The sequence below is a fragment of the Tympanuchus pallidicinctus genome, unplaced genomic scaffold, assembly GCF_026119805.1.
Source record: "Tympanuchus pallidicinctus isolate F22 unplaced genomic scaffold, pur_lepc_1.0 scaffold75, whole genome shotgun sequence".
Lineage (NCBI taxonomy): Eukaryota > Metazoa > Chordata > Aves > Galliformes > Phasianidae > Tympanuchus > Tympanuchus pallidicinctus.
This window is the reverse complement of record NW_026294797.1, coordinates 1-125000: the sequence shown is the minus strand read 5'-3', so window position 1 is coordinate 125000 and position 125000 is coordinate 1. Positions and strand designations below refer to the sequence as shown.

The 125000-nt window shown below is 49.9% G+C and overlaps 3 protein-coding genes and 5 long non-coding RNA genes across 11 annotated transcripts; 7 read left to right on the top strand and 1 right to left on the bottom strand.

The window, feature by feature from the left end:
* The first annotated feature begins 11752 nt into the window (after positions 1-11752).
* Positions 11753-28946, top strand: LOC128072947 (ras GTPase-activating-like protein IQGAP1). The gene is given in 18 exon segments (XM_052667176.1): positions 11753-11828; positions 13420-13562; positions 13899-14069; positions 14565-14648; positions 14764-14835; positions 14945-15014; positions 16320-16435; positions 18104-18274; positions 19107-19238; positions 21116-21282; positions 22956-23074; positions 23077-23095; positions 23187-23271; positions 25054-25174; positions 25177-25285; positions 26397-26503; positions 28234-28319; positions 28890-28946. Coding segments are annotated over 18 exon segments (1905 nt in total).
* Positions 17936-22638, top strand: LOC128072940 (uncharacterized). 2 transcript variants are annotated; one of them, XR_008202529.1, is made up of 3 exons: positions 17936-18267; positions 21116-21282; positions 22516-22638. It is a non-coding gene; the product is annotated as an uncharacterized LOC128072940 (long non-coding RNA). The 2 variants fall into 2 exon arrangements; XR_008202531.1 differs by lacking the exon at positions 21116-21282 and adding an exon at positions 19107-19273.
* Positions 28947-28994: 48 nt separating the features above from the next.
* On the top strand, positions 28995-36532 carry LOC128072946 (rho GTPase-activating protein 32-like). The gene is made up of 13 exons (XM_052667175.1): positions 28995-29066; positions 29373-29495; positions 30075-30152; positions 30949-31030; positions 31736-31879; positions 32158-32260; positions 32525-32657; positions 33190-33272; positions 33647-33754; positions 34125-34270; positions 34767-34971; positions 35768-36051; positions 36102-36532. Exons 1-13 carry the CDS (start codon positions 29013-29015, stop codon positions 36530-36532), a joined length of 1974 nt encoding a protein of 657 aa, XP_052523135.1. The 5' UTR covers positions 28995-29012.
* Positions 36533-37374: 842 nt separating this feature from the next.
* On the top strand, positions 37375-38637 carry LOC128072942 (uncharacterized). The gene is made up of 3 exons (XR_008202532.1): positions 37375-37553; positions 38110-38247; positions 38479-38637. It is a non-coding gene; the product is annotated as an uncharacterized LOC128072942 (long non-coding RNA).
* A 30531-nt stretch (positions 38638-69168) lies between these two features.
* On the top strand, positions 69169-71268 carry LOC128072938 (uncharacterized). Its single transcript, XR_008202527.1, has 2 exons — positions 69169-69611; positions 70790-71268. It is a non-coding gene; the product is annotated as an uncharacterized LOC128072938 (long non-coding RNA).
* Positions 71269-77668: 6400 nt separating this feature from the next.
* On the bottom strand, positions 77669-79032 carry LOC128072945 (zinc finger CCCH domain-containing protein 11A-like). The gene is made up of 3 exons (XM_052667174.1): positions 78708-79032; positions 78304-78380; positions 77669-77849 (listed from the first exon to the last, which is right to left on the bottom strand). Exons 1-3 carry the CDS (start codon positions 79030-79032, stop codon positions 77793-77795), a joined length of 459 nt encoding a protein of 152 aa, XP_052523134.1. The 3' UTR covers positions 77669-77792.
* A 6872-nt stretch (positions 79033-85904) lies between these two features.
* LOC128072944 (uncharacterized) lies at positions 85905-104894 on the top strand. Of its 2 annotated transcripts, XR_008202535.1 has the most exons (5): positions 85905-86344; positions 86965-87074; positions 100634-100788; positions 101254-101310; positions 104745-104894. It is a non-coding gene; the product is annotated as an uncharacterized LOC128072944 (long non-coding RNA). The 2 variants fall into 2 exon arrangements; XR_008202536.1 differs by lacking the exons at positions 85905-86344; positions 86965-87074 and adding an exon at positions 97640-98150.
* Positions 104895-105888: 994 nt separating this feature from the next.
* LOC128072943 (uncharacterized) lies at positions 105889-112576 on the top strand. Of its 2 annotated transcripts, XR_008202534.1 has the most exons (6): positions 105889-106123; positions 107772-107873; positions 109763-109894; positions 109983-110093; positions 110422-112354; positions 112469-112576. It is a non-coding gene; the product is annotated as an uncharacterized LOC128072943 (long non-coding RNA). The 2 variants fall into 2 exon arrangements; XR_008202533.1 differs by having other exon boundaries at positions 109763-110093.
* The last annotated feature ends 12424 nt before the right edge of the window (positions 112577-125000 follow it).

The following is a 125000-nucleotide window of genomic DNA, read 5'->3' as shown; positions in this document are numbered from 1 at the left end:
CCTCTCACGCCCTCCTGTCTTTTCCTTTACTAATAAAAGCACACTTCTACTCACTCAACACCTTGAGTGCCTGTGGAGTCTTCATTCAAGGAGACTGGGATGAATGCAACACACAGTAAGGCACCTCAGCTTGCAACGTGATGGCTGTGGAGTGCGTGCAGCAGAGCTTCTTGTTTGTTCCTGCTTTGTCTGCAGCGAGAGCTCTGCCTACGATTTGGTGTGGCAGCTGACAATCTCTAGCATTCTGGATATGGCTAATGATAATCCCAAGAATCAAGAATCACACAAGGTTGGAAACGACCTCTAAGATCATCCAGTCCAACCGTCTCCTCATCACCATTGCCACCACTAGCACTAAACCATATCACGCAAGCTTCCTGGCTGTGGCTTTGTGATGCTTTCCAGGGCTTTTGGATGCGTTTTGACACCTTGGCTGCTCCCTAGCACCTTGCTCCTGCAGCTGCGTTGGCTCCTGGCTCCCACTTACAAGCTGGCCATGCAGATCATCTCCACATCTGCCAGCACCGCGCTGAGGCACGAGGAGCTCACCCTGACCAGCAGCCGCCCCGCCCCCCGGTCTGTCATTGGTCCGCGGCAGCGCCGCTCCACCCCCGGGCTCTCGTCGGTCCGCGGCAGCGCCGCCGGCTGCCATTGGCTGAGGCGCCGTGCGCGGGAGCGAACGTTGGGGGCCGGCTGTTGGAGGCGCGGCTCTCGTCGCAGAGCGCCGCTGCAGCCGCCTGTGCCGCCCCGTAGGAGACCGCGGCGGCAGCCGGAGCTGTCCGGGCGGCACCGAGAGAGAAGCCGCGGCAGCTCGGGAGCGAGTGCTGAGGACAGCTGTGCCGGAGGTGAGCGGGAGAGCGGTGCCGGGGCGGGGAGAGGGGCTGTGGGGGCTCTAGGAAGCTGCGGGGAGGCGACGGGTGGCGGGCGGGGGGGGGGGGGTGGGGGGGGGAGGGGGGGGGAGGGATATAGCGAGATGTGAGGCTGTAGGCGCCTGTGAGGGGATGTAGGGGTTATGGGGAGCTGTTGGGGGTGAGAGTCAGATACGGGGCTCTAAGGGTGGTGTATAGGGAGATAGGGGGCTGTGGTGGGCCATAGGGTCATAGGGGACTATTGGGGGCTGTTGGGAGCTGTAGGGAGGAAGGAATATGAAGCTGTAGTGCATTGTGGGGGGACTGTAGGTGTGGGTATGTGGATTTGTATAAAAAATGAAGCCTCTGTTCTGGGCTGCATTGCAAAAGGGGTGACCAGCAGGGAGAGGGAGGTGATTGTCCCCATCGACTCAGCTCCTTTGAGGCCTCATGTGCAGCGCTGCATCCAGGCCTGGGGCCCGCAGCTATTTGCACTGAATGAGCTGATGTTGCTGTTGCTGTGGGGTGTGATCAGCAGGATGGGAAAGCGCAGTGTTGGTGTTCACATGAGGTTATAGCAGGGCGATGTCAGACTGTCGTGGATGTTCTTCAAGTAGTTTTAGGCTACGGGAACATGGAAAAGAATCCTGACAGCTGGCTCTGTCTTCTGTCGAGCTCTTCAAAATACTGCTTGAGATAACAGCAGATGAGATGAAATGCGGAGCAGCATGGGACTTGTGTCTGCCTTCAATAATTCTTTTCCTAGGCAGTTTGTGTTAAATTTTGTTCCATGGACTGTGACAGAAATCTGGGTTGCTCCGTGAGGTGTTAAAACTAGCTGACCTGTTGACTACTGACATAAGGCTTACTTGATTTGAGCTATGGAACTTTCAGCTTGTTTTGTCATGGCTGTTTCTAGGTATCAGATAGCAAATAAAACGTAGATCACAGTGGCTGGATTTTTTTTTACTCAGGTGCTTCTGACACCATGCAAAACTCTCTTGTGGAGAAAGTTCCAGAAGCTTTCAGTGTTTAATTCTGGCTGTACAATAGCAATTAGTTCGATTTAGAACACATGAAAAGAAAGCTGATAGGGATCTGGTTACAGGTGGTTGAAATGACAAGAGGGAGATGGTGCAGGTGTAGGAACTAGGAGGTTGCCTTCCAAGTGCCTTCCTGGTTCTCCGTGCTGCTTGATGTTTATTTTCCCATTGGTGCTGTGTTCAAGTGCAAGCACTGTAGGGTGTAGAGAACACTGTAGAATGCCTGGTACTGCCCCGACCAGTCATAGATACTGGAAGGAAAAGTTGTGGTGAACTACCGATGGAAAACATGGACAGTTTTGAGGCTTCTTCTTGGCAGAAGTTGGTGAGACAGTCCTCTGATAATCAGACAACAGGTAAACTGGTTTACAAATGAGTCTTACTTTAAAGAGGGCCTTGTGTAGTCTGGTTGTTTACAGTAATGCAGGACTAGTTGGGTAAATAACTGATTGGAAAACCTATAAGGGAATGAGGTTGTTTTTTTTAGGTTAGGTTCTTACTATTGAATGCAGTACAAGTGCTTGCATGACTGGGAGCCCAACTGTCTGCTGCCGTTGTTGTCATGCTGCCTCTTTGATGTGCTGCCTCTTCAAACTGCTGGGGCTGGCAGCAGCGAGCAGAACTAATGCAGCAATTAGAATGGGTGATGCAGAGAAGACTGTGGCAGAAATGATGAAGCCAGAGGCCCAGCTAGCAGAGGTTTATGCATTTGCTGCCGATCTTTATCCCAAGGAGCTGGCCGCCTTGCAGCAACAAAGCCATGATGTCAGTAATGCCTTCTGATGTCTGTGAATTGATATGGATCACCAAATCTGCCTTGTCTGTTTCACTAAACGTGCCTGTCTTGAGTGTTGGTAGAACTGCCTTGATGCTTAGTCTGTTCTGACGGGATGCTTCATCTTGAAGTCTTGAGCTACTCGGCACTGTGAGATTCTGTTTGAATCTCTTGGTGCTCTAGCAGTAGTTTTGCAGAGCAAGTGTAATTGATCTGTATTCCCCTTTGTATGCAGGGTAACCTCAGCCATGCAGAATTATCTGTTGCTGTAGAGATGCTCTCTTCTGTGGCTGTGATGATCAGGGCTTTGGGTTCAGGGGATGTGAGTGCAGTATGGAGACAACTGAGCAATGCTGTCCCAGGGCTGACAAACACTGAGGATGAGAACTGTCAGAGGTGAGTGTTTTGAAGGTTCCTGTCCGTCTTTGATATTGCTTACATTCCCAAGAGGTTCGGTTTTCTTTTCTTCCCCTTACACTTCAGGTTCTTTCCCTGCTTACTCCAATATTAATTTATTCTCTCTCGGTTCTTGCACCTTGTCTTTGCCTTCCCCGTTTCTTACTAATCTGCTCTGAGTGCCGTCTCTCAGACCTTTATCAAGGTTTCACAACAAAGCTATGTTGTGGCCCTTCGAGGTTCTCAATTGCACCAGGCCAGCTCCTGCCCTGTGTTTTTTGTCTGAAAGTGTCATGTGGTGTTTCAGTGCTTTTCTTGATTGCTTTGCACTGGAGCTGACCACCTTGCTCACGGTCTTTTGTCTTTTTCCTATTCCTTCTTTCTTTCGTATATGTCAGTTTTAACCCTTGTGTTACTTCTTCCATTTTGTGTTTAGTTCTCATTGCTGTCTTGTGTGTTCCCTGGCCAGTTTTTCATGACGTGATACTTGCTGGTTTTGATTTTTGTTCTTAGACAGATGTGTGGATGATGTGATGAAGCTGAAGGCTCAGATGCGTGCAGAAGAAAATGAGTTTATCATGTGGAATGATATCCAGTCCCGTGTGGATGGTGTGCACTTAGCTGTGCATGAAGAACATGAAAGTAAGTTTTGCTTGATTAGTGCTAGACTGATCCTAGATCATAAGGTGTGCTAAAAGTAGGTGCATGCCAATGAACAATCTTGTTGCTGGATTCATATAGCCTGAGATAGTTGCCTTTTGCCACTGCTTCTTGTGGAGCTGAGTTGCCCTGAAAAGGCTATCTCCTAGAGAGGCTTAAACGTGATGTCAGAGCCTGGAATCTTGACTGCCTTGCTTCCTGGCTCTCCACATAGACACGGGCTTCCTGTGTGGCTTCAGTTCCTCTGATCACGTGAGCCAAACAAGTGCACGCCATGTGCATGCGTGCACCAAAGCACTAGTTTTGCAGCCTTGTATTTGTGAGGCATCACAGCAGAAGCCTGGAAGTTCATGTAGTCCAGCTCCTCGTTTCTTGTAACACTCCTGTAACCCCTGAAACCATAGAGACAACAGAGAACCCAAACCATCAACCGTAAAAGGCAGAGAATTTTATAATGACATCAGTTGACGTCTTATGGCATAGTTTGGGTAGGAACCTTTTGAATTCTTTCACCTGTTAGTGTTTCATAGAATCATAGAATGGCCTGGGTTGAACAGGACCGTGGTGATCGTCTAGTTTCAGCCCCCCTGCTGTGTGCAGGTTGCCAGCCACCGGACCAAGCTGCCCAGAGCCACATCCAGCGTGGCCTCGAGTGCCTCCAGGGATGGGGCATCCACAGCCTCGTTGGGCAACCTGTTCCAGTGCAACTATGTTCAGTTTCTTGTGTGCCCCTGTGCATGGATACTTCTTATCTAGTGTCTGAGGAAGTCCTGAAGCCATAGCCACATGTACCCTTCTACTGTCCTGAAACTTGGTTTCAAAGTCAAGAATGCTTTCTAATGAGGAGCTGTAACATATTGTTGTTTCACGGAGTAGTCTTTTTCTGCCCCTGTTGGCTAATTAATCAAGGATAATGACTGCTTGTCCTCTGTGCCCTTTCCTGAGTCAAAAGTTGCTATGTGTGTTTTCCTTTGTTCTTCATGAGATGGAGTAGTGTCAACCATAGTGTGTGTGTTTTTGTAAGCAAGGTCTTTCTTTTCCTACTTTCCCCCAGCACTCATGGGGAGAGCAGCATGCCTAAAGGTGTGCATACTGTGTATGTGCACACTGTAGGAGGAAGCAAGCAGTCTGTACCGTAGTCTGCCCAGGTGACGGGGAGTTGTCAGATGAAGGACAGAAAAAAGGAAGGCATTCTCTGGGCTAAGATAATACTGAGAGGGAAATGCAAGTGGTGCTGAGACAAAACATGCTGTTACGGCCTAGACATCACTGTGCAAAGATACTCCGAACACACCTGGGTGCTTTCCTGTGCAACCTACGTTAGTGAGCCTGCTTATAGTGCGGGGTTTGGTCTACATGATCTCCAGAGGTGCCTTCCAACCCCTGTGATTTTGGTGGATCTGTGATTCTCTACACGAACTGCCCAACAGTTCAACTGAAACACATTTCATCTAGTTATTGGTGATGTGGAAACTTCAGATGAAAGATCTGGCGCGCTAGCAGTCATGGAAGCAAGCAATAGTTAATGTTAGATGTTTTAATAGAAGGCCTACCATTAGGTATTTGTGTGTGTTAGGCTGTGAAATCACTAATACAGTAGAGTAGAGAACAGTAAGAACAGAAAAAATCTAGCACTACCGAATGAGGGAAGAGGAAGAATGGCCTGACATTTGGAGTGGATTTTGTTAAGTGTTCTCTGCAGCTCATTGCTATTACTTGGACACGTTTCCAATTTTGAATTTCAAGTTTTCTGTCAAGAAAGAAATAGAGAAAAAGCATAAATTGGACAATACTGAGTTGTTGTTTGCTTTCTTACTGTATGCTTCTGTGTAAAAACAGTGGAGTCCTGCCTGCAATCTCTCTTAGTGTGAGAGATAAATAGAAGTGTATATGGGAAGCCAGTTTGATGGCATACGACTGAGAACAGAAGTAGGTATGTGAATATGTAAAATGTACACAGAGCTGATTTTTGCTAGACATCATTTAGAGGTGATGACAATTGATGTGGAAGAATAAGGACAATTCAGAATGACATGAATACGTTTCACCGCGTTCTTGAAATCCACGGTTAGAAAACAATTCAATGGCCCCGCTTCACAGAAAAAGTGGAATGGTGTGCGTTTAAAAAACAGAGTGCAGGACAGAAAGAATTCTCATGGTAGTCTTGGTCCACTACCAGCTGTAACTTTGAATAACGTGTGAAGGGAAGGCTTTCTGTAGATCTTCATACTGTTCTTGAAGTAGGCCTCTGTGCACTGGTGTAGGTAACAAGTTTTGTGGAATCACGGGGCATCCCAAGTTGGGAGGGACTCACGAGGATCATGGAGTCCAAGTCCTGGCTCGGCTCTGGACCGCCTAAAAATCAGACCGTCTGTCTGAGAGCATTGTCCCAATGCTTCTTGAGCTCTGGCAAGCTCATTGCTGTGACCGCTGCCCTGGGGGAGGCAGTTCCAGTGCGGGACCACTGGAAACAGAAATCCAACTCAGATCTCCCCTGTCACATCTCCAGGCTGTTCCCTTGGCTTCTGTTGTTGTTGGCCAGGGAGCGATCAGTGCCTGCCCCTCTGCTGCCCCTGGTCGGGAAGCTGTAGAGCACCACGAAGTCTCTGCTCAGTCTCTTCTCTGGACTGAGGACTTCAGCTGCTCTTCGTATGTGTTCCCCTCTGGACCCTACGCCATCTTTGTAGCCATCCTTTGGACACTTTCTAATAGTTTTATGTCCTTTTCCTACTGGGGTGACCCAAACTGTACACCGTACTCAGGATGAGGCCACAACAATGCAGAGTAGGGTGGGACAGTCCCCTTCTCTTGACCTGCTAGTAGTGCTGTGCTTGATGCACTCCAGAATACCGTTGGCCCTCCTGGCTACGTGGGAGCGCTGTTGACTCATATTCAACTTACTGTCAACCAGGACCCTCCAATCTCTTTCATCGTGGCTGCTCTCCAGCATCTCCCCCCTTAGTCTGTGTGTATAGCCAGGGTTGCCCTTTCCCAGGTGCAGAATCTGTCACTTGCTCGTACTCAATTTCTTGCAGTTGGTGATTGCTCAGCTCTCTAATTTCTCAGGATCTCTATGCAAGGCCTCTTCACCCTCCACAGACTCAGCAGTTCCTCGCAGTTTAGTGTTGTCAGTCAGCTTGCTCGTAACACCTTCTAGTCCTACATCCAAGTCTTTATGAAAGCATTCAAGAAAGCTGGCCCTAAAATAGAGCCCTGGGGAACCCCCGGAGTGACTGACTGCCAGAGCGATGTGACCTCGTTTACTGTGGCTTTTTGGGCCTGACCCTTCAGCCACTCATTCACCCACTGCATTGTATTGTTGTCTAGTCGTATGTTGGATGTTTTGTCCAGGATTCTGTGAGAAACGGTGCTGAAAAGTTGACTGAAATCCAAAAAGCCCTCAACGGGCTTTTCTAGGTGAAATACAGAGGTGACCTTGTCATTAAAGAAAGCGTAGTTAGTTAAATGGTCCTTGACATGGTGCTTTTTTACAGCAGTCGTACGGTCTTCTTAGCAATCCTGGTTCCTGTGGTGTCCCTAGCGTGTATTGTTCCTTAATCTTTGCTCTGTCCAAATGCAGTGCCTGCCATAAAACGTTCCACACTGTGATTCTCCTACTGCGTGCAGAAGAAAAAGCTGCAGTCTTTGGGTGTTTTAACCCAAGTTGTATCCACTCTGAGCTCCTCGCTTTCTTCTGAAAGATCTTTGTTGTAAACTCTCCAACTGTGATTTGAACTGCTGCTTCTTTCAGCAAGCAATAATTGAATATTCAATATACGTTGCATCACACGATCTCTGGGTGTCCATTCCAAGCCAGATGACTTTGTGATTTGCTGTAGGTTTGGCATGTGTGACTCAGGCTTTGTTCACATTTAGCTAACTGCAAGCTATCTATTTATGTCTGTTTTCAGTTAGTTGAGCTGTAGTCCTCGCTGTCCCTGGCAGCACCCACTGTTATCTGTTGTAATACAGCTCCTAGTACATGCATCCAATAAATGCTGGTATTTCAGAAGTGAAGGCAGTGTATTTCTGAATGGCGTTCTGTGCAAAGCTATAGCTTGGTGTGAAGAGCTTGATTCTGAAGGATTCTTGCAAGCTTGTAACTTACTAGCCCTGGCCATTGAGGTTTTGATAATTCCCTTCTAGTGGATTTGAGCTACGTGTTGAAGAACTCATTCATGTGTCCATTCATGTGGTCTCCCCGAGGGATCTTTTTTCTCCTTTTTCCTTTATTTATTACTGTGTCCAAAAGTGTGTGGCTTCTTGAAGGTGGAGAAGTGGTCTTGCTTTCTTTGCTAGTAGAAAATGATTGCTATTAAGATGTTGCTATTCTCAGCGGGTATTTGGTTTAGCACTAACAGCACTTTTCTTCCAAAGCACAGTTTTGTGATGATGGTAAAGGATTGGATAAGGATTGGATCTTGTATTTGTTCTTCTATCCCTTTCTCTGTAGGAGTTTTGGCTGTTGGGCTTATCAGCGAGGCGCTGGATGAAGGAGACACCAGAAAAGCTCTGCAAGCCTTATACAGATTCCTGCAGCAAAACTGGAGGGTGTAACCCCACAGGTAGGTCAGCATTATCAGGGCACACTGCTTCGGGCTAAGAGAGAGAAAGCACAGGTGGGTGTAGTTAAAAGTACCTCTCAAGAAGCCTTTGCATCTGTGTACTGAGGGCATTCCTGACGTTGGGAGAAAAGCTGGGAAACAGATCTGGAAATGAAAGGGTGAACGCTGCATGCTATCAGCTGATGTTACCTGGCCAGTTTGGATCTGTCTGTATGAAGGAAAGAGAGATGCAGGCATAACACGTGAATCTTGGTGAACTACAGAGATGGGCTTCAAGATATGAACTGCTGGAGATGGATTGCTCTAGCTAATCGTACGTCCAGAGTGGCAGACGTACCTTCTTTTTGGAGATATGAGGAGATGTGTTCAGTGTCATTTGTTTTTATAAGAAGGCAGTGTTTATCCTAATAGCTGTGAATTTCCAAATGCAAGTCTCGTTCAGTCTCCATTTTTTAGTGCTATTTGTTAAATGTATCCATAGGTGTAGTTACATCAAGCAAAAATGAGGTTTGAGAAATAGGAAAAAAAACTTGTTAGGTGATGAATTTGTTCAGAAGGAGGGGAAAACAGAAAACAAAATATATGCTTCTAGCAAGATGTGTATGAATGCCTATCACTCGCTAGGTGACGCTGCAGATGCTATGCATTTTGTGCATGGTGGTTGTCTGTTGTGGTAGCCCAGGACTTCTCCTGACTTAGATGGAGTTGCCTCTTTGTGTAACTGGTCTGTATGTACAGGTGAAAATGGAGAGAGGAAGAATGATCTCACCTTACTGGCTTAGGAAGGAAGATGAAACGCTGTATGGGTGGTGTTTGGTTGCCCTGCCTCGGGCAGGGGGTTGGAGATTCGTGATCCTTGAGGTCCCTTCCAACCCTGTGATTCTGTGGTGTACATGCTACTGATTTTTTTTTTTAACAGATGAGTGGGATGCTATTTTATTTCCTTATGCTTACACAGAAGTAGCAGATGTGCTTCCTTTCAGTTGCCTACGCGTGTTTAATTTCTTTTTGTACTATCTTTTCAGTTGTGGAGCTCATTGTTCTAATTCCAGCAGGGATTTTAGCATAGAGACTGAGATGATACTGTGTTCAACATGGGTGTTTTTTAGTATGTTTGTTTGCTTTGTTTTTTTTGACTAAGTGTAAACCTTCACGATGGCAGTGTCCGAAAACTGCGCTGGTGATGAAGATCACTGAGCAGCTTCCTCAGAGGCCCTGAAAGGGTTCTTGTTCCTCAGGAACCCATTTTGTGCTGAAGCATTTCCTCCTACTGAGTGAGAATGAAATAAGGAGTTGTTCTTGGTGTGGAAGCTTCTGCCAGGCTGGATTGGTGACTTCAGTTGACGTGAAATTACTTCACTGAGGCATATGTTCAATGTGGGGCTCCTCCCTGCAACGTGGCAGCAATTTCAGCGATGGTGAGATCGTGGTACAGACCAGCACTGTGGGTAGAACAGTTGTGTCCTGAGTCAACGTGCTTACTAGCTGGTGACTTGTGTAGCTTGGAACTGAGAGGGATTGCAGTTCAGCACAAGGCAGGGGATCTGGCGTATGATGCGATTTCTCACGTGATGAGCAGTGAGAGAAGTGTTAACCCTGCAGTGTGTGACAGCGCGTGTCCCAGCTGGGGGACTGTGACAGTAAATGCACGGGAAAGATCAGACGGCTTTGACAGTCCTGGGATTGATGACTGTGCTGGTAGAGATGGCAGTGCAAGAGTTTGTTCTTCTAAGTCTGCCACCCTTCCCAACAGGAATTTCTACATTGCTGAAGCAGTCATGGGACTCCTTGGACATTCCGATAAGACTTGTTAAAGGGATGTAGGTTTCAATCCAAAGCAGTGGTAATGTGGAGGGTATGTAAGGAAATGTCAATTGTCAGTCCTGCCACAGAACTCTTCATGCTGGAATATAGTGGCTCTTTGTGCAGGGGGATTATTAATCCGTGTCAGAAGTCAATGTTTCCTGTGTCCTGTTTGCACATCAGGGGTTGTTGGAGGGATGGCCATTGCTTCTTCAGATCTCCTTCCATAGTAACCCCCAGGAAGCAACAGTGGGGGTGGAGGAGCTGTGCTTGGCAGCTGCTGGACTATTGTTCATTATGTGTATTTTGGGGTGCTAAACACTTGTCTCTTGGACAATTTCTGCGTGTAACATTATTTAATGAGTTTCTTCAGCCAAAACATAAGATACGGTGTGGTCAGTACTCCACAGCAAATGGTCTGTTAAAAGAGAGACTTGAGAGATGCTTTTACTGTTGTACATTTGTATTTACCCCCAGTACATGCAGTGCTTTTTGATTTGCTGGTACAGAAATCTGCAAAGCTTTGTGGACGGGACAAGAGCAGCCTGCTGTTGTGTTAGTTCCCCCTCGGTTTTTGGTTGCTGCTCCTGTATGTGCATTTCCACTTAATGAAGTTTCCCTGAACAACTCCTTGCAGCCTGGTACTGGGAAAGGACTCCTGTTAGTCTCTGTTTGTGTCCACCTCAGCGGAACAAAGCTTTTCAGGAAAAGTGCTAGGAGTGCTGGTAGGCAGACAGCCAGGTGGCTGTGAGTGGGCAGTGTGCTCGTGCTGCCTGGAAGGCTTCAGCAGAGAGGTGATCCTTGCACTTGGCACTGGTGAGGCTGCTCGTGTACTGTGTCCAGTTCTGCCCTGCCCCCCCAGACAGCAGACGTGAGTGTACTGGAGATAGGCCAGCGTAGGGCCACTGAGGTGCCTGAGGGACTGGAACAGCTCTCCAGAGAGGAAAGCTGAGGGGGAGGAGACTCTTTAGTCTAGAGATGAGAGGGCTTGGAGGGAATCTCTTCAGTGTATGTGAAAGCTGGAAGTGAGGATGCAGTTGAGGACAAGAGGCATTGAGTACAAACTGGGGTTCGAGAGGTTCCATCTAAACGTCAGGCAGCACTTTGCAGTGGAGGTAACTGAGCAGTAGCGGAGGTCGACCAGAGAGGGACTGGAGTCTTTTCTTTGCGGTTGTTCAGAAGCCATCTGGATTTGGTCTGTCCTGGATAATGTGCTCTCGGTGTCCCTGCTGGAGCAAGGGGTTTGTACCAGCTGAGCTCAGAGGTCCCTTTGCATCTTAAATTGTTCCGTGATTTTCTTTTTTGGGCTCCTTGGAAAGGCACGTCCTATTGGCAGATGCAGCTTTAGGACTGAGCAGTGCAGATTGCTTGGCGTTGGGATGCCTTGATGTTTGTTGGAGTGATACCACTGCTGGAACTCTTGGTGGGAGTTCCTTGTCCTGAGAGGAGTTTTGGCCTGGTAATGCTGTAGTTGCTTCTGCTAGTAACAAATGTCCATTATGGCCTTGTGTTGAAATTGATTAGAAAGATACTGAAGTGCTTCCTGTATCCCTTGAAACTGCAATTGCTCAGAGGTGGTGGTTTTGTTTTGCACAACCAGTGACGCTCTTTTCCTCATGCTGCGAATGCTTTCCTCATCATATTCTCTTCAGGACACTCAGGATGAAACAGCTGTGCCTTGGCTCAAGCAAGAAATGTACACATGCAAAGGAAATTAAAATACAAGTGTTTGCTTCAGGTAGGTGTAGAAGTTTTTTCTTTCCAGAATGAATGTCACAGCCTTTAAACTTCAATTCTTTAAATCTTTTTGGAAGGATATGTCATTTCAGTTGTGCTTGTGACTGTGTTACATCCTAGGCAGAGATACCTATTGAATCTCTGTCCAAGTGTTTGACATTAGCAAGATCACTGTGTCTGTCTGTGGTTGGGTAGTCAACCCAATAGAGGATGTTCATGTGCACAGTTGTGGTGCATCTTAGCTTTCATTTGTGTTGTACTGTTGCCTGAATTCTATGAAGTAATTCTCAAAGTACTTTCTTTTTTTTTTTTTTTTGCACTAAGTGCAGGTAACAACACAAATCAGTGCAGTTGGCAGGTGGACTGTGCCCAAGAACATTTGGTCAAAAGCAGGATTAAAGTCTGTTTCTTTGAGCCTGAATAAGATCTTCAGATACCCTTCTACCTCTGTGTGTGCGAACAGACCTTTGCTCAGTGCTGAAAATGACTGTATCTCGTGTTTACTGCTTCGGTGAGATACCTGTGGTTGATTTTGTACTGTGTTTGCAACAGAGTTCTGGAGTAGCCCTGGGTTTGCTCTTTCCTCATCTTGTTCTTGTTGATAACCTGTTCTGTGTTCAGGTTGCTATTCTTGCTAGGAACGGTGCAGTCACTGGAAAGGTGCTTTTTGAGTCAGTTGTCTGCTGTAGCAGGGCTCTGCAAGAAGAAGCTGCCTGGACTACAGCTGTTGTCAGAGTACAGCTGAGTGAATGGAGAAAAGGTTGTAGAGAAATACTGTTGATAAATCAGCACCATGGTAGGACTAAGAGCACAAAAAAAAGCGCTGTCAGACACTGTGCCATACACAGATGCACACTGTACTGAAAAGATTGTTGTACACCAAGTTGTCTTTTTTTAATCAGTATTTTTATGCATAAATACAGGAAGGTATTTGTGTACACTGGCACAGTGCCTTGCTCTCTGAAGTTTGTTGTGAGCCACTGAGCTCCTGACTGCGCAGGTAACCTGCCCTCTCCTGTTGTTGAAGTTTCCTTAGGCATTCTGGCCGTGAATGCAGCAGTCGGTCACGGAGATACCAGCCCTACCCTGAGTGCCTTGTGCTCACCAGATGTGGGGCTGTACGGAGTCGCTGCAGAGTGTGCAGAGACATACCAGGGAGAGTTGGCAGAAGTCGAAAGGAGAAAAGTGGCCACAGGTGAACCCCAATAGCTACCTGCTAGTGCAGCAAATTCAAGATGATTGCCAGTAGAATGGAAAGCAGAGGGGGAGCAATGTGAGGAGCAGTCTTGCGTTCTGGGTATCTTGTTAGAATCTCATGTTATAGGAAATTGAGGCTGCCTTGTAAACTGAAGTCTTTGTTAACGGAAAGAAAAAAAAGGTAGGAAGGAAATGAAAAAGGTAGCAGTGAAATATTCCCCACTTGTAGAATATATTGTGCTTAGGTAGTTCTTGCGGTGGTTCATTGGAATCTGCGGCGTTCCTTCTATTGCTTGGAGGAAGGGCCCTCTCCATGCATTTCCTTCCTGTAGTATTTGTATGTGAGGAAGATAGATAGGTGTTTGCTTTCAACATAGCAGCATTTCTGCTTTCAGGAGGCAGTGGCAGTGAACGGGTGAAACACTGGGTGAGAGGAGGCTGTCATCATTATCATAACGTGAGGACCAGAGAGGGAGGATGGGATGAGCCGACAGAATTTGTGCAGAATGACACACAGCTGTCACGGGAGGAGATGCAGGTAAAGTACGTGCTCTTTTCCTCTGAAATTGAAGTTGCCCCTATTTCAGGCCTTATTGCAACTTTGAGATGTAATGTTTCACCTCAGTAGTGATGTTAGCAAGCTTTGTATCTTATTTCCCTGTTCGTTGTCTACTTTGCACGTCAGCACCTCTTTGTCCTATTGTGGAGAATGTGCACACCTTGATCACCAGAACAAGACGGTGGTGTTGCTGCTCACCGAAAAGCAACTTGTAAGTTTCTCTTGAGCAGAATACAGAAGCCGCTGTGTAACATGTCATTTTTGCATCTCCCTTTTCTCTTCCTGGCTCTTCTTCCTACCATAACACTAATCTAGAGCACTGTATCTGGAGTCACGGCAGCATACGAGCGAGAGCAGTTGTGGCTGGCCAAAGAGAACCTGCTGGTGAAGCTTCAGGCACGTTGTCGAGGCTGTCTTGTCTGTCAGGAATTCAACTCCAGAATGAGGTTTTTGAAGAAGCAAGTTCCAGCCATCACTTGCATGCAGGTATGAAATCCCCTAATTCTGTTTGAAGCTTGTACTTGTCAGTTGCTCTCCACACGCACGCTTACTGACTCGTTTTGTTCAAGTCAAGCAGTTGCCATGCACAATTATCTTCATTATCTTCTCCCTGGGAATCACTATGTATAAATTACTTCTCTCCCTCTTCCCATTAGTCCGTGGGTTTGGAGACTTGAAGATGGCCTTGAGAATTGTGCAATGGATGGTGCTTTTGGTTGTTTAGTTTTAGTCATTTGTTCTCTAGCTGTGTTTTGTCCTTGTTGGGGGTGCTGCTAAGTCCCTCACGACAGCTGGTGGTGGAAGAAATAGTTAAGGCTGCACTGCATATCTCTTACGGCATGTCTTGTAAGATGAGCATGTCTCTGTTACATTTTATTCAGCCAAAGGGAAGTGGAAACTGAGCAGCAGAAAGAAGCATCAAATAGTAAATTACTGCTCTTCACTTTGAAAAGTCGCCTTTTTTCTTGTGTGTGTTTTCAGTCCCAGTGGCGTGGCTATAAACAGAGGAAGGCATATCAAATCCGTTCGGATTACTGACGAGCACACAAGGACCAAGAAGTGAAGGTAGCAAATGCTATGGTTTTTTTTTTTTGTTTTTTTTTTTTTTCTTCAACATTTTTGGTAGCAATATTTGTGGAGAAGACTTTTATCTGACCTGCTTTGGGATTCTTTCCTGTAGATTCAGTCACTGGCCAGGATGTATCAAGGCAGAAGGCGTTACAGAGATCACCTGCAATATTTCAGAGACAACGTAAGAGATTGTGAAATGAATTCAGTATCTGACACTTTTTTTTTTTTTACTCTGCCCTTAACAAGTTTAAGTGGCTTTTCCACTTAAGTGGGTTTTTTTTTCATTCTAGATAAATGACGTTATAAAAACTCAAGCTTTTATCCGAGGAAACAAAGCAGGAGAAGACTACAAAACCCTCAGTAAGTGTGGCCAAAAGAATAAAGCTAATATGCTTTGAATCTCTATTTGCAGAAAAATACTGTTAGTGAGATCTGCAACAGGAAGAGAGCTATGAAAATCAGTTGGGGTGAAGTGGTGCAAAGAGTAGATAGGTAGGTAGGTAGGTGTCTGAAGGAAGAATTCCCTCTGACTGAGGGAGTGGAATGCGCTGTCAGCAAGTTTGCTGATGACACAAAACTGGGCAGAGTGGCTGACACAGCAAAAGGCTGTGCTGCCTTCCAGCGAGACCTGGAGAGTTGGGTGGGGAGAAACGGAATGAGAAAGAACAAGGGCAGGTGTGGAGTCTTGCATCTGGGCAAGAGCAACCTGAGTACCAGTATAGGTTGGGGGCTGAGCTGTTGGAGAGCAGCGTAGGAGAAAGGGATCAGGGGATCCTGGTGGGCGGTAGGAGGAGCATGAGCCAGCACTGTGCTCTCGTGGCCAAGAGGGCATCGTGGGGTGTATGAGGAAGAGTACGGACAGGAGGTGGAGAGGTGCTCTTTCCCCTCTACTCTGCCCTGCTGAGTGGAGCATCTCCCTGTGAGGAAAGGCTGAGAAAGCTGGGTCTCTTTAGCTTGGAGGAGACTGAGGGGTGACCTCGTTGATGTTTATAAATGTGTGAATAGTGAGCGTGAGGAGGATGAAGGCAAGCTCTTCTCAGTGACATCCAGTGATAGGACAAGGGGCAATGTGTGCAAGCTGGAGCATAGGGGGTCCCACATAAATAAGAGGAACAACTTCTTCACGGCAAGGGTAACAGAACACTGGGATGGGCTGCCCAAAGAGGTTGTGGGATCTCCTGTGGAGACATTCAGCAGCTACGTGGACATGTTCCTGTGTGCCCTAATCTAGGTGATCCTGCCCCAGCAGGGGAATTGGACGAGGTGATCTTTGGAGGTCCCTTCCAATTCCTGACATTCTGTGATTCTGTGCAAAGTTGGTTCACGGTAGTACTTTTGCTGCTGGGAAATAGGAGCGCTGATCTTTGGGGTAAGTTCAGCAAGGTGGACTCCCCTAAGCTGATACTGACTTCATCCTATAGCGTTGACTTCTGTCGTGATTTATTCCATGCCAGAAGTTCCGGATGCTGTCAGGAGTTATTCAAGCCCATTGGTGTTAATTTGATCCTGGACTGGCTGCTGCTTGACATGCTGTCTGCACAGAGGTAACACATGCATTAATTTGTTTCCTGTCCTCTGCTGTTTTGTCTCTTGTTTTTAGTTAATGCTGAAAACCCACCTACGGCTGTGGTTGGGAAATTGGTTCACTTGCTCGATCGGACCCAGATTTTCAGGAGGAGCTGGAGCTAATGAAACTGTGTGAGGAAGCTGTGACCTTGATCCGATCTAATCAACAGCTTGAAAATGACCTCAATCTCATGGACCTGAAGATTGGACTGCTAGTGAAGAACAGAATGACACTGCAGGTAGGAAATGCAGTGCTGGGAGACGAGCAGAGTGAATTGAGGCCAATGGCAGTTAGCATGAGGACCTTCTGAGCCTGGATCTCACTTACTCAGATGCAGTGGGAAGTATTTCCCCCCGAGTTACAGGTTTTCCTCCCAGTAAGTTCCTAACTGTTCCACTTATTACTATGTATCCCTAGAAAGAGAACTGCAGCAGAAACATCAAGGCTTCAAGTGTTTTAAAAACAAAGCACCAGAAAAAAACCCACTCGGGACCAAGGGAAAGCAATAGATGGTATGCTTGAAGGCTCTGAGAACTGTTTGTCTGTTCACTTGTGGTTACGTGAGTCATGGACTTGCACACCTTAATTTCTTCTCACGTTTTGTGTGCTGTATCAGAAGGGGGAGGTGATTTTGGAGCAGGAAATGTGCTCAGACTGCTTGGTGTTGGTTGGCTGATGGAAGCCCCCTCTGTCACTTTGCTGACGATTGATTGCACACAAGAACAACGTTGCTGATACAGCGGTGCCTTTTTTTAACTCAAGCTGAAGTTACAGTCACCTTTTCCTTTGGTCCTGAATAGCGTGGCGCTAGGCTTGACCTTGTGTAAAATCTGAACCATGGCAGCAGTGAAGTTCAGTTCCAAAGGAGGCTCCAGCTCTTGGGCTGATGCTGGCAGCAAAAAGTATCATAGTTATCAGAGCAGTGGAGGCAGGGAGTCAGCAAAATGGAAACAGGGCTTGGGGCTTCAAGCACAGTTGAGAAAGAAAGGCATTTTCAAGCATCTTCAGAACGCTACCAGCTGTGACAGTAGTCCCTGCTCAAAGCAATTAGTCCTTGTAGGTTCTCACCCAATTCTGGAATGTGGGGACAAGACAGAAATCGCTGCTACAACAGATAATGTTTCACTTCACGATCTCCTGATGTACCTTGACTGCCTTATCCACCCAAAAGGAAGTGCTATCGTGCAGCTTTTTCCCATATTGCGTGTTATTTAAATGTGGAATCTGTCCCTCTGTGTTCTTTGCAGGATGTTGTTTCTCATAGCAAAAATCTTAGCAAGGAGAACAAGGAACAGCTCTGTGACGTGATGACACTGAACGAGCAAAAGGGAGGTTTGCAAGCTTTGAGCAAAGAGGAGAGGGAAAAGCTGGAAGCCTATCAGCATCTTTTCTACTTGAGGTATGCAGCTTTTCATTCACTGCTCTTGTCATAGATGCTTACGTGTATTGGAACAGTCTGTGCTTCTGCACTGCAGTGTTGAGGCGCTGTCTGTCTTTGTGGTGTTGGCTTTTGTGGACACGTGCTGTATGGGAACTGCTGAGTCATGGCCTGAACCTCTGATTGATCACCTGAGGCGAGCAGTGAGTCAGGCAGAGGAGCACAGGTGAAGGCAGTGCAGCTGTGCTGCTGGAAGGGGTGCAGCCAGGCTACAGCCCTCCTAGACCTGTTTAAGAGCTGGCTGCCAGTGGGGAAGGATCTCGTCTGCAGATCTGCTCTGCTGGAGTTTTGTAAGTGAGCCCAGGATAGGGGTAAGCCTTCTATTTATTCTCCTTTTGTTAGCTTAGTCTGCTTTGTCAAACTCTCTTGTTTATTTCATAATGACAACATCTTAATAGTCATTGATTATACACGTGCACTAAGTACTTTTTCTTCTTGTTTTAGACTACTCCAACGTACTTGGCCAAGCTGCTTTTGCAGATGCCTCAAAACAACCCCACAGAGTTCATGGATTCAGCCATCTTCACGCTGCATAACTACGCATCCAGTCAGAGAGAGGAATCTCTGCTGTTGCGGCTGTTGCAAACAGCATTGCAGGAAGAGATCAAGTACGTTGTAGCATAGGACACAGCCTTGCTGTTGCCTGAGTTTGGGCCGCTGCTAAAATTGCAGCTGTTGTTGTGTGATGTCCCGTGCTCATTAGCTGATAATGCTGAACTGTCCCTGCCTTCTGCTCATGCTGTTTCACGTCAGTCCTTTCTGTAACCTGGAAGGAGGAGGAATTACCTTTGTTCTTTAGGATTAAAGCCATTTTTCTTTAGCCAGTGCTTTCTTGCTCAGGGAGGCACTGTTTTTGATCTACTGCAGTGCTTTCCTAAGATTCATTCCCATCTAAGTTCTCTGCTGTCTAGTAAGAAGGACTTGGCACAGACTGCGAGCTTGGGCTTTACAGGCCAGAGTGAAGCTGACGCGAAGGTCACTGTTTTCCAAAACTGATGAGGAGGCTGAAAATCAGATGCTGTCTGGTTTGGGTTTTTTCCTGGCTGTCAGGCTTAAGGATTCTGGCTGTCTGTCGGCATAATTGAGTTGATTGGCACTTAGGAGTTTGGTGTTTATGACTTCTGGCTGATACGGAGCTTCACAACTTGCTAGGAATAGCAAATACATGTAATGTTGGAGGCAGTCATGCCTTTTTTGATGTTTTTAAGTGTGAGGATGGTATGTGCCCTCCAACAGGTAACGCCTAAAAGGTTTGTTTAATTATTATTATCTTTTCTTGGAGCAGTAGTTCAGGAAAGTGCATGTCTATGCTTTATTCTCTGCTGCTGGATTTCCCATAGCGGCATGCTGTGAATGGCTCTTGTTGCTGATTGCTTACTTGTTGAAATACTGAGAGGAAATAGTTGTGCCTGTGTAGAACTCCCTTTGTTTCCTCTGTATTTTTGAGATGCGCTCTTTCAACCGTGGTGCCCGTGGTCAGAACGCACTGAGGCAGATCTTGGCCCCAGTTGTGAAGGAAATAATTGAGGGCGAATCGCTCAACGTCAGAACGGATCCAGTGGATATTTACAAGTGCTGGGTGAACCAGATGGGATCTCAGAATGGTGAGGCCGGGTATGGAAGCTGTTGCTACTGTTTTTTTTCTGAAAGTTGCTCAGCTGCTTTGCATTGCTCTGTTAATCGTTCCGAACCATCCCTGTATTCATTGCATGCATATTCCCTATCATGCACCAGCCTCTGGTAAAATTGAACGATACAATGGATTGTTAAAAACGATGCTAAAAGCAGTGGGTGGCGGAACATTTAAGCACTGGGAGAAGCATTTGGCAGAAGCCACCTGGTTAGTCAATACCAGAGGATCTATCAATCGTGATGGTCCTAACCAATCCAGTTCCCTACCTACCATAGAGAATCACAGAATCACAGAATCACAGAATCACCTGGGTTGGAAGGGACCTCAAGGATCATGTAGTTCCAACCCCCCTGCCTAGCAGGGCCACCAAACATCCACATTCAGATCAGGTTGCCCAGGACCCCGTCCAACCTGGCCTTGAACACATCCAAGGATGGGGCATCCACAACCTCCCTGGGCAGCCCGTTCCAGGGCCTAACCACTCTCCTTGTGAAGAACTTCCCCCTAACATCCAACCTAAATCTTTCCTCCTTCAACTTTGATCCATTTCCCCTAGTCCTGCTGTTGTCAGCCCTTCTGAAGAGTTGACTCCCCTCCTGGCTGTAGGTTCCCTTCAGGTATCGATAGGCTGCACTGAGGTCACCCCGCAGCTTCTCTTCTCCAGGCTGAACAAGCCCAACTCCCTCAGCCTGTCCTCATAGGGGAGGTGCTCCAGCCCCCTGATCATCTTAGTCGCCCTCCTCTGGACCCTTTCCAAGATCTCTATGTCTTTCTTGTACTGAGGGCTCCACACCTGGACACAGTACTCCAGGTGGGGCCTCACAAGAGCCGAGTAGAGAGGGACAATCACCTCCCTGTCCCTGCTGACCACCCCTCTCCTGATGGAGCCCAGGATCCCATTTGCCTTTTGAAGAGGGAGATAAACTCCCTGTTGTACATGTAAAGAACATGTTAGGAAAGGCAGTTTGGGTTCTTCCAGCTTCTGGAAAGGGCAAACCTCTCCGTGGTACAGTTTTTGCCCAGGGACCAGGATCCACTTGGTGGGTAATGCAGAAGAATGGGGATGTACAATGTGTACCACAAGGAAACTTGATGCCGGGGGAGTGCAGTTACTAATTCTATGTATATGTATATAGCCATGTACGCATTTTAATCATTTTTTGTTTGTTTGTATATATGTATATATATTTTAAGCATGATGTAACGATGTAGAATAAGGGGTGGAATGTCATGGTTTTATGTTTTTGTTTTTTGCTTTTCTTGTTTTTGGATTTCAGTATTCCACATCAAAACATCATGTAGTGTACGGGGCATTAAAGTGTCACTGCCCCAATCCCAGCTACCTATCCCTGTACATTACAGCAGTCACGGGATCTGGCCCTTCCGGGTGGGGGGGCGCTCTCTTGCTGCGTGGCAGTGGGTGCTGGAGGGTGCTTTCCTAGCCGTTCCAAGCTTTTCAGGTTTGAATCGGTCCCGGGAACTCTCTCTCTCTCATCTTGTCTGATTTATTAATCTCAATTTCAATTAAATCATATATATTGTGTTATTTTGTATTCTGATATTATAGTAAAATAAGTTTTCCTCCATAGATTGTTGCCGCTGCTCTTTTCCTCCCTTCCTTCCTTCCCATTTTTGTGGGACTGGGGTGGGGGGGGGAGGGCAGAGGCCTGTCGCCCCTGTCACGGACATAGATTGATCTGGTCAACTCCGTGACAGCGGCATGCTGTGAATGGCTCTTGTTGCTGATTGCTTACTTGTTGAAATACTGAGAGGAAATAGTTGTGCCTGTGTAGAACTCCCTTTGTTTCCTCTGTATTTTTGAGATGCGCTCTTTCAACCGTGGTGCCCGTGGTCAGAACGCACTGAGGCAGATCTTGGCCCCAGTTGTGAAGGAAATAATTGAGGGCGAATCGCTCAACGTCAGAACGGATCCAGTGGATATTTACAAGTGCTGGGTGAACCAGATGGGATCTCAGAATGGTGAGGCCGGGTATGGAAGCTGTTGCTACTGTTTTTTTTCTGAAAGTTGCTCAGCTGCTTTGCATTGCTCTGTTAATCGTTCCGAACCATCCCTGTATTCATTGCATGCATCTGTCCAATTGCTACCAGCTTTTTTCCATCAGCTCGAGATGGCTTTCTTCTGACAGGTATAAAGATCACAGAATCACAGAATTGTAGGGGTTTTAAGGGACCTCCAGAGATCATCGAGTCCAACCCCCCTGCCAAAGCAGGTTCCCTACAGCAGGTCGCACAGGTAGGCATCCAGGCAGGTCTTGAACATCTGCAGAGAAGGAGACTCCACCACCTCCTTGGGCAGCCTGTTCCAGTGCTCCGTCACCCTCACTGTAAAGAAGTTCTTGCGCATGTTTGTGCGGAACTTCCTATGCTGCAGTTTCCAGCCGTTTCCCCTTGTCCTGTCTCCACTCACCACTGAAAACAGTCTGGCCTCACCATTCTGCCCCCCACACCTTAGATATTTATAGACCTGGATCAGGTCCCCTCTCAGTCTTCTTTTCTCGAGGCTGAACAGACCCAGTTCACTCAGCCTTTCCTCATAGCAGAGATGCTCCAGGCCCTTCACCATCTTCGTGGCCCTCCGCTGGACTCTTTCCAAGAGATCCCTGTCTTATTTGTACTGGGGAGCCCAGAACTGGACGCAGTAGATCATCTTGTGACAGGGGTGTTGAGACTATGAGAAGTGAATCTCATGAAGAGATAGGCCAAAAAAAGCCCCAAAGCATTTCTTCTGTGTTAACTCATAGGTACAGATACCGTAGCTCTTACTCTACCAAGCCAATCTCTGCCCACAACTCGGGCAGGCTGCCCAAGGAGGCTGTGGATGCCCCATCCCTGGAGGCATTCAAGGCCTGGCTGGATGTGGCTCTGGGCAGCCTGGGCTGCTGGTTGGTGAACCTGCACGCAGCGGGGGGTTGGAACGAGATGAGCATTGTGCTCCTTCTCAACACAGGCCGTGTGCATAGAATCACAGCATGCAGCTGTTCCTGTCTGCCCATGAGAAGGTTTCATCCACGTGGTCATCCTGGTTGGTTGGCCTGTAGATCCCCCGCTACGTCATCTGTCCCTGTCCTCCCTTTAATCTGTGTCTATAAAGTCTTGATGGGCTCCCATCCGTCCCCAGTCAGAGTTCTGTGTTTCTTCCAGTGCTTGATGTTGACCAGATTTTGAGGATTCTGTTGTTGGTTGTATTTGTTTTGTTTTGAAGGCACTTCAAGGGAAGTGGTGGAAAAGCAATGCTATGAAGTAAAAGACAACTGTCCCAGCGCAGCACGCTGCGTGAGTTACTATCTTAACACTGCAATGTGCAGCTTGTGTTTTCACTGATTTATTTGCGACCTGAGGTGCTACTGCGTATCGCAGGTGACCTTCTTGACTCTAGAGAGCGTGTCTGCATGTGGTACAGAAAGATACAGTTCAGAGTTAGCTGGGCCTGTTCTCACAGCGACTGCTGCAGGGACAGCAGAGGACGTGAGAAGTCCTTTGCTCTTTCAGTGCTAGCATTCTAATGAAAGTGAAAGCGTGCAGCTCTTTGCAGCCAGGTGAGCGTGGATCTGTTTGTGTGTCAAGCCAACAATTCTGCCTGGCACTGACAAAAGTATATTAGGCTGAGGAGTGCTCACCTTCACATCTGACTTTTCCAAATAGCAAGTTGCCGTACGATGTTAGACCTGAACAAGCTCTTAATCACGGTGAGGTGAGGACGCACCTGGATGCCTCAATCCGAGATGTGAAGGCAGTGACAGACAAGTTCCTGTCTGCCATCGTTGTTCAGCTGACCAAATCCCGTAAGTCTGGTGTGTCACCGCGTTATCCTGCAGCAGTTAATAGTGGGTTCATCCGTGAGGAATTCTCACTTGCCTTTTTTTTCCTTCGAAGTTACGGGATGCGTTTCATCGCCAAGGTACTGAAAGACTCCCGGCATGACAAGTTTCCTGATGCTGGCGAGGATGAGCTTCTGAAGGTAAGGAGCTGAGCAGCTCTGTGAATCATTGTCTGCCACGCTGACTGCAGCAGATGCATCTCAGTGTTGTTTGTTGGCTGTACGTGTGCAGAGAAGTTTCAAAGCTGCAGTTTAAGTAGACAGGCTATTTGTTGTTATGGGTATAAAGTACTTTGCCCTGTGCTTTGGATTGCTGGATACATGTTTGTCAAAGGAGAACATAATACAGCGTTCAGAAGAAGTCACCCTATTGCTTTTCCTTTTGCTTTTAATATCTTGGGCATTGTGCCCCCTAGGTTTCTTGGCTTTGGGATGCTCTTGCTGCTGAATGGTGCACCTTGGTTTTGCTGGTGTTATCTGAGTCAGTTGCTCTTTTTTTAAAGAGACAGTGTGCCAAGTTGAAAAGGCCCGTGTGCAGAATTCTACTCTTCTCACTTCCCTTACAATATTCTAGGGCATTACAGTAGCTGCAACAAAGTATATGGTGTCATTTTTCATGAGGTGTGGGCAGTTTTGTGTTGTACATTTCCGTACTTTGGAGAACGAAAAGGATGTTAGTAGTAAATGCTTCCAAATGAGCACAGCATTGTGGCTTTCATTGGGATTGTCCTGGCGTTTGTTATTTTGAAGGTCTTTCTGTCTGTGAGTGCTCTTCTTCTTAATAAAACAAAGAGTGGCTTTGACATTACTTGCCACAGTCTCTTTAAGCTTTTCTGTCTCTGCTTCATTACGAAGTAATTCCCAATCTGAATGCCGTTTTCTTCTCTCTTCTGGTTCCGTGCTTTCCCGTTCTGAGGCATCGATTCTTTCTGTGCAGGTGAATTCATTTTTTCCATCTGTAGATGTAGGTGGAAAGCTGCAGTTTTTATTAATCCTTGTGGAAACAATGTCACGGCCCATGCCGCACTCAGAACTGCAGCTGCGTGCGGTGACTGCCTGTAGATGCATTAGGGCCTAAAACTACTCCTACAGTGTACTGCTCTTGTCTTCCTACTACATGTTTTACTATTATCAGTATGATTTCTCTCACAAATGTGTTTCTTATGACTGGTAGTGAACAGTTTTGTCTGTTGTGACCATGTGCCGTCACCTGGGATAGTAGAGCAAGAGCTGAAACCGCTGTCAAAACCATGACCTCTCTGAAAGCAGTTAATTTCTGCGGCAGCTTAGCAATGGCGAAGCTTCTTCTTTCTGTTTTTGCCATTTCTTCACACCTCTGATCTCTTCTGTGCATTCAAATCGCACGTGAAGCAGGAGAAGCCCAGATTCTGTGACTTGGCTCTGCGCAGATTGATGTGAAACTCCAGGAAATACTGAAGCATGTGGCGTGGGAACTTTTGCTGCATGTCAGCGTGCTGGGCCAATGCCTTTTTGTTGTGGGAATTACTGCAGGCAAATGTCCAGTACGGGTTAGAAGTAGATGGATGAGCACGTGGATAACGGGCTGTCTTTATCTTTGGGGCCTCGGCGTTCATTGCTGCTCACTTAGCTGGTGAATTGGACTTCTTTTGAAATGTCAAATACCGCTCATCTTCGGCACTTCTGAATTTCTTACTTCTGGATTAAATGCACAGTTGTGCATTTATTTAGTGTATGTATCTATGTTGCAGTGTGAAACTAAGATTCTTTGGGACAGCATGTGCTTATTAATGGCAGCGCAGTAGACCCTGCATCTGGAACGGGGCCCACAGCTCACAGGAAAGTAATTGGTCAGAACTCGCTCGGAGTAGTGTCAGTAAAAGTCAGTGGAGGTCTGTGCCATTGGTTTTCCACGTGTTTTTTTCTCTCCTCAACTTGTCCTAGATTGTTGGCAACTTACTCTATCACCGCTACGTGAATCCGGCCATGGTGGCACCGGATGCATTTGACCTAATGGATCTTTCAGCTGGAGGGCAGCTGACTGCAGATCAACGAAGAAACCTTGGTTTGTTGCAAAGATGCTGCAGCATGCTGCGTCCAGCAAGATGCTCATGGGAGACGGTGCACATCTGAGCATCGTGAAGGAATACTTGTCACAGTCATCCCAGAAATTCAGGTAGAAGACTTGAGCTGATTGTGTTGAGGAGTTTGTCAGTGGACAGTGTTGCAAACAAAGAGGAGTGATGAATTTTAAATGTAATAAATTCCATCTCAGTCAAAAAGGAGGTCTGTTGAAAATGAGAGATTGCCCTTTGGGCTTCCACAATCATTGATCATAATGACATATAAAATACGTAGCTGGAATTGACAAACTAGATATAGTATATTAATGAGCTGGTCCAAACAATTGGCTTTGCCATACAAGCCTCCAGAGTAAAGGCTGTTTTTCTATGTGTTTATTATGATATTCTGGCCATTGAAAACTAGAGTGTGCGTGCGTTCTTTCCTATATGCACCCTAGTTCTCTGTATGCAAACTAGATGGCACTTTGGATTAAAGCAGGCTGGAATTTAGTTGTTTGTATAATCAAGTAACTTTTGAATGAAGAGCTTCTTTATATCTTTCATCTTTTGTAAGAAAGAAAACTGGAAATGGCTGGGAGTGAGGATTGTTCTTGCAGCTGAGACAGAAGGATGGGTGCACAAGGTCATTCGGTCCATGGACTTGTCCTGCAGATGCTTACAGTGAGCGAATGCCAACATGGCCAGTACCAATAACTGAATCTTCTAGATGGCTTTTGATGTGATAAGCTATAGCTTGTCCAATTGCAGTATGCTTGGGAACCATGGTTTGAAGAAGAACAGCTACTGGTATGCTGATTACCTTTTTCTCCTTTTTCTTTTCTTTTTTTTTTTTTTTTTTTTTTTTAGACGCTTTTCTCAGGTTGCTTGTGAGGTTCCTGAATTGCAGGATCAATTCAGTATTGATGAATATTCTGGCTTCCTTCCTTGTCTATCCCTTCTGCAGAGCTTATAGCCATCAATCTCAAGGCTCCAGTCATGGGAGCAGTCCCACCATGTTTCAGTAACAGCAGCTAGATCGTAGTTAGCCTGGTGCACAATGGCTTCCAGTTCCTCCTGCTTGTTGCTCATGCTGCGTGCATTGGTATAGGTGCACTTGAGCCGAGTCATTTGCCTGACTCCCAGCTCTAAAATCGTTTCGCCAGGCTCTTCTCTTGTGAGGCCTGTACTGTCCCCTTCCCCCGTCATAATTAGTTGATTGCACAGGAAGAAAAGCTTGATGTCTGTGCCAAGGGAGACGTACACCGCACTTGCGCTGCCTGGACGATGTGGAAACTGGAAATTGTGGGGTGTGCTGAAGCATGCCCTCTCAGGTCAGTCTAAGCATACACAGAGTAGACCTGTCTAGCAAAACAGGGAATAGACAGTTAAACCCATTCTGTTGGGAAATACTCTCTCCTTCTAAGTACCTTTAGAACGTGAGTTTCTTCAATTAATTACTCAACTCATTTGCTTTTCCTGAATGATCCGAAGTTCTTTTCTCAGGCGACATCTGCACTCTGCTAAGTCCAAGGAGAATCCCTGCCCGCAGATGCAATGACACAGCATGGCTCACCACCTCATTTTTCATTGCTTACTGTTATGGTAGCTGCCATCCATGTCCAGGCTGCATGTTCTTAGAGCTCTTCTGGAGTCCATGGGGCAGACTTATGGTTGAACTAAAGGGAATTTTTTTATAATGCTCTAGCTCCAGATGATTATCCCTAGTATCATTGTATTAAAAAAAAAAAAGGCGTTTTGAAGTAGTGCGATATATCTTCTGTGCCTCAGAATGTGGCACGTGTGGCATGAGAGAGTTGTGAGGCCACGAGGACTGCCCAGACAGCATGAGAACTGTAAGAGCAGAGAGCTATAGGTGATGCAGCGCTATTGGTGCCACCCGCAGGAAGCGGTAGCTGGAACAAAATATGGCCAGAAGAGTGATCAGATTGCGTTTGGTAAGGAACTATTTCATTAGTTGTAGAACTTTGACAAAATGTATATTCAGGATGATGATCAGCATGCCAGGTGCTGGGACCATGCCGAAAGAGAAATGGTCTGAAAACGTCGGTGCAATTTGCAATATATCCCCTTCCACAAAGCCCTCAGATCCATGCTGCAACTGCATCCAAAGCAACGCAGAGCCCTGTGCTTGTTGTACCCGGAGCTGTCGGTGCCAGGAGTTGCTGCTGTGTTAGCAAGGACGTTGTGTCAGCAGTGTGCCGTCAGTGGGGTTGTTTGATGGCAATGAAACCGCTGAATGGTGTACCTCAAGACTGAGAAAGAAGATGGTAGTGGTGACTGTGTGTCTGGGTATAGATAGCTTGATACAGATCGATAGGACTGCAGTGTGGATTGTACATAGGCCCTGCGCTGCGAGGTACGCTGTTGGGAAGCAATGTCCATCTGCCCGAGGGCAGGAAGGCCCTGCAGAGGGACGGCCTGAGGCCAGCCGTACGAGGCTGCACAGGAGCAAGCGCTGGGTCCTGCGCTGTGGTCATGACAACCGCATGGCAGCTTGTGCAGGATTGGGCTGAGGTAGAATTCCAAGGGCCCACTGATTCTAGAATGTTGGGTGCGGTGTTGGCATCTTCTGGTCCTGTGACATGGTCTTGCCTCCCCACCCTGTCGTCATGGCGGAGCAGCCTGGTGGCCCTTAGTGATGTCACAAGAGGCTGGAATGAGGGGAGGAGCAGTGCGTGCTGCGTCCCTTCATTGGAGCGCTTGAGCTCTGCGTGAGTAGCTCGCTTGTTGCCCTTGTGCAGCGACTGAGTGCCTTCGGTTTCACCCCTTGTGTCTTGTGCAGCATCTTGTAGGTAAGCTGAGACAGCGTGGGATGGACGGGTGGGCAGTGAGCTGTTGAAAACTGCTGGCTGGTGGAGCTCCTAGCAGCTCGTACTGCTTACTCTTGTCCATCAGACGTAACTTTCAGCCAGTACCTGCATTCCCAAGCGATCCACAAAGATGGCATTTGTCCCGTGGCTTTTCCCTTGTCATCTTTGCTGCATTGTGCAAGCTCACAGACCTGTTCCTTCTCTCTCCTCTATCCGCTCCGTTGGTGCAGCTTTCGCTCGTGGAAGCACAGAGCAAAGTGACAAGAAACAGCTGCGAGTTCAAGGAATTGTCTACCTTGTTCTGATCTCCTGCCAGGTACGTGCCACGCTTTGTCCCCCCACGTGGTTGACCAGCAGTGTGTCGCACCATGTTTGGTAACACAGCCTCACCCAGCGTTGATGGGACACTGGTCCCGTGTGGGTTTTTTCCCTTCCCCTGCAGCTCCGCCCTCAGGAGGATGCTGTGTGTGGTGCTGTGACCAGCTGGTCTGAAGGAAAGCAATCCCTTAGGCAAAGAGTCCTAGGCCCAGTTTGTGCTGAGCTGCACAGCGTGACCCAAGGTCACAAGCACGCACGCTTGGCCTGTGAGAGTGTGCGCGGCAGCTGTAGGGAGCACAGCAGAGATGCGAGCAGAGGAAATCCTTGATGTGCGGGGCTGCAGCAGGTGCCGGTGGTGAGGCTGCTGGGAGCCGGGGCCGGGGAGCAGATGCACCTGCAGCAATGATTCCTCTCACTGCCCTGCTGCTGCGCTGTCAGAGCGCCCTGGGCGAATGCATCTGCTGCTTTGTGCCAGTCCCCATCTGCTAGCAGAGGGACAGCCGCTTGGTCAAATGCTGCCTAATGGGCTGTCCCATTTGAACGGAGTGAACAGAGTGGTTGCTTCTAGAGCACCCGCCTGTGCCAGAGGATAGCCAAGGGTAGTTCTGAAGAAGTCTCTCAATAGTGTGGTGTGTGAAGAGAAAAAATATGAGCGTGTTTCTTTTCATTCCAGCTTGTCGTGCCTGCTGTGATGGGCATCGCGTGCAGCGAGATCAGCTGTGAGCCTGGCATGACACGGATGGAGGTAGAGTGTGGAGCTCTGATTGGTCTTTGTTCCCTGACTTGAGCCAGCAGAGTGAGCTGCAGATGTGCTCTCCTGCTTTTCAAGAGAGAGCGAATCCTTGCGGCTCTATCGGTGTCACTGAAAAGCTGCCTTCAAGGCTTTCTTTCCTTGCTGCGGGCATGTTCTTAGCCTTGCCGTTCCTTCTTGTGTGCCCATGATAAGGACGGAGTGCACTTCCTGCAGCTTTCTCTGCTGACATGCTCCTCAGCCTGAAATCCTCCTCGTTTGCCCTCAGCTCCTCACCGTGGCCTGTGCTCTCTGTTTCAGGCTGAGAACAACGGGAAGCCCCTGCTGGTCCGTGAGGAGTCATCTCTTAATATCCCAGCTATTGCTGCTGCCCACGTTATTAAGAGATACGTTGCCCAGGCACCGGGTGAACTCTCCTTGGAGGTAAGCAGTTAAGGGCGTTCCTTGTTGTCCTGTACAGAAGAGTATAACGTGTGAAGCTATCAGGAATATTCTCAGACACCTTCCGAATGTTTGGTGAGGTGAAGCTCAGAAGGTGCGGTTCCAGATTAGACTTGCACTGGGTTGGATGCAGGGAGGAGTTCAGCCATCTCTGAACTATGGCTCTATTTGGCATTGGAATCTTGTGATCCAAGAGCTACTGCCCGGTGTGGTAGCCTGGTCTCTGAGCAATGGCAGAGCAGTGTATGGAGTGTGCAGATCTGTTCAGGATCTGTTTGGCTGACTTATGCCTGCGGTTTAATTGGAGCTCTCCCTTTGGCAAAGAGCCTGCTGCTTCTGAGAACCATTTCATACTGAACAGCTGAATTCTGTATGTTGTGTATTGGAGTGACTCTTCTACTTGCACGTTCAGTTGTACGACTGCAAATGCCTGAAGAGCTGCACTGGTGCAATGGCTCTCAAGCTTGACGATATTGGGCAGTGCAGAAGAATGCAGTCATTTGAGCTGCGCTTTCCTCCCAGCCGTGCCGAAGCTGGGATTGACGTTGCAATCTCTTGCAGGTGGGAGACCTCGTGTGCGTCATCGAGATGCCGCCTCAGGAGCTGAGCCCCCGCTGGAGAGGCAAGCACGGCTTTCAGGTAGGCCCAAGCTTCAGACGTGAGAGCGCAACTTCGGTCGAGGCAGGAATCTCAGCTTAGAGCTGCCCTGCCTGCACAGCATGGCTCCACATGGAAAATGGTTTCCTTGTGCTGGTGTCAGAGGACTTTCCCTTTTGCTGTGGGCTTAGGCCAGAGCTGAAAGTTGGTCTTTGTAGGAAACTGCCTCCTCAGTTAACTTAGAAAGAAGAGCCCTCACAGCGTGCATCAGGTCACGGCCACTGAACCGCACCTTTGGAAATGCAGCAGCTAGGACACGTGTTTCAGTGTCTCTGAGCACTTGTGCTTGCACCCATGCAGAAGGTGAAGTCAGCGTCTTTTAGGAAGTCGCTGCCTGTCAGCTGAGATGAGGCAGGGTAACAGAGCCTCTGCGCGCTTGCTGCTGCTGCTGCTGGCTGCAGAACGCTGGGTAGCTCAGAGCTGGGGATGGCAGCTGCATCTCAGTCAGCAAGCAGAAAGTTCATAGGCTGTGCCAACTCAGATCTAGCTGCATCAATCTATCATAATATGTAGCTTCTGTATGAAGTCTTTCCCTTCGGGCACGCTTGAGATTTAGGGGTGCATAGCATACTTGTCCTTTCCCCGCTCCATACACAGTTTTATGGATATTTGCCTGCCAATTTGGAATAATTATTAATTTTAAGCAGGCCATTTTTTGGTTGGATTGTCTTACGGAGCATCCGGCAGGCACGTGATGAGGAAAAGGTGATGTTTGAACAGTTCAGGCCTGAGAAACGCTGCCTTCAGTATTGCACGTCTCTTCTTCCTCTTGTTACAGGTTGGATTTTTCCCTGGTGAGTGTGTGGAGCTCATTAACGGAAAAATCCCGGAGTCTCTCATCAATTCAGTGCCAAAGCCAGGTACGATGAGACATTTGATGGTGCAGGGAAGCAAAATGGAGTCTTTTTTGGGTGTGTTCCATGTTTAATACCTCCCTTATCCTTCCCCCCTTATCCTCTGTGCTGATAATCCTTCCTGCATAGCACGGGGCGTATGGCTGGTGTTTTGTAGGCAGTGAGAATGAGGGAAGGCCAAGGCAGTTCTCCGGCAAGTCCGTACGAGGCTGAGAACAGCCAGCGTCCCTGGTGGACAGATAGAGGTCTGGTTGTGCTAGTGACACGCTTGATCAGAACGTGGCTTTTCAAGAGGGTCCTTAATGCCCAGGTTGAGCAAGCTAAGCAAGAGGAGTGCATTCAACTCCATCAGAACGTGCAGAGATTTGGCCCAGTCCTCCTGTGTTTTATGACTGGAGTTGGGGAAATCCTAGAATCCTTGTAGAATGGCTTGGCGTGGAAGGGAGCTCGAGGATCATCAAGCTCCAAGCCCCCTTGCGTCAAGCTGGGCTGCCAACCAAGCTCCACGTTTAAAGTGGGACTGGACCAGGCTGCGCAGGGCCCCATCCAGTCTGGCCTTGGACTCATCCAGGGTTGGGGAAAATCCATTTTGGTACGCACTTGCTCATCATGTTCTTCCCGTTTTGAGGTGCTCTGTAGAATGTGTTGTGCTCGGCCTCGTCCAACGGAGCCAAACCTGAGATGAACTGGTTTCTTCCTTTTGTTGTGCAGTGCCAAAGAAGCGCGGCAAGCTCCTCACCTTCCTTCGTTCCGTGGTGAAGGCCCGCCCAAAGCAACGGAAAGAGCGGGAGGTGGAGAAGGAGAGGGTGTTCGGCCGTGACCTGGGAGAGCATCTTCTTCACTCTGGTCGTGATGGTAAGGGACAGCCCATTCCTGAGAGCTTCCCTGTTTGAGAACCTAACGATGAAAGGGAGATGGTATGTAGCAAGGGGCAGGTTGATACCAGTGGAGAAACGGGGAATGGGAGTTGATGGCTGAAAGATGAAGTGAGGCTAATGCTCCCAAGAGACAAGCACGTTTGTATTTGCTTCAGCCAAGCCCGGCTGGGCTTAGTGGATGGGATGTGACGGGAGCGCAGCCTGAGGCAGGACTTGACTAAGGAGCTCCAGTAACCGCCGGCACGTGTTCTTTAGTCCCCCAGGTCCTCCAGAGCTGCGCCGAGTTCATCGAGCAGCATGGCGTGGTGCAGGGGATATACCGCCTGTCCGGCGTGGCGTCCAACGTCCAGAGACTGCGGTAAGAGTGCTGCGACTGACAGACACAGCTGCCAGCAGGGGCACGTGCCCTGTTGCGGGCGTTCAGAGGCCTGCGGGCAATGCCTTAGCACAGAGAAAAGGACTCCTTTGGGAACATCCCATCCAGCACGGCTGACGTGGTGCTGGTGGCCGAGTGTTTGTGTTCTCCTGTACATCAGGAAGCCCTTCCAACTCTTGATTGCATTGGGTGTGGCTTTTGACTTGCTTTCCTCTTTCTCAACCGCTTTCGTGTCCTTCTCTGCAGCCAGGAATTTGAGTGTGAGCAGGTTCCTGAGCTAACCGTCCGCGACGTTCACAGCGCGAGCTCCCTCTGCAAAATGTACTTCAGGGAGCTCCCGACCCCCCTGCTGACCGACCAGCTGTACGACAAGTTCTCGGTAAGCACGAGGCAACGCCTTTCCTTTCCCTCTTCGCTGGGCCTCTTGGGAGATGGCTGCAGCAGTGCCCCGGCTCTGAGGCCCTTCTTCTGTTAACCCCATGGGGTTTACTCGCATGTCTTTGCCACATCCTGCATCGTGCTGATGCCGCTTCTGGTGGCCCCAGGAGGTGGTTATTTCCATATTCACAGTGCTTGCGAGAATTCCTGTGTTGTTTGTTTGTTTGTTTGTTTGTTTTTTGCTATTCCCCAGCTATTTCTGGAACAGGAAGGGGATTAATAGCCAAGCGTACTTGGAGATGAATGCCCCCTGCGAGGAGCTGAGCTGCCCAACCAGGCTGTAAACCGGCCCGGTGCTTGGACTCCTTGGCCTTGGTGGCACCAGCTGCGTGCCGCTATGTTTGCCAGATGCCTCTGGGGAGGCCTAAAATCTTTCTCAGTGCTGACCAGCAGCGCACTGTGCCCATGGTTCCCGACCCTGCGGCAGGTATCTCGCCTGATTTGTGTCTCAATCCCTTTCTGCCCTTTTCCAGGATGCTGTTGGTGCCACTACAGAGGAGGAGCGGCTGGTCAGAATGCGGGACGTCATCCAGCAGCTGCCTGCTCCTCACTACAGGTCAGTGCTGCCCTCAGCCTGCTGAGCTCAGCCCTGCTGCACTTCAGAGGGCAATGGTGCGATTCCAGGCTTTGTCTCACATGAGCAACACGATGCCTGGGTATGTTGAAGCGGTTGAAGGCTGCACCGGTTTAATTTACAGGGTTAATTTATTGGGTCAGTTCCTGGGCACGGGGGTAGGCTTGGTGCAGCTGATGGCTGTGGCTGTGCTGTGCTGGTGCTGGGTGCTGCAGCGTGGCACTTGGTCAAGTTGGATCTACTTCATCTTCAGCATCAGTAGCAGTAAGAACAACTAGTGTGAATTGAGGTTTGCTTTGTGAGTGGCAGCACGGCATGCTGGCTGGTGCTGAACATTTGCCTCTCTTGTTTCCCAGGACCCTGGTGTTCCTGATGAGACACTTGGCCTGTCTTGCTGCAAACAGCTCTGTCACCAACATGCACGCTAAGAACTTAGCCATTGTGTGGGCTCCAAACCTCCTAAGGTAAACTTCTTTTTCCGTTTCAACAGAACGCTTACATCTGTTCTCCAGTAGAATAAAGCAGTCCTCCCTTCTTCTGCACCACATGTGCTCTTCTCCTGTAAAATGTGCAGTGAGTGGCTGACAGCAGAGCAGGAGCCCGGACTGTTCTCCAACCCCGCGTGGGCACAATTTCTAGCTGAGCATTGCTGCTCTCTTGTTTAGATGGGACTGGTGTGTCCTTGATCAGACAGGAGAACTTCTTCAGTGGCATCTCTTATATGCCCACTGCGGAAGTCTCCTGAGAACAAATGTGACAGCTTTGGGCTGCAGTAATTCAGACCTGGGGAGGCGATCTTGGCTGAATGACTTCTAAAACCTGCCTTTTCTACAGATCACAGCAGAGCGAGTCTGCCTGCGCCAGCGGGAGAGCTGCCTGCACGGAACTGCAGACGCAGTCGGCTGTGGTGGAATTCATCATCGACCACACAGACGTCCTCTTCTGCTCCACATCCGGATCGGACATTGCAGATGGAGCAGGTGAGTGTCTTCCTCCATTAGCTTTGTCTTGGTCAGACACCTGGATCAAATGCAGGCCTTTTCCAAGTCCTTTGAAATACACTTTTCCTGTCGAGGGAACAGCAGACTTCTGGGCTTAGATTGGAATCTGGCGTCCAGTTGCTGGATGCTGAGAATGTGCAAGCCCAAACTTGACAAGGAGAAAAAACCGTCACTGTCATTATGATGTTTTGCAAGCAGGTGAAGCTTGATTAACGTGTGGCAGCGGAGCTTTCTCAGTTCCCTGCCCCCATTTTCTAGGGTTTTTGTTTGCCTGTTTTGATACAGGGAGCTGCTCTTAATGATGACTGCGTCCTTTGCCATAGACACACCTCTGAGCACATGGTTGTTTTGAGCTGCTCTTCTTCCAGTGGCTCGGTTAAGCAAGTCTGAGGAAAACACAGCAGCTCCCCCGGACCTGGGATGGCTGTGCTGCCGCTTTCTGATCCTGGCTCTCACCTGTGGTTTTCCCTTCCAGGGCACAATTCACTCTCGGGGCCCCAGTCTGTGCGGACCTCTTACCCTGCCACAGAGCTGCTCAGCCTGGAGGAGGCACAGGCACGGAGGCGAGGCCACAGCAGCTCTCCTGTCGCTGCGACAGAGAGCAGTGACATAGAGGTGGAAGAAGGCCCCACAGCTGTACGGGGGAAATTCCACACAGTCATCGACTTTCCACCTGAAAGGTAAAGAGGACTTTGTTTTCCAGCAGCTATCATCACTGTTTGGGTGGGTTGTGTTTGTTCTGTCTCCATTCTTTCTAGTGCCTAAACTTGTGGAAATTAGATTTAATGAATGGTGCCTGAAGTGTTGCAGTGAATCTCCCCTCCCTTTGGACTGTGAGATTCAACTAACATTGAGTTGCCCGCCGGGCTCAGTTTAGCCTCACAACGGTGCCGTTCCTTCCTTGCTGGGCAGGCAGTGATGAGATGCACAAAGCCACGCTGACGTCTACCCTGGCCTGTGCTGGCTGTACCTGGAAAGGTTGGGGTTTTCCAGATTTCAGAGCCTCGTGCCTGAATCCAGTTGTGGTTCTCCTCTACGCAGAGCTGTTGGTCAGACCTGCTGACACTAGAAACTAGACATGGCAGTGAAATGGGCTGATGAGCTGTCAGTGTCAGAGTCAGAGATGCTTTTGAAGTTCCTTTATGGCTGTGCAATTGCTCAGCCAGCAGTTATGCCTGCCTACTCAATCAAAGCCACCCTTTGATGCTGTCCTGTACAGGTGTGGAGCCTGTGGACCTCACATGCTCTGCATCTTGCTTGACACAGTTGAGGGGAATTTAGCCAGCAAGACTTCAGGGCTGAGCTATAGGAATGGAACCATCCTCAACTGCTTGAAACGGAGCGAGTTTCTAAGCTGCGTTTCAGCAGGAACCAGGCGGTGCTAGGAACAAGCAACTGTTGGCACGAGCTCAGTGCAGCTCTTCCCTCACCCTGCGCCACGCACGACTCCCACCATTCCCTGTTTTCTCTCTCCAGACCAAGTCCACCCAGCAAGATAAAGGAATCACCAGCTGGCTGTTGGTGTTCCTGCTTCAGCCTGGGGAAACCATCGTCTGGGGCCAAACGCCAGCCACAGCACCATCCCAGGGAGCCCTCGGAAATAGAAATCGTAGTGCTGGCAGGTAAGGGTGCAAATCCAGCTTTCAACGCCTTGCTTTTCAGCAACATAGAATTCTTGCTGTCAGTGGGCTTGTATCTACTTCCAGCGTTCCAACCCATACCTAACACCTTTAGTTCTCCCCTGATCAAGAACCCCTTTTGTAATTCAGCTTGTGAAAGTTTGGCACTAACCCCTGTGTATCCTTCCTAGATGAACTGAGCCCTTGTCCACCCAGAAGAGCCGGAGAAAGTAGCGAAGCTGGGCTGTGTGCTTCCACCCATGGAGAGCTCTTGGGAAGCACAAATGGCTGCGGATCACGTGACAGCCTTGCACGTAGCAACAGTGATGGAGAGAGGGAGCTCATCCAAGTTGAAGCCCTCATTTCTCCCGGCTGTGCTGAAGATGCTGACCTGTGCCCACCAGGCACCGCAGTCACCAGCCTGGACTGTGACCCGGCACCTTTGCAGTGCAGCCCAGCCCAAGTACAATCCGAGTGCCCCGACAGCAACACCTCTGTGCAGGAGCAGGTCAGCATCAGCGAGGAGGAGCAGCAGAGCCTCTTGGAGGGGGGCGTACAATCAGGCCTCCAGTCCCAGGCACCGTGCAGCATCTCTGAGAGCTCTGAGCCACTCTCTACGTGATCTTTCCATCCAAGAGAGGACGATTTCCATCTTTACCTGGACCTCTCACGCCCTCCTGTGTTTTCCTTTAATAATAAAAGCGCACTTATACTCACTCAACGCCTTGACTGCCTGTGGAGTCTTCATTCACGAGGACTGGGATGAATGCGGCACACAGCAAGGCACCTCTGCTGGCAACGCTGAGGCTGCAGGGTGCACGAAGCAGAGCTCTGGGTTATTTCCCATTCTGTCTGGCTTTGGGATGTCTGCAGGTCCCAGTTGGTACGGTAGCAAATAATCTCTAGCATCCTGGATTCTGCTCGTGGTGACCCCAAGCTTCCTGGCGGTGGCTTTGTGATGCCTTTCAGGGCTTTTGGATGCACTGTGATGCCTTGGCTGCTCCCTAGCACCTCTCTCCTCCGGCAGCGTCCATTCCTTGAAGGAATCAGCAGCTGGCTGTTGGTGTTCCTGTTTCAGCCTGGGAAAACCGTCTTCTGTGGCCAAACGCCAACTGCAGTGCAATGCCAGGGAGCCTGCAGAAATGCAAGTCGTAGTGCTGGCAGGTAAGAGTGCAAATCCTGCTTCCAAAGCTCTGCTTTCCAGCAACATAGAATGCATGCTGTCACTGGGCTTGATTGCCCTTCTAGCGTTCCAGCCCATACCTGACACCTTCAGTTCTCCCCTGATCAAGAACCACTTTTGTAATTCAGCCTGGGAGAGTTTGACACCAACCCCTGTTCATTCTTTTATAGGTGATTCGTGCTCTTGTCAACCGAGCAGAGCCAGAGCATGTAGTGATGCTGGGCTGTGTGCTTCCACCAATGGAGAGCTGTTGGGAGGCACAAATGGCTGCGGTTCAGCTGACAGCCTGCCGCATAACAACAGTGATGGAAAGAAGGAGCTGATCCAAGTTGAAGCCCTCATTTCTCCCGGCTGACACAAAACTGGGCAGAGTGGCTGACACAGCAAAAGGCTGTGCTGCCTTCCAGCGAGACCTGGAGAGTTGGGTGGGGAGAAACGGAATGAGAAAGAACAAGGGCAGGTGTGGAGTCTTGCATCTGGGCAAGAGCAACCTGAGTACCAGTATAGGTTGGGGGCTGAGCTCTTGGAGAGCAGCGTAGGAGAAAGGGATCAGGGGATCCTGGTGGGCGGTAGGAGGAGCATGAGCCAGCACTGTGCTCTCGTGGCCAAGAGGGCATCGTGGGGTGTATGAGAAAGAGTAGGGATAGGAGGTGGAGAGGTGCTCTTTCCCCTCTACTCTGCCCTGATGAGTGGAGCATCTCCCTGTGAGGAAAGGCTGAGAAAGCTGGGTCTCTTTAGCTTGGAGGAGACTGAGGGGTGACCTCGTTGATGTTTATAAATGTGTGAATAGTGAGCGTGAGGAGGATGAAGGCAAGCTCTTCTCAGTGACATCCAGTGATAGGACAAGGGGCAATGTGTGCAAGCTGGAGCATAGGGGGTCCCACATAAATAAGAGGAACAACTTCTTCACGGCAAGGGTAACAGAACACTGGGATGGGCTGCCCAAAGAGGTTGTGGGATCTCCTGTGGAGACATTCAGCAGCTACCTGGACATGTTCCTGTGTGCCCTAATCTAGGTGATCCTGCCCCAGCAGGGGGATTGGACGAGGTGATCTTTGGAGGTCCCTTCCAATTCCTGACATTCTGTGATTCTGTGCAAAGTTGGTTCACGGTAGTACTTTTGCTGCTGGGAAATAGGAGCGCTGATCTTTGGGGTAAGTTCAGCAAGGTGGACTCCCCTAAGCTGATACTGACTTCATCCTATAGCGTTGACTTCTGTCGTGATTTATTCCATGCCAGAAGTTCCGGATGCTGTCAGGAGTTATTCAAGCCCATTGGTGTTAATTTGATCCTGGACTGGCTGCTGCTTGACATGCTGTCTGCACAGAGGTAACACATGCATTAATTTGTTTCCTGTCCTCTGCTGTTTTGTCTCTTGTTTTCAGTTAATGCTGAAAACCCACCTACGGCTGTGGTTGGGAAATTGGTTCACTTGCTCGATCGGACCCAGATTTTCAGGAGGAGCTGGAGCTAATGAAACTGTGTGAGGAAGCTGTGACCTTGATCCGATCTAATCAACAGCTTGAAAATGACCTCAATCTCATGGACCTTGACGGAGACCAGCTCAAGACGCCTGGGACAGACGGGCTTAGGCTCTGGTGGCGCAAGAAGCAAAGTTTATTGTTGTTACAGGGTTTTTATATCTTTTAGCTACAGGAGTATACAATACTTAAATCAGATAACATTCATGCAGCTGACAGCAATACATCATTACTTAATTAGCTCTTTGTGGATTATGGTCAGTACAGTGATCAAAAGGTGTTCTTTCCACAGAACACGTTCTGCTCTTGGTCACGGAACGAAGAAGCTGTAGCTTATGCTTGCCAGTTTCACATGGCAGACCTTCCCTTTCAGGAGGGGCTGCATGTTTCACGTGGCAGTATGTTTCACATGGCAGTCCTTCCCTTTCAGGAGGGGCTGCATGTTCCACATGGCAGTCCTTCCCTTTCAGGAGGGGCCGCGTGTTCCCTGTTTGACCCTTTCAGGCCAGCCAGGTCTGTTTTGCTTAACAGTCTTCCTCATTCCACCCTTTTTTATTTTATTAGACCAGAGGTGGTGGTGGTTTATTTTTTGTGTTTTCCATCTCCAATTTTTTAAGATTTATACGCAAATTTTGGAATCTATTTGTTATCATTTTCATCAAGCACGGACAAGCAAGAATTCCTATGATTATTATTATTGCAATGACTGTCAGCCCATAAATTCCTTTTCTAAATGATTTGAAGGACGGAAATGCAGATTTTAGAGCGCTTATAAATGTAGTAGTTTGAGTTGCTACTGAAAGATCTATATGGTGTGATTGTATCATATCGTGAATGTGCTGTCTCAATTCCCTAAGATCTAATGACGTGTTCGCATTATTCCATATGCCTTGAAGATGATCTTGTATTTTGTTCCAAGAGAATTTGGTATTATTGTATTCAACAGGAGTCACACAGATAGCTCGGTATTCTGCATGACATAAGAGAGATTCACGAGTAGCTATAATTTGTAACTGTCTTCCCAGGATGTCTACTGTATCTTTTAAGGAATTGAGACGCAGTTCAATCTTTTCATCCCATGTAGCTTGATTTTGTAATGCTTTAGATACATTAATTGATAATTCATTAACATAAGCTGCTGTCTGAATACTAGTTGTTAAAGAAATAGAAGCTACTGTAGTTACTGCTATGGCAGCAATGAGCGCAGCTATTCCGGCTATTATTAATCCGACCATTCGCTTAGATCTCTCTATTAATTGCAAAGAAGTTTCTTGGAGAATTTCCATTCCCTTATCAGCATACCAATAATGTGTCAAATTTACAGGAAGATAGACGTAATCGGGTTGCTTTACTAACAAGAAGGAACTACTGCTACTATTAAGACAATTAGAGATTACACAATCGGTACAACTCACTATGTTATTCACAATATTTAGTGGTCCGGTTAAAAAGGCATAAGGTTCTGGAACACAAGCTCGCATATAAAATTCAGTTGTATAACTCTCTGCAGTCATTGCCCATTTATTATTTATTTGAATCCAAGTCAAGTTTAATCGTTTTGCTTTGATTTTTTCCATAGCTGCGACTGCTTTCCATAAATTAGAATAGAACGTATGATTGTTTTTTGTCCAAATTCCTGAGACCAAATTAATTGGTCGCCCTTGATTTCCTATCATATTCCAATCACAGATAGTGGAATTAATGCACACTGTTTCGTTAGCTCGACATGCTCTCCATAAAGGTGCAAATTCTGTTTTTGGAGTGATTGTGCTTTGACATAAAGGAAAATTTAAGGGAGGCATTCCAGAACCTCTTGTCCCATTAGCTAAATCTATATAGAGAAAATTCAGAGCCCAATGAATTCCTGTTGAAACATTGGTATCCCAATCATTTTGCACTACCACTTTCTCACACAGGGATTGTGTTTGATTCATCTGAAAACATATAGGCATACCATCAACTTTTCCAGAATAATTAAAACGCGCAGAGAACTCTATTATGTGTCCATCTGAATATTGCCCCATAAACATTGTTTGATTGTTGTAAACCGGAATGTCCACGGGTTCATCCCATGTTACTGGATGAATGATAGGAGGATTGGGTACAAATGCCCAATATGTTTCTGCTTTACAGCCATGATGTAGGATCCAAAAGATACTAAGGATTAGGGCCACGAGTCGTATTCTCACTTGCATCTTTCTTTCCCACGTCTGGGTTAGTATCAGTCTCTGCATCTTCCTCCGCAGTTTTCCCATCTTGGTTTTCGGCATGTCGAATGAGTCGTTCAGGGATCCACCGTGGTGATGGCTCATCTGTAGGGAAGATACAAGCATACCCTCGTCCCCACATTAATACTGGGTCTGGTCCACGTATTTGCCTATCCTGTGGGTCCCGCCAGTATACTAATGGCTTGGGCTTATTGGTAGGATTCCAATGCCTGTCAGCGGCAGACAACCCATCATTATCAACTTGTAAAAAATTAAGAATAAATAAGGCATGATTTAACAGGGAGGTGGGTGTGTCCTTGAATCCCCATATCCCCCCTTTTAATTTATTTAATTGCTGCTTGAGGAGATGATTGCATTTTTCGATGATCCCTTGGCCTTGGGGATTATATGGAATACCAGTTTTGTGATGAATAGAAAATTGCTTACAAAAATTTTGGAAGGTGTCACTAGTATATGCAGGGCCATTGTCAGTTTTGATGGTTTTTGGGATGCCAAGGATAGAAAAACAGTGAAATAGATGGGTACAGACCTGAGATGCACGTTCTCCTGATAATGGGGTGGCCATTACAAAATGTGAATAAGTGTCTATAGTGACATGAACATAAGAGAGTTTACCAAAGGAGGGCACGTGGGTGACATCCATTTGCCATAAGTCATTAGGTTGCAGGCCGCGTGGATTTACACCCAAGTGTGGAACAGGTAATAGGGGTGCACAAGCAGAGCAATTTTTGACTATTTGTCGGGCTTGGTCTCTGGTAAGGTGGCAAAGTTTTCTGAGAGCGCGAGCAGAAGCATGATGTAATTTATGTAATTGCTGAGCTTTCTGCAAATTGGCCATGTAAATCCTGGTGTAATTATCAGCTTGCTTGTTACCATCAGCAAGAGGCCCTGGTAGACCAGTATGGCTTCGTATGTGGCCAATATATACGGGGTGATTTCTTTCGATCAAGAGAGATTGAATCAGGCTTAAATATTGTTGAATAAAAGTGACCTTAGAGTTGATTCGTGGAACAGTCTCAAGTAATTGCAGAGCATTGACTATATACACACTATCAGTAATAATATTCAATGGTTGTGAAAACTGTAGAAGGGCTTGGTATACCGCATAAAGCTCTGCCATTTGTGCTGATACATTTGTTAAATTCCAAGTGTAAGTGTTGTCTGTGGTAACTAATACAGCACGACCATTAGAGGAACCATCAGTAAAAACTGTGAGTGCTGCTGGGAGCGGCTGCCGCTTAACAATTGTTGGGAAAGTGATTGAATGATAAGCTGCAAAGCTGAGAATTTTATCTTTTGGATATTCATTAGTAATCTCCCCTGTATATCCTGCAAAAGCTAAAGCAAAATCATCTAGCACATTAAAAAGCCAGGTAAGTTGATCAGGTTTATATGGAAGAACAATTGTGGCAGGTTCCTTCCCTAAATACATAATACTAAGGTGGCGACCTGTTCGAATTCGCTCAGCAATAAGCATGGGATACGAATGTAACGTGCCAGATTGGGTATGCTTACCATGAATCCAATATAATACACCATCCTGATAGAGAACACCCGTAGGAGCAAGAGGTGTAGGGAGTATTATTAATTTCCATGGATCAGTAAGAGAAGCATAGGTAACTCGAGCTGTCTCAATTGCTTGTTCAACTTTCCGCAAGGCTTCCTTTGCTTGTGGAGTTAACTGACGTGGAGAACTAGGATCTGGATTTCCTTCAAGGGTTTGAAAAAGTGGGCTTAAATCATGAGTGGTTAATTTTAAATACGGCCGCATCCAGTTAATGTCTCCCAACAGTTTTTGAAAATCATTTAATGTGCTCAATTTATTTAGCGAAATTGATATTTTTTGTGGTAGAAAGTGCTTTGGATATAGCTGAAATCCTAAATACTGAAAAGGGTAATCTCTTTGAATTTTTTCTACTGCTATTTTTAAACCATTTTTTGTGAGTTGTATCTGCATGTGACCAAAGGCTTCCTCTAACAAGGAAGAATTTTCTGCTGCTAGCAAAATATCATCCATGTAATGTACGCATACAACTGTAGGATATTGCTGTCTTGTGTCCTTAATGCTGTTATGAACAAATTTCTGACAAAGAGTAGGACTGTTGGCCATGCCCTGTGGCAAAACTTTCCACTGATAGCGATCCATTGGTTTATCAAAATTAATAGACGGTACACTAAAGGCAAACCTAGGACAATCTACGGGATGCAGGCGAATAGTGTAAAAGCAATCTTTTAAATCAATTATAATTTTTAAATATTTAGATGGAATTGTCATAGGATTCGGGAGGCCTGGCTGTAGGGCTCCCATGGGATGCATGGTTTTGTTTACTGCTCGCAAATCTTGCAGTAATCGCCATTTTTCTGACTTTTTTCTGATTACAAAAATAGGAGAATTCCATGGAGAGGTGGATGGTTCAATATGACCTAGGGCTAATTGCTCCTGTACCAATTCCCTAGCTGCCATTAATTTTTCTTTTGTCAGTGGCCACTGATCCACCCATACTGGATCATCAGATTTCCAGATAATTTTATCAGCATGGGGGACAGGAGTATCAGTAGTCACTGCAAGGGAAAACCCAACCCTCTTCTCATGGGGTTTTTCTTAGACTGAATTGGCTCAATTATTCCGTGGGAATCTTTTCCCATTCCCTGCCCTGGATAATAATTCTGCTGACACATCATATTTGTTACTGCGGGGCTAGGACTGTAAAGATAAGCCCCCATTTGAGTTAGCACATCTCGACCCCATAAATTCAAAGGCAGATCTGGTAAAACATACGGTTGAATTGTGCCAGTGTGGCCTTCAGCATCTGACCATGTTAATATTCTAACACTTTGCTTTGGAGTACTCTCAGCACCGATACCTTTTAAATGAGTTACAGAATTAACCAAGGGCCAATCTGATGGCCATTGGTTTTGTGACATAACAGAGACGTCGGCACCAGTGTCTAATAACCCAATAAACTGTAAATTTTCTATTGTAAGTGTTAACTCAGGCCGCTCTTGACCAATTTGATGTACAAAGTACACATCTGTTGAACCAAATCCTGTCGTGCTTTTCTTTTTGTTTAATGTCTGATTTACTGAATTGAAAAAGGGGAGTAATAATATTTGAGCTATTTTGGTTCCTTGTGGAAGGGTAAATATCACAGTTTCAGTTTGTATCATCACTCGGATCTCTCCAAGATAGTCAGGATCTATGAGACCTGGCAGTACTTTTAGCCCTTTCATTGTCAACCCACTACGCCCTAATATCAGACCGCATGTGTTGTTTGGTAACGGCCCATATGTCCCGGTAGGGACTGCTTGCACTCCCATTTCTGGAGTTAATACGAAGTGGGAGGTGGTACAGAGGTCCAATCCGGCGCCGTTGATAGTTGCTCGGGTAAGGTCTGAAACGGATTTGTGTTGCGATTTGTTTCGCTGACTGGAAAAATTCCCCGCTTTGTTTTCTGGGCCCGGGGCTGGCCCATTCTCTCGTTTCCCTGTAACCCAGGGGTATTAACTAATAGATTGCCGTCTTTGTTTCTGCGCGAATGGCATTCATTCGCCCAGTGCTTTCCTCTCTTACATTTAGGACAAATACCTGGATCTTTACTGTTAGGTTGTTTAAAGGGGGCCGATTTGTCTTTACATTCTTTTGCTACATGTCCCATCTTGCCACATGTATAGCAATTACCTGGAGGACCGGGCACTCTTTGCTTATTACCTGATTTCAGGATAGCCATCGTCTGTTCAATTGATTGTCCTTTAAGGGCGGCTGCTAAGGTAACACCCTGCACATACCCTGGCCCGATCTCTGAACAAAGGCGAACATAATCATTAAGGGTCGCTTTCCCTTTCCATGGTCGCAGTGTAGCTTGACAAATAGAATTTGCATTTTCAAAAGCCAATTCTTTAACTAATATAAGAGCAGCATCTGAATCTTCAATAAGTCTAGCTGAAACTTGAAGTAAGCGAGCTACAAATTCCTCATACGGTTCATCAGATCCCTGCCGGATTTTTGTTAGCTCCTCCTTTTTAACTCCTGATTTTGGCAATTTTTTCCAAGAGGAAAGACCGATTTGCCTGATATAATCATATACTTCTGGTCGAAAATTCAATTGATTAGACACATGTGCAAAATCGCCAGCCCCCGCTAATTGTTCATAAGTAATTCCTAACCGCAAGCATTGTGGAGTCTGAGCATATTGACCACACTGATCAGAATATTCAGCCATCCACAGGAGGTATTCGCCTCCGGTAAGAACAGCTTTAGCTAAACTACGCCAATCTGCAGGGGGAAGCACATTAGAAGCCACCGTTTCTAATATTGCCATAGTAAAAGGGGCTGTTGGTCCATATTGTGAACTAGCAGCTTTGAGCTCTTTCAGTTGTTTAAAAGGAATAGGCTCATAATCATTTACTATGTTTCCATTTGTTTGTTGGCTCTGTATCACGGGAAAAACGTGCCCAGAAAAATCATTAATTGTCTCCCCAGCTTTCCTAGCTTCTTTTAATGCTAATTGCATAGGAGATTGTTGCATAAGCAAAGCATCTACTCCAGGCGGGGGAGGCATTCGCCCTGCTCGAAAGGCAGGCACAGCAAGGGGATGTGATCGAGCCTGATCGACTGTCTGTTGTGTCTGCACAGTGGCATTAGCAACCTGTAACGCTGGGAATACAGCCGCTAAGTCCTTATGGTGATATTCAGCAGCCTCTTTTTCTAATTCTCCCCAGTCATCAGGGGGTAAAATATCCTTTGTCATGTTAGTGCCAGGAGGTTTACAAGGTGGCAAGTCGTTTGCTAATTTACAAATCAAAGGTTGCTCATATTGGGGAGGGGAGGGTGGGGGTGCCGATGGCATGGACGAAGGGATGTGATCGAGAGATTTTGATCGCGGCAAGGCAGGATATAACTTTTCTGTTGGGCGAGTGGTCCGCTGCCACTTCTCATCCCCAGTGTCTCCTCTGAGACATTCTTTTATTAGAGTCCAAAGTGTAAAGGTATCAATAGGTATCTTCTCAGGACCATGCACAGCATAATAGCCCTGGAGTCTTTCACCTACTTTGTTCCAAGTTTCAATATTAATAGTTCCATCCCTGGGAAACCAGGGGCATACTTCCTCTATAAAATCTAAAAAACGACTAATCTGACCCCGAGTCACTTTTACTCCTCGGGCAACTAATAATGATTTCAGCATTGCAGAAAAAATGCCTCGTTCAGTACTTGCAGCTTGTCCCATTTTATTTAACAATCTGTCCAATTCCCTAGTCCTTACCTCCCTATTTCAACTTACCAACCGCGGCTCGTGGGAGGAAGCGACGCCTTTGTCATTGGAGTCCGAGTATCCCGGGTTTCGGCACCAGATGACGGAGACCAGCTCAAGACGCCTGGGACAGACGGGCTTAAGGCTCTGGTGGCGCAAGAAGCAAAGTTTATTGTTGTTACAGGGTTTTTATGTCTTTTAGCTACAGGAGTATACAATACTTAAATCAGATAACATTCATGCAGCTGACAGCAATACATCATTACTTAATTAGCTCTTTGTGGATTATGGTCAGTACAGTGATCAAAAGGTGTTCTTTCCACAGAACACGTTCTGCTCTTGGTCACGGAACGAAGAAGCTGTAGCTTATGCTTGCCAGTTTCACATGGCAGTCCTTCCCTTTCAGGAGGGGCTGCATGTTTCACGTGGCAGTATGTTTCACATGGCAGTCCTTCCCTTTCAGGAGGGGCTGCATGTTCCACATGGCAGTCCTTCCCTTTCAGGAGGGGCCGCGTGTTCCCTGTTTGACCCTTTCAGGCCAGCCAGGTCTGTTTTGCTTAACAGTCTTCCTCACATCCCAGCATATCCCAGAACCATTCCACACCTTCCAAGCACCAGCCCAGAACATCCCAGCACATCAAAGCAAAGCACATCCCAGCATCATCCCACACCATCCCTGCGCAACCCAGCACCATCCCAGCACATCCCAGCCCACACCCAGCACGTCCCAGCACATTCCAGGACATCCCAGCACAAGACCACCGCATCCCAGCACATCCCAGCACATTCGAGCCCCATCCCAGCACATCCCACCACATCCCAACACGTCCCAGCACCATCCCAGCACAACCTAGACATCCCATACTATTCCACACGATCCCAGCACCTTCCCAGCACCATTCCTGCACCTCCCAGCCGCATCACACATCCTCCACACCATCACAGAACAAACCAGCACCATCCCAGCTGCATCCCACACCATCCCAGTACATTGCAGCACCATCCCACAACAACCCAGCACGTCCCAGCCCCATCCCAGCACAACCTAGACATCTCATACTATTCCACACAATTCCAGCACCTTCCCAGCACCATTCCAGCACATCCCAGTCCCATCACACATCCTCTACACCATCACAGAACAATCCAGCACCATCCCAACTGCATCCCACACCATCCCAGTACATTGCAGCACCATCCCACAACAACCCAGCACGTCCCACACAATTCCGGCACATTCCAGCACCATCCCAGAACATCCCAGCCCTGTACTAGCATCATCCCAGGAAAACCCAGCACCAGCCCACCGCATCCCAGCATATCCTAGAACCATCCCACACCTTCCCAGCACCATCCCAGCAGATTCCAGCACATCCCAGCACAACCCAGCACCATCCCAGCACATGCCAGCCCACAGCCAGCACACCCCAGCACGTCCCAGAACATTCCAGGACATCCCAGCACAAGACCACTGCATCCCACCATATCCCAGAACCATCCCACACCTTCGCAGCACCATCCCAGCACATCCCAGCACATTCGAGCTCCATCCCAGTACATCCCACCACATCCCAACACGTCCCAGCAACATCCCACCACATCCTAGCCACATCCCAGCTCATCCCAGCACAACCAAAACATCCCATGCTATTCCACACAATCCCAGCACCATTCCAGCACCATTCCAGCACCTCCCAGCCGCATCACACATCCTCCACACCATCACAGAACAAACCAAAACCATCCCAGCTGCATCCCACAACATTGCAGCACCGTCCCACAACAACCCAGCACGTCCCAGCCCCATCCCAGCACAACCCAGCACGTCCCACACAATTCCATACCATCCCAGCACGTCCCAGCACGTCCCAGCCACATACCAGCACCATCCCAGGACATACCAGCGCAAGCTCACCACATCCCAGCATATCCTAGAACCATCCCACACCTTCCCAGCACCATCCCAGCACATCCCAGCACCATCCCAGCATCGCCCCAGCACCATTCTAGCAGCATTCCAGCACCATTCCAGCACATTCCAGAACAGCCCACACCATCCAGCACATCCCAGCCACTGCCCAGCCCAAGCCCTCCACTCCCCACCATCATCCCAGCATCATCCCAGCACATCGCAACACATCCCAGCCCATCGCAGAACCATCCCACACTTTCCCTGAACATCCCATCACAATCCCATCACAACCCCACACCATCCCAGCCCCAGCCCAGCACATCCCAGCACATCCCAGCAGCATCCCAGCACATCACAGTGTGTTCCATGCATATCCAAGCACATTCCAGCCCCAACCCAGAACTTCCCAGTACATCCCAGCACATCCCAGTACATCTGAGCAACACCCCAGCAAAATCACATCACAACCCCACATCATCCCAGCACCATTGCAGAACCATCCAAGCACCATCCCAGCACATGCCAGCAACAGCCCAGCATCATCCCAGCATCATCCCACACCATCCCATCAAGTTCCCACACCATCCCAGCACAACCAGCACCATCCCAGCACGTTCCAGCACCATCCCAGCACAACCCAGCAAGTCCCACACCATCCCAGCACCTTCCCAGCACCAGCCCATAATATCTCTGCTCCATACGAGCACCATCCCAGGACATCCCAACACCAGCCAACCACATCCCAGCATATTCCTGAACCATCCCACACCTTCCCAGCACCATCCCAGAACATCCCAGCAGACGCCAGCATGTCCCAGCACATCCCAGCAAATCCCACCATCATCCCAGCACATCCCTGCACAGCCCAGCACCATCCCAGCATGGTCCAGCACATCCCAACCACAGCCCAGCTCATCACAGCACATCTGAGCACCATCCCAGCACAATCCTGACATCCCATACTATTCCACACAATTCCAGCACTATCCCAGCACCATTCCAGCACATCCCAGCCCCATCACACATCCTCCACACCATCACAGCACAAACTAGCACCATCCCAACTGCATCCCACACCATCCCAGCACACACCAGCACCATCCCATAACATCCCAGCATGTCCAAGCACCGTCCCACATCATCCCAGCACCATCCCACAACACCCCAGCATGTTCAAGGATGATCCCAGCACATCCCAGCACATCTCATCCCAGCCGCTGCATCCCAGAACATCCCAGCACATCCCAGTACAACCCAGCACAATCCCAGCTGCATCCCACAACATCCCAGCTGGTCCCAGCTCCATCCTGGCACAACCCAGCACGTCCCACACAGTTCCACACCATCCCACCACCTGCCCATCACCTTCCCAGCACATTCACAGCACCAGCGCACAACATCCCAGCCGCATACCAGCACCATCCCAGGACATCCCAGCACCAGCCCACCACATCCCAGCATATCCCAGAACCATTCCACACCTTCCAAGCACCATCCCAGAACATCCCAGCACATCAAAGCAAAGCACATCCCAGCATCATCCCACACCATCCCTGCACAACCCAGCACCATCCCACAACATCCCAGCACATCCCAGCACTTCATAGCCCCATGCCAGCACATGTCAGCACCTTCCCAGCACATCCCAGCCCCTTACCAGCACCATCCATGGACATCCCAGCACCATTCCAGGACATCATAGCACATCCCAGAACCATTCCACACCTTGCCAGCACCATCCCAGAACATCCAAGCACATCCATGCACCATCCCACCACCATCTCAGTACCATCCCATAACACTCCAGTGTGTCCAAGGATGATCCCACACCATCCCAGCACGTCCCAGTACAACCCAGCACCATCCAAGCATCATCCCACACTATCCCAGCACATCCTAGCTGGTCCCATCCCCAGCCCAGCGCATCCCAGTACATCCCAGCACATCCCAGTATATCTGAGCAACACCCCAGCAAAATCACATCACAATCCCACACCATCCCAGCAACATCCCAACACATTACCACACCATCCCAGCACACACCAGCAACAGCCCAGCACCATCCCAGCATCATCCTACACCATCCCTGCACAACCAGGACCATTCCAGCACGTTCCAGCAGGATTCAAGCACATCCCAGCATAGCCCAGGTCCATCCCAGAACATCCCAGCACATTCCAGCCCAATCCAAGCACATCCCAGCCCCATACCAGGACCATACAAGGACATCACAGTTCATCCCACACCATCCCAGCACATCCCAGCATCATCCCAGCACCATCCCAGCACATCCCAGATCCATCCCAGCACCTGCATCCCATCCATGTATCTATCTAGAAACTCTGCTTCCCCAGTCCTTCAGTGAACAGACAGAAAGACACCCACCCTGTGCTGCCTTCTCCTTCACCATTTTCTTCAGGACATGGCAGAGCCTCTGAGGATGTTCTCCAATTCTCCGTGCCTCTTTCTGTCTCTCAGGACCTGAACACAAAGCACAAAAATACATTTCAGACAAACAAAGGATTGAACCGAATGGTCTTTTTGGTGAAGTCAATAAGGACAACAGCCACCCCTGGGACGCCTGTGGGGCTCCAGCACGGCAGGCAGCCAAGGATTTTGGCCCGGCCTTCCCTGCAGGCACTTCTGCACCCAAAGCCTGAGGAGAACTTTCCATCACACGCTGCCATCTACGCAGCTGCGGAGCAGAGTTATGCAAGTTGCAGAGATGCCAGGTGGGCAGCTGGCTGGCGCTCAGCAGCTTTCCCCATTCTCTCTCCGGGCCGTGTGAAACAATCCTCAGCGGCAGCATGGAAGAACATCTGGGTTTTCTTACTGGAGAGATCTGTGATGTGCAGATACAAAGCCAGCAGGACACTGGGTGCACGCAGCACCCAAGAAACAGGGACTACCCAGGCTACTCGTGGAGTAGAAATCACCGGGCAGTGAAAAGCTGAACCCTGCCTGAACTATCGCAGTCACATAGGAGCAGAGAGCGTGAGATGAAGGCTGGTGACTCACCTCTGGCATCCAGCCCAGGCTCAGAAACAGGACCGAATGATGTGGGCGACCTGGAGCCTGGCACTGGGCAGCTTTCCAAATGCTCTCTCCAGGCCACGTGCAACGCGCCGCTGGGACCGCTCGGAAGGGCACACAGCCATCAGGGCTTTCGTACTGGGAAATCCCTGCTGCATCTCACACTAAAGCTTCTTCAGCCACATTTCCCCTTCAACCTTCCTCACCCTATCCCCTCTCCCCTCCCCTCCCCTCCCCTCCCCTCCCCTCCCCTCCCCTCCCCTCCTCCCCTCTCCTCTCCTCTCCTCTCCTCTCCTCTCCTCTCCTCTCCTCTCCTCTCCTCTCCTCTCCTCTCCTCTCCTCTCCTCTCCTCTCCTCTCCTCTCCTCTCCTCTCCTCTCCTCTCCTCTCCTCTCCTCTCCTCTCCTCTCCTCTCCTCTCCTCTCCCCTCCCCTCCCCTCCCCTTCCCCCTTGCCTTATGCCCAACTTACCTCTCCTGCTCTTCACAGTTTTCATCTGGATTCTCCTGCTTTTTGCTGCTACTCTTGCCTGGCTTTCCTTTGCAATGCTGTGCATTACTCTCTCCATATTTCTTGCCAGCCATTCTTCTCTTAGCTGTTATTCTTCACTTTTTACTTGGCTTTTTTTCGTTACCTTTTTTCCTTTTTTTTCCTTTTGTTTTTACAGACATCTGTACAACCACATTCTCCTATATCCTCCCCCAGCCCCCTATATCCCTCCCCACAGCTCTCCCCAGCGCCTGGAGCCCCTCCACAAACCTCCCCAAGAGCCATCCCAAAGAAGCCGTGTGGTGAGCTGCAGCCGTACATCTCAGTCTGGGGAGCTGGGAACTGGGGCCACAAGGACAGGAATGTTTCTCTATAGAACCGTGTCCCCCCGGAACATCCTCACAGCCCTCTATTGCCCCAAATCCCCCAGACCCACCCCTGCAGCCCCGTGTACCCAATCCCCTGCCACAGCCCACTCCAGCCCCGTGTGCCTCCCTGCACCCCAACAGCCTTCTGCAGCCCCCTGCCCCCCCGCAGCTCTCCCCAGCTCCCCACAGCTTCCTCGCCCCCTCTATTTCCCCGTCAGCCCCCTGTATCTCTCCCAGAGCTCCCAGGAGCCCCATACCGATCCCACATCCACAGCCCGTCCCATATACATCCCACTTCCCCGCACCCCATCCTGTCTCCATCCACATCCCCACATCCCAGCCCCGCTCCCAGCCCCTCACCCCACACGGAAGTGGCTGATGGCCGCGCACGCTTCCTTCCCTGTCCCGGCGCCGCTCTCCGTCCCTCCCGGCTCCGGCGCCGCTGTCCTCAGCACCGCTCCCGCCGTGCCGCGGTTCCGTCTCGGTGCTGCCCGGACAGCTCCGGCGCGCAGCGGCTCTGGGACCGGCACCGTCTGAGGGGAGAGCCGGCTGCCAGCGGCCGTTCCCGCGCGCTGCGCCTCAGCCAATCGGAGCTGGCGGCGCTGCCGCTGACCAATGAGAGGCACGAACGGGCCGGAACCGGCCCTGACCAATGAGAGTCCGGGGGCGGGACGGAGCTGCCGCTGACCAATCAGAGGCACGAACGGGCCGGAACTGCCCCTGACCAATGAGAGTCCGGGGGCGGAGCGGAGCTGCGATGGTGGAGGGGCTCGGGGTGTTTTTCTGGCAGAAAACCCCCGATTTAAGGGGAAAAGCAGGGATTTCTGGCAGAAAATCCCAGATTTCAAGGGAACAGCTGGGATTGCTGGCAGAAAACCCTTTAATCCCTGTTTTTCCAGCAAAATCTCGGGTTTTCTTCCAGAAATCCCTGTTTTTCCCCTTCAATCTGGGATTTTTTCCCAGAATTCCCTGTTTTTCCCCTTAAATCTCGTGGGTTTTTTTTTTTTTTTCCAGAAATCCCTGTTTTTCCACTTAAATCTGGGATTTTCTCTCAGAAATCGCTGCTTTTCTCCTTAAATGTGCCTTTTTCTCCCAGAAATCCCTGTTTTTCCCCTTCAATCTGGGGTTTTCTCCCAGAAATCCATGTTTCTCCCATTAAATGTGGCTTTTTCTCCCAGAAATCCCTGTTTTTCCACTTAAATCTGGGGTTTTCACCAACAAATCCCTGTTTTAAACCTTAAATCAGGGGTTTTCTCCCCGAAATCCCAGTTTTTATCCTAAAATGTGGATTTGTCTCCCAGAAATCCTTGTTCTTCCCCTTAAATCTGGGATTTTCTCCCATAAATCCCCGGTTTACCCCTTAAATGTGGCTTTTTCTCCCAGAGCAATACCTCATTATGGACTCACAATACCCCATTATGACGTAGCAATGCCCTATTATGACCTCACAATACGCCATTGTGATGTCACAATTCCGGGTCGTCACAAATACGGGTTGACCTGATGCTCGTGTACTCCAATAGAGCTCTATGGGTTGACCAGATGTCCGTTCTCTCCCGTAGAGCTCTATGGGTTGACCTGATGGCCGTGCGCTCCCATAGAGCTCTATGGGTTGACCAGATGTCCGTTCTCTCCCATAGAGCTCTATGGGTTGACCTGATGGCCGTGCGCTCCCATAGAGCTCTATGGGTTGACCTGATGGCCGTGCGCTCCCATAGAGCTCTATGGGTTGACCAGATGGCCGTGCGCTCCCATAGAGCTCTATGGGTTGACCTGATGGCCGTGCGCTCCCATAGAGCTCTATGGGTTGACCAGATGTCCGTTCTCTCCCATAGAGCTCTATGGGTTGACCTGATGGCCGTGCGCTCCCATAGTTTCTACTTCTCCTCCAGACAGGCACCTGGAATTTGAGCATCAGCAGTCAAACTCCCAGTGCATTACATGATGTTATGTGTGGAATGCTGATAACCCAAAGCATGAAACCATGACATTCCCCCCCTTATTCTACATCACTACATCATGCTTAATACATACAAACAAAATAGGAGTCGTCCCTGGACTCGTTAAGGAAAAGGGTGACAGAAAACAAAGGGGAAACCACCGGGTACCAATGTGACAGCTTTGTACAGGGGGGAGGGGTGGGGAAGTTTGGTGGGAAAGAAAACACTGGTGAATTCTGTTTCTCTCCACCTCAGTAAGGCTTTCCTCTCTCTCTCTCACGACAGCCTCATAGGCAAGTTGATGACATAGCAGCTAAAAAAGAGGGCTACGAGGTGGGCACAAAACTACCCCAAGGGCCAGACAGAGAGGGCTGCGAGAACTGGCAAAAAGCTCAGCTGGAAGCCAGTTGAGAGAAAGGTGCCTTGGCCTCTACCCAGCACCAGTAACGTTCCACCACTCCACCAGGGACCTGGCAGCACAGTCTGCAGATGATGCAGAGGTACGAGGAGCAGTTTAAACAGCACATCATCGTGCAGTAATTCAAACGCAGAAACTCCAAGGAGCAACAGGAAAACACTTGGCAAAGCAGTCGCCCCTCATGGCTCAGCAAAGCGCCCTCGTAGCATCCTGGCACAACACGCGGCGCTGCCGTAACGCGCTTGAAGCCACTGGAGCTGAAGCAGTGCAGCACGGCTCAGTGTCCTCCAACCTCGAGGCTGAGCTCTGCTCCGAGGCACATTCCCCTGCCGCCCACCCGCTGCCCTCTCCTCCTCCCCGCTCCCAGCGCTGCTCTTCATGCCATCCCACCCACACCTCAACTCCTCGTGCCCCAACACCAGGCTGATGTGCAGGCCACGGCTGCCTGTGTGCAGCTGGGCTTCCCGGGGCAAACAGCAACCCTCAGCACAGCCCAAGGCTGAGAAAGCCACCAGGCAGAGAGGCAAGCTCAAGGGGCTGAGTGCAGGGATGCCTTTCTTCCTCCCGGGCCGCTTCCCCTCCTTCGTGCTTTTGCTAGCGGTCCCTGGAGAGCAAAGGGATGCTCACAGCCTGTGGCCAGCAGTTACAGGTGGGCTGAAAGGCCACCCGTTGGGAAGACCAACAAGGAAACGGGGGAAAACCAGCAGAATTTCAGGGGAGAGCCGACCAGTTCATGGCCCTGCGATTGCCAGCCCAAGCAAGGGACCTTTTGACCAGCTACAGAAAGAGGCAGAACCGTGTTTAAAAAGTTGGTTTCGCTTTTATTCAATGCAAAAGGCTCTGGGTTGTATTTCTATCAACACAGCCCAAAATGAAACCCCAGCATCCAGAGTTTCTGCTTAGCAAATGAATGACTCATTAGTCATTCAGCCTCCAGGCAGACACGAGGAGAAGCCTGACCCTGTGGCTACGTCAGCTCCTCTCCCTCCAGGCCCGGCTAGCCGTACTTCAATCTCATACTAGACCGGCCCTGGCCCTGAAGAGACGCAGCCTGAAGGAACACAGCCTCTCCATCTCTTGCCATAGATGAAGACCTGCCTCTGGCAAGCCCTCTTTGCTTGGAATGCAGCACAAGCCCTTCCCTTCCAGGTGCCTTAGTTCTGCTGCACTGTCTGTGACAAGGGAAAGCACGGCCGTGCCACAAAACCAGACGCTGACTCAGTCCGCTGCCTTTGGTGCCACCTCCGAGGAAGCATTCCAGCTGCTTTGAGTGTCCTGTGGGCCTTCTCGCTCAAGCCCTTCTCGGTTCTTTTTGCTCTCCTTCTGGGCTTCCTTCCTCAGCAGAGCAGCACTTGCCTTGGCTTTCTTCACTGTCTCGCCAGACCGAGTCCCAAGACTGTGCCAGTCCTACAAGAATCAAGGCAGAAACTGTCAGGGAACCTTCACAGGTAACAAGTGGCTGACAGCTCGCTTGGGGAGCTCAAGTCACCGCCCGGGCAGCTTTGGCTGCCAGCACTGGAAACCGCCTTCCTGCCATCAGGGCACGCCAGAAACTCCACCTCTATCTCCTGCCCAAAAGTCCTATACGAACTTGAACCCAAAGCCATCTCCTGCAAGGCAGCGCCTGCACAGGGCTTGGACACTGCCTGGCAGCACACACAGCACAGCAGCAGCAGCAGCAGATGAGCAGCACCCCAAGGCTCCTGGCGTGCATCAGGAACACGCGCACACGGAAGGAAGGGCAGGACAAACGACGGCACGCTCAGCAGTGCCGGGCACAGCACCGTAGGCCACAGCTACAGATTGTTCCCTCCCTGCCCATTGCCCGTGCCTTTCTATCAGCCTCAGAGAGCACGACTTACTGGCTTATGGCACCTGGAAACGGGCACGATTACGGCCAGCGCACAGAGCAGCTGCAAAGCAGCTCCACAGAAGAGATGGTGGCGCAGCACGTTCTCTGCCAGCGTGGGCTCAGGGATCTCAGCTGGGAGAAATGCCCACACAGCAGGCAGCCCGCTGCTCTCCTGCTCTCAAGGAGGCTGCTTTCTACAAGAGGGGAGAAGGAGTCGTTATTCTCTCATGCACACTGCTGTGACAGGCTGACTTAGAGCTGTTCTGAACATCTCCTTGGTCTACTGACCCAATGACAACGAAGGACACAAAACTTGCAGCTGCATCGTCTTTTAAACTTGCGCCTGCCGAGGGAAAGATTCCTCAAACTTGAGCATTGCTCCACTTGCAGGCGAGGGGAGCAGGAGCTGAAAAGGACAGGAGGACACAAAAGAAGGGCAAAGCTTAACAGAAAGCAGACCTGCTGCAGACAGTGCCACCAGCTGTGCTTGAACAGCAGTGCCTCAGCGCACGCTCACAGTAAGGCACACCTACCTTGCAAGGGCCGCTCAGGAAGGTTGTGACACAGGCACCCATTGCTCGATTGCTCCCCTGAGCCCCAACTCCATTTCTCAGCCACTCACATGCCTCGATGTTCTGCAACAGAAAAGTCACAAGATGGAAATTCAATTCATCGCAGACATCCTCAAACCTCCCTTCTCAGGGCAGTCACACTCATTTCTCTGCATGAGAACTCGGGGAGGGCTTACCGAGTGAGCAGCATTTACTGCCAGTTGGCAGCAGCAACCTATGCCTAACTCTAACCTCCTAACAGTAACCTATGCCTAACTCTAACCTCCTAACAGTAACCTATGCCTAACTCTAACCTCCTAACAGTAACCTATGCCTAACTCTAACCTCCTAACAGTAACCTATGCCTATTGCTAAAACTAAACTGAACACTAAAACTAAGCTAACACTAAAATCAACAACAAAGCCCAGCAGTGGGACCTAACTCCTAAGGGGGAAGATGGAACTGGGGGCCCGCAGAAGCGCAGAGGAGCAACAAGGTGGAGGAGGAGCAGATGGTCAGCAATGCCACCCAGCTAATGCCGGGGGCGGGGGCCGCGCAGAGGGTAAGGGGCCGAGCGCCCGGACCAGCGATGGCGGAGCTGTGAGCGCGCCAACACAGGGCCTGGCACGGTGGTGTGGTGCCAGGCCAGCTGTGCCGCAGGCGGATCCACCTCCATGGGTTCCTCTGGAGGCGGATCCACCTCCATGGGCTCCTCTGGAGGCGGATCCACCTCCATGGGCTCCCCATGGTCGCTCACAGCGCTGGCCCGGGCGCGATGGAACCGGGCTCCCTTCCTCCTCTCCCTCCTCTGCTTGATGGTCATGGTGGGCCCCCTCCTCCTCTTCGGTTCTGGGGCCCCCAGCTCCCTCTTCCCATTTAAAACCACTGTCTCCTCCACTCTCGCTCTCTTCGTGCTGGACATGGCTGCCACCTGCCCAGCACTCTCAGAGACGAGTGCGCCGGGTGGGGCGGCAGTGACCAAGGTGACGGCTGTGACATGGGAAGGTTCCACAATGGCACCTGTGCTGCTGGGAGCGGCGTTGCGCACGGGATGAGGAGGGGGCTGCAGGGCACGGGACGGCGGCGAGAAGGCGCTCCCTGTGCCCAGCGGGCAGCCCTTCTCTGCGGCCAGCAACAGGGCACAGAGGAGCCGGAGCCGAGGAAAGGGCCCGCAGCCTCCTTCGCCCTCTGCACATCACATACAGGCGGTGCAGCACCAGGGCACTGACGTTGCATTTCCTGAACATGCAGCGTTTGGGACGCTGCCTTACTCCTGTGTTTGCATCAAATGCAACACGGAGGGAATCGCGCAGTGATTTCCTATTTCTAATGAAATAAAAGGGGTGAAGCAACAACTGATGTTTTCAGAATTGCTGTCACGGTTATCCTGTAGGCACGGGAATCCAAGCCTCCACCACCTGCTGCTTTAACTGCAGCCACATTTAACTCCCCTATTGTGCCACTCACATTAGGCAGCTCTTGCTTTCCCTCACTCAGAGAACACAAACATTTCTATTTCTTAAAGTTAAGATATTATTTATAATAAGATTTAATTTATTATAAGGTATTATTTCATATCTTTGAGGCAACAGACCAATCATTGGACCAGTTCCACATGGGTATGAAATATCTGTGCCCACATTGCACTCAGGAGGTGCAGTGTATGAACATTTAAAGCCACACAGCAGATATGTCCTGCAACAGTGACTTTCCTTCTGCTTATTTATACCACTTCCTTACTGTTGGACTTCTTTCTAATTTGAGGACAGCAAGTCGTCTCACTGACTTAGCAGTTCACAGCAAGCATCATAACTGCTTAAAATTTAATTCCTTTCTTGATTAAACCACACACACACACGCACACACTTGAAGGTCTACTAGGTCAACCAGTTTAGAAAACCCTCACTTTAACAGCTGTTGGCAATTTCTGTTGTGCAGCAAAAGGCAGATGTGACGTGTATTTTGGTGTGCTTAAAATAAGAGAACAGAAAAGGCAGCAGAAAAATTCATTCAGCTCGTAGCCGGGTGGAAGAGGACCTTGGCTGACCGTAGTTATGCCCGAGTTGGAGGACTTGCTGGCTGCTCTTGTCTTGGTGTGGATGTGCTGAGCGCAGCAGCTGCAGGAGCTGTTGTTGTGCTGCTGCCCCCTCAGGACTCGGTCAGGCTCAGGGCCCAGCACATGCCAGCCCTAACCCAGCACACCACAGCACGTCCCAGCACATTCCAGGACATCCCAGCACAAGACCACCGCATCCCAGCATATCCCAGAACCATCCCAGCACCTGTATCCCATCCATGTATCTATCTAGAAACTCTGCTTCCCCAGTCCTTCAGTGAACAGACAGAAAGACACCCACCCTGTGCTGCCTTCTCCTTCACCATTTTCTTCAGGACATGGCAGAGCCTCTGCGGATGTTCTCCAATTCTCCATGCCTCTTTCTGTCTCTCAGGACCTGAACACAAAGCACGAAAATACATTTCAGACAAACAAAGGATTGAACCAAATGGTCTTTTTGGTGAAGTCAATAAAGACAACAGCCACCCCTGGGACGCCTGTGGGGCTCCAGCACGGCAGGCAGCCAAGGATTTTGGCCCGGCCTTCCCTGCAGGCACTTCTGCACCCAAAGCCTGAGGAGAACTTTCCATCACACGCTGCCATCTACGCAGCTGCGGAGCAGAGTTATGCAAGTTGCAGAGATGCCACGTGGGCAGCTGGCTGGCGCTCAGCATCCCAGCACCATCTAAGCAGCATTCAAGCACATCCCACACAGTCCTAGCACATCCCAGCACCATCCCACAACATCCCAGCATGTCCAAGGTTGATCCCAGCACATCTCATCCCAGCCGCTGCGTCCCACAACATCCCAGCACATCCCAGTACAACCCAGCACAATCCCAGCTGCATCCCACAACATCCCAGCTGGTCCCAGCCCCATCCCAGCACAACCCAGCACGTCCCACACAGTTCCACACCATCCCACCACCTGCCCATCACCTTCCCAGCACATTCACAGCACCAGCGCACAACATCCCAGCCGCATACCAGCACCATCCCAGGACATCCCAGCACCACCCCACCACATCCCAGCATATCCCAGAACCATTCCACACCTTCCAAGCAGCATCTCAGAACATCCCAGCATATCAAAGCAAAGCACATCCCAGCATCATCCCACACCATCCCTGCACAACCCAGCACCATCCCACCACATCCCAGCACAACCCAGCACATTCCAGGACATCCCAGCACAAGACCACCGCATCCCAGCATATCCCAGAACCATCCCACACCTTTGCAGCACTATCCCACCACATCCCAGCACATCCCAGCTCATCCTAGCAGAACCTAGACATCCCATACTATTCCACACGATCCCAGCACCTTCCCAACACCATTCCAGCACCTCCCAGCCGCATCACACATCCTCCACACCACCTCAGCATAAACCAGCACCATCCCAGTTGCATCCCATAACATCCCAGTACATTGCAGCACCATCCCACAACAACCCAGCACGTCCCAGCCCCATCCCAGCACAACCCAGCACGTCCCACACAATTCCATACCATCCCAGCACGTCCCAGCCACATACCAGCACCATCCCAGGACATACCAGCGCAAGCTCACCACATCCCAGCATATCCTACAACCATCCCACACCTTCGCAGCACCATCCCAGCACATCCCAGCATCATCCCAGCACAATTCCAGCAGCATTCCAGCACCATTCCAGCACATCCCAGAACAGCCCACACCATCCAGCACATCCCAGCCACTGCCCGGCCCAAGCCCTCCACTCCCCACCATCATCCCAGCATCATCCCAGCACATCACAACACATCCCAGCCCATCGCAGAACCATCCCACACTTTCCCAGAACATCCCATCACAATCCCATCACAACCCCACACCATCCCAGCCCCAGCCCAGCACATCCCAGCACATCCCAGCAGCATCCCAGCATATCACAGTATGTCCCATGCATATCCAAGCACATTCCAGCCCCAACCCAGAACATCCCAGCACCATATCAACACATCCCAGTACATCTGAGCAACACCCCAGCAAAATCACGTCACAATCCCACACACATCCAAGCACCATCGCAGAACCATCCAAGCACCATCCCAGCACAACCCAGCACATCCCAGCATCATCCCACACCATCCCTGCACAACCAGCACCATCCCAGCACGTTCCAGCACCATTCCAGCACATCCCAGCACATCCCAGAACCATCCCAGCACCTGCATCCCATCCATGTATCTATCTAGAAACTCTGCTTCCCCAGTCCTTCAGTGAACAGACAGAAAGACACCCACCCTGTGCTGCCTTCTCCTTCACCATTTTCTTCAGGACATGGCAGAGCCTCTGCGGATATTCTCCAATTCTCCATGCCTCTTTCTGTCTCTCAGGACCTGAACACAAAGCACAAAAATACATTTCAGACAAACAAAGGATTGAACCAAATGGTCTTTTTGGTGAAGTCAATAAAGACAACAGCCACCCCTGGGACGCCTGTGGGGCTCCAGCACGGGAGGCAGCCAAGGATTTTGGCCCGGCCTTCCCTGCAGGCACTTCTGCACCCAAAGCCTGAGGAGAACTTTCCATCACACGCTGCCATCTACGCAGCTGCGTAGCAGAGTTATGCAAGTTGCAGAGATGCCACGTGGGCAGCTGGCTGACAATCAGCATCCCAGCACCATCTAAGCACCATTCAAGCACATGCCACACAATACACAACATCCCAGCACCATCCCAGCACACACCAGCACCATCCCACAATATCCCAGCATGTCCAAGCGCCGTCCCACATCATCCCAGCACCATTCCACAACACCCCAGCATGTTCAAGGATGATCTCAGAACATCCCAGCACATCTCATCCCAGCCACTGCATCCCAGAACATCCCACCACTTCGCAGCACATTCCAGCACCATTCCACACCATCCCACAACACCCCAGCATGTCCAAGGTTGATCCCAGCACATCTCATCCCAGCCACTGCGTCCCACAACATCCCAGCACATCCCAGTACAACCCAGCACAATCCCAGCTGCATCCCACAACATCCCAGCTGGTCCCAGCCCCATCCCAGCACAACCCAGCACGTCCCAGCACTTCATAGCCCCATGCCAGCACATGTTGGCACCTTCCCAGCACATCCCAGCCCCTTATCAGCACCATCCATGGACATCCCAGCACCATTCCAGGACATCCCAGCATATCCCAGAACCATTCCACACCTTGCCAGCACCATCCCAGAACATCCAAGCACATCCATGCACCATCCCACCACCATCTCAGTACCATCCCATAACACTCCAGCGTGTCCAAGGATGATCCCACACCATCCCAGCACGTCCCAGTACAACCCAGCACCATCCCAGCATCATCCCATACTATCCCAGCACATCCTAGCTGGTCCCATCCCCAGCCCGGCGCATCCCAGCACATCTCAGCACCATCCCAGCACCATCCCAGCACATCCCAGCACCATCCCAGCACCATCCCAGAACATCCCAGCACCATATCAACACATCCCAGAACGTCCCAGTATATCCCAGCACATTCCAGCCCCAACCCAGAACTTCCCAGTACATCCCAGTACATCCCTGTATATCTGAGCAACACCCCAGCAAAATCACATCACAATCCCACACCATCCCAGCACCATCCCAACACATTACCACACCATCCCAGCACACACCAGAAACAGCCCAGCATCATCCCAGCATCATCCCACACCATCCCTGCACAACCAGGACCATCCCAGCACGTTCCAGCACCATCCCAGCACATCCCAGAACCATCCCAGATCCATCCCAGCACCTGCATCCCATCCATGTATCTATCTAGAAACTCTGCTTCCCCAGTCCTTCAGTGAACAGACAGAAAGACACCCACCCTGTGCTGCCTTCTCCTTCACCATTTTCTTCAGGACATGGCAGAGCCTCTGCGGATATTCTCCAATTCTCCATGCCTCTTTCTGTCTCTCAGGACCTGAACACAAAGCACGAAAATACATTTCAGACAAACAAAGGATTGAACCGAATGGTCTTTTTGGTGAAGTCAATAAGGACAACAGCCACCCCTGGGACGCCTGTGGGGCTCCAGCACGGCAGGCAGCCAAGGATTTTGGCCCAGCCTTCCCTGCAGGCACTTCTGCACCCAAAGCCTGAGGAGAACTTTCCATCACACGCTGCCATCTACGCAGCTGCGGAGCAGAGTTATGCAAGTGGCAGAGATGCCACGTGGGCAGCTGGCTGGCGCTCAGCAGCTTTCCCCATACTCTCTCCGGGCCGTGTGAAACAATCCTCAGCGGCAACATGGAAGAACATCTGGGTTTTCTTACTGGAGAGATCTGTGATGTGCAGATACAAAGCCAGCGGGACACTGGGTGCACGCAGCACCGAAGAAACAGGGACTACCCAGGCTACTCGTGGAGTAGAAATCACCGGGCAGTGAAAAGCTGAACCCTGCCTGAACGACCGAAGTCACATAGGAGCAGAGAGCGTGAGATGAAGGCTGGTGACTCACCTCTGGCATCCAGCCCAGGCTCAGAAACAGGACCCAAATCCCCCAGACCCACCCCTGCAGCCCCGTGTACCCAATCCCCTGCCACAGCCCACTCCAGCCCCGTGCGCCTCCCTGCACCCCAACAGCCTTCTGCAGCCCCCTGCCCCCCCGCAGCTCTCCCCAGCTCCCCACAGCTTCCTCACCCCCTCTATTTCCCCGTCAGCCCCCTGTATCTCTCCCAGAGCTCCCAGGAGCCCCATACCGATCCCACATCCACAGCCCGTCCCATATACATCCCACTTCCCCGCACCCCATCCTGTCTCCATCCACATCCCCACATCCCAGCCCCGCTCCCAGCCCCTCACCCCACACGGAAGTGGCTGATGGCCGCGCACGCTTCCTTCCCTGTCCCGGCGCCGCTCTCCGTCCCTCCCGGCTCCGGCGCCGCTGTCCTCAGCACCGCTCCCGCCGTGCCGCGGTTCCGTCTCGGTGCTGCCCGGACAGCTCCGGCGCGCAGCGGCTCTGGGACCGGCACCGTCTGAGGGGAGAGCCGGCTGCCAGCGGCCGTTCCCGCGCGCTGCGCCTCAGCCAATCGGAGCTGGCGGCGCTGCCGCTGACCAATGAGAGGCACGAACGGGCCGGAACCGGCCCTGACCAATGAGAGTCCGGGGGCGGGACGGAGCTGCCGCTGACCAATGAGAGGCACGAACGGGCCGGAACTGGCCCTGACCAATGAGAGTCCGGGGGCGGGACGGAGCTGCCGCTGACCAATGAGAGGCACGAACGGGCCGGAACTGCCCCTGACCAATGAGAGTCCCTGCGATGGTGGAGGGGCTCGGGGTGTTTTTCTGGCAGAAAACCCTCGATTTAAGGGGAAAAGCAGGGATTTCTGGGAGAAAATCCCAGATTTCAAGGGAACAGCTGGGATTGCTGGCAGAAAACCCTTTAATCCCTGTTTTTCCAGCAAAATCTCGGGTTTTCTCCCAGAAATCCCTGTTTTTACCCATTAACTCTGGCTTTTTCTCCCAGAAATCCCTGTTTTTCCCCTTAAGTCTGGGATTTTCTCCCACAAATCGCTGCTTTTCTCCTTAAATGTGGCTTTTTCTCCCCAAAATCCCTGTTTTTCCCCTTCAATCTGGAGTTTTCTGCCAGAAATCCCTGTTTCTCCCATTAAATGTGGCTTTTTCTCCCAGAAATCCCTGTTTTTCCACTTAAATCTGGGGTTTTCACCAATACATCCCTGTTTTAATCCTTAAATCAGGGGTTTTCTCCAGAAATCCCGGTTTTTATCCTAAAAAGTGGATTTGTCTCCCAGAAATCCTTGTTCTTCCCCTTAAATCTGGGATTTTCTCCCATAAATCCCTGGTTTAGCCCTTAAATGTGGCTTTTTCTCCCAGAACAATACCTCATTATGGACTCACAATACCCCATTGTGACGTCACAATTCCGGGTCGTCACAAATAGGGGTTGACCTGATGCTCGTGTACTCCAATAGAGCTCTATGGGTTGACCTGATGGCCGTGCGCTCCCTAAGCGTTTTAGGGGTTGACCTGATGGCTGTACGCTCCCTTAGAGCTTTACGGGTTGACCTGATGGCCGTTAGTACCCTTCGAGTTTTAGGGGTTGACCTGATGGCTGTACGCTCCCAACGTGCTCTAAGGGTTGACCTGATGGCCGTGCGCTCCTATAGTGCTCTGCTCTAAGGGTTGACCTGATTGCAGTTCGCTCTAATAGAGTATTACGGGTTGACCTGATGGCCGTGCGCTCCCATAGTTTCCACTTCTCCTCCAGACAGGCACCTGGAATTTGAGCATCAGCAGTCAAACTCCCAGTGCATTACATGATGTTATGTGTGGAATGCTGATAACCCAAAGCATAAAACCATGACATTCCCCCCCTTATTCTACATCACTTCATCATGCTTAATACATACAAACAAAATAGGAGTCGTCCCTGGACTCGTTAAGGAAAAGGGTGACAGAAAACAAAGGGGAAACCACCGGGTACCAATGTGACAGCTTTGTACAGGGGGGAGGGGTGGGGAAGTTTGGTGGGAAAGAAAACACTGGTGAATTCTGTTTCTCTCCACCTCAGTAAGGCTTTCCTCTCTCTCTCTCACGACAGCCTCATAGGCAAGTTGATGACATAGCAGCTAAAAAAGAGGGCTACGAGGTGGGCACAAAACTACCCCAAGGGCCAGACAGAGAGGGCTGCGAGAACTGGCAAAAAGCTCAGCTGGAAGCCAGTTGAGAGAAAGGTGCCTTGGCCTCTACCCAGCACCAATAACGTTCCACCACTCCACCAGGGACCTGGCAGCACAGTCTGCAGATGATGCAGAGGTACGAGGAGCAGTTTAAACAGCAGATCATCGTGCAGTAATTCAAACGCAGAAACTCCAAGGAGCAACAGGAAAACACTTGGCAAAGCAGTCGCCCCTCATGGCTCAGCAAAGCGCCCTTGTAGCACCCTGGCACAACACGCGGCGCTGCCATAACGCGCTTGAAACCACTGGAGCTGAAGCAGTGCAGCACAGCTCAGTGTCCTCCAACCTCGAGGCTCAGCTCTGCTCCGAGGCACATTCCCCTGCCGCCCACCCGCTGCCCTCTCCTCCTCCCCGCTCCCAGCGCTGCTCTTCATGCCATCCGACCCACACCTCAACTCCTCGTGCCTCAACGCCAGGCTGATGTGCAGGCCACGGCTGCCTGTGTGCAGCTGGGCTTCCCGGGGCAAACAGCAACCCTCAGCACAGCCCAAGGCTGAGAAAGCCAACAGGCAGAGAGGCAAGCTCAAGGGGCTGAGTGCAGGGATGCCTTTCTTCCTCCCGGGCCGCTTCCCCTCCTTCGTGCTTTTGCTAGCGGTCCTTGGAGAGCAAAGGGATGCTCACATCCTGTGGCCAGCAGTTACAGGTGGGCTGAAAGGCCACCCGTTGGGAAGACCAACAAGGAAACGGGGGAAAACCAGCAGAATTTCAGGGGAGAGCCGACCAGTTCATGGCCCTGCGATTGCCAGCCCAAGCAAGGGACCTTTTGACCAGCTACGGAAAGAGGCAGAACCGTGTTTAAAAAGTTGGTTTCGCTTTTATTCAATGCAAAAGGCTCTGGGTTGTATTTCTATCAACACAGCCCAAAATGAAACCCCAGCATCCAGAGTTTCTGCTTAGCAAATGAATGACTCATTAGTCATTCAGCCTCCAGGCAGACACGAGGAGAAGCCTGACCCTGTGGCTACGTCAGCTCCTCTCCCTCCAGGCCCGGCTAGCCGTACTTCAATCTCATACTAGACCGGCCCTGGCCCTGAAGAGACGCAGCCTGAAGGAACACAGCCTCTCCATCTCTTGCCATAGATGAAGACCTGCTTCTGGCAAGCCCTCTTTGCTTGGAATGCAGCACAAGCCCTTCCCTTCCAGGTGCCTCAGTTCCACTGCACTGTCTGTGACAAGGGAAAGCACGGCCATGCCACAAAACCAGACGCTGACTCAGTCCGCTGCCTTTGGTGCCACCTCCGAGGAAGCATTCCAGCTGCTTTGAGTGTCCTGGGGGCCTTCTCGCTCAAGCCCTTCTCGGTTCTTTTTGCTCTCCTTCTGGGCTTCCTTCCTCAGCAGAGCAGCACTTGCCTTGGCTTTCTTCACTGTCTCGCCAGACCGAGTCCCAAGACTGTGCCAGTCCTACAAGAATCAAGGCAGAAACTGTCAGGGAACCTTCACAGGTAACAAGTGGCTGACAGCTCGCTTGGGGAGCTCAAGTTACCGCCCGGGCAGCTTTGGCTGCCAGCACTGGAAACCGCCTTCCTGCCATCAGGGCACGCCAGAAACTCCACCTCTATCTCCTGCCCAAAAGTCCTATACGAACTTGAACCCAAAGCCATCTCCTGCAAGGCAGCGCCTGCACAGGGCTTGGACACTGCCTGGCAGCACACACAGCACAGCAGCAGCAGCAGCAGATGAGCAGCACCCCAAGGCTCCTGGCGTGCATCAGGAACACGCGCACACGGAAGGAAGGGCAGGACAAACGACGGCACGCTCAGCAGTGCCGGGCACAGCACCGTAGGCCACAGCTACAGATTGTTCCCTCCCTGCCCATTGCCCGCGCCTTGCTATCAGCCTCAGAGAGCACGACTTACTGGCTTATGGCACCTGGAAACGGGCACGATTACGGCCAGCGCACAGAGCAGCTGCAAAGCAGCTCCACAGAAGAGATGGTGGCGCAGCACGTTCTCTGCCAGCGTGGGCTCAGGGATCTCAGCTGGCAGAAATGCCCACACAGCAGGCAGCCCGCTGCTCTCCTGCTCTCAAAGAGGCTGCTTTCTACAAGAGGAGAGAAGGAGTCGTTATTCTCTCATGCACACTGCTGTGACAGGCTGACTTAGAGCTGTTCTGAACATCTCCTTGGTCTACTGACCCAATGACAACGAATGACACAAAACTTGCAGCTGCGTTGTCTTTTAAACTTGCGCCTGCCGAGGGAAAGATTCCTCAAACTTGAGCATTGCTCCACTTGCAAGCGAGGGGAGCAGGAGCTGAAAAGGACAGGAGGACACAAAAGAAGGGCAAAGCTTAACAGAAAGCAGACCTGCTGCAGACAGTGCCACCAGCTGTGTTTGAACAGCAGTGCCTCAGCGCACGCTCACAGTAAGGCACACCTACCTTGCAAGGGCCGCTCAGGAAGGTTGTGACACAGGCACCCATTGCTCGATTGCTCCCCTGAGCCCCAACTCCATTTCTCAGCCACTCACATGCCTCGATGTTCTGCAACAGAAAAGTCACAAGATGGAAATTCAATTCATCGCAGACATCCTCAAACCTCCCTTCTCAGGGCAGTCACACTCATTTCTCTGCATGAGAACTCGGGGAGGGCTTACCGAGTGAGCAGCATTTACTGCCAGTTGGCAGCAGCAACCTATGCCTAACTCTAACCTCCTAACAGTAACCTATGCCTAACTCTAACCTCCTAACAGTAACCTATGCCTAACTCTAACCTCCTAACAGTAACCTATGCCTAACTCTAAACTCCTAACAGTAACCTATGCCTATTGCTAAAACTAAACTGAGCACTAAAACTAAGCTAACACTAAAATCAACAACAAAGCCCAGCAGTGGGACCTAACTCCTAAGGGGGAAGATGGAACTGGGGGCCCGCAGAAGCGCAGAGGAGCAACAAGGTGGAGGAGGAGCAGATGGTCAGCAATGCCACCCAGCTAATGCCGGGGGCGGGGGCCGCGCAGAGGGTAAGGGGCCGAGCGCCCGGACCAGCGATGGCGGAGCTGTGACCGCGCCAACACAGGGCCTGGCACGGTGGTGTGGTGCCAGGCCAGCTGTGCCGCAGGCGGATCCACCTCCATGGGTTCCTCTGGAGGCGGATCCACCTCCATGGGCTCCCCATGGTCGCTCACAGCGCTGGCCCGGGCGCGATGGAACCGGGCTCCCTTCCTCCTCTCCCTCCTCTGCTTGATGGTCATGGTGGGCCCCCTCCTCCTCTTCGGTTCTGGGGCCCCCAGCTCCCTCTTCCCATTTAAAACCACTGTCTCCTCCACTCTCGCTCTCTTCGTGCTGGACATGGCTGCCACCTGCCCAGCACTCTCAGAGACGAGTGCGCCGGGTGGGGCGGCAGTGACCAAGGTGACGGCTGTGACATGGGAAGGTTCCACAATGGCACCTGTGCTGCTGGGAGCGGCGTTGCGCACGGGATGAGGAGGGGGCTGCAGGGCACGGGACGGCGGCGAGAAGGCGCTCCCTGTGCCCAGCGGGCAGCCCTTCTCTGCGGCCAGCAACAGGGCACAGAGGAGCCGGAGCCGAGGAAAGGGCCCGCAGCCTCCTTCGCCCTCTGCACATCACATACAGGCGGTGCAGCACCAGGGCACTGACCTTGCATTTCCTGAACATGCAGCGTTTGGGACGCTGCCTTACTCCTGTGTTTGCATCAAATGCAACCTAGTGCCAACTCCCCTGCTTACAGCAGCTTCTGCTAGACCAGATTGCTCAAAGCCCTATCCAGTCTGACCTTGAATGCTTCCAGGGAGGAAGCATCCACAACCTTGAGGAAGACTGTTAAGCAAAACAGACCTGGCTGGCCTGAAAGGGTCAAACAGGGAACACGCGGCCCCTCCTGAAAGGGAAGGACTGCCATGTGAAACTGGCAAGCATAAGCTACAGCTTCTTCGTTCCGTGACCAAGAGCAGAACGTGTTCTGTGGAGAGAACACCTTTTGATCACTGTACTGACCAAAATCCACAAAGAGCTAATTAAGTAATGATGTATTGCTGTCAGCTGCATGAATGTTATCTGATTTAAGTATTGTATACTCCTGTAGCTAAAAGATATAAAAACCCTGTAACAACAATAAACTTTGCTTCTTGCGCCACCAGAGCCTTAAGCCCGTCTGTCCCAGGCGTCTTGAGCTGGTCTCCGTCATCTGGTGCCGAAACCCGGGATACTCGGACTCCAATGACAAAGGCGTCGCTTCCTCCCACGAGCCGCGGTTGGTGAGTTGAAATAGGGAGGTAAGGACTGGGGAATTGGACAGATTGTTAAATAAAATGGGACAAGCTGCAAGTACTGAACGAGGCATTTTTTCTGCAATGCTGAAATCATTATTAGTTGCCCGAGGAGTAAAAGTGACTCGGGGTCAGATTAGTCGTTTTTTAGATTTTATAGAGGAAGTATGCCCCTGGTTTCCCAGGGATGGAACTATTAATATTGAAACTTGGAACAAAGTAGGTGAAAGACTCCAGGGCTATTATGCTGTGCATGGTCCTGAGAAGATACCTATTGATACCTTTACACTTTGGACTCTAATAAAAGAATGTCTCAGAGGAGACACAGGAGATGAGAAGTGGCAGCGGACCACTCGCTCAACAGAAAAGTTATATCCTGCCTTGCCACGATCAAAATCTCTCGATCACATCCCTTCGTCTATGCCATCGGCACCCCCACCCTCCCCTCCCCAATATGAGCAACCTTTGATTTGTAAATTAGCAAACGACTTGCCGCCTTGTAAACCTCCTGGCACTAACATGACAAAGGATATTTTACCCCCTGATGATTGGGGAGAGTTAGAAAAAGAGGCTGCTGAATATCACCATAAGGACTCAGTGGCTGCATTCCCAGCGTTACAGGCTGCTGATGCTGCTGTGCAGACACAACAGACAGTCGATCAGGCTCGATCACATCCCCTTGCTGTGCCTGCCTTTCGGGCAGGGCGAATGCCTCCACCACTGGGTGTGGACGCTCTGCTTATGCAACAATCCCCTGTGCAATTAGCATTAAAAGAAGCTAGGAAAGCTGGGGAGACAATTAATGATTTTTCTGGGCACGTTTATCCCATGATACAGAGCCAACAAACAAATGGAAACATAGTAAATGATTATGAGCCTATTCCTTTTAAACAACTGAAAGAGCTTAAAGCTGCTAATATTCTTCCCCCTTCTGACTGGAAAAGCTTGGTGAAGGCTGTGTTAAGTGGAGGTGAATATTTGCTTTGGACTTCGGAATATGCGGAACGGTTCTTCTTGTGCCCCTTTATTACCAGTTCCTCATTTTGGAGTGAACCCCAGAGGATTAATGCCTAATGATTTATGGCAGATGGATATCACACACGTACCTTCTTTTGGAAAATCTTCTTATGTCCATATAACAATTGACACTTTCTCTCACTTTGCAGTAGCCTCAGCCTTGTCTGGTGAAAAACTCTCTCATGTATGCAACCATCTTTTGCATTGTTTTAGCGTTATGGGAACAATGAAATCATTAAAAACCGATCACGGGCCAGCTTATGTAAGTAGCGGTTTTGCAACCTTTTGTCGACATTTTAAAATTCACCATAAAACTGGAATTCCATATAATCCAGAAGGCCAAGGCATAGTAGAAAAATTTAATCATTTTCTGAAAACTCAACTAAAGAAAATAAAAGGGGGGACATGAGGAATTAAAGATACTCCGTCCTCTATATTATCACATGCATTATTTGTTTTAAATTTTTTGACACTGGATGATGATGGAAAATTGGCTGCGAATAGATATTGGAGTAATAAAACAAGAGATAAACCAATGGCATATTGGAGAAATCCAATGGACGGTAAAATTTATGGTACTGATCCTGTACTAATTTGGGGCAGAGGATATGCTTGTGTCTTCCCTACAGATGAGCCTTCGCCACGGTGGATCCCTGAACGACTCATTTGACATGCCGAAAAACAAAGATGGGAAAACTGCGGAGGAAGATGCAGAGACTGACTCTAACCCAAACGTGAGAAAGAAAGATGCAAGTGAGAATACGACTCGTGGCCCTAATCCTTAGTACCTTGTGGATCCTACATCATGGCTGTGATGCAGAAACGTATTGGGCATTTGTACCCAATCCTCCTATCATTCATCCAGTAGCATGGGATGAACCAGTGGACATTCCAGTTTACAACAATCAAACAATGTTTATGGGGCAATATTCAGATGGACACATAATAGAGTTCTCTGCGCGTTTTAATTATTCTGGAAAGGTTGATGGTATGCCTATATGTTTTCAGATGAATCAAACACAATCCCTGTGTGAGAAAGTGGTAGTGCAGCAAGATTGGGATACCAATGTTTCAACAGGAATTCATTGGGCTCTGAATTTTCTCTATATAGATTTAGCTAATGGGACAAGAGGTTCGGGAACGCCTCCCTTAAATTTTCCTTTATGTCAAAGCACGATCACTCCAAAAACAGAATTTGCACCTTTATGGAGAGCATGTCGAGCTAACGAAACGGTGTGCATTGATTCCACTATGTGTGATTGGAATATGATAGGAAATCAAGGGCGACCAATTAATTTGGTCTCAGGAATTTGGACAAAAAAACAATCATACGTTCTATTCTAATTTATGGAAAGCAGTCGCAGCCATGGAAAAAATCAAAGCAAAACGATTAAACTTGACATGGATTCAGATAAACAATAAATAGGCAATGACTGCAGAGAGTTATACAGCTGAGTTTTATATGCGAGCTTGTGTTCCAGAACCTTATGCCTTTTTAAGCGGACCACTAAATATTGTAAATAACATAGTGAGTTGTTCTGATTGTATAATCTCTAATTGTCTTAATAGTAGCAGTAGTTCCTTCTTGTTAGTAAAGCAACCCGATTATGTCTATCTTCCTGTAAATTTGACACATTATTGGTATGCTGATAAGGGAATGGAAATTCTCCAAGAAGCTTCTTTGCAATTAATAGAGAGATCTAAGCGAATGGTCGGATTAATAATAGCCGGAATAGCTGCGCTCATTGCTGCCATAGCAGTAACTACAGTAGCTTCTATTTCTTAACAACTAGTATTCAGACAGCAGCTTATGTAAATGAATTATCAATTAATGTATCGAAAGCGTTACAAAATCAAGCTACATGGGATGAAAAGATTGAACTGCGTCTCAATTCCTTAAAAGATACAGTAGACATCCTGGGAAGACAGTTACAAATTATAGCTACTCGTGAATCTCTCTTGTGTCATGCAGAATACCGAGCTATCTGTGTGACTCCTGCTGAATACAATAATACCAAATTCTCTTGGAACAAAATACAAGATCATCTTCAAGGCATATGGAATAATGCAAACACGTCATTAGATCTTAGGGAATTGAGACAGCACATTCACGATATGATACAGTCGCACCATATGGATCTTTCAGTAGCAACTCAAACTACTACATTTATAAGCGCTCTAAAATCTGCATTTCCGTCCCTTAAATCATTTAGAAAAGGAATTTATGGGCTGATAGTCATTGCCATAATAATAATAATAGGAATTCTTGCTTGTCCATGCTTGATGAAAATGATAACAAATAGATTCCAAAATTTGCGTATAAATCTTAAAAAAATTGGAGATGGAAAACACGAAAAATAAACCACCACCACCTCTGGTCTAATAAAATAGAAAAGGGTGGAATGAGGAAGACTGTGAAGCAAAACAGACCTGGCTGGCCTGAAAGGGTCAAACAGGGAACACGCGGCCCCTCCTGAAAGGGAAGGACTGCCATGTGAAACTGGCAAGCATAAGCTACAGCTTCTTCGTTCCGTGACCAAGAGCAGAACACGTTCTGTGGAGAGAACACCTTTTGATCACTGTACTGACCATAATCCACAAAGAGCTAATTAAGTAATGATGTATTGCTGTCAGCTGCATGAATGTTATCTGATTTAAGTATTGTATACTCCTGTAGCTAAAAGACATAAAACCCTGTAACAACAATAAACTTTGCTTCTTGCGCCACCAGAGCCTTAAGCCCGTCTGTCCCAGGCGTCTTGAGCTGGTCTCTGTCAGATGGGATGTTCTGGGAAAGTGTGGGATGGTTCTGCGATGGGCTGGGATGTTCTGGGACGTGTTGTGATGTGCTGGGATGATGCTGGGATGTGCTGGGATGATGCTGGGGAGTGGAGGGCTTGGGCTGGGCAGTGGCTGGGATGTGTTGGATGGTGTGGGCTGTTCTGGGATGTGCTGGAATAGTGCTGGAATGGTGCTGGGATGATGCTGTGGTGCTGGGATGATGCTGGGATGGTGCTGGGATGATGCTGGGATGTGCTGGGATGGTGCTGGGAAGGTGTGGGATGGTTCTAGGATATGCTGGGATCTGGTGAGCTTGCGCTGGTATGTCCTGGGATGGTGCTGGTATGTGGCTGGGACGTGCTGGGATGGTATGGAATTGTGTGGGACGTGCTGGGTTGTGCTGGGATGGGGCTGGGATGTGCTGGGTTGTTGTGGGATGGTGCTGCAATGTTGTGGGATGCAGCTGGGATGGTGCTGGTTTGTGCTGTGATGGTGTGGAGGATGTGTGATGGGGCTGGGAGGTGCTTGAATGGTGCTGGGAAGGTGCTGGGATCGTGTGGAATAGCATGGGATGTCTAGGTTGTGCTGGGATGAGCTGGGATGTGGCTGGGATGTGGTGGGATGGTGCTGGGACGTGTTGGGATGTGATGGGATGTAGTGGGATGGTGCTGGGATGTGCTGGGATGTGCTGGGATGGTGCTGCAAAGGTGTGGGATGGTTCTGGGATATGCTGGGATGCGGTGGTCTTGTGCTGGGATGTCCTGGAATGTGCTGGGACGTGCTGGGGTGTGCTGGGTTGGGGCTGGCATGTGCTGGGATGGTGCTGGGTTGTGCTTGGATGTTGTGGGATGATGCTGGGATATGCTGAGACGTGCTGGAATCTGCTGGGATGGTGCAGGGAAGGTGTGGGATGGTTCTAGGATATGCTGGGATGCGGTGGGCTGGTGCTGGGTTGTCCTGGGATGATGCTAGTACAGGGCTGGGATGGTTCTGGGATGGTGCTGGGAATGTGCTGGAATTGTGTGGGACGTGCTGGGTTGTGCTGGGATGGGGCTGGGACGTGCTGGGTTGTTGTGGGATGGTGCTGCAACGTACTGGGATGGTGTGGGATGCAGTTGGGATGGTGCTGGTTTGTGCTGAGATGGTGTGGAGGATGTGTGATGGGACTGGGATGTGCTGGAATGGTGCTGGGATAGTGCTGGAATTGTGTGGAATAGTATGGGATGTCAGGATTGTGCTGGGATGGTGCTCAGATGTGCTGTGATGAGCTGGGCTGTGGTTGGGATGTGCTGGGCCATGCTGGGATGGTGCTGGGATGTGCTGGGATGTACTGGGATGGGGCTCGAATGTCCTGGGATGTGCTGGGATGGTGCTGTGAAGTGTTGGTATGTTGTGGGATGCAGCAGCTGGGATGAGATGTGCTGGGATGTGCTGGGATCATCCTTGGACTTGCTGGGGTGTTGTGGGATGGTGCTGGGATGTGCTAGGACTGTGTGGGATGTGCTTGAGTGGTGCTTAGATGGTGCTGGGATGCTGAGCGCCAGCCAGCTGCCCACGTGGCAGCTCTGCAACTTGCATAACTCTGCTCCGCAGCTGCGTAGATGGCAGCGTGTGATGGAAAGTTCTCCTCAGGCTTTGGGTGCAGAAGTGCCTGCAGGGAAGGCCGGGCCAAAATCCTTGGCTGCCTCCCGTGCTGGAGCCCCACAGGCGTCCCAGGAGTGGCTGTTGTCTTTATTGACTTCACCAAAAAGACCATTTGGTTCAATCCTTTGTTTGTCTGAAATGTATTTTCGTGCTTTGTGTTCAGGTCCTGAGAGACAGAAAGAGGCATGGAGAATTGGAGAATATCCGCAGAGGCTCTGCCATGTCCTGAAGAAAATGGTGAAGGAGAAGGCAGCACAGGGTGGGTGTCTTTCTGTCTGTTCACTGAAGGACTGGGGAAGCAGAGTTTCTAGATAGATACATGGATGGGATGCAGGTGCTGGGATGGTTCTGGGATGTGCTGGGATGGGGCTGGGACGGGCTGGGTTGTGCTGGGCGGGTGCTGGGATGGTGTGGAATTGTGTGGGACGTGCTGGGTTGTGCTGGGATGGGGCTGAGATGTTTTTTGGATAGTGCTGGGATGGTGTGGGATGCAGCTGGGATGGTGCTGGGTTGTGCTGGGATGGTGTGGGATGGTGCTGCAAAGTGGTGGAATGTTCTCTGATGCAGCTGCTGGGATGAGATGTGCTGGGATTATGCTGAGATGTTCTGTAATGGTGTGGGATGTGCTTGAATGGTTCTTAGATGGTGCTTAGATGGTGCTGGCATGGGCTGGGACATGCTGGGATGTTACTGGGATGGTGCTGGGATGCGCTGTGATGGTGCTTGGATGTGCTGGGATGGGCTGGGATGTGCTGAGATGGGGCTGGGATTTGCTGTGATGGTGTGGGAATTTGATGGGATGTTGCTGGGATGTGCTGCGATATGGTGGGATGTTCTGGGATGCAGTGGCTGGGATGAGATGTGCTGGGATGTGCTGGGATCATCCTTGGACATGCTGGGGTGTTGTGGGATGGTGCTGGGATGTACTGGGAAAGTGCTGGGATGTTCTGTCATGGTGTGAGATGGTGTGTGATGCGGCTGGGAGGTGCTGGAATTGTGCTGGGATGAATGGGTTGTGCTGGGATGGTGGTCAGATGTGCTGGGATGATGCTGGTTTGATGCTTGGTTATGCTGGGATCGTGCTGGGATGGTGTGGGATGAGCTAGGATGTGCTGGGATATTCTGGGGTGTGCTGGGGTGGTGCTGGGATGGGCTGGGATGAAGCTGGGATGAGCTGGGATCACAGAATCACACCGAATCACAGAACTGTAGGGGTTGGAAGGGACTTTCAGAGCTCATTGAGTCCAACCCCCTGCCCAAGCAGTTCCTACACCAAGTCACACAGGTCGGCATCCAGGCAGGTCTTGAACATCTCCAGAGAAGGAGATTCCCCCACCTCCCTGGGCAGCCTGTTCCAGCTCTCCGTCACCTCACTGTAAAGAAGTTCTTGTGCACATTTGTGCAGAAATTCCTAAGGTGCAGTTTCCGGCCATTTCCCCTTGTCCTGTCTCCACTCACCACTGAACAGAGTCCGGCCTCGCCATTCTGCCCCCCACACCTCAGATACTGATAGACCTGGATCAGGTCCCCTCTCAGCCTTCTTTTCTCAAGGCTGTACAGACCCAGTTCACTCAGCCTTTCCTCATAGCAGAGATGCTCCAGGCCCCTCACCATCTCGGTGGCCCTCCGCTGGACTCTTTCCAAGAGATCCCTGTCTGTTTTGTACTGGGGAGCCCAGAACTGGACGCAGAGCTCCAGATGAGGCCTCAGCAGGGCAGAGCAGAGGGGGGGATCACCTCCCTCGACCTGCTGGCCACGCTCTGTGCAATGCACCCCAGGATGCCATTGGCCCTCTTGGCCACAAGGGCACACTGCTGGCTCACGGCCGACCTGTCGTCCACCAGGACACCCAGGTCCCTCTCCGCAGAGCTCCCCTCCAGCAGCTCATCCTCATCCTGTACTGGTGCATGCAATTATTCCTCCCCAGATGCAAGACTCTACTCTTGCTTTTGTTAAACCTCATGTGTTTTTTTTCTGCCCAGCTCTCCAGCCTGTCCAGCTCTCGCTGAACGGCAGCGCGGCCTTCAGGCATTTCAGCCAATCCTCCCAACTTGGTATCATCAGCAAACTTGCTGAGGGTGGCCACTATCCCCTCCTCAAGGTCATTGGTGAAGATGTTGAACAATCCCTGTTTTTCCCTAAAATCTGGGGTATTTTCGCTTAAATCTGGGGTTTTCTGCTAGAAATCCCTGTTTTTCCCCTTAAATCTAATGTTTTTCCCCTTAAATATGGCTTTTCCTTTTAATAATCCCAGTTTTTCCCCTGAAATCTGGGTTGTTCTGCTAGATATCCGTTTTTCCTCTTAAATATGGGTTTTTCTCTTAGAAATCCCTGTTTTTCTCCTTAAATCCGTGGTTTTCTCCCAGAAATCCCTGTTTTTCCCCTTAAATCTGGGGTTTTTCCCCTTCAATATGGCTTTTCCTTTTAGAAATCCCTGTTTTTCCCCTTAAACCTGGGGTTTTCTCCTACACATCCCCGTTTTTCCCCTTGTGCAAGGATGTGCACACGTGTGTGTGACTGCACAGCTGTTATGTGAGTGCGTCAGAACGTCCTTGGGGCAGCAGCTCATGGATGCCACTGGACAAATCGGGCCGTGCGCTCTGTGTTGATCTCTATGGTGATGTTTTTTATTGACTAAACCAAACTAGGAATGCCGAGTTGGGCGGCACTCGGAACGCTGCCCTGCAACGCCGCGCACTGCAGCGCTGCCTGCTGATGCTCCTCCTCTCAGTCGTTCAGCTGCAGCTTCTGCATCATCTCCACCAGGCTGTTCATGGCGGAGGACTGGAAAGAAACAAGGCAAGTTAGAGATAGGACAGAAACAATGTGGGCAGATCTCCCTAAGCAAGGCTGATCAGTACACTTGCAGAACAGCCCCATGCAGCACAGCCCGTTCCTGCCATTCAGGTCACTGGCGTTACTTCCCACAGCAGCTGCCTATGCTAAGATTCATGCTCTGCTGGGGGAACGAGGTTTGCAAGGTCGCAGTGCCCGACACGGCAAGGCTCTTTATGGCAGCAAAACCCTCCGGCCGTTACCAACGGTGCCCTTCTGAAGGCAGAGGAAGGCACCCAAGCTCCCCTGGGCAGCTCTCACTGACAGCGTGATTTCCTCAGACACACAGCGGGGTGTTTTTCTGTGACATCGCTGCCCTCAGGACATCACAGCATCTTTCACGGCTGTCAGACACAGGCACTGAGAGCAACAAGAGCCGTGTCTGTGCTCACCAGGGACTCACCTCTGCATGTGCAGCTGCAGCCCTGAGGGAAGCCTTCTTCAGTTGCCCTCTCCTCTCTTTTTGTTGTCGTCTTCTTGCTATAAAGCAAGAATAAAAATGAATTCATTCTGTTAGCAGCAGAACGGTGTAAACAGGGTACCGCAAAAGCAGAAGGCAGAAAAAAGACAGGGGAAATTTGAGCAGGAAGCCTCTCAGTGAATGCCATTTCCAGGGGGACAAACAGAAGACCAGCGTGCAGTTAAAGAGACGGGGTTACATGGCACCTCACTGCCTTGGGACTTTGGAGGCTTCAACTCTTTTCCCCTCTGCAGAGAAGGAAAAAGCAAAGCAAACTCCGTGCAGCCTCATTGTGCTTGATAAGGGCAGCACCTGCCCTGCAGGGCGGTAGCACAGCACCTGCTTACCTCTCAGCTTGGAGCTCCGTGCTGCAGCAGGCCCAGGCTGTGCTGCTGGAGCCGGCACGCTGCCTCCGCTCTCAGCCCTCGCTCTTTTGGTAGCAGGCAGCTGCGCTGCTGTTTGCTGCTCTTCTTCCAAGCCCTTGCGTTTACCTCCAGCCAGGGACTTGGAGACAGAGCGGGGGCACACGGCAGGGGCAGGTCTTCCCCCTGAGCTGGGACCTGCTGATGGAGGAAGCCCTCCAGCCTGCAGACGAGCTCTCTCTGAAAGGACCTCCTGCACCGCTTTCGCGTAGATCTTTCCGTTGGGCTCAGCACCTCTGTCTGTTATCATCAAGAGAAGAGAAGAGAGGAGATACAACGAGAGTCCAGTGCTTCTTTCAGTCTGCAAGATGGGCCACAGTACTAGGAAATCTGTTCTTGAGCGTGCACAGTATGGAATCTTAGCACGTTGGGTTGAGATTACAAAACAGGACAGGAAGGTAATAGTAGATCCCAGGGATTAATACCTCCAGCAAGACACAGCAACGTCAGTCCCAGAAAGAACAGACAGAGAGCCCAGCTAGAAAGACAGTGCACCAAACCCAGGTGCCTGCTGTGTGTCCGTACCTCTCTTGGGTGCTGTGCCACACTCGGTGCTTCTGCCTTGCCTTTCTGCAAGGCTGCGCTTGGCTGGAAGGCTGCTTGCATCAGCTTCTGACAGAAAGGAAACAAAGACATGAAGAGCATCTCTTTGGACAAACATTTTAGCACTGCCAGCCACAGACTTCTGCTCCTCAAGCATCGTTTCTTTCCGCTGCTACAGCGTTGTGCCACTTGTGCAGTCAGCACAGATCTGCAGCGCCCTTTCCTCTCCCCTCCATCACACACAGCCCTGCATGCAGCTCTGCTTAGAGGCAGCACCCACACCACAGCTCACAGGAGCTTCTTACCTGGGGAGGCTTTCCGTTTCCCCCCGTGCCCAGCACCATCCCACGGACGCGCAGGCTCCGTCCCTGCAACAACAGATCCAGTGTGATTGCACAGACACCAGGAGCAGCGCTGTCCTGTTAGCCCACACCCACCCCCAAAACCAAAAGACGCTGTTCTACAGCCAGAGCAGAAACTGATGTTCAAACTGCAGTGTGCTTACACAAAGCATTACTGCTCTCATTCCTGTCAGATGGCAGCAGAGGAACCCCGGACTGCCTGACAGCTCTGCAATCTGCAGAGCAAAGCTGCATCAGCAAACAAAACGCTACCGGGTGCAAAAGTTGAGGCAGGTATTTTTTGGCCCTAAAAGGAATGCACTCAGCTCTGAGCACCACCACTTATACACAGACTACTGTTTTGCTGCTGCCATCAGCTGTTGCTGTCGGCCTCTCTAATGCTTCCATCGTGGTTACTGGACATCGCTACAGCACTGCAGCCGCTCAGAAGTGATAGCTAGCATGCATTCCTCCATCCTTCACGACAGAGGACTGCAGAAACTCACTTTTGCGTGGCAGTGAGGACGGCCCGTCCCCATCGCGTCCCTCTGTGCGCTGCGAGGCGCCGTTGGATCTCTGGCAGCCTGCTGGCTGCTGCCTCCAAACGCGGCGAACCGCGCCGCGCTGCTTCTGAGGAGAGAAAGGAAGAAACGTTGGAGGGAACGGGCAGCCAAGGTTTGCACAGAGCTTCCAGGTCGTGCCAGAGATGGGATAGCAGAGTGCTGAGATGTTCTTTATCACTAAGGGAAAATAGGGCCCCAGTCATGCCCACGCCATCAGCCCGGGCTGTCAGCAGCGAGCGCAGAATGCAACTGGTGACTGAGGTCCCAAAGGACCTGCAGGGCTCCCCCTGCTCCAGCCGTTCCCTGAAACGTGAGAAAAAGGAAGAAGAAGCAAGCCAAGGAAACCCAGCCGTACCTTTCCTCTCCCAGAGCAGGAATTGGAACTGCGGTCGTCCCCTGGCTGAGACATGGCCGCTGTCTCAGAGGAAGCTGAAGTTCCAAGGGCTGTGCACAGGAACTTGTGTGCTCTTGGATAGAGCTGGCTTCCCTCTGTCTTTGATGGCCTTGATCTCTAAGAATCTCCTTTTGGACAGGAACCCTGCAGAAAGGATCCACCAGTGAAACATCAGGAGGAAGAAGCATCTTCCCAGCTTTCTTCTGCCGCGCCATGTCGTCTCTTGAGGAGGGCGGCGTCTGGACGTCAGCTGGCTGCGAGAGCCGCCTGCCACCAGGTCCAGTTTGTGTCTGACTGCCACGGCTTGTGTCAGCAAGCGCCCTTCTCCATCTCCTCAACAGCTCTGCACCCAGCCATGCATGGGGCAGGGGGTAGAGCTGTGCTCTGAGAAGCTTGTGCTGTCCTTGCTTTTCAACGTCCGCCATGAAGGCGGGGGCTCAGCAGTGATTTTCCAGGGGAGGAAGGACATCCCATCATCCTCACTGAAACGTGGGATGGAATCTCCACAAGAACCATTTCCCCTGGAAACAGCTGTGCTGAGGGGCACCGCTGGAGCTGGGAACCCCTCCCCAGCCCGGCTTTTCTGCTGAGACACCTCCCAGCACCCAGCCAGCACCAACCCAGCTCACCTGGTCACTGCCCAGCCGGAGCGGTGCCCAGCTGACGCACACGCCGCAGCGCTGCTCCCAGTGGGCTCTAAAGGATGATCACTCCAAAAAAGCACAGAGCTCAGTCTCGGTGTGCAGCACGCTCACCAGACCACCAGCTCTGCTCCAGCTGGGGCACAAACGCTCCCAGCCTGGCAACCACTGTGACCTCAGCAAGTGCCTGCATCACCGCTGTGCTTGCATCATAGTCAAAGGAGTGGTCACCTCCCAGATCCAAATTGTAGGAAACATGAGACTGACCAATGGGGTGAATGGGGTTCATTGAATGGGGGTTAATTGAAGTAAAGCAACAGAGAAGTGAAGACGACCCTTGTGCAGCCCAGTAAAAACGCAGTATGGCCTCGTAGTGGTCAGCGGGGTCCCAGAGGAACAAGTAAGAGCTGGGAGGAGTGCAGAGCAGTACGGAGCAGCAAAGTGCAGCATGGCCAAGTGAAAACCAGTAAGGAGCAGCATGGCCTCAGAGCGGTCAGTGGAGCCCTGTAGGAATCATCAGAAAGCAATAGGAAGGCACAGCTGTGCCCAGGGCCGGTGCCAGCCGCTGCCTCTGGCTTGGGGCCCCAGGTCGGTGCCGACCTCTCGGGCTGTGCCTCAGGCCTAGGCCTGGTGCCGGCCTTTCAGGACTGGCTTTAGGCTCCACGGCCGGTGCCAGCCCGCCTGGCTGTAGGTGTGGCTGTCAGCCCCAGCTCTGGCGCTGCCCCTGTGGCTGTAACCGTGGCATTATGGCCCAGGGCTGGTGCTGGCTCTCTGGCTGCAGCTTCGGACTTCAGGGCTGGCTCTCAGGCTATGGCTTCAGGCCTGAAGCTGGTGCCGGCTTCTCGTGCTGTGGCTCCAGGTTTAGGCCCAGGGCCAGTGCAGCCTCTCTGGCTGTGCCTCAACCCAGGGTCGATGCTGGCCGCTCAGGCTGTGGCAATCAGCAAGCATTTGGATGAGTCAGCCCTCTGGTTTTCATGAGGACAGACGAGTCCACCTTGGAAAGCCATCTGGGCAAAGGCACAACAGCTTTGTTCTTGGGCCGCAGCACTCCGTGGCCAGGTGCTGCTCAAAAGCTGGGCCTGCATTTCCTCCTGGGCATCCCCGCGTGCTCTGAGTCCGCTGCAGCTTTCTGCAGGTTTGTGGCTTCCTGCTGAGGAGCTCCTCGTGTTCTTCTGCAGCTGCCCCCCAGCATCACTGCTGCCTCCTCTGGTGCCGTGCCGGGAGATGCGTCAGCGTCCATCAGCCTGCACTTCCTTCCTCCCAGCAGCAGCTGCTCCTGCACTGACCTCCATTCACACTGGATGCCGTCCACTTCTAGCGCCAGCTGACCTGCGAGACAGAGAAAGGAAATGTGGCATTGGCACAAATGCAGACGCCCGAGGCTGTGCCACCACCACGTACTGCAGCCTTGGGAAGCCAGCTGCCACTGCAACCCTGGTCAGAATTAAAGCAGGCACCGTCAATTAAGTGTGACTTCTGAACGGAAGGAATTGCCACAGTCAGAAATAAATACTGAAATCGCTTACTGAACTGTAGGTGGTTACCTCTGAATTCTTTTGCTTTGGGGAAAATATGGACTTGGAATTGCAGGGTACAAGAAAAACGGGGAGCACTTGGCAACTCAGGCAAACTGAGCAGTGCAGAGAAGATTGCTGCATTTCTTCTTCTCCTGGCCCAGAAATGAGTTTTCCTACCTTAAAAGAGGTACTTAAAAGAGGGACCTTAAAAGAGAAAAGAGAAGAAGAGCCTGACAGAGTAGACACAATACAGTCTCACATCACGGGTAGAAGCCAGAGAGCTCTCATGGCACAAAGCTCAGGGCTGCAGAAATTAAGGGTGCCTCTAAGCTTTAGAACAAGGTGAAAGACAAGGTTGAATGCGAACCATCGGCACTTCCTGCAGAGCACATCACACAGCTGTAGGCAGCGCCTGAGCTAACAGTCAGGTCAGAAAGGAAAACCTGACTATGTGAACACAGGGACAAGCTGCTCTCTTCTTCTGGGCCTTTGTTCAGTGAGGATTTCCCCCAAGAGCGCCGCTCAGGCTGCTGCTGTCTCCAGCTGTCGGTCACTTCCACTGCTGGACGCTGTGCCCACAGCTCATTCTGCTTTGGGCAAAGCCTGCTGGGTGAACTCCAAACCAAGGTCCCAGCCACGCTAATCCAGCTGGTTGGTCTGAAAGGGCTCAGAGGCCACGCATGGGATCCCTTCTGCTGCTGGTTCTCTCCGGGCAAGAAGCTCCACTCTCAGAGCAGCAGCCAAGAGCTGGAAGGCAGAGGAAGCTTCCAATCCCCATGGATGTGGCTGTCTGCAAAGACAACAGCTGCCTGCTCTTCAGCAGGGTGATGCTCACCCAGCAAAGCCCTCACCCAGCAGATGCCTTTCCTTATACTCAGGGCTGCCTCACGTTTGTGCAGCCCTTGGCACTGCATTTCCAATCCAAGCTCACATAGATCTCAACCATTCCTTCTGTGTCAGTCTACTTGGATCCCCAGTTAGGGCTGCAGCTCAAGAGCTCAACACAACAGGAATAGCACAACACGCAACTGGAAAACACAGCTCAAAGCTGAGAAGAGCCACCTCTGACCTTGGGCACAACTCACCAAGAGCCGGGCCTTGCAAACTTGGCTGATCTGAGCATGCGGGAGGGGGCTGGCAACCAGACCAGAGGCGTCCATTTCCATTGCAGCTCCGTGTAGAGAAGAACGCCAAACAGTAACAGGTGTGGATGAGTTCATTCCCAAGCTGCACAAGGAGTTTGTTCTCGATTAAAAAAAGCATGCATTCCAAGTCAAAAAGCAAACAGCAGGAGTTGCTCTCAATGGAAGACGTTCCTATTCCCACACCTCATCCTCCTACCGCAGCTTTCCTTGCCTCACCCCTCGCCCCAGCTCCCCGAAAATGCCCGCAGACTGAAAGTCAGCTCTCCAATGCATAGACTCCTTTCCCATTGCTCCATTACAAGAAGACTTCAGACTTGTTTCACGCACTCCAACTGACCGAGCAGTGGTACCACAATCACTCCTGACACACGCAGGCCACTCTCCAAAGCTTCTAACAGCTCCTGCCCCAAGACCAACATCTCCACAGCCATCCTTCTCACGTGAGTCCAGGAGACAAATCCACAGCACAGGCTTTCTGAACTGCTATATCAGCAGCATTTCTGGTGGTAGAAAGGCACAGCAAATAGTCCATCAGAGACATTCTGGCACATCTCCCATGAAAAACAGCATGATTCAAACACCTGTGTTTCTAAAGATGAAAAACATCCAGTAAGCAGCAACGAGAGGCTCTGTCTTTCAATCTTTCCGAAGGGAGAAGTGTTCATGTCCACTTTACCTGACCACACCAACACGGCCCCAGCTGTCAGAGCCCTTCTGCCATAGCACAAGCAGACTGCACGCACACTAAAGAGCACGCACAGCCCCTCCTGAGCTCCTGGAGCCACGGCTCCCCTTCAGAGCTCCACAGGTTACTGGTGTTTCACACTGATGCAGCCTCACTAAAGCTTGGTAGGTGTCAAAGAAGGCCTGCAGAAGGCAAGAGGCGGCAGCCAGAGGACAGGACATTTTCCATTTATTATCCTTTTGTTGCAATAATCTGACTTAGCCTAACTTTCCTGGGTATTTCTCAGTTGTAACATCTGCGTATTCATTGGTTATGCATTAGGGTACATTCTAATGTACGTGCTGAGAATTGTCTCATGTTAAGCTACATCATCATCTGTTTTCCACTAATTTTTGTTCTTTGCAGTAGGCATCATAGGTGAGACTGACCTGGAAAGTGAAGGTGTGACGACTTGGAAAATCAACCCACTGCTGGGGAGAAAACGCCAGGACACCCTCTGCAGGTTCCTTCCCCATCCGCCTGGGGCAGTGGCAGCAGAGCTGAAGATGAGAGTCCAGAAGGCACTCAGACAGAAGTGAAAATCCAAGCCGTGAAAGTAAGAATGAAGTCTTTGCAGAAGTTTGTGTCACTGAATTCAGAGAACTGTTCTCAAACCTCGAAGACATGACTGTCTTCATTGGCGAGGAATCAAACGTGCAGCAGAGGAAACACTCTCTGGCTCCTTTCCCTGTGCCCCAGGTCTGTTCTGACACTGGCAGCGAGGCGCAGATCTTGTGCTCCTCAGGGGGAGAAAGGAGCGACAGCTGAATCCAAACCTCGAGTCGGCTTGGGCTGGTAAAATCCCTCCTACAGTGTCTGTAGGAATGAATGGATTTCAGGGAGAGATTTCCAAGAAAAGCAGCATGTTTGATGGAATGATTCAACTTCAAAGCTGCATCAGTCACTTCAGTCACCTGTTGTGCAACACCAAAAAGGAAAACAAAACCCCACCTGCAGGGCAAAATCGGGATGAAGTGAAAATTGAACGGGTTTTGGAGCCATTTCAACATTTTTCCATCCCCCAGAATGAGAAGAAGCTGTAAAGGAGCTAGAAGCCTCTCTGGGTAAACTAAAAGAGGTGGGGTAATGTAAGGATGCTGATTGCCTGAAGTGCCATTGGACTTGGTGTTTGTTATCTGGAGCCATCGTGCGTTTGCCAGCTTCAGTGCTTCTCTCTTTAAAGCACTTGCAACACGGAATTGGAAGTTGATCAGATGGCTTTAATAGTGCAGCTGACAGGAGCTGTGAGTGCTGCTGGAGCCCTGTTGTGTGCAGCTGTCTGCAATGGGTGCATGGAGCAGCACTGAACAGCTGCAGCTGTTTCCTGCAGACAGACACGCAGACATAACCCTGCCTTCTGCCTTCTGCCTGTGCTTTTCTGTTATTTCCTAGCATCCTGCAAGCTTTCTTTGTTGTTTGGATTTTGTCTCTAGCTTTGCTTTGCGATTTTTTCCTTTGCTCTGCTGTCGAAGAAGTGTTGAATCCCAGCCTGAAGCACCGAGGGAGCAGCTGAGGAAAGGAGCCGGTGAGCCCTGGGAGCACAGCTGAAGGCAATGGAGCTCCGTGGCTGGAAGGGGCGGAGCCTGGCTGCCCCTCCTGGAGCTCCTTTAGGGGCTGAGTGGCCAGGGGGAAGGGTTTGTTTCTGGAAGGTTCTGTGCTGTGGAGTTTGTTGTGTGGGTGAATCCTTGGAGATGGTGAGCAGTGCTTTTTGTGCCTCTGTAATGTATTGCTGTTGCTCTGGTGCTTCTGCTGCTACGTGTGTGATGGCTTTCTTTCTAATTTGCTTTTTGTGTTGTGCCTTCTGTCACACACGGGCGGGGGGGGGTGGGCCGTCGGCTGTGGGCCCAAGTGGGGGGGGGGTGGGGTGGTGCCGTGGGTGCTGTGGGCTGTGTTTGTGGGGGGGGGGGGGGGGGGGTCGATGAAAAGTGGAGTGGGTGGAGCTGTTGGCTCTGGGCCGAAGGGGGGGGGGGGGGGGGGGGGAGGAGGTCCGGGGGGGGGGGTGAGTGGGAGGTAGGGGAAACTGTCAGCTCTGGGCCATTCTGGGCCAAACGGGTTGGGGGGGGGGGGGGAGGGGAGGGGTGCGAAGGGGGTGGAGCTGTCGGCTCTGGGCCAAGAGAGGGGTGAGGGGGGGTGCTGTCAGCTCTGTTCCAAAGGGGGGGGGCCTGTCGCCTCCAAGCCAGGTTTCTGTTTCTTTACATACTGCAGTGTTGCTGCAGCTGCCCATCTGTATTGTGTTTGCTTTTTTTGTTAGTGAATGTTAAAACATATTTTGTCTGTTTTGGCTGTTGTCCCACTTTTTTTTTGTGTTTTGCAGGTGAGCTGGTGCTGGAAGTTGGTGGTGTCACTGTATGAATGAAGGTCAGTTCAGGAGTAGCTGCTGATAGGAGGAATGAGGTCCACGTTGATGAACTGCAGCCTCTCCTGGTAAGCTGTCAGAGCCGGCAGTAACCATGTGTGTCCTTGTGAAAACCGGAGGGCTGGCTCATCCAAGTGCTTGCTGATTGATGTGTGCGAGCATCTGCCTTCTGCTACTGAACGATCAGAAAACTGCACGTGCTGAATCATGACAGCTTGTGCGGAAATTGTGACTACGCTCTGAAATATTTCCTTTAGTGATAAACTGTGTTTTGGCGCTTTGGTGGTCCTGTCTGTGATCTGGAGCAGTGCATGTCTTGCAATCCTTGTGTGCCTGTTTCCATGAACCTTCCTTTCTTTCCCTCTTCCGAAGAAGTGCTGGGTGCTTTTGGGGGAATCACGCAGGAGGCTGTCAGAAAGCCGGCTGTGATTTTCCTCCCATGAAGGGACGCAGTGGGAATGGAGTGTGAGTGCCACCAAGCAGAAGTGAGCTGCTTATGTGGTTGGTGAAAGATATGATCTTGATGATTGATTATGAGCAGTTGCAGTGCGATAGGGGACATGAAGTAACTGTTTGTTTGGGAGTTCAGGGAAGAGCCATGAGAAGTGAAATGGCAGTTTGTGCTTTGGCTGTCCAAATGGTGGAGCTTTACTGGAGTGAAAGGTGTGTGCTTTGTGTAGGCAGGCCCCGGGTTGATTTCTGTAAGCAGGCCCCCTCTCAGGTTGGTCTTTGCTTGCTGTGCTGTGCCTACCTGCCTGCTCTTTGCTTGCTGCATCTGGTACCAGTGGTTGTGGCCAGGCTCCCCAGGGCTGTGGGCCTGGTCCTGAGCTGCTGCAGCTGAAAGACCATCTGCGTTTGGGTTGTCCTTCCTGGAGCATCAGGTTGGACTTGGTGATCCTTGTGGACGCTTACAACTTGGGTTTCTGTGATCTTGGTGGCTTACGTGGAAAATACCAGATGACTTTTTATCCCCTCATGTTTTCATGGCAGTTAACGTTGCAGTTTCACTTGTAAATGTGAGAGTGAAGTTGGATAAGGGGAGGAGGGTAAGTTGCTTCTTTACTTGCTGTTGTCCCAGGTGGGTCTGTGTATTTAGTGCCCAAGTTGTGGTAGCTCTGTTACTGGGAATGTTCCCAATGGTCGTAAAAAGGCTCTGCTGCCAGCACAGAATTTGTCCACAGGACTGCCTGCTGGATTAAGTTGTGTAGATTGAATATCTGCTCTTTGAGATGGTCTGTTCTGTTCATTTTTTCCAAGACATCAGGTTTGGAGGTCACTGAGATGTACGGATTAATCAATCCCTTGCATCATGTTTGAGCTTGAAGCAGTTGAATCGTCCCCCACAGCACTGTTATAAAACCTTATAATGGCTTTGGGATCGCAGCTCTGTGCTGGGCTGTGCCACTGAACCGTGTTGGTGTTTGATGCTCTGGGTGGATTTTATTTTTTAAGCGAGCACTGGGAACCAGTGGAGTTGAGCAGAGCAGCCTTAGTGGTGTGGTTGTATCAGTTGTGCCTGATTTTGTGATGACAGGTGGCCTTTTAGTGGAGTTCAGGCTCTGAGCCCTCAAAGCAGTAATGGGACGAGTTGTGTGTGATAGCAAGGCTGATCCAGAAAGGTTTGATGAAGCTGTCCCAGAAGAGTTGCCGGTCCTTAGCAGCCTGGCTGGTGTGTGATGTACATTCCTGAGACGTTCCTTCCTCTGTGTTTGATGAAGTGGATGCTGTTACATAAGGGCATTAAGGCATTGGATCGTGGCTTCAGAGCACAGTGCAGGCAGTTGGAAGGCAGGAAGGTGACGAGTTGGAATCATAGTGTGGGCCCAAATTCAGCAAAGCATTACTGCTAAACAGGGGCCTGGGGTATGTTTTAAGTTTTTGTGATTCCTGTGAGACTTGAACGCCTGTTTGTCGGTTTGCAGTGCAGGTGCCTAGGAGCCATGTTTTTCCTAGGGCGAGCGGTGTGCTTGCGTAGCTTGTGTGCTCTTGAGCAAGGGCATGGTAAAAAGCAGTCCTGGATGTTGGGTGAGGAGCAGGGAGAGAGGCGAGCCCAGTGTGGAGACAGCAGGGGAAGCAGCTGGCTTCCACCCAGCGCCCCGGTGGAGTGGCAAGGTGATGAGATGAAGCAGCATTGAAGGTGTTTTTCCAGGAGCTGTGACTTCCAGGGCTTGGGAGCAGAGCTGTCCCTGGGGTTGCTTTCACGGGACACCACCCAGCCCTCCTCAGGACCCACGGAGAGTGTGTGGGTGACAAAGGTGTCACTGAGCGACAGCTTCAGGGTGGGAATGCGGGGAACACAGCGCCCAGGGGGGAGATGGGCAGCCTGGGGAGGTGGGGGGGAAGGTCAGCCGCAAGGAGAAAGTCTGCCCCCATTGGAAAAAAGGGCCTGTTGAATGCCTTGGGTGAGATGTTGGAGAACAGGAAGTCAGTGAGGTGAAAATGTGCCACCTGGGTACCGTTTGAGCCCCCCAACCCCACAAGTGCTGAGCAAAGCTCTCCACGCCCCCTGGTGCTCTTTGCAGTTCCCCAGTCAGCTCCCGTTGCCTCTCGGCGTTGCCTCGACTCTCCTTGTGCAAAGTCGGTGCCCCCGATGGAGATGTTCAGCCTGGAGGAGCTGGAGGAGCGGCAGCTCTTGGCTGCCTGCAGCCACCCCAGCATCCCCAGAGATGGGCACGGGGACCTGGGGGGGCTTTGGTGCTGCATGAACGACTGCAGGCAGAGGTGTAGCAAAGGGAACGCAGAACATTTAATAGTGGAATGTACAAAACAGTGCATAAATGACAATATTCCCGACCATTTCCCACCCCTAACAACAGGGGCCCCTAACAGCCCCCCCTGCTCCCTCCCACCAATATTTTCTTCCCCCTCCAAAAAACTTCCCAGCCTCCCTAAAATCCCACACCAGCAATTCCTTCCTCCCAATTCCAGCAATTTTGGAGCACAATATTATCAGAGTTCAATTTCTGACCCAGAATTGCCACCCCACAAAATTCCTTCCCCCTCTGGTGGCAGGCGAGATCCGTGCCCGGTAGCTACCCTTCCCTCCTCCTTGGCATGACTGCAAGTGCTTTGGCTTCCTCCAGAGAGATGCTTTGCTCTGACTGGCAGCCTCAGGCTCCTTCTGGGCTGGCGACCCTGCAATTGCATCTGTGCTGGAGGAAGCAGCACACCCAGTAGCTACCCTTTCCTCCTCCCAGGCACGGATGCTAAGATTCTGGCCTGCTCCAGACTGGGTGGGCATCTGTGCTTTGCCCTGGCGGTTCATTCTTTTCCTTGGTTTGTTGGTGTTGCTGCTGCTGCTGGCAGGGTTGTTGCTGGTTTGCACTGTGCCCAGAAAGCGTCCCGAGTCCTCGTGCTGGCTGCCGTGCTGACAGCGGCAGCTTGGCCTAGCGCCGGCGTTTGTGGCGTGGCGCACGGTGGCAGCGTGGCAGCTTCCTGTCTGTGGCTGGGATGCTGCCAGCGTGCTGCCTGTGCGCGGTGCTCTGGCCTCTGGTGGTGGAGCAGGCGGGCGTTGGGCTGGTGGGCGGCGCGGTGCTGTCCCCGTGGTGCTGGTCTGCCAGCCGGCAGGAGATGCATCCGGCTGGCAGTGCGAGGTGCCTGAGCAGCACGTGGGGCTGTTTGTGCGGCGCCTCTTCCACGAGCCGCCCAGTGCGCAGCAGAGGAGGCACGGGGCGCTTGGCTGGCTCGGTGCTGTCCCCGTGGTGCTGGTCTGCCAGCCGGCAGGAGATGCAGCCGCGTGGCAGTGCCAGTCGGGGGAGAACCACCCGGGGCTGCCTCTGCTGCACCTCTCCCATCGGGTGTGCAGTGCTGGGCGATGGAGGTGTGGGGGAAGGCAGTGGGCTGGGCAGTGCCAGGCGGGTGAGAATCACCCGGGGCTGCCTTCGCAGCACCTCTTCCATCAGGTGTGCATGGTTTGGCGATGGCGGTGTGGGAGCAGCCAGGGCGCTTGGCACGGGCAGCTGAGGGGATGCTGCCTGGTGCCCAAGTGGGTTGTTGAGGAGCCCAGGTTCAGCATCTGTGTCGCTGCTGAGCTCCCGGCTGGCCCTGGGGGAGTGAGGCAGCTCTGTGATGGAAGAGGAGTTGAGGCTGCTGGAGGCACGTGCGCTCGGTGGTTCTGTGGCAGTGGTGCGCTGCGTCAGCTCTTCCCTTTTGCAGCTGTCCAGAGCACTCACAGCTTCTGGAATAGCAGAACATCCCCCGGAACGATGATGGCAGCCTTCCCACCCCCGCTTGGTGCAGACACCCACCGGTCATCTGTGCAGACCACAAACTCACCATCAAGCCAGGTGAGCAAACGGTCGATTTCCACATGGCCGGCAAGACTGTTGGTGCTGGGTCTGTCTTCTGGGCAATGGAAGAAATGCCCAGTGGGGCAATGCCAGCTTTCCCCCAGCCACTCAGAGCAGACAGCCCCCAGCAGCTGTGCTGCTCCCAAACTCACCGCTGTTGATCCACGTGAGCAGATCGTCCATGTCTGCGGTGTCGTGCAGGATGCCTGGGTTGGCTGTCACTTCTGAAGAAGCAAGAAAATCCCCCGTGGGGCACTGCCGGCTTTCCCGCGCCCACTGGGTGCGAGCACCCCCCCGCCAGCTCTGCTGCCCCCAGACTCACCCTGGTTGATCCACGTCAGGAGCTCAGCGATGTCCTCGGCGATTTCCTCCGGGGTGTCTGCGCTCGTTGTGGCTGCTGGAAAAGCAAGAGCATCCCCAGTGGGGCGGTGCCAGCTTTCCCACAGCCCCGTGGAGTAGCCAGCCTGCCGCCTGCCCTGCAGCCCCTGAACTCACGGCCTGATTGCAGCGAGGCAGTGCTGCAGGTGAGCGGAGCCGTGGCAGGGTGGGGGCACACGTCGGTGGGCGCTGGGTGCCCCTGGTCGTCCGAGAGCAGCACGGCATCTTGGAAGGTCTCCATCGGTGGCTCCCAGGTGGCGGGCAGGGTGCAGGGCCCGGGGAGCACCTGCTCCTGCAGGGAGGGTACCTGCAAAAGAGCTGGGGAGGGGCCGGGGCGCCCGGGGGCCTGTGGCAGGTAGGTGCCTGTGGGCTGCGGGGGCTCCGCGTGGAGGGGCACGGCCCCAGGCCACAGCCCCATCGGCCGCTGGGCTGGCAGCGTCCCTGCAGACAGGGGACGTCCTGAGCAGGGAGCAGGGGCGGGGGGGGGAGCCGTAGCTGGGTGCAGCCCCCCAGGTAGGAGCAGCAGCACCGGTGAGTGCAGCCCTGCAGTTGAGGTCAGGCCCACAGGTGGCAGCTGAGCCAGGACTGGGGTCGGCCCCCCGGGTGGGAGCTGCGCTGCCTGTCCCCAGGCACCTGGTAGCCCGGGCCAGACAGAGGCCTGAGGTGCCAGGTGGGTGGCAGTGGGGACAGGGAAGGGTTGGGGGGGTACCGGCATCGGTCCGCGGACGGTGGGCTGCATCCAGGCGGGGTCCGGTGGCGGCACAGTCGCGTCAAAGAAAGTGGCGTCGGGTGTCAGAGGCACCGTCAGCGCTCGAGGGAATCTCTCTGTGGGGAAATGCCAGACGGGGCGCTGGGCTGAGACCCGGGGCATTGGGATGGGATCCAGGTCACAGGAGTGGGATCTGGGTGCTGGGGTGTGATCTGGGTCACAGGGGTGTTTTCTGCAGCTCTGGGCTGAGATGTGGGCTCACAGGGGTGAGATGTGGGGCGCTGGGGTCAGCTGGAGCGTCAGAGCAGGGGGAGCTGCTGCCTTACCTGCCATGACAGCTGGAGAGTGGCAGTTGGGGGAGCCCCTCCCCCCACGGGGGCTCTGTGACCGTTGGGCTCAGCCCCTTTCCCCCCGGCTTGCCGTGCTTTGCCTTTTCGTACCCAGACATCCTTCCCATCCCCGTTGTTTCCCATCCCCAGGATCAGTGACTGTATGGATGGGCTTTTTGCAGCCCAGTGCCCTTCCTTCCCAAGGGTCTGCCCATCCCAGTAGGGATTTGCCATCCCTGCATTGCCTTCTCACCCCACGGATGGTTTCCCCTCCCACTCAGGATATCCTGTGCAAGCAATTGCCAGTCGTCACCATCCAAAACCGTGCTTTGCCCGTGTCTAAGGACTTAAACTGCCAGCATCAGGCTGGGAATGTGTGGAACACAGCGCCCAGGGGGGAGACGGAGACAGCCTGGGGAGGTGGGGGGGGAAGGTCATCCGCAAGGAGAGAGTCTGCCTCCATTGGAGTAAAGGGCCTATTGAATTCCTTGGGTGAGATGTTGGAGAACCTGGTGCTCATTGCCGTTCCCCAGTCAGCTCCCATTGCCTCTCGGCGTTGCCTCAACTCTCCTTGTGCAAAGTCGGTGCCCCCGATGGAGATGTTCAGCCTGGAGGAGCTGGAGGAGCGGCAGCTCTTGGCAGCCTGCAGCCACCCCAGCATCCCCAGAGATGGGCACGGGGGCCTGGGGGGCTTTGGTGCTGCATGAACGACTGCAGGCAGAGGTGTAGCAAAGGGAACGCAGAACGTTTAATAGTGAAACGTACAAAACAATGCATAAATGACAAAATGAGGTCATTGGTTTAGCTGTGTGCTAAGTGGGGGTGGTGAGCAGGAGATTGGCACGCGATACCTTTTGTTTAAAATGGCAGTGAGATTCAAGTGTGCTGCAGACCTTGGTGGTGGGCTTGCTGCAGACCTGTGCTGTCTCAGCTCCATGATGTATCTGGTGTTAAATGCAATTTCTTTGGCATGCTCTGCTGTCCAAGCTCACAACATCTGGGTTCTCATATCCTGAATGTGCTTTTCTTCCCAGAAGCAATGAGGAGCCCTGGGTGGCCTTGCTCTTATATTTATCTGAAGTGCTCTGCAAATCATTGTTGTGCCTTACGACAGGCAGGTTTGTTTTCAAGCCTTCTTACAGGCAGGAAACCACACAAAGGAACAGAGTTGGGGATCACCCCCCCCCCCAGCCAACGGGCCTATTGAGGTCCTGGCAGGACCCCCCTGGGCCAACTGGTCTTTTATCTCCATTAGACCTTGTTCTGCTGTGGAGAGCAGGTGGGAGCAATTCACTTGTCTGGCAAAGGGGTGGAGCCTGGTTCCAGCCCTCCCTGACCTCATTTTTTTTGTCATTTATAAATGACAAAAAGAAAAGCAGGATGCCTAGATACTTTTAATTTTTGAAGGTACAGTCAGTTCACTTATTTATTGCATGTAAGAAAAGCAAGAATGAGTGCTTTGGTCCAATGTACAGCAAGGAAGTGCTCAGGTGTGCTGTCGGTACTCATACCTCTAATATTACTGCAGCTTTATCTGTCTTCCTCATTTTAGTATGTAGCATCTTTTAAGGGGGGGAATATTGTTGAAAGCGATCATACTTTGGTGGTTTCTGGGTTCCTCTTGCTGCCTCCAGTTAGCCTGAATGAAGGATATGGAGTGGCAGCATTGCTGGGTGAACGCTGCCGTTACTGAGAGCAGAAGAGTGATTCTGTCTGTTGATGTGCCTTTGGTCACTGAGCACCGTGAGAGCATTCTGAGTATTTGTGTGTGTAGTTCAGGTGGCAAGTAGCCTAAAGACTGCTTGTGCACAAGTGACTGAGAGCACATCAGTGCCATCTGCATTGGAACACATTACCTCTGATTGTAAGCCTGAAAGTTCCTTCCAGTATTAAGGCCCAGGAAACTCATTAGCCATCTGACCTGGGACAAATCTGCCTTTTGTTTCTCATTACAGTCTTGTTTTTTCTTTGTGAAACTCCTTGGATCTGGTATTATCACACAGGACAGACTTCTGCACAGTGTGGTGTAATAGAATGAATGTTTCTTTCTTCTTTGCCAAATCCTGAAGGTGTTGCTTAGGCAGATTTCTCTATACCTCATTAAAAATAAGCCTGCTAAAGGAATAGATGAGGAAGGAATTGAAAGGACATGTTTTGTTGTGGTGGTGGTTTTTTCTGTTTGGTTTTGTTTTGTTGTTGTTTTCTGAAAAACGTCAGGGAGCAGATTTTCGTATTTTGAAGAATTTCAGAGATGTCTCTTCATGATAGAAGGCCTTCTGAGCAGCTGCATCTTATCAACAGCAAAGCAGCTGGATAGCTTTTGAGGTTCATATTATGCTGAGCAATGTGTTCATGGCAAATTGATCTACTGGGGTTATTTAATCTGGCTGAGTCAGCCATCTTTATAGCTGGAATATGCTGAGCACAGCTTGCAGCTCCCTCCTTTAGCTGTGTGTGTTTGCAAGGCTTTGTCCCCAGCAGAAACAGCACTTTTGCTGGGAGCTGTTTTGCTGCAGGACCAAACATCTTGCAGGACTGGTGATGTTTACCAGATACGCTTCCTAAAGAATAAGCATAGGCCAGAATTTTAGAGGGTAAGAATTGCAGAAGAAGCATGGCCCATAAACGGAAGCTTTGTAGGTGATTGAGGTCTCAGGATGCAATAAGCATTAAAAGAAACTAGGGATGACTTTTTTTCACTCAGAAGGTGGTGAGGTACTGGAACAGGCTGCCCGGAGAAGCTCTGGGTGCCTCTGGTCCTGATCATCCTGATCTAATGGGTGGCCTGTAGCAGGGGGATTGGAACTGAATGGTCTTTAGGTCCCTTCCGAATTGAGCCATTCTATGATGTTCAGTGTCAGAATTTGTGCAGTTAGTGGTTGCCTATGTGAAAACAAAGTCTGCAACGTTTCTTACTTTGAACAGAGAAGGGATCTTATTGTCTGAGGGCTGGTGGAATTAGGGGGATAGGGGATAATTTCAAAAATGCTGTTTGAAATCATAGTTTGGGACACTCCTCACTTTGCCCTCACTTTCTAGAGCATTTCTGAGCAAACTGAGTACTTCTCCCCCATTTCTGCTGCTGCTTTCAATAGCTCAGGAAGCTAGCACTCTCTTTCCTGGCAAGGGAGGGATGTAGGACTGACTCAGTTTCTGTGCAGGATGCTGAGAATGAAGATGCTCCGTAGATGATCATTAGTAATGTAAGGCTGTCCTCTTCCTGGCAAAGCCATTGGCACTGAGTCTGCTAGGAGTGAAGCAGCACTGCAGTGCCAGGCAGAGCTCCCATTCCCTTCTTCCTTCCCCACCATCATGTGCTCCTCAACAAATTTTCCACTGTTTACTTAGAAATCCGTAAAAGAAAAGACTGAGGCTGAAGAAGCTCCACCTGGGGAAGTCAAGGTGGATGAAACCCCTGCTGCTGCTGCTGTGGGAAAGGAGGCCATCCCTGCTGAGCCAGATGAGCCAACAGAGCAGGCTGCGCTGAGTGATCTGTCCCCCATCTCCCAGCCTCATCTGGGCCATCTCTCATCACAGTGAGTGTGCCTGCTGTATTTCAGCCATCCCCTCCGTTCCTCATCATGGCTGGTTTTGTCAGCGTCCAGCTGTGTCACAGCATGCCTCTCCAGCAACATTTGCTCCTGTTGGTCCCAAAATGTCATTCCTTTTAAGACTGGCATTTTAGCTGGAAGTTCACCTGCATGGTCTTACAGGCAGTCAGAGGTCAGTGCAGAGCATCAACAAAAGGTTTTCAGGTATGCAGATACTCTAGCCTTGCATGGATCTTTCTGTGGAGCTGATTGTGTTTCACATTCCTACTGGGGGCAATGGCTCAGGCACTGCAAGCCTGATTGTGACATTTATTAACATAGGGGAACAGCATTAGGAAAGCGTACAAACAGAAGTGAAGAGTGGCTTGGAAATAGTCTGAAGCTCTACTCAACCAGTGTCAGGTTGGTTGTGTGCTGGTGGTGTTGGACCACTGCAGAAGCCACTCATGATACCACGCAAACTGTGTGCAGCAGAAGGCTCTGGAGTACAGCTGTAGTTTAAAGGACTTCTCAAGGACAGAGAGATGATTTTGCCTGGATAGTTGCAACTGCGTCACTGGATTAAAAACTGGTATCAAATGTGCATGAAATGAAAAGGCAGGCTGAGCTTTAGTTGCAGCATGTGCCTGGTTATCATCTCTCCCTTGCTCCTATCTTCCTAACAGGGTAAAAAGAATTTGTTGTAGATGGAAATGGGGACAGTTTTCTGCGTGCTGTTCTGGAGAACTTTGAGAGAGAGGGAGGATGATCCCTGTCTAATCCTTCCTATTTGCTCTGGATTCCTACCTGTGAGAGCAGCATCGTAACGGTAGAAGACAAAGCTCCAAAACCTTCATTACCTGAGTGCTAATTAGATGGCAGGCTGGGGTGCAGCACCACTCATCCGTTCACTGGCCCTGTCCTGTGACCTGTTTTGCTGCCTCACCATCACTGAGGCATTCTCAGTCCGTGTTCTTTCATGCTCCAAATGGCTGCAGAGCTGTTGGAGAGGAAGACAGTGAGAGAGGGGCAAGTGAGTGGCAATCCAGGAGGATGTCATAGGTATTAAATAGAAGTCAGACAGTCCTGACTGGATTTATTTTCATTTTCTGTTACCTTTAGAATGCAAAGTTGTCTTTACCAATTTGGAAGAGATGTCTAGGAAAATGAGCTCCGTGTTGATGTCTTAAAAATTCAGAAGTAGAATTATTCATTTGGCTCTGAGGGGCAATGATTCCAGGAATTGCTTTCCAGGACTTGCGAAGGAGAGTCTTGAACATCAGGATTAACAGCAACCGTGATCAAAGCTGAGGACATTTCACTGAGATGCAGAATATGAAAGCATGTCATTTCTCAGTAGCAGCTCAGCGTTCATTCACTTTGAGTGATGAGTTATTTAAAAGTGGAGTGATAAAATATTAATAATATCTTTCTGATAGGAATCTTTTATTGATTTTAGTAATTGCAAGTTTGCGGTGACAGCCCCTCATCAGCACAATTTCTCTGTGATGAATTTACTGCCAAGCCACGTTAATTGGTAGAATGTATGGCAGTCATTAGTTGTTGCAAGAGCTTTGAGTAAATTTTCTGGTAGGGCTCTCATTTAAACTAGGAGGGGTAGTGCAGAGAACAGGGTACAATTCCCTGCTCAGGAGTTTTGGGTTCTGTTACTTACAGTTTCATAATCAGCCTGAAGTGCATTGCCAAACACTTCATTCCCAGAGCTCATCTTAATTGCTGCATGGGATCTTACTGCATGTCCTTGTTGTGATCCATCGGTGCCACAGAACAAATAAATTTCTGTTAGGTGCTGGCGACCTTTGAATTCTTATTTTGGTTGCAGGGAACAAAATTTTTCACAGTTACAGGGACAGAATCACCACGTGCTGCAGAAGAGCTGAAGCGAATGGTAAGAAGTCCTTCTTGCGTGGACTTTTGCCCACAGAAACTGTTTTGTTTCTTCTTTCCGTAGTGTGTAAAATCCAAAGGATACAGTCTAAAATATATAGTTTATTAACCACTGATTGATTTCAGTTTCAAATAATAATATCCCTCTCACCACATCAATTTTTCAAAGTCAGGCAAAGATGACAAGTGTACAGGACAAAGAGAAATCGTAGCAAGTCTTGTTATTTTGTTGTCCTATCTGTGAAATGCTGCACACAGAGTTCACAGCACTACTCAGAGATCAGCTATTTTGACTTCCAGATGCTCCTTGGTTTGGAAAGAGCCTTTTTGTGCTTTGGGTCTGATGCTTGCCTGGCCTTTAATATTCTCTCATTCCATCAGTCAGACACTCAGCTAAACACAGTGATTTTCAAAGCTTTGTGTGGGCACATATGAAACTGCCAGCTGGAAGCTCTCTCAGACACTGAGTAGTGACAGAGGCCAAGAAAGAGCCTTCAGCTTAGAGATGTCTAATGATGGCTGAATCCCACTGTAGGTACAACTCGTGGCACCCAAACTGCAGACTGTATGATCTGGGAGAGCAGTGCAAAGAAGAGTGGTCAGCTGTGTCTGAAAGCTGAGCGTGGAGCCAAGTACAGATAGAGCCATGTATGAGGCCATTTAAAGGTAAAACATTTCTTTCAAAAATGGGGGAGAACTGATGTAGAACAGTGTTCTTCTGTTCTAAGTCAGCAGAGGCAGATTGCACTCTGTTTATGGAACTGCAGCATTACTTAGGCACTGTTTCAGTAATCCTATTTACTAGACGTTTACGCCTGGCGTGGCATAAAAATAAACATTGCACTGCCGTGCTTCCCTGCTAAAACTCAGTCATCCTTACCATCCCGACTCCTAACTAATCAAAAGATCAGTGCTGCTAACTTTACCAGTACAAAATAGTCCTTAAGAAGTAAGGGCAACTCTCCTTACCTTTCTCTTTCCCAAAAAATCTGCTTCCAGTTATGCTTGAAACGAGCCCTCATTTAAAAGCATATGTATGAATGCATCAAATTTTGAATGAGGCCCAAGCTGTAAGCTTGGTTGATGGAATTCTTATGGGAAAGAGTTTCCAGGTTACTGATAGGAGAAGGGTAGGGACAAACACATTCCTGACATAGAGCAGTGCTCATTTCTGAAGGCAAATTGGCTTCTAAGTACAGCTTATTAAGAAATTCAGCACTTTTTAATAGTACGAGTCAGAAAAGTGTTTCTGTACCAACTTGCCATTGCCATCAGACGCATGGCTTTTATGAGGCAATGGAAATATTTGTTTACCTCTCCTGTTTAAAAAAATAAATAAATAAATAAAAATTAAGCGACATGCTGTAGCAAGCATGCATGCTTTGCTGGAGTAAGAAATAATTATATTTTGCAGTTGAAGCTTGTGGGATTTTTTTTCTTTTTAAAACCCTATACAGTCTGTTTTAAAATTAATGTAAAAATCAGGTCTTCGCAGCATGGTTTGGCAGCTTGAAAGAAGAATTAATCCTGTATGTATAATAGAAAAGGTGATGTCACACTGCAGTTTTAGCAGGATAAAGCTGTGAGGGGTTTGCATGGTAACGCTGCTGTCAGCAGCTGCCTTGCCCTGGCGTCTGGACAGGTCTGGGTCTTATGAGGTGACTGCAGGAAGATGAGCTTAGAAAACACATGAGTGAAGTGAAGTTTGGATATAACGCAGCATCCTTTTATTAAACAAGATAACATGCAAGCATTTCAGATGAAACGTGCAGGAGTTTTGGTGTGGCAGGTGTGTGGAGGCAGTGAGCTGGAGGCTGAGCACTGAGGTCTGATCACAAGTGCTAAAGATGGTGATCTGCTCTGCCTGCACTCACACAGATCAGCATGACTTGTCTTCACCCTTACAGGGCTTTTGAAAAATCTGACATATGTATGTTTGCTGAGCAGCCTCAACATTTATTAGTGAAAGAGATTTCTATAAGGGGGCTTAGATTTACTTTTCCTCTGAAAAGCATCTTTAGAAATATCCTGTAATCTGCAGGAAGCCAAGACTGAGCAGAAGAGAAAAGCACTTCCAAGTGTTCCAAATGAGACATGAACTACAGCCATCTTGACTGTTTGTTGACCTAATCTGGACCTGAACCTCTTGATCCAGGCTGAGCAATAGCCAGAACTGAATCTAAACTCAAGCAGAAGGGATGTTGCTGACTGAATCCCAAAATGCTACAGTGGAATTGGAAGCCAGCAGGAGCACAACTGTCCCACAGAGTTTAGGAAATTGTACGTTTTTTCCTCTTCCAAACCTGGAACTTGTGCAGTTTTACAGCTTCTGTAGTAAAGGACCTTGTGTTAGATCCCATCTGTGCTGTGAGAAGTATTGTTTGGGGTGGGGAGCATCACTGTTCAGAGCAATTGATTCCTTGGACATCTTCATGGGTGCCACATTTAGAGCCACTGACACACGTCTGCTGTTTGAAATGTCAGGCACCCACTGCATGTACAGCTGAGTGTGGACCTGGAGGAAAGTGATTCTGCAGCACTGATGAGCTTTGTGACCCACCTCTTTGAACAATCCCCTGCCGTGTGTTTCAGCCCAACGCGTGTGGAAGAAGTGTTCCAGGAAGTTTTCCTGCAAACTGGTGAGTTACAGGGGCAGCAGCAGGTTATGATGGGAACATTCTGAGTCTTGGGTGGGAGAAATTGGAGGTAGCTGGAAAACTGTAAGGTCAGCAATGTTCTGGGCTGTTGCTTAATAAAACATTCATCCAGTATGGTGCTACTATGGAAATACTGATAGCAAAAGTACATAAAATTGACATTAGCACTTCCAGTGTGGTGATCATTATGTAATTAACAGGCTTTATTTCTCGTGGTTTTTTGCTGTGTTCTTGTTTTGTTCTGTTTTTATCTTATAGCTACCTTTATTTCAGATATATAGCAGCAAGAATCTTTCCACTCCCTGTATGCTGTCCGTTTAGTTCCCACCATTCATTTCATCGCATCCCATACGTGCCATTCTTCCACTGAGCTTGATTAATGCCAGTTTCTCTGCAGTCATTCCCTCAGCATGAGTAAGATGGTGACCATATTTCCTCTTTATACAGGAGAGTATCGGGGCAGGGGATAAGGAGACAACTGGAATTGCTGAGAAAGAGAGCGAGGTACGTATGAGCAGCCTCAGGAATGTGGTTGTGCTTTAATATCTTCAAGAGGAGTGTGGCAAAAATATATGTATGTCATCTGCATGTAATCAGTGTGCAGAGAATACAATATGACTGTGACCCAGCTGTGGTACCAGAACATTTCTCATTCAATGCAAGACCTACCTTAGAAACTGCCTGTTGCAGCAGTACAGACTGATAAATATTTTGGGGCAGAAAACAATCAGATCCATGAACAGAAAGTGGCATAATGCTGTTTCTATTGACATTTGTGGTGAAGAGAGAATATGCTGCATAGATTCACAGTAGCTTTTACATTTCCTTGAATTTGTTTGTCTAGCCTTCCTCTAAACAGCTTTAAAAAGGAAATGGAATTTTGATTCATCATTTGTTTTTCCTTGCACAGCTGAAAATAATCATGCCAAAAGTTCATTTTCTAAAATACAAATGTGGCACTGAATGAGGTAAATTACAAAGCAACTGAAAAACTCGGGGACATACTTTAATTTCTCTTTAGGTTGGCATGTTGAGGTAGATCAAACCCAGTTTCTATAGCTACAGGTGCTGATGCGCTGCAAATGAGTTGCACTGCTTGTCTAGCATTGTCTTATCACTGCCAAGTCTGGGCCAAGAAATGCCTTGCTCTGCCCTGAGCACAAAGGCTAAGCCTTTGAAATGCATCTTTCCTCTGTTCCAAACTAGGTGCCCTTGTAAAGTAACTTCTATCTGGTCAGCTAAACCTGCTTAGAGGAGCAGTATTACTGAATGCAGAAGAGATGCTGTCAGGGATCAGGCTGTTTGCTAAGCTGATATCCTGGCTCCAGTGGAGGACTGTCCTTCTGAGGCAACTTTCATAACCAGTTCTGCAGTATTACTCCAAAAGCCTTCCAAGACTTTGCAAGCAGTTGGTGTGCTCACTAAAGCATGATAATTAGTTCTTGATCTTATATGAGACAACTGAGCTGTAATTATGACTAACTGTCCTAAAAATTACCCAGTCCTTTTCTAAATCAAGCCGTGGAGCCAGATCTTCAGCTCTGGAAAATGGGGAGAGCACGGACAGTGAGCTCCTCCCAGGCCCCCAGCTGCAGACTCGGCTGCTCTCCTCCTCTTCATGGCCTCATTCTTGCTGCTGCTGAATCTGAGCACTGCACTGAGCTGACAGTTCTATGAGAGGATAATGCAGCCAGCTGCAGCCTGGGTAAAGAAGCATTCACTGTTTCTGCAACTCAAAGCCACGTGGCTCTGTTATCACAGCCTTCATTACATTGGATGGCCCTTGTTTTTTCTCCTGTGTGGCTGTGCAGATTTCAGTAACCCTTCTGCAGATAGCTGGTTTAGGATACTCTTAGTCTGTGTATTGTTATGGAAAACAGGTTTGTAGAGTTGGTTCTCAAAACGAAGTACGTGGCCCATTGCAGCTGGGTGTGGGATTCTTGTTCTGATTTCAGTGGAATTGAGTCTCCCTCTTTTTAGTTTAGTTTTGTTTTTTTCTTTATCAAAGGCATTTGATACTAATAGTGAGGTTCATTCAGCACTAGCACACATGCTTTTGTAAAAGCCATTTTTTAATTATCTATCTTGCTTTGGTTCTGTATTCTAAGGCACGGGAAATACCCAGTTCTGCATATGTGAACGTGCTGTGCATTCAGTGAGTTACAGCTACAGCTGTTGAGAGCATCACCCTTTCAGTGCTGACTGTTTGCGAGCTGACTCATGTCAATTAAAATTCTCCTCCACCGTAGAAGAAAATTGGCTGTACAAATGCAGTAAATAGAAAATAAACGTTGATCCTAATCACAACAGGCAGCAGGATCAGTGTGTGCAGCATGCTGTTAGAAGCACATGTGATGAAATCAATCTGATAGGCATTCTGTTCCCCTCCTTTCATACTGGTCTCTTCCAAGGCTTTTACAACCACCATTTATTTGAATACTAGCCTGGGTCAAGACTGCTAAATTGGTAATACTCTGTGAGACAGGTTTGCGTGCCTTACAAGTCACAGGAGAAGATGTCAACATCTGTCCATATCTTTTGATAATACTTCTGTTTGTGGCAGAGCATCCTTCCCTAGCAGAATTTTCAGTTGAAGCTAAAACTTCTCCAGTGGTTTCTGCAAAGCACTGGAGTATTTCCTGCTTTCAAGGACTGCAGAAGAATTTATTTACCACATCAGTTAATGTCAGCCAGTAGGGGTAGATAGAGCTGAACAACAGTGACTGAAGAATGATTGTGAACAAATGCAGGCAGTTCAGGTTGAGCTCAGAGAGCTGCATTGGTCTCATTCATGGGTGGAAAATCAAACTGAGGAAGCAGAGCATCAGGCTGTGAACTGAATTTCTGCTGAACTTAGCTTGACGCTGGTACCTAGAAAACAGCTTTTCTTTAGTGTTAAAAACTTCCTGAAGCCAATTGAATTGACAGAATGTGTTTTTTTATTTACCTTCACCATCAAGATGAATCTCCAATAAACTTAATTCAAGTGTATTACTGTAAACAAATACCAGTGTGTACCAACACAAATGTTGGGGTGATACATAAATTACCTATGCTGGAGGAAGGATTTAACAATGGCCTTCAGGAAGGTACTTTTCTATCCACCTTTCAATAACTGAAATGAAATGCATGCTGACTTTTCAACACAGACTAATGACGAATGATTCAGTCATATAAAATCTACTTGGGTCTTTATTTATGTTTCTTTCTTTTTTAAAATCAGCCTAGCTATAGGCTAACATTTTCTGATACCTGATGATATCTGAATATTTCTAACCTTCATCTAGCTGTAGAGTATATTTGCTTCAGCTAACATAGCCCAAGTTGCACATCTCTGTTCAAAAGGAGTCTAACTAATGCTCTTGAAGTCAGTCCAGGTCTAGAGATGGCAGACAGCAGCTGGAGCAGGCTTGCAGCCTGTTCCCTAGAGCAGACTTTCAGTAGCACAGGGGACCTCCGGGCAGTTTGCCAAGCTTCAACTCACCTTGAACCTGCAGGGCATTTCTCACACCACACAGCTTGGAGGCAAATCAGCCCTGAGAATGCAGTCCCATGAGTGTTTCAGAGAGCAGTGGAAGGAGGTTGTTGTATAGGTGTGAGAAAGAAGAGGCAGTGAGAACACATGAGCCTTGAGAAATGTTTCCTACACTAGCAATACCCATCTGAAACTCTACTGCATGTTGACAGGAAGGTTTTGTAAATGTCCCTCTCCTGCCTGTAAATCAGCTTTGTCATGTAAGCCTACCCCTGTGCTCCCTACATGGTGCTTCAGGTATAGGATGGCAGCCTCCAGTGCTGCTTTCTCCCTTGGGTCAGGAGAAACCCCAGTGAAACCAAAGCCAGGGGCCGGCAGCACCTAAGGAGATCGCAGAGTGCAGGATATCTCCAGCTGATATGCACAGCTCGTGTCCTGAAAGGTTTCTCCTTTTATCTTGCAGGTGGTGAGTGCTGCAGATGGGGCACTGGAGTGGAAGACAGTGTGGTGGTGGGATCAGGAGCTGGTGAGGGTGCTGCTCCCACGGAACAGGAGGCTGCTGCTGGAGGTGACAAACCTCAGGGAGAAGAAAAGGAGATCGATGTTTCCCAGGTACCTCATGTTGTTGTGTGGGGAGCATTAGAGGAATCCAGCCAGATCCAGCAGCTCCAGCACAGGCGAGGCTGATGCAGCTCCATGCCCCAGGGTCCAACAAGCAGTGAGGATGAGCATGTATTCTCAGTCAGTGCACACACAGAGCACACAGACATATTTGTACACACACAGACAGCCATGGGAATCAAAGGCAGGCACACGGGGTACTCACACAAACACAAGCATTACCGGAGGCCTCATCGCGTTCACCTCTGGCTGAGTAGGTAGAGCTCTACTAGTGAGAATACATGGATTTGTATGTACATGCTGTTGTCACTCAAGTCCACTCACCTGAGTGTCTCCAGTGGCTGGCACCTGGATCTCTCCTGCAGCTGGCAGATGGGCACACAGGCCTTCCAATCCACGGTCTGAGCCTAATGCACACACGAGCAAGAACAACAGACAGCCCTCACCCTGGAGAGGAGTTAGCCAGCAACTTGATGAGAAGATAGGACAGACCACACTCATCAGGTGCAGGACGTGGCCAGATAACATCTGAACTGTCCATGCTTACGTGCAAGCAGTCCATTTCTGCTGTTACCTGTGCCTTTGTTGTCCCACACTTGTTCCTCCCCAGATCGCCTCAACCCACCCACTGCTTTTGGTTTCTCCCTTAAACATCCCATAGTAAGTCTTGTACAGTAATATGTCCCATGGCTCTTGGCAACAACCTCCCTCAGTCCTGAAGGTGCTCTGCTGTGTGATGGATTTCACACAGACACTGGGACAGCCCTGAAAGAGGTCCAGGTCACTTCTGCTTTTCACCTTGTGTTCCTCTAAGCTCTTAGAACTTTTACTTTTCTGCACAATTATTGTTCTCTATCTTGAGGTAAGAATCCCACCTGCAGCAGAAGTAAAGAAACATGTTTTTCAACTTGAAATAAAGCAGGAAATACTCTTGTGGTGCTTTTGTTGTATTTTATTTCTTTTCTAGGAAAGAAATGAAATTACTACCCTTCGGTAGTAATGGAGCCAGCATCGAACAACGCAGGGGAAGGAGAAGAACATGATGTCATGATGAATGAGTCCGAAGATGCTGCAGCAGAGATGGGCACTCAGGCACTGACGGTGAAACTTGCCAAGTTGGAAGTGAGCAGGAACCAACTGAAGAAATGCAGACCTTCTCAAGATCAGCCTGCGTCAGCAGGAGGCACAGCTTCTGACATGCCACTGGGCTTTCTCTTTAAGGTCTGCCGGTTTGTTGTTCTTTTAGACATCTTTTCACATCTAGCTTCTGTGGATGTGTCTGAAAATTGAGTCATTATGATGGTTTACTGAGGCCAAAGGATGCCTGGTTTCACAGCCACATGCTTGCATGCACATGCACTCACCCAGCCTTTGGTTGTTTCATCTCCATACGTGAATTTTGAGAAACATTTTCTGCACTTGGATTTTGTTGTTTATATCCCTCTGTAGCTGTAAGAATCATTAGAGGTCTCCTTTCATCTTGCCAAATCAGTACTGACAGTGAATCTTTTAAGTAAAATTCCACTGCCAGGGATTTAGTCAGCAGTACCATAGGATCGTTTGCTAACAGTACCAAAAAGGCGTTTTTCTGGCCTGAGAATTTGTAGAGGAAGTTCCAGCCCTATTGAAATCTGTGGGACTTGAACAATTCACTGTAATGAAGTTGAAGTGTCCTTTCATGTCCTTAGTATTGCTGTCCCTACGAACTGTTAGGGTATTCAGACAGAAGAGCTTAATGAAGCTGCAGGGAAATCCTCTCCTTGGCTGGTAAGAGCCACAGAGATTCCTGGTTCACAAGGTTCCTTCACTTCAGAATCAGTGAGCAGGAGAAACGCTCCTTGAGGCTAGATGAACTTTATGTGCTTCCTGCTATCGTTTGCATACTTCAGACTAGTTAGTCCCATAGCACTCCATAAATATGCCATTCCTTCTGATCCAAGGTCACTGGTCAAGATTTTCAGCAAACAGTGAGAATGGCATTAAGGTTAGAGTGACCGGTATTGTGCAGTTTTGGTGCAGACCTGCTCATCTGTTGTTCATCTTTTGTTTTTTGTCACGCTTCCTTGAGTCAAACGTAAGTAAGGAGCAGCAGAATACATGACTGCCATCTGGTTCTCGATGCTGTATTGTTTCATTATTGCAGTGACCACGGAACTGTCTGTGCTTTGAGAAAACTAGGATAGTGCCTCTCTTCAGGAGGAAGAGCTATTTAGTTACAATGGTCTGTTCAGGACAGTGTGCTAACCCCACAAATGTTTTAATGATCACCTCTTTGACAGAGAGATGTTTTTGGCATTCCTATCTGCCAGTGAATGGGAGTTCTTTCCAGGACAAACAGGAGCTGTGGTTCCCATTACTCACTTCTTTTGTCTTGTACTGAAACTGGTGCTGTACCTCTCCCTCTAATTTCCAGGGATGTTTCCATCAATCACAGTATCCAGCAGACAGCATAAGGAAGGGTCTGAAGTGACCCTTACTTTGGAGACCCTTACCTTGGAGATTCTTCTCCAAGCTTATTGGCAAAATCCTGCCATCCCTCTCCTCAGGTCTAGGCATGATAGTGGGAAATGAAGGCAAGTTCCTTGCACGGTAGGAATAATGTAACAGGACTTGTCCAAGAGGCAGCACCTGTGGGATTCTGCAACCTTGGGAAAGGAGGTTTGGTTTCTTTCAGTAGTTTCAGGAAGATTTACTGAAGCTGTACCTGTTATATAAACTGTGATTAGAAACTTTGATGTGGACATGAACAGCTTGAATGTACGTGTCTATGGCCATATATTTCCATAAAGAAAGAAGTGAAAGAGTACATTTTTCTTTTTTCACAGTGTCTCTGTTTTGATCATTTCTGTACATTTGGTATTTCCTTTAGGTTGAAGTTCTGCATGATTTTGAGGCAGCTAACGGTGACCAGCTTAATTTGAATGGAGGGGATATTGCACTAGTAATTCCTTCTGAGACCACAGCTGATCAGGTAACAACAACATGATTACTTATTTCTTTTGCTAATGTTTCCTTTTGTCTCAGTTTCCTTCTCACTCTTTAGAGTTAATTTGAAATGTTGGTTCAAAACATCTTTACTGTTAGAAAACACCAGCATTCTTATTTTGCCCTGTACTTGGTTTGATTTGTGACCAAGCAGCACAGCTAACTAAGCTGAAGTCCCAGGTATGTACTGCCAGCAGGATCCAACTTCAGTCCATTTTTCTAGGGCACTTTTATGTTGCTTTGTAGTGAATTTTATACAGGCTTACATACAGGCACAGGCTGAATACAGAAGACGGCTTACAAATTGTGCATCCTGCTATCATGTTGTTGTAACACTGGGTCAGAACTGACTGTATTTCCCCACACGTTCAGAGTTTTACATGGAGATCAGGAGAAATATGCGTTTGCCCAGAGAGAGCACTGAGACTGCACACCAACAGTTCTGTCCTGCAGCCCAATGGCACAGAGGTGTTCCTGCATGTCCTGTGTGCCTCTTGGGACCTGAGCCTCACAGCTGTGCTCCTGAGCTGCACCAGCAATCGCTTTGTCTTTGGTGCAAGAACCCAACAGTTCAGTGTCATTTAAGATGCTTTATTTTGTTTTAACAGTGTGTTTCAGGTTAATTTTTAAACGATTTGATTCCACACGTTATGTTGATTTGCAGTCAAGTGAATGAATTTTTTACCTCCTCTTTAAGAGCAGCCCATCTTGTACAATTCGTACGAGCCACTTTGTGGCTGCAGTGGCAGAAAGCGTTGATGAAAAGCATCCCATTGAACTGGGGGCTGGGAGGTTGGGCTCTGGACCTGCACAGTGAGACAGCCAGGTCTCTGCTCCGAATGAAGAGCAGTTCTTCAAACATGCCCAAATGCTGTCAGCGCGTGTTTGGAGAGCCAGAGACTGTTTGTTATCTAAGCTGAACTCTCTCTTAATACAAGAGACAAGTAATTGCTTTGGTTTTTGATTCTTTTTTATTGTTGTTTCTGAATAAAAGATTATTTTATTTTCCTTTTCACTGGGACACTTTGTTATTTTGTAGGGACAGATCCTCTTATGCTTACTCAAACTGTGCTGCGTCTCACCTCTTGGGCTGTTCAGCTGAGTTCATTGTCAGTATTTGCAGGATCTACTCTAAGGATATAAAAATAGGCTGTCCTCAGTTATTTTTTCTTATCATGTTTTGTATTAAATCTATATAACTTTCCCTTGGTGAATCCATTGATTGTTTTTCTCTTGTGGTGTGCATCCAAATCCCATTAGCGTTCATTGGAGTGAATCGTGTGCAGTGATGGAGAAAATGAAGCCCCATGTATTCGTGTTGCTGAGATCATTCTGCTCATATCTTTATTACTCAGTGCATATTTGCCCTTTGTGTTTCACATCACCTAGAACTCAATTTTTCTCTCTTACCAGATAATTTGTTGATTTCAGAGAGTATTTGATCTTGGTTCTTTCTTCTCCTGCAAAATTGATCTAAGACCATCATTCTGAGATAGCTGGTGCTGTCAGCCTGTGCTCCCTGTGCAAAGCCAACTCATCCCAGCCAGTGACTCCAACTTTTATCTGTAATTATTGAGTTGAAGTCATCATCCATTACAGCTTCAGTCCTGAGCAGAATCTACTCTGTCCATGGTAGAAAACTTCAGTTCCCCCACCTCAGGTTTTCCAAAAGGTGACTTCAAAAACGTGCTGCCAGTTACTCCATCTCTCTTCATACTTTCTGTAGAATAATAATGAATCAGCATTAGAAATTGCCTGCTAATCATCACTTTACTCTGACTCCTGTTCTTAAAAGGAACAAAGCACAGAGTTAGCCATGTGGTGAGGTGAAAATAGGCTGATCACTGCAAAAATACTGCATGGGTTTTATTCCAGGTGAAATGGATAGCACCTAGGAGAACCAGCACTTTCCAGTAAGAAATCTTCCTTTGGATTGATGGATTTGGATTGCAGCATTGCATGCCAAGATCTGGCTTAGGCTGAAGCTTCCAGGAATTTCTGGAAAAGGTTGTTGAGTATCAACTGACTTTTAGTTTCTAGCGATTGTGATGGCAGAGAAAACAAGAACTGTTATTTCTTCTGACTGTCAATACAGGGATGAGAGAAAAGAACTCTCAGAAAAAAATAATCAGATGAAAACATGGATTTTTCCCCCTCATCTGTGGCATTCTATAATGATTCTAGCACACTGCTGTGCTCTTCCTGTGTCAGTATCCCAATATTGCTGTGAGAACTTTGAAAACATCTCCATGTGCATTTGCACAAATGCAGGTTTGCTGTGACGCTGGATGACTCCAGAGGCTGATCATCCAATGTTCAGTTCAGTTGGAGGTTAGGTGGGATAAAGGCCATCTAATGTGCTCACAGTCTCACCAAACCATGGCAGAACAGAGAAAACAGTCTGTGCAAAATCAGAGTATGCTGTGTAACAAATCACCACTGCTTTTAGCCTTTAAAACTTCTCTGGGCCTGGAGTCAGCAGAAAGGAATGGGAGAGAGCTGACCCTGAAGATGCTCTGTCTTTTCTCTTTCAGGAGGCTGCTTGACAGGCATTAAGGAATCTGAGTGGCTTCAGCACAGAGATGCAAATGGTTATAAAGGACTTTTCCCAGAGAACTTCACACGCCATCTGGAACAGTTCTTCTCACAGGCACACGAATGTGGTTTGAAGCTCAGTCAGTGGGTTCTTCACCTCCTTGAAACACAGGAGCCCCCTTTTTTTGTAGTTCAGGCTGTTAATGGTTTACAGATTGGTTGCTTGTTGAAGCGTATCAAAATGAGCATGAGTGCAAGCAGTTAAGCTAGCCATTTCTGAAGCAGTGTGTGAAAAAAAATCAAATACAAACAGAAATGTCCTCATTTGTTCACATGCACGTGGCAACAGGTTTGTTTGTGCTTTGCCAGAGCTGTGGTGATCCTGTGTTTGGTCCTTTCCCATGAAATCCAAAATTAGCCTCCTTGGTAGCAAAACCTGAACTTATCTGCACTCAGTGCATCGTATTGAGTTGCACTGCAGAAAACTTAATTAGTAATCCTGTAGTAATGAGGTCAAACTATTACAAGTTTCACTTGTTTAAAAAATATCATTAGCTGCTGCAATGTTTTCCAGTGTTACTTGGATGTGTGTCTGCAGGTGCATGTGGGTATGTGTGCATCTCAGCAATGTCATGCAGTGCTGTGGCTGTGCAGTGCCATCAGGGCATGCATTGCTCTCCCACTGTCTGGCATTCCAGACAACAGTTTTGTTCCAAAGCAGAACCAGCTGCTCCATTGCCAAAGCACTGCACAGCGTCCGTGTGAGTGAGGTGAGGTTTTCATTCTGAGATGATGAATGGCATCGTTTTCAAAGCTGCTGAACCTTTGAGAAGGCATGGCTCGGTTTCCTCTTCCGGCTGCAGTAGTTACAGTGAGGTAATCTGGAAGGGGAACTGTTATGATGCTCATCTATACTTTTTTATTTAGTTGGCTGAATAAAAAAAAACACGACAGAGTTAATCTCTGAGAAATAAACATCTTTTCACAATAATATTTATGCAGCGCACCTTACAGATCCTTTTAAATTAAGGTACATAATGTATGCTGTATCAAAAAGTCACCTGTAACTTCTGTTTTCCAGTGCTGTGTCATTAAAAATAAACCTGTGATCCACAGACGTTTCATCTGTGATGCTTTTGAAGTTGTGTTGCAATGAATTTCACGTGCTTCCTGTGTTCTACTGGGGAACCTAACTTTAATTTCATGCCTCTTTTCCCAGAGAAGCACAGCACAGCTGGTGCACCATCTCAACTCTTGCTTTCAACCCCCAGGTTCCAGCAGGTCTGACTCCCAGCTCAGCACATCTCCTGGCTGCGCCTCCTGGAAATGGGCTCTGGCCACCAGCAGCAGCAGGGGAACTTGTCTGTGCCCAGCTGTCACTCAGGCTGCTGCCTCTTATTTGTCTCTTGCTCGTCCATTGATCTTGTGTGAAAAGAAAATTCTCCATCGCTCTGCTCCGTTCTGTTTGCAAGCAAGGCAAATTTTTGTATTTTATTCTTTTGTTTGTTGGTTTGTTGCTGTTACGTTCAAGTGATGCCCTCCTCCCCAGAGCTGGATCAGCCCAGAACTGTTTCCCACTCCTGCACTTCTCTGTTTAACACACTATACTGCACTTGGTGAATTACCAGATTTTATGCTTTCCAGTTGATTGTGAAGCAATAGCCGTTGTGTCTTGATTTCTCTAGAGACTTATTTCTGCCTAGGGCAGCACACACTGCTAACCTACAGCAGCTATCATTTCTATTTCTGCACTGAATGAACACTCAGAGTATTTAGGGCCCCGATGTCCCGATCCTCTGGGCTATGGATGCTGTGGCCGTGGAAGTGAGACAGAGTAACTGAAGATGGAGGAGCGTTTCATGAGAGCAAACTGATCAATTGTGTACCTGCAGCTTGTCTCTCCAGTTTGCAGCCTTTCACGAATAATGGAAGGTGTGCAAGATGAATGGCACGTTTGTCCCAGTCCTCCTCCTCCTCTCCCTCCCCCCGCCCCTTGTTCCACCCCTCCCCTACCTCACACCTGGATGCATCTGTCCCTGCCTCCAGGAGACAAAGCTGCTGTGGGCGCCATCCTGCTCGAACTGCGGGGGACTTGTTTGCACGGTGCTCTGCTTACTGATGCCCTAGCACCAGGAGAACACAAAGTAAATCACAGTCTCGTTAAGCTCCTGCTTAATGAACGTGTTGAAGTACCTTTCTGACTGGAGGAAGAAACACTGAACAATGTTGCTATGATGGTAAGGTAAGTGGATGAGGTGGTGGGTGTAGGTGCAGTTTGCGGGACTGGGCAGGCAGAGCACAAGCAGCCATTCCACTGTACAAAAGCTCAAATAGGATTTTATTGTCAGTTTGCAAAATAGATCTAAAAGATCTTCTTTATTTGAAACAGTCACAGGTGATGACTCACCATTGGATAAGCCAATTCCTGTCTACAAAAAGTAGTTAGGCTAGCTAACATTTCTGAAAACAGTGCAAAAGAGCGCGGAGATGTTTTTCTATCTGCTGCAATGAGTAGAGCTGGCTCTGCTGTGTCCTCTGGCAGCAGAATGTTTGCTGCAGATCGGAGATTGCAGGCAGCCCGTGGGGCTGAAGCCAGCTGCTTTGTGAGAGCAAAGCTTGTTCGTCTTTCAGGGGGAGGAATTGGAGGTAATGTGGTCTCAGTCCATGTCTAGAATCAGAGAATACAAAGTGGGCAATGGTTTCAAACCAAATGCACAGATACATGATCAGATAGCCACTTCTCAAGCATTCCTCTCTCAGATCTGCACCCACTGATTTCAGCTCTGATGCTGTCTTTGCATGCAGCTGCCTCCAGCAACATTTCAGACACACCTGTGTTACTCTTGCATGATGTCTTCACTCTGACCCATCAGCACCACATGGGGAAAACCACAGCACTTCCCAAACTTTCCTCCTGTCAATCGACAGGAAGACTTCATAATTAACATTATTCTAGCAAAGCTGCTAGTCCAAAGGGGACTGTGCTTCGTAGCACAGTGTGCTCAGAAGCAGTTAACAGAAATTTTGCTGAGAGGAAATGCTTAGAAAATAATGGAAGTACCACTCCATGCACAGACAGGACTTCTGCCCAGCCACAGGCAATGAATACAGAGCAGAGCAAAGCAGCATGCAGCCATCGGAAATACGGCCTGCAGGAGGCAGAGGCTCATGTGTGCCAGAGAGCATCAAGCTGCTCCATCCTGGTGGGTGTGTGCTGAAGCACCATTGTGCAAGGCCAGCATCTGCCGTGCGCTCAAGCAAGGCACGCATCTACACTGCTGGGCACTGCTGGTCCTAATAGCCCAGGGCTCATCTGCCCGCACTCCTTACACAGCTGCTCAAAAAGTTTACTCCTTTTCTCCAGCAGAGGGTGGCAGACACTGGAATTTGTGTTCATGGGATTGGAGATAGCATCCGATTCACTCTTCAGATACGATTTTTTTTGCAATGACCTCTCAGTATCTAAAGTTGGCTCACAGCTGCAGACACACAGGGCAAATGAAATGAGTCTTATGTACACAGCAACTGGCTACTTCAGCATGCTGGCAAATGAAGACAGAGCAGCTCATTACCAAGCTGTTCTCTAACTCACTGCTGCAACACATCTCTGTGTTTCACGCGTGTTAAAACTTACAATATGGATCAAACTCGAGCAGCTGCTCTTGGAAAATCTGTACCATGTAATGAGATATTTGGTTACTTCAATTCAAAAAGACAGTGTTAAGAAAGAAAGTAATTCTCCATGCTACCTCTGTTTAAAACAACTTTCTAGTTCATCTTGTTTAAATAAACAAACTGCTAAAAATGAGAAGATTTAAAAACCTTTAAGTGGTCTCATGCTCTAGCTCCTTGGCACTACTTTGATCCTATTAAGCCAACATCCCTGACAATTTTGTTACATATCTGCTCCTGTTTGCAGCCTGGTCTAGTATGAGATATGGAGGTTGCTGGCCCTGCCTGTGGCAGGGGGGCTGGAGCTTGATGATCCTCGAGGTCCCTTTCAACCTTTCTGTGATTCTATGATCCTCTGCCTCCATCTCTCTCTGTTCACTTACCTGTGCTTAGCTCTGGCCTCACTGGGATAAGTGCTGTTGCCCTGCATTCACAGTGCTGTGGTATTTGACTTTCAGCTAGAACACCAGAACTAAATGAGCGTTAGCAGCCTTTTCACGCTGAATGCCTGCAGCCAACAAGCCAGTCCCTGTGAGTGTCCTCAAAACAGAAAAGGAGGTAAAGGTGGGTGTAGGGATGTGCTTATGTAGGTTTCATGGACTCCTTAGGTTTCGTGCCATGATGACACGGCATGTCGTGCCCCTCTCAGCACCTGTGTGTGCCTGTGTGTCCCCTTTCTCTCGCTGTCAAAACCTGAAACCTTCAAAGAGGCCTGAAGCATCAGCAGCTGGTAAATCTCATGGTTGTATCAGAGGCCTTGGGAACCTGCCTCCTCTTGCTCTTTCAGTCCCAGAGCACTTATTGCTGGGAGCACTGCTTCTGTCTCCTGAGGAGCAGCAGCAGCAGAGGAACATCAGGCTTCCAGACCCAGCGGGGCACTGATGTCCAAGCACAGGGTCTCTAGCTGCTGTGTCCTCACCACTTCTCTCCCCCGTCACTTTCCAAACACGGCACAGTGGTTTAACACAGCCTGTGGCTAAGCACCACCCCTTCCCAGTGGGATGAGGGAGAGAACTGGAAAAAAAAACACAACCACAAACTAGAACTCGTGGCTTGAGATGAAACTATTTACTAAGATAGAGAAAAGAGTTATAGTTGTGACTACATGTATACAAAGAATTATAGTTATGACTATATGCATACAAATGCATATAACAAGTGATGCACAAGCAGTTGCTCGCCACCCAGCTTGCAGACAGAGCAGGAAAACCTGAACCCGCACTGCAGCAGTCCAACTTCCTCCAAGCTCCTGGTGCCTGGATGCCCTGACGCAGCACTGGGCAGGACTGAGGCCAGCACAGCACTCCTGCTCATCTTCCAGCTCATTGGACAGCTACAAATTCAACTTACATATTTCCCCCCTCCACCAAACCACGTGCATTTTTTCCAACAGAACTAGGCTTTCACTTCTGATTGTTTTGCCATTAAGGCAGGAAACCAACAGCAAGGTTAATAAAAATCTGAAGGTTATGGATGGCGAGCACTTCATCAGAAAACGATCAGCTGTTGTCCTGGGATCTAGACCTTGCTCTAGAGACTCCCTTGGATATTGTTTTGTTCATTGACTGGTACTGCAGGAGGCCTGGGGCAGCTCCCAAGAGCACTGCCTACATGGCAACCAGGCTGCTCCTTGAGAATGAGTCCGATGAGGGGAAATTCAGCATCGAGAAGGACCTCGCCAAATCCCAGTGCACCCTGACAGTGGGCAGACTCACTGCACAAGATGCTGCTACCTACTACTGTACCAGATACCGGTACAGGCTGGGGGATGAGCTGCTGGAGAGGAGCTCTGCGGAGGGACCTGGGTGTCCTGGTGGACGACAGGTCGGCCATGAGCCCGCAGTGTGCCCTTGTGGCCAAGGCCAAGTGGGGTGCATTGCAAAGAGCATGGCCAGCAGGTTGAGGGAGGTGATCCTCCTCCTCTGCTCTGCCCTGCTGAGGCCTCATCTGGAGCTCTGCGTCCAGTTCTGGGCTCCCCAGTACAAAACAGACAGGGATCTCTTGGAAAGAGTCCGGCGGAGGGCCACAAAGATGGTGAGGGGCCTGGAGCATCTCTGCTATGAGGAAAGGCTGAGTGAACTGGGTCTGTTCAGCCTTGAGAAAAGGAGACTGAGAGGGGACCTGATCCAGGTCTATCAGTATCTGAGGTGCGGGGGGCAGAATGGCGAGGCCGGACTCTTTTCAGTGGTGAATGGAGACAGGATAAGGGGAAACGGCCAGAAACTGCAGCACAGGAAGTTCTGCACCAATGTGCACAAGAACTTCTTTACAGTGAGGTGACAGAGCACTGGAACAGGCTGCCCAGGGAGGTGGGGGAGTCTCCTTCTCTGGAGATGTTCAAGACCTGCCTGGATGCCGACCTGTGCGACCTGCTGTAGGGAACCTGCTTTGGCAGGGGGTTGGACTCGATGATCTCTGGAAGTCCCTTCCAACCCCTACAATTCTGTGATTCTGTGATTCTGTGATAATGTAAGGCAATACGATATGCAAAGGAGTCACAGGTGATAAATCAAGCAAAGACGTCCGGACTGAGGATGGGACCGTGACTCTGCGGTGGCCCGTGTTTAACCTTCCCAGTTCCTTCCTGTGGCATGGGCAACATACTTGAGATGGGAAATCCCCTGCTGACCATCAGCCACGGTCTCTGACTTGTGTCAGAACTTCACACCAGCTCTGGCCTACTGTGCCAGCTGCTCAGAGCTACAGGAGGAACCGTTTGGCGACGCTGAGGATTCCTGGGTCCATCGACGGAAGCAGTTTTGTGAGACAAGGAAACTGTGAGGCAACACATGCAGTAACTGCTGCTGACAAGGTACATGACACCAAGCCATTACCTGTGGGGACTTCCACTCGGCTGAAATAACTGCCTTGACAAGAACCTTCACTCTGTGGACAGATGCTAATTGTGCTTTTGGGGTATGGACTCAGCACCAGATACCCCAAGGAGACCAGCACAACCCAGAGAGCCCTCAAGTGCCTTGCGCCGTCCTGACATCTTCCTCAAGCCTTCAGAACCTGTACAGATAACTGGAGAGCTATCAGGAGTGCGCTTAAAGAGGAAGAGCCCAAAGTACATTTAACGAGTCTATTTATTTATGGATGTTTTCTCTGCTATTAAAGGCAAATTCAGGCAGCACGTTGCAGTCAGCATTCATCCCAGGCGTCTCCTAATGAGGTTTGCTCTTCTACGGTGTGGACAAACTTCCTTATGGACATTACATAACATCTTTCACACCTACAGCCTCAAAACAAACAAACCAACAAAACAACAAAAACCCTCATCTATTTTGACTTGCACACTGCCAGTAACAACCCAGACTGTCCCTGTACAGATTAGCCATGATGTCCCTCCATCTCTGCACTGAATGATCCATACTAGGTTATGATAACTCTCTTTTGTTTAAATCTCTTCTTTGATGGTGATCACCACAGGATTTTCCATGCCCCCTGAACATCTGCTCTCTTCCCATCAGCAATAGACCATGAGGTCAAACACTGGGCAAACAGAGATCTCTGCTGGCTAAGCGTAAACTTCCAATTAATTAATGAACTTCTGACCCTCCCTCCACACTTGGTCCTTGTTTCTGGACATCTGCCTGGCCTCCCTTACATAGAGACAAAATCATAAGGAGGACAGAGGGGAGCACCTCAATGCCTGCCTGTCACACCCCAACCTTCTCACGGAGTCAGACAGTCCGGCCTTGTGTAGAGGCCATGGCTTCTTTGACGCTTGTTCAATCTGTTTTCTTTAGCTGGCAGTTGCTTATCCTAACAGAACAACCCTACGAGATGTTTGCTATGTTTGTGGTACTGGGAATGGGAGGGTGGTTGGACTGGATGTTCTTGCAGGTCGTTTCCAACCTTGCGATTCTATGATTCTATGATTCTATGATGCTAATCCCTAACACTATTCCCACATTGCTTGGAACATTTAACAGCTATTGCAGGTTTGCAGGAAAGACTTATTCACATAATTCAGCAATTATGTTTCCACAGCATGCAAAACTGAGCTACTTCCTGACAACAGGTCATCAATGTTCCGGGCAGAGCACTTCGAAACAGTGCTTGTTTCCGTATCGCCTGCTTGAAGATCGACACAGGCAACGGCCGCTGAAGGAGAACGAGTCCTAGCACACTGAGAGCAAAGGAGAGAAGAGAGAGAAAGCAGAGAGGGGTCAGCACTCCCAGCCGGGCTGGGCAGCAGCTGCCGGTGCCAGCATCACAATGGGCAGCAGCCAGCACCAGCCACGCAGTCATCGCATCGCCATGGCGCCATTTGTGACACAGGTCCCGTGTCCCGCGGTGGGTCCCACATCCTGAAGGAGCATCTGGGAGAGAGCAGACACATCTGAAGGATGAGCTCCGGCATGGCTGGCGCCAACAAGGAGCAACCTGCCGGCACCAGGTGGAACGGGAGGAGCGAGGTCGGCCCCGCAGCGGGGCGCGCCTGCAGTCCGACATGCAGCGACACCAAAGGTACACGGGGCCACGGCCGACACAGGAGTGGTGCTGAAGCCACCCCTGGCATGGAGGCGACCCTTTCCATCTGCTGCCTCGCTCCCACCTGGCAGCGGTGGCGGTGCCAGGAAGAGGCAGATCAGAGTGTGACCTGCTTTTCCTTTGCCCTCCAGAGCGAGTCGACGTCTAGGAAGCAGTGGCCGCCTACGTCCGGGAGCAGCTCCTGGTGCCGAAGGTGTGTTGGCCGACAGGTTCATCGTCTCCCTATGCGGCTCAGCCTGGACTTCCTCGGAGTCTTCCTCTTCGCAGAAAGCAGGAGACTCCCCCAAAGTTTCTCTCGTGTGTATCCCAAGGTTTTTTTTTTGTAGGTGCTGGTGGTGGGCTGAGGGCCGGGCTTTTTTTTTTGGTGGAGTGGTGGTGGGCTGTGGGCCGTCCATTTTTTTTTGGTGGTGGCGGTGGTGATTTGGCCTTTTTTTTTTTTTGGTGGAGGTGGTGGTGTGTTTAGGGCCGGATTGTTTTTGGTGGTGGTGGACTGAGGGCCGGGCTTATTGTTTTGGTGGTGACAGTGGTGGGCTGAGGGCCGGATATTTTTCTTTGGTGGAGGTGGTGGTGGTGGACTCAGGGCCGCTATTTTTTTGTTGGTGGTGGTGGTGGTGGGATGAGGTCCGGACATTTTTTTTTGGTGGTGGTGGTGCTGATTCGGCATTTTTTTGGGGGGGAGGTGGCGGTGGGCTCAGGGCCGTCCATTATTTTTTTGGTGGAGGTGGTGGTCATTCGGCCTTTTTCTTTGGTGGTGGTGGTGCGCTGTAGCTGACCTTTTTTGTTTGGTGGTGGTGGTGCTGGGCTGTGGCCTGGGCTTCTTTTTGGTGGTGGTGGTGGGGGGCTGAGGGACGGACATTTCTTTTTTGGTGGTGGTGATTCGGCCTTTTTTTTTTTTTTTGTAGTGGTGGTGGTGGGCTGAGGGCCGTATTTTTTTTTTTTTTGGTGGTGAAGGTGTTGATTCGGCCTTTTTTTTTTTGGTGTTGGTTTTGGTGGTGATTCGGCCATTTTTTTATTTAGTGGTGGTGGTGGGCTGAGAGCCGGACATTGTTTTTGGTGGTGGTGGTGGTGGGCTGCGGGCCGTATTTTTTTTTTTTTTGGTGGTGGTGGTGGTGGTCATTCGGCCTTTTTTTTTTTTTGTGGTGTTGGTGGTGATTCAGCCATTCTATTTTGTAGTGGTGGTGGTAGACTGAGGGCCGGGCTTTTTCTTTGGTGGTGGTGGTGGTGGTGGGCTGAGGGCCGGCCATTTTTTTTTGGTGGAGGTGGTGGTGATTCGGCCTTTTTTTTCTTGGTGGTGGTGGGCTGTAGCTGGGCTTTTTCGTTTGGTGGTGGTGATGGTGGGCTGTGGCCTGGGCTTCTTTTTGGTTGTGGCGGTGGAGGGCTGAGGGCCGGATATTTTTTTTTTGTGGTGGTGATTTGGCCTTTTTTTTTTTTTGGTGGTGGTGGTGGGCTCAGAGCCAGCCATTATTTTTCTGGAGTTGGTGGTGGTCTGCAGGCCGTAATTATATTTTGGTGGTGGTGGTGGGCTGAGGGCCGGGATTTTTTTTTTTTGGTGGTGGTGGTGGTGGGCTGGGGGCCGGGCTTTTTTTTGGTGGTGGTGGTGGTGGGCTCAGAGCAGGGCTTTTTTTTTTTTGGTGGTGGTGGTGGTGATTCGGCCTTATTTTCTTGGTGGTGGTGGTGGTGGGCTCAGGGCCGTTTTTTTTTTGGTGGTGGTGGTGGTGGGCTGAGGACCGGACCTTTTTTTTTTGGTGGTGGTGGTGGTGGGCTCAGGGCCGTTTTCTTTTTTGGTGGTGGTGGTGGTGGGCTGAGGGCCGGACATTTTTTTGGTGGTGGAGTGGTGGTTGGCTGAGGTCCTGACATTGTTTTTGGTGGTGGTGGTGTTGGGCTGAGGATCGTTTTTTTTTTGGTGGTGGTGGTGGTGGGCTGAGGGCCGGTCATTTTTTTTTGGTGGTGGTGGTGGTGATTCGGCCTTTTTTTTTTTGATGTTGGTTTTGGTGGTGATTCGGCCATTTTTTTATTTAGTGGTGGTGGTGGGCTGAGGGCCGGTTTTTTTTTTGGTGATGGTGGTGGTGATTCGGCCTTTTTTTTTTTGATGTTGGTTTTGGTGGTGATTCGGCCATTTTTTTATTTAGTGGTGGTGGTGGGCTGAGGGCCGTTTTTTTTTTTGGTGGTGGAGGTGCTGATTCGGCCTTTTTTTTTTTTTGTGGTGGTGGTGGTGGTGGGCTGAGGGCCGGACATTTTTTTTTGGTGGTGGTGGTGGTGGGCTGAGGGCCGGACATTTTTTTGGTGGTGGAGTGGTGGTGGGCTGAGGTCCGGACATTGTTTTTGGTGGTGGTGGTGGTGGGCTGAGGGCCGGTCATTTTTTTTTGGTGGTGGAGGTGCTGATTCGGCCTTTTTTTTTTTTTGTGGTGGTGGTGGTGGTGGGCTGTTGGCCGGCCATTTTTTTTTGGTGGTGGTGGTGGTGGGCTGAGGCTGGACATTTTTTTGGTGGTGGTGGTGGTGGGCTCAGGGCCGTTTTTTTTTTTGGTGGTGGTGGTGGTGGGCTCAGGGCCGGTCATTTTTTTTTTTGGTGGTGGTGGTGGTGGGCTGAGGGCCGGCATTTTTTTTTGGTGGTGGTGGTGGTGGTGGGCTGAGGGCCGGACATTTTTTTGGTGGTGGAGTGGTGGTGGGCTGAGGTCCGGACATTGTTTTTGGTGGTGGTGGTGGTGGGCTGAGGATCGTTTTTTTTTTGGTGGTGGTGGTGTTGGGCTGAGGGCCGGTCATTTTTTTTTGGTGGTGGTGGTGGTGGGCTGAGCGCCAGACATTGTTTTTGGTGGTGGTGGTGGTGGGCTCAGGGCCGGACATTTTTTTGGTGGTGGAGTGGTGGTGGGCTGAGGTCCGGACATTGTTTTTGGTGGTGGTGGTGGTGGGCTGAGGATCGTTTTTTGTTTGGTGGTGGTGGTGGTGGGCTGAGGGCCAGTCATTTTTTTTTGGTGATGGTGGTGGTGGGCTGAGGGCCGGCCTTTTTTTTTTGGTGGTGGTGGTGGTGGGCTGAGGGCCGGACATTTTTTTTTTGGTGGTGGTGGTGGGCTGAGGTCCGGACATTGTTTTTGGTGGTGGTGGTGGTGGGCTGAGGATCGTTTTTTTTTTGGTGGTGGTGGTGGTGGGCTGAGGTCCGGATATTGTTTTTGGTGGTGGTGGTGGTGGGCTGAGGATCGTTTTTTGTTTGGTGGTGGTGGTGGTGGGCTGAGGGCCAGTCATTTTTTTTTGGTGGTGGTGGTGGTGGGCTGAGGGCCGGTCATTTTTTTTTGGTGGTGGTGGTGGTGGGCTGAGCGCCGGACATTGTTTTTGGTGGTGGTGGTGGTAGGCTCAGGGCCGTTTTCTTTTTTGGTGGAGGTGGTGGTGGGCTCAGGGCCGGTCATTTATTTTTTTGGTGGTGGTGGTGGTGGGCTGAGCGCCGGACATTGTTTTTGGTGGTGGTGGTGGTGGCCTCAGGGCCGTTTTCTTTTTTGGTGGAGGTGGTGGTGGGCTGAGGGCCGGTCATTTTTTTTTTTGGTGGTGGTGGTGGTGGGCTGAGGGCCGTTTTTTTTTTTTGGTGGTGGAGGTGCTGATTCGGACTTTTTTTTTTTTTGTGGTGGTGGTGGTGGTGGGCTGTTGGCCGGCCATTTTTTTTTGGTGGTGGTGGTGGTGGGCTGAGGGCCGGACATTGTTTTTGTGGTGGTGGTGGTGGTGGGCTGAGGGCCGGACATTTTTTTTTTGGTGGAGGTGGTGGTGGGCTCAGGGCCGGTCATTTTTTTTGGTGGTGGTGGTGGTGGGCTGAGGTCCGGACATTTTTTTTTGGTGGTGGTGGTGGTGGGCTGAGGGCCGGTTTTTTTTTGGTGGTGGTGGTGGTGATTCGGCCTTTTTTTTTTTGGTGTTGGTTTTGGTGGTGATTCGGCCATTTTTTTATTTAGTGGTGGTGGTGGGCTGAGGGCTGGACATTTTCTTTGGTGGTGGTGGTGGTTGGCTCATGACCGTTTTTTTTTTGGTGGTGGTGGTGGTGGGCTCAGGGCCGGTCATTTTTTCTTTTGGTGGTGGTGGTGGTGGGCTCAGGGCCGTTTTTTTTTTTTGGTTGTGGAGGTGCTGATTTGGCCTTTTTTTTTTTGTGGTGGTGGTGGTGGTGGTGGGCTGAGGTCCGGACATTGTTTTTGGTGGTGGTGGTGGTGGGCTGAGGATCGTTTTTTTTTTGGTGGTGGTGGTGGTGGGCTGAGGGCCGGTCATTTTTTTTTGGTGGTGGTGGTGGTGGGCTGAGGGCCGGTCATTTATTTTTTTGGTGGTGGTGGTGGTGGGCTGAGGGCCGTTTTTTTTTTTTGGTGGTGGAGGTGCTGATTCGGCCTTTTTTTTTTTTTGTGGTGGTGGTGGGCTGTTGGCCGGCCATTTTTTTTTGGTGGTGGTGGTGGTGGGCTGAGGGCCGGACATTGTTTTTTGTGGTGGTGGTGGTGGGCTCATGGCCGTTTTTTTTTTGGTGGTGGTGGTGGTGGGCTCAGGGCCGGTCATTTTTTTTTGTGGTGGTGGTGGTGGTGGGCTGAGGGCCGGGCATTTTTTTTTGGTGGTGGTGGTGGTGGGCTGAGGGCCGAACATTTTTTTGGTGGTGGAGTGGTGGTGGGCTGAGGTCCGGACATTGTTTTTGGTGGTGGTGGTGGTGGGCTGAGGATCGTTTTTTTTTTGGTGGTGGTGGTGGTGGTGGTGGGCTGAGGGCCGGTCATTTTTTTTTTGGTGGTGGTGGTGGTGGGCTGAGGGCCGGTCATTTTTTTTTGGTGGTGGTGGTGGTGGGCTGAGCGCCGGACATTGTTTTTGGTGGTGGTGGTGGTGGGCTCAGGGCCGTTTTCTTTTTTGGTGGAGGTGGTGGTGGGCTGAGGGCCGGTAATTTATTTTTTTGGTGGTGGTGGTGGTGGGCTGAGGATCGTTTTTTTTTTTGGTGGTGGTGGTGGTGGGCTGAGGGCCGGTCATTTTTTTTTGGTGGTGGTGGTGGTGGGCTGAGGGCCAGTCATTTTTTTTTGGTGGTGGTGGTGGTGGGCTGAGCGCCGGACATTCTTTTTGGTGGTGGTGGTGGTGGGCTCAGGGCCGTTTTCTTTTTTGGTGGTGGTGGTGGTGGGCTCAGGGCCGGTCATTTATTTTTTTGGTGGTGGCGGTGGTGGGCTGAGGGCCGACATTTTTTTGGTGGTGGAGTGGTGGTGGGCTGAGGTCCGGACATTGTTTTTGGTGGTGGTGGTGGTGGGCTGAGGATCGTTTTTTTTTTGGTGGTGGTGGTGGTGGGCTGAGGGCCGGTCATTTTTTTTTGGTGGTGGTGGTGGTGGGCTGAGCGCCGGACATTGTTTTTGGTGGTGGTGGTGGTGGGCTCAGGGCCGGACATTTTTTTGGTGGTGGAGTGGTGGTGGGCTGAGGTCCGGACATTGTTTTTGGTGGTGGTGGTGGTGGGCTGAGGATCGTTTTTTTTTTTGGTGGTGGTGGTGGTGGGCTGAGGGCCGGTCATTTTTTTTTGGTGATGGTGGTGGTGGGCTGAGGGCCGGTCATTTTTTTTTGGTGGTGGTGGTGGTGGGCTGAGCGCCGGACATTGTTTTTGGTGGTGGTGGTGGTGGGCTCAGGGCCGTTTTCTTTTTTGGTGGAGGTGGTGGTGGGCTCAGGGCCGGTCATTTATTTTTTTGGTGGTGGTGGTGGTGGGCTGAGGGCCGTTTTTTTTTTTTGGTGGTGGAGGTGCTGATTCGGCCTTTTTTTTTTTTTGTGGTGGTGGTGGTGGTGGGCTGTTGGCCGGCCATTTTTTTTTGGTGGTGGTGGTGGTGGGCTGAGGGCCGGACATTGTTTTTTGTGGTGGTGGTGGTGGGCTCATGGCCGTTTTTTTTTTTGGTGGAGGTGGTGGTGGGCTCAGGGCCGGTCATTTTTTTTTGGTGGTGGTGGTGGTGGGCTGAGGGCCGGCCTTTTTTTTTGGTGGTGGTGGTGGTGGGCTGAGGGCCTTTTTTTTTTGGTGGTGGTGGTGGTGGGCTGAGGTCCGGTCATTGTTTTTGGTGGTGGTGGTGGTGGGCTGAGGATCGTTTTTTTTTTTGGTGGTGGTGGTGGTGGGCTGAGGTCCGGACATTGTTTTTGGTGGTGGTGGTGGTGGGCTGAGGATCGTTTTTTTTTGGTGGTGGTGGTGGTGGGCTGAGGGCCAGTCATTTTTTTTTGGTGGTGGTGGTGGTGGGCTGAGGGCCGGTCATTTTTTTTTGGTGGTGGTGGTGGTGGGCTGAGCGCCGGACATTGTTTTTGGTGGTGGTGGTGGTGGGCTCAGGGCCGTTTTTTTTTTGGTGGTGGTGGTGGTGGGCTCAGGGCCGGTCATTTATTTTTTTGGTGGTGGTGGTGGTGGGCTGAGGGCCGGACATTTTTTTTTGTGGTGGTGGTGGTGGCCTCAGGGCCGTTT

Excerpts from the sequence above, each read along its gene's own strand:
- LOC128072946 (XM_052667175.1), top strand. The coding sequence starts at position 29,013 with ATGGGCATCGCGTGCAGCGAGATCAGCTGTGAGCCTGGCATGACACGG. Across the intron at positions 31,031-31,735 it reads CAATTCAGTGCCAAAGCCAG|TGCCAAAGAAGCGCGGCAAG; the intron begins GTACGATGAGAC and ends TTTGTTGTGCAG. Across the intron at positions 33,273-33,646 it reads CTGCCTGCTCCTCACTACAG|GACCCTGGTGTTCCTGATGA; the intron begins GTCAGTGCTGCC and ends CTTGTTTCCCAG.
- LOC128072945 (XM_052667174.1), bottom strand. The coding sequence starts at position 79,032 with ATGATAACAGACAGAGGTGCTGAGCCCAACGGAAAGATCTACGCGAAA. Across the intron at positions 78,381-78,707 it reads ACGGAGCTCCAAGCTGAGAG|CAAGAAGACGACAACAAAAA; the intron begins GTAAGCAGGTGC and ends CTTGCTTTATAG. Across the intron at positions 77,850-78,303 it reads CTGCAGCTGCACATGCAGAG|TCCTCCGCCATGAACAGCCT; the intron begins GTGAGTCCCTGG and ends GTTTCTTTCCAG.